Here is a 116,491-nt window from a genome sequence, read left to right on the forward strand (position 1 = left end):
ATCGTGGGAGATCATATCATCCTATTTGAAGGATTCAAAGGAGATCACACTAACTCTGATGAGCTTTTCATCTTAGACTTGAGTCCTAGTCTTAAGATATTATGTATGCTAGACGTTATTCAGTACGCTCTGGACCAATCAGAACTCCCACACGACATCAGGTGGGAACTGGCAGCCATGACCAAAACATCGTCAAAAAACAACATGTCAGCCAACTGAGAGAAAACAAGACATTCTTAGAGCTCTAACCTGACAATGAAGGCCCATCCCTAACCGGGCCAGCCCTACTGTAGCCTACTCTGTTGGACTGAGTGTTACTGTACTGTACTCTGTTGGACTGAGGATTTTTTTTTTAATGTGGTGCAAACATATATTCTTTCAGAGCGACCGTTTTTAACTCAAATCTTTGCTTCTGGGGGGTCCCTGGAACAACATATTTTCAGTCGGCGGCCAATTACATATATTTTTGGGGGTCCTTGAAATGAAAATGTTTGACAACGACCGACAGAAAACTGTCAGGATTTAGAAGGCATTTGTAGAATCATCCTCAGGTCTAAATGGGGTCAATTTGAAGAAAATTGAGTGGCAAAATATTTCAAGAACATACCAACATATTCTGTAGTCCCAAATCAATAATTGACAAGAGACACAATGAGACATTCTCGACGTTTGAGCAATCATTAATACTTTTATTTAGAAAAATAAATAAAAACAACAAAGAAACATCCATAACAATTCAACATTAAAGCATCTTATGAGAACATCATGTGAAATCAATTTGAAATAGTTTTTCTTCTTCTTTCTTGTGCCATTCTGGCATCATTATACCATCATTTGTTTTTTTTAAATATATTTAGTTATAATTCACTTATATTTATCATTGATTTGTTTAACACTTTGTTCTTCACACACAATCTTCATCATCGTATACAGTATTGCACGACAGCGGGCAACACGGCGGCTCTGCTGATTTGTACATGGTTGCTCGCCAATGTCGCGCGCCGGAAAAATACCAAATCTACAAGCTTGCAACGAGTCATGCTACGACACGTTGTGAGCTCGCAGAGCGGCTATTTTCGGCGTGCGGCACACTGCGTACAACAACAAGCAACAAGTATAAAATCAGATGGTTACTGCCTTCGCTTATATACTGTAAGACTTCAAATCAGTTTGTGCATCTTTTTTCTTTTCTTTTCTTTTTTTCACAACATAAACATACAGTATAGAGTCACATTTTGATTCTTCCAACGTCTGAATACAATCATAGTCGAGGACGCAGCAGCTGTCTGTCGCCACTTAAACCCCATTCGTTGTGGAGTGGAGTCTCTCAAGGCTCTATACCAGGGACAGTGGCGTGCACAGACATTTAGAGGGGCAGGTGCTCAAGTGAAAAAAAAGGGCACCTTGTGCAGCGCATTTTGGTGCTTAAGCTATTGAAAAATAGCAGATCTACAAGCTCATAGCGCGCCACCGAGTGGCGCGCTACGAGCTTGTAGGTCTGCTATTTTATTTATTTATCGAAGAACCAGTGCACTGACATAGAAACATATATCTTTAGATTGTGGGGGCCTAATTAATATAGTAGAAGCGCTTTTTATCAAGATTTGATCAATGTCACCATGGCCCACACGCTACAAATTAAGAAAAAAAATAAACCTTATTTTTCTTCTTTTCTTTTTAAGAGCACATTGCCAAAAAGGGCAGGGGGTGCTCTAGCACCCCCTAGTGTCTATCTGTGCACGCCACTGACCAGGGAGCATCAACATGTCGGTATACACGGACAAAACAAGTCTGTGGCAAAGACTTATTGCCTTGATTTCGTAGAAAATGTTAGATTCTCTGTTTTACACACTATTATATGAGACTGATTTACTACAACACTATGGAATGGATGGCACGTTAGGAGTCCACTAGTACTAGTGGTTCTGAAATGTTTCACCTACAAGGACCCACCATAACTCGGAGTGTATACAAATGGAACCAAAATGGACCCATATAGTGTCCATTTGTACACTCTCAGATTTACAGTACAGACCCGTTACGGTCATTCAGGTCTATCCCTTTGTTTCTCGTGTTGTGTTTATAGCTATCTAACTATATATCTCGTGTTGTGTTTATAGCAGACTCCTCACTCCAATGTGTGCACTTGCAGTTTGGGCAACTCCAAAGCAAACTCCACATGCCCCAACATTTTATTCACCTGCCATAGTGTCAACCCCGGGGGTTGGATCGGTGGTTAGACTGGCATATTCACAGATACCGATATGAGCCGATATGACAAATAAGGGCCGACACCGATACTTTTCCGATACCGATACAGTATCGGGACATCTCTAACCGGTAATATTATTGCCCGTTAATTTTGTATTTCCGTGGCAAAAATGGATTTTCTTTTACAAAAACAGTCCACCGCATGGCAATGACCTCTTCCCTATACTTTTGACGTTTTCTGTTTTCATTTTCCCTCTACATTAAAGGCCTTCGCTGACGGCAGCAGATCGACATGCTTGTGAACGTTTTCCTCAGTGTTGATTTTGACAGCAAATTATTATTATTATGTTATTTTATCAGTCATGGACTGAAGCTGGTTGGGTCTCTGCCAGTCACAGTCTAAAATGGTAAATGGACTGCACTTATATAGCCTAGCGCTTTTCTCCAAAGCCCTTTACATAATGTACTTCACATTTACACCACTTAACGCTGCCCTTTGGACTAATCAAACAACCTGCTGTGAGTGAACCTGTAAACACACACGCACGCACGCTTGCACGCACGCACGCACGCACGCACGCACGCACGCTGTCATCCTCTGTGTGCTGTGTGTGTATACTTGTTGACTTTGACAGCGGATTGATTTCGTTTTTTTAGAATATTCTTTAGAATACAGTTTCATTTAGTTTTAGTCACATTTTAGTCATCTGAAGAAAGTTGTACTTTAATCTAGTTTTTGGATCCATTTTGTCGTCAAAAATGTATTTTGGCAGAGTTTGCATGTTCTCCCCGTGTCCCCATAGGTACACTCACAAAAAACATGCAGTAATCCTGGTCTCTAAACTGCCTCCCCCTGGCCAGCCGGGGCGCCTGATGGAGGGGAAAGGAACTAGTCGGAATAACGTGTTCCTTCCACACGCTACGTCCGGCCGGGGAAATGGGGCTCTATGATCGGAATATTGGGTAGTCGCCGGATTTATGGATTATTGTGACGTCGGACGCTGTGGCCACCAGTGTTGTTTTTTGGCAGCAAATTTTAATTTTAATTTTAGTCGTAGTCTCTTGAATCGTTTTCATTTAGTTTCAGTCACATTTTAGTCACCTGGAATGTTTTAGTGTTAGTCTAGTTTTAGTCGACTAAATATCATAAGATTTACAGTTGATTTAGTCGAACAAAATGTATTATTTTCACATGCTGAAAATGAAAATACCTTGTAGATCGGCTATTTTCAGCATGCAACTAATGACTTATACTGGATCTCTTCCTTTTCAGTCTAGTTTTTATTTGTTGAAGGAATTGTCAATATATTTAGTCTTATAGTTTTAGTCATCATAGCTTAAGTTTTAAATTTGTTTAGTTTTCGTCAGTGGAAAAAGGTAGTCGATGAACATTTTCCGTCTTAGTTTTAGTCGACGAAATCAACACTGATGCCCGCCACCAGCCATCCGCAGAACAGATAATGTCATTCATGGTTCCGTTTCACAGGCTGCGTTTGTTCTGTCCACCTTGATCGCCCTTCCGAAAAATGACATCCCTCTGTCAGGTCGGGAAAATGTCAACCACTTAATCTGTACTTTATCACTTTCGAAATGTTTCCAATGGCAAAAACTAAAATAATAAATAAAAAGAATGCCAATCTACACGCTCACGATAGCAATTTTGGAAAATGTTCAAGACTCACATATTCATCATTACACATGCGCACACTCGCACAGATATTTACAAACATGCGGATGCGCGCGCACACACACACACACACACACACACACACACACACACACACACACACACACACACACACACACACACACACAGTGTTCACAGTTGTTGTATACAAATAAAGACAAAAAAGGAGCAAAGTGTAGCTTTGCAGAGTTAAAGATATGGTCATGAGAATACGCACGTGGGCACGCACACACACGAGCACGACGCGCAGTTTTGTCCGGGGACCACCATGAGAACCAAACGGACCCTTACGGGACTGTAACTCTGAGTGTGTACAAGAGGACCCAAATGGACCCTTATGGGACTGTAAATGTGGTTGCACACTAAGCGCGCTTTTTGGAAAACTGACGGAAAAACGCCGCTAAAAATTCCGAAATCGCCTCCGGTGTGTATAGGGACCTTAACTCTGAGTGTGCCTCGTTATAACTTTTGAGTATATCAAAAGGCGTTCGTTCTCCAGTGGACACTATAGCTTACTGTGACCCTCACAGGTCCATTTGGTTGGAGGTAAATAAAGTATTTTACAGTGTAAATTGTGGTCCCAAGAGATCAAAACTCTCCGTCCGTGGCCTAAAACGCGTCCCAAACTGAGGTGAATCCTTTTGAAATGAGAACAAAGAGAGGTTGCAGAATCACGGGGTCTCAGTGACGAGGTGCAGTGTCAACGGCGCCCCCTGCTGGTGGACTCTGGTCATCACCGTGACGTCGTCTCGTGGGTTTGGCACAGAAACAGGGCTGTGGGTGCGTGGTGGGGGAGGGGCTGGACAAGGTGGTGACGATGATGGAGGACGACGATGACGACACCGCCGTCGACGCCGACGCCTTCTCCTCCATCACGTTGTCTAACTGTAGGGGCGAGAGAGGGAGAGAGAGAGAGGGGGGGGGGGGGGCAGTAACACATTGGAACCAGTGTTGATTTTGGCAGCAAATGTTAGTTTTAGTCATAGTCTCGTGAATAGTTTTCATTAGTCACATTTTAGTCACCTGGAATGTTTTTATTGTGATTTTACTCGACTAAATCGTCTTAAAATGTGTTTTGGCTGGCCTTGCATGCCGTCGTAATGACTGACTTTACTTGCGTTGTGAGCTTGGAAATGTTGTCCACACTAGTCACTTTTTTGTCTAGTTTTTATTGATTGTCTGCCTTAGTTTTAGTCATCATACAGTAGCTTAGATTTAATTTAGTTTTCGTCATTGAAAAATGGTAGTCGCCGAACATTTTTCGTCATAGTTTTAGTCGAGGAAATAAACACTGATCATTTGGAACACAGGTTTTGTTCTCCACTGTTCGAAAAGTAACAATTTTGGACAAACAAACATGGCTTAATTCAACCCGACAAACACGTTACGATATATTGATTGTTTTTCTGGATACCACTGCTCTCTACTTTGGAGCTGACAAAGAAATTAACCTCTTATCGGACTGCGGACTGACCTCCATGCTTCCTTCTACAGTATGCATGAGGAGTTCTTCTTTTCACCTGACAGGGGGGGGGGGGGGGTAATAAGAGCTCCTCTCCACTTAACCCGCCAACGCAAGACATGAAACAGACGCGGAGCCGATCAAAGGGGTGCTGATCTGCAAGATCAGCATGAATAATGATCAATAGCACACACACACACACACACACACAACCTTGACTCCACACAGATCCACCGCAAGAAAAAAGGGCCAAAAACTGGGGGGTTTCGTTTAGAAAATATATAATCTTGGATCAGGCCTGAATTTCATCACTTTAGGTTGTGCAATGTGCATGGCAAACTGTGGCTTTGGTGTTGTACTGTACATGTACATGTGAGCCGAGGGCTGCAGGAAGGCCATCAATAAAACAATGTTTTCAAAGTTGATTCTTTTCTTCTTTATTATTCCAAAAATAAACCAACGATCCCGGGTGGTTTGACACATTATAATGAAGAATCGACTGACGCTTGTGTTACCGCCGCCCAAAATGCATTACATTTTCGCCAGAAACCGACTGTATCAAATATTGAGTGACTGACTGTCGTATACGGTACAAACGATAGAGACACGTTCCTGACAATATTGGCGAGACAGTTTGTTACATTTTTGGACCAGAACATTTTGTCTTTAGTATTAATCATAGTCTCTTGAATAGTTTTCATTTAGTCTTAGTCCCATTTTAGTCACCTGGAATGTTTTAGTGTTAGTCTATAGTTTTAGTTGACAAAATATCAGATTTTACTCGACTAAATTGACTAAAATGTATTTTGACGGGCCTTCATGCCGTCGTAATGACTGACTTTACACAAAATCAACACTGGTGTGCCATATATATATCCGAAACGTTGTCACTTTATGCCGGTGTTTGAATGAATCAAACACTGTGGAGCAGAGCCGTTGCGCTGACTTCCTTTCCTTTTTCAACTGTATACCGCTGTCCAGCACCAGCGAGGGACTGCATGGGGGTGCGGCCCACTGACCCACACTTCGGTACCTTTGACCCCCCTATACTCTACTACTACTACCCATGTGTTTTTGTTTATATCGGTGATCTGGGCCCTTAAAACATTCTGGACGTGGACGGGAACCCCTTTTGGTGTTTTAACTCATCGATTGCGCAAAACGCTCTAAAGCGTTTTATTAATCTCGAGCGCCGTCTGCGCATCACGCTCTAAAGCGTTTTATTGGTGTTTTTACTGTATACTGTACATCAACTTCTCTGACGCCCGGACAACACATAATGTAACACTGATCATCTCCAGAAAGATCCGCTGTGAGATCCGGGAGTTTAAAGCCCCCCACCTCCTGAAAAGAGGCCTGGTCTAACCACATTCCAGGCATGCCGTATCCATTACGACGTACTGGGGAGGCGGCATCGCCGTCCTGCACACGGCATAGACCAACGCAGATCAGGGGATCTAAAATGGAGCTACCCATTTTCTAGTGTGTGTGAAATTTGTGAATACACTCGATTACCCTTCCCCTCCTGTTTCTACATGGTTTCTCCCGAGGCATCTCTCCATCGCATTACAGTTTCTCCCCCCCCCCACTCATTCACACAGATCCACTCGACACAGCCCTCTCTAATTCTTTCCAACGACAACTCACCGGTCTGCCGCCTCATTCTCGGAAATATAAACCCGTATATAAACCAAGAATAATCTCCAACGGTCGATCGCCATTTCACGCACACGGACAGGTATACGCGAAACGAATGACGTATTCTCGAAGGACCGCCATAGGAGAAGCAGTATACATCTGACCAACTGTCTTTTTTTCGCCGTCGCGTCAGCCATGTTTGGACAAAGAAGCAGTATACTAGGCTAGCAGATATCACACCGTGGAACCCCCCCCACACTGCGAGTTGCGATCGATCGTTTTGCAGTTTGCAATGCTACTCTCATTCTCGGAAAAAAGATTCTCGGCAGTTGATCACCATAATCGCCATAGCGCCTTCGCCAGCCAATTGCAGTGATAAGGCGTCTGGGACGTAATCGACCCGTTTGTAATGGATAACTAATACAATCCTAAGCTGCGGAAGCCATCGTGTTGTCTGTCATTTTGTCGAAATCACAGCCAGCCGGGCTACGCTTATCGCTCCTGTGGTTCATGTCCAGACATGTCGTGGAACCCCCCCCCCCCCACTGCGAGTTGAGTCGCTCCTGTGGTTCATGTCCAGACATGTCAACCTCTCAAGTCACTGTTATGCTATCAAACGATCTGTTGATTTTGTTTACTGAGACAATGATCACATATGTGCATAGAATCATCATCATCATGACGTTATCATGACAGGCAGATATAAACATAAATAAATTATCATATACATACTACACACTGAATGAAAGCCCTAAATGTCTAATTTTAGGAGGAAAACAAATAAAATACACATATCCCATATACTGTTTGTCAATACTAGACTATTGAATCCATTTCATTTATAAAATTCTCTTTTTCAGAGAGAACTTTAGCCCATTCTGACCTGAGATCAGATTCATACGAGGTTTCCACTGGACACACACTGGTCTGATTAGAGAAAGCATGGACCTATAGAACTATTATTCACAAAATAAGGCATATAGCGACATGTACATACTATATACCGTATGAAACAGAAGACTCTCTGCTTTCATAAGAAAAAAACTAATACTGTAATAATAATAAAAATCACACCCATGTGAAGTGAGCAGTGCAATGTTGTGAAGTGAGCAGTGTAACATTGCACTGCTCACTTCACAGGGGTGTGATTTTCATTATTATTACAGTAGAAGTATTTTTCTTATGAAAGCAGAGAGTCTTCTGTTTCATACGGTATATAGTATGTATAGGCCTTATTTTGTGAATATTTAGTTGTCAGTTCCTTGTCTTGTCTAAAATACTCTGAGGATTTCAGAAAATGCATGGACCTGAAGAACCATTATTCACAAAATAAGGCCTATAGCGACATGTACATACTATATACCGTATGAAACAGAAGACTCTCTGCTTTCATAAGAAAAATACTTCTACTGTAATAATAATAAAAATCACACCCATGTGAAGTGAGCAGTGCAATGTTGTGCAACATTGCACTGCTCACTTCACAGGGGTGTGATTTGTATTATTATTACAGTAGAAGTATTTTTCTTATGAAAGCAGAGAGTCTTCTGTTTCATACGGTATATAGTATGTACATGTCGCTATAGGCCTTATTTTGTGAATAATGGTTCTTCAGGTCCATGCATTTTCTGAAATCCTCTCTGGTGGGCGCAAGCTGCATTCAACAGCCAATTACTGACAAACTATACATGGGACCATGTGTATTTGTTTTCCTCCTAAAAGTAGACATTCAGGGCTTTCATTCAGTGTGTAGTATGTATATGATATTATTTGTGTTCATTTTTATATCTGTCTGTCAATGTCTGTCAACTTCAACCTTCCATATCTCTGCTGTTTTTTCAAAAGAGCAGCGTGCAGTGAAAAGCAGGTTTTAGAAAAAGGTCAATATCTCCAGAATGGAAGATGGTAGAATCATATATTTTTTTTTAAATTGAAGTGGACTAGTTTGGCTTCCTTTTGATTTATGCAATGTGCGATGTGCTATAAGAGGCCCCTCGCTGTGGGCCCCTAAAAAGTTAAAAAGTCCAATGTTAATCGCTTAGCAGAAGCAATCCTGAGTAGAATTTCAAAAGTTAGCAATCAATGTGTTAACACATTCTGACCTGAGATCAGATTCTAAAAATGTCTATTACATCCTGACAGTTTCATTATTAACCCATTCTGACCTGAGATCAGATTCTAAAAGTGTCTTCGGTTTAAAAAAAATAGCAGACCTACAAGCTCGTATCGCGCCACTCGGTGGCGCGATATGAGCTTGTAGATCTGCTATTTTTCAATAGCTAAAGCATAACATGATGCTAACACCAAAATGGGTGCCCGTTCAGAATGGGTTAAAACATTCTGGACGTGGACGGGAACCCCTTTTGGTGTTTTAAGCAATGCGTTATACAAAAATAGCAGATCTACAAGCTCACATAGTGCGGCACCGAGTGCCGAGTGCCGCTGAACATGTGATGGATATCTTTGAATACAGTATTATATTATTCTTTCAGAGCGAATGGTTTTTAACTCGAATCTTCAAATCTGTTTATCTTTTCATCTTCATACGTTTCAATACACTCGGCTCGTCCCCTGAGGACCTATCAATCTATGGGCAAAAAAACCCCTAAAAAACGACCCGTGTAATCGTCACATAAATCACATGCAAGGAGATCGTTTGTAGTTTGAACTTGATGTCCTCCTGCTGTGCGTCTCCTTGCTCCCGTCTCGGCCGTCCGTTATATTCACAAGCCTGGGTTGATCATGAAGACAAGGGAAGCAGTGGGAGAATACTAAATGGGACTATAGGACTGAATGATCAAGACAGCTTGGATTAACTGGATTATAGGCCCGAAAAGCCAAAAGAAACGCAAAGAGATTTTTAAAAAGGGATACGCAACCTGTGTTTTAAATGATGAACGGTTGCCCAGTGGTGTAGAGCAGTGGTTCACTAACTTTTTCAGGTCAAGGTCCCCCAAATCAACACTTAACTACTGTAGTAACTAAAGTTTTTAAATAATTGTTGTGGAGTAAAAGTACAATATTTGCCTCTGAGATGAGATGTAGTGGAGTACAGTGAAAGTATTCAAAATTGTACTGTAAAAATCGTGAAAATGTGTCGCAAATCTTTGAATATATATTCTTTGTTTCTGGGGGGTCCCTGGAATAACATTTTCAGATGGGGGTCGGCGGCCAATTACATGGGTTTTTCAGAAAACTGTCACGATTTAGAAGACATTTGTAATTGGCCTAAATGGGTTAAGACCATGTTACGATGGATGTGATTGGTGCATTCTTATGACGGATGTGATTGGTGCATTTTTATGATGGATGTGATTGGTGCATTCTTACCGCCGCAGGCAGACGACAGATTGGTTGTAGGCTGATGATTGACATGGAGATGTCTTCAGCCTCTATCAGAGTCTGCACCGCGCGCGCACACACACACACACACACACACACACACACACACACACACACACACACACACACACACACACACACACACACACACACACACACACACACAAACACACACACGTTTGTAATACTATGTAGAGCAGATCTTCCCATATTTTTTATTTAAAAAGATTTGTGTAAAAGTCTAAATGTTTCAGAAATTATAATACAAAACAGAGAATCTCTGAAACAAAAAAAAACAAAGTCCATAAACCTATAAAAACACAATTAAGAAATAGTGAAAATATAGCAGGTCTACAACCGTTGTGAGCTTGTATCATAGACGCTGATATTGACACAATTAAATACTGTAGTATTCATATTCATAATCAGTTGCTTGGTAAGCTTGCAGGCTTCCAACGAGACAACGACGTATTTTTTTTTAGGTCTCGGAGGGAAGTGGCTGCAGAGCAGCATGATGAACCCATTGGACCGCTTCAAGTGAAATGTCACATTCTGCCCAAACACGCTACTGGCCGATCAATCAAGGGCTTTATCCTCATGTCTCTCACCAGCTGGTCATTGGAGTTAATCCCCAGCATACGTTTCACATCCAACTGATGGTTTTCCAATGGAAAACGTATGCTAGAGAGGGAAAACAACATCCAACACCATGTGTTAAAAAGCCAATTCTAGACGGGTTCACACACTTCATTATCTTTCGGGCCATAGGGTTGCAACCATAGAGTAGATAGAGACTGAACCGGAGCGATAGCCCCGCCCTCCTGCTATGCATCAGTGCTCAGTGGCGTTTTGAAGCACCCGGAAGAACCGTCTACTTCCGCATTGATTTTGACCACCGCGTTTTGGTGGTCAAATGCGGAAGTGGCCCAAAAAAAAAACAATGAAGTCTGTGTGTTTTACTGGATTGCTGAATTCCTACAATGCCCATAATGCTTTAGTGCACTTCCCCTCCTTGTGGAGAGGGGGGAGGCTGCATGGAGGTGTGACTTTGTAGTCCAGGAAGGAAGTGAGACCACATTTTTATGACAGGATTTTGGTCATGAACATGGCGTCATGACTAAAATATCTAAAAACACATATTACACACATAAAACCCCTGCAGGAAAGTGTTTCTTGTGTCCTAAACATCGATTAACATAAGCTCTGGTTGCAAAAGGGGTGAAGTGACCCTTTAAAAGGGTTGTGAACCTGGACGTCATCACCACACCAAGTACTGTACTTAAGTAACATTGTTAAATATCTTTTTACATTATACTGGAGTACCTTCCAAGTTTCACTATACCTTTACTTCTACTGCATCTCAAAGGCAAATATTATTCTTTTACTCCACTACAATTATTTGGAAACTTTAGTTACCGGTAGATTATAATCACAAAACATAATATACCACCTATTTTGGCCCTGTGAAAATAGAAAGAAATCACACTCATGTGAAGTGAGGGGCGCTCTTATCATCATCATACAATCAATCATCACATTCCGTGCTCAAACACACCTACACACAAAGCTGTGCATATATGGAGGGGCTAGCGCCCCTCAAGAATACAAGCTCATAAATTGTGAGCTTGTGAGTAGATCGTCTAGTTTCTTGTTTTATTTATCTTTTATCCCATGACTTTTTAACCCTTTTTTTCCCCCACTCAGTGTCAGTTACAATTATATGTAATCCGTCAGTGGGCAAATGCTGCTCTACGTGGTGGAAATTAAAAACAGGTTCCACAGAGGAGGGATTAAGTAAGAGGAGAGGATAACACAGCCCCCGCTACCAAAACGTTGTTAATGGAAGCAAACCAAACAAGCAGCTGAGAGAGAGAGAGAGAGAGAGAGAGGCATGCCTCCAGCAAGTTCCCAAGGTAAAGGGCGGAAGGAAGGAGAGGTGCCTAATAGCCTATATAGAAGACCCTAGAGTTATTGGGGCCCGGGATTAGTTGAGAGAGAGCAGCACACAGTATAGAAGGACTTGAGGGAGACAGTATAAGCGGAAGAAAGAGGAACTGGAACAACAGGGGCTAGGACCAGAGAGATCAGGGAGGGTGAAGAGGCCGCGTATTAAGCAGAAGCGTGACTTTGAAAATATTCTGCGCCTGTATTGACTCAATGGAACAGGATCTGGGAAAAGTCCTCGCGGCACTTTGCCCGGGAAATGCCTTAATATGGGATGAGGAGAGTGTGGAAATCTATACATTGGAGAGATGATGAGCTGAAGAGGCGACTGTTACAGTGCAGGCCGGATGGACGGATCGGACGCTCATAGTATTTACGACAGGAAAAAAGGCCCTAGATGGCGAGAATGCTACGAATGGCGCACATTAGATTTACTCAAATGTTTTACTTGAGTAAAAGTATCATGATAGCCCTACTGCATTGTACTCTGTTACAAGTAAAAGTCCAGAATTCATGTTTGTTTTGTACAAAAGTATTGGTTTCGAAAAAGTAAAAGTAGTCATTGTGTAGAATGTCCCATTTCAGGTTTTCAAATCTGCTATTTTCAAATGGCCCGAAATATATTACAGGGTTGAAGTGATCCATGCATGTTTTGTAATAATAATCAAACTCTATAGTTTTCAAATAATTGTAGTGGAGTAAAAGTACAATATTTGTCTCAGAAATGTAGTGGAGTAGAAGTAAAAAGTACAGAAAAGTGGAAATACATAAAAGTACCTCCAAATTAATGTACTTAGAGTCATACTTAAGTTTACACCATTGCAGTCCACACGCAGCACGCATGTAGGAAGACACTTTGATACAGCAGACTAACAGTTCAATGTCATTACATACTGTATTCCTCATTATGACAAAACAAAGGCTACGGAGGTATGTGCACTGTTCTTCACGTGGCAGTTTCACGGAGAGAAACCCCCTTTGATGTCTATGTGTGCACATCACGTGTACTGTACATCAAAGGATCATCTTTGGTGTACAGTCCAACACCTGCACATGTTTGGATATGTACTAGCCTATGTTCATGCCTATATATTTATTATATCGGCTCAGATCGTGTAGATCGTGTATATGGTGTATTTTGCCCTGCTACTAAAAAGTAGGACAGGTGACTTGTTGTATTTATGCATAGGTACTTTAAGGTGTATTATGGATGTTGTATTTGCTGGTTCAAAATGTAACATTGACGATGTGGTATTGAAGTGTAATTTATTTTATTTCTGCCTCTTGGTCAGTTCCCACTTGTAAAAGAGACGCAGTCTCAATGTTATTTTACTGGTTAAATAAAGGTTAAATAAAAAATATAAACGTCCCTGCAATCAGTCAATACAATATTAAGTATCAAGACTGCGCGCGCTGCGCGCGCACGCACGCACACGCACACGCACACGCACACGCACACGCACACACACACACACACACACACACACACACACACACACACACACACACACACACACACACACACACACACACACACACGTGAAACCCCTAGGAATTGATAACATTAAGGGACCCAGCCCGGAATACAGTATGCCTTAATACCTCAGAGACCGTCTATAAAAAGCAGGATAAGCTCAATTCTTCATTTAGGCCATATATAGGGCTCTAGATTGTCAAGTGTATGGATCCAGGATCCAGGCCTTTCTTCAAAGCAGGTTCTTTATATTACTGTATCACCCCTCCTGTGATGAAAAAGTAATTCTTTCAATTTTCAGAATCAAAGGATATATCTGGGGAAACGTTGTTGAAATGGCCACAGTGCCTGGAGACATGGCATAACCCATTCTGACCTGAGATCAGATTCTAAAAAATGTCTTCTACTGTACATCCTGACAGTTTTCTGAAAAAGTTCTGTTTCTGTGTCAGTCGTTCTTCGATTTTTCAAAAAATAGCCGACCTACAAGCTCGTATCGCGCCACTCGGTGGCGCGCTATGAGCTTGTAGATCTGCTATTTTTCAATAGCTAAAGCATAACATAATGCTAAAACCAAAAGGGGTTCCCGCCCAAAATGGCATAATAATAGTCAGGGTTGTTGGTGTGGATGGCAGTTTTATGTTCACCCACACATGCACTAACCAACTGCACAGTATATTGGAGATTGGAGTGGTCTTTTGGGTTTGGCTGTGTATAGAACCGTTTGTCCCCGGGGACATTTCAACAGATAAGCCCACAAGTGGAAATGCAATTGATGACCTTTTGTACTGAGGCTGCATTCTTTTCTGGCTGGTTCCCTTATTATTCCCTATACAGGGAGCACATAGCTCGTTATTGTCACACAGACAGACAGACAGACAGACGGTAGTCTCTCTGGAGACAGACCGCTGACTCGAGCGTCAAAGGAAAACAGGGCGCTGGTTTTTAGGTGTGTCAAAAGAATTGTCTTTTTCTCGCTTATTTGTGTACCGGCCCGTGCAGTTCATGCTCGATCAGCTCTTATCTTCTGTTCTGAAAAATCTATTGATTGTATACAGGCCCAGTTCATTTTTTTTTCCTTTTTTTTTTTTTATCCCACGATTTTGTAACCCATTTTTCACCCCTGTGTCAATGATCTAATCCTGGGCTCTACACACCCTCCACCAACCTAGTCCCCATATATGGGTGACATGGGGACCCCTCATGGGGAATCATGCTGCCTTCATGCCTGAGTGTCCAAGTTTCTCCTTTACACCTGACAGGGGGGAGTTTCCCTGGTTGGACGTAGCGCGTGGAAGGAACACGTTATTCCAACCAGTTCCTTTCCCCTCCATCAGGCGCCCCGGCTGGCCAGGGGGAGGCAGTTTAGAGACCATGTTTTTTGTGAGGGTACCTACCCTAGGGGACACGGGGAGAACATGGTGTTATTTTGGGGGTACCTGTAGATGACCCCGTTGTGTGTTTTCTCTCTCTTACAATTTTTATCCCACGATTTTTCACCCCCTGTGTCAATTATCTAATGTGATCCTGGGCTCTACACACCCTCCACCAACCTAGCCCCCATATATGGGGGACATGGGGAGGACAACGGACTTGAACTCATGCTTCCTTCATGCCCGAGTGTCCAAGTTGCTCCTTTTCAGGCCCAGTTCTTGCTTGTATGTTTTACATGTATGTTTCATAAAATATGTATTATATTTTTGCATCCAAACATTTAATGATGTGGTTGTGTAGATCAGTGGTTCCTCAAAGTGGAGTCCCGGGACCCCCAGGGGTCCTTGAGGGAGTTCCAAGGGGTCCCCAGCTAAATGATAGTTAGGAACCAAATGGACCCTTATGGGTCTGTAAGTCAGAGAGTGTACGGGTGCGTTTGGTTCCATTTGCACACTCTCAGACTTAAAATAACAATGGTTTTACAATATAAATTGGGGGTCCCAGATCAAAATGTGATTAAACGGGAGTCCGCATAGACTAATGCATGTCAAACTGGGGGTCCTTGAAATGAAACGGGTTGACAATCACTGCATAAAAATCTTCTCTTATGTGGGTCCCCATGGCATATCTCTTCAAATGGGAATCCGCGGGCTAATTAGCTTCAATTTGGCGGTCCTTGACATGAAAAAGTTTGGAACCACTGTTTGCAAAAAACATTGCATGGATGCACCTGGGACGTATCCTCAGTGATGTATCCCAAGGTCATCGGGGTTCAGGTCTTCCTGGTTGTCACGTAGTCTATCCCTATGAGTCACTATAAATAGAATAACAAGATGGATGCACCTGGGACGTATCCTCAGTGATGTATCCCAAGGTCATCATTATAGAATATGTATTATGTTTTGGCATCCACACATTTAATGATGTGTATAGGCCTAGATCAGGGCTGGGCAACTTTGACGATGGCGAGGGCCAATATATTTCCTCACTCCAGAGGGGCCACAGTGCATATTACTGATTTAGCAAAAATAGCCGATCTACAAGCTCAAAACGCGTCGCGTTAAGCTTGTAGAGTACTATTTTTGCTATTTTTTAATTGGAATCCTGAAAAGTAACCATTTTATTGAATTTCAAATGCATTTAGTTATAGTTATGTTAACTTCATGAACTGTTAACATAACTACATTGGACACAAAAAGACAATAACATTTTAATACTAGTCATTAAGTACTAGTCATTCAATACTAGTCATGAAGTAATTCAAGTGGGTTTGGCAACAGCAGCAATCAATACTATATCAGTATTCTGATATTAACATGCGGGCCGCATTAAGTGAAGGTAGGGGCCGCATGTGGCCCCTGGGCCGCCAGTTGCCCCAGCCCTGGCCTAGATATACTCCTGATGACCTGCAATAAGATGAAGACATCTTTTATTAGTGACACATTGTGATGTTCGCCATCTTATTGTATCCTGCTGTTGCTGACTTTAATCATCGTATTGATTCACTCTGGTGTGATTCGGGCCACGTGCAGAACGGAGCACATAGCTCATTATGGTCACACAGACAGAGAGTATAGTCTCTCTCCAGACAAAAGAAATCCATTCCAATTAGATTCCCGTAAAATAAAAAGTTTTCTTTTTTTTTTTGATTATTTTTTTCTGGTTACAGTTACACAGGAGTTTTCACTAATCACAACATGGTGTTTGTGATATGAAATGTAAGCTTATATTACCCTAATCACAGTAAACATCATGTCTTCAGTCATTTTCAAGTTAGTGTACCGGTAGTCACTTCAGTTCAGCACAGTTGAGGCGTGTCTGTCGACGAGGAGCCAGCTGACCCTCATTGACAGGCTTCGTACACACATATCAGACGAACATGCTCTGTGCTGTCCGTGTTTCATGGCCGCCTCAATGCTTTTCCAATGGAAGTCACAGGGTTTGACCAAACGGTTGTGTGTGATGGGAGGAGGGGGGGGGGCAATCAAACACAAGTGTTTGGTCAAACCACGTGGCTACCATTGGAAAAGCATCGGGGCGGCCATGAAACACAGGCAGAGCACAGCACAGTTGTTCTTTATGTGTGTACGAAGCCGCAGGCAACAGGCATCAAGGCAACTCCTTAGTGTGAGTGTGTCTCTAGTCTCTGTGTCTAACACAAGTGATTGAGTTCAACCTGTGTTTATACATTATGGGTTTCTGCATACTTTGCATGTGTGCATTTCTACTGCCAGCTAGCCTAAAAGCCTACCAATTTTATTCACTTTACAGCAGTTTTTACTTGAATGTTGTTCTGGAAACTGAGTGAGAAAAAGTAACCGAGTGTCAGACTTAAAACGTTTTGTACATGTTATGTCTTGGATTTCCCTTTGTGTGTTCACATCATTCAGTTGATAAACCTTTACAATAAGCTTTTTTAAAGAAATGTACTCTGCTTTCATGCCACAAGACTGGAAGTAGATGGTGATTAAATCCTATGTATTGAATTGAGAATCATTTAAATCTGGAGAAAAAATGCTTTTGAATTAAAAAAAAAAGTTTTTGGATTGAGAATCAAGTTGAATAGGAAAAAAACAAACATTCACAGCCCTATACTGTTTTTCCTTTGTTTGTTTTGACCATGGGTACCCAGATTGGTACCCATTGGTACCCAGATTGGTACCCAGATTGGACAGACAGTGCAGGCTGACTGCATGAGAGAACATGACACAGTGCCATTGTCATGCAATTTGCATGAAAACGCCCCAGGATTACTGGATTGGACTATCGACTCTGCAATGCGTGTGACGATATTTGTGGTGTGTGAGTGTGCGTGTGCGTGTTCGTGTGTGTGTACGCGCGCGCGTGTTTTGCATGCACATGTTTGGTTTGTGTGTGCGCTCATGTAGTCATGTTTTTGTGAGAATTAAGTAAGTCCTGCCACAAAGACCTACATCTGCCGGTCACCTTCCGTTGACCTGCGAGGGGCTTCACTCTGTATGTGTGTTTTAGACTTAATGGGAGTTATGCAATAAATAGTGAAGGAATCGTTTTGGGTCAAAGTAGTAAGAAGAAGTAATGAGATGTGAGCAGGAGTGAGAAGAGAAGTAATTTGAGAATTTCATTGTTCACCGAGACATCTGAAAATATATTCAAAATATAAATAGTATCCTGGCCTGAAAATTGTTCGTCGATACCTTTTTTGTCACTGGCGAAAACTAAATAATAACTAGATAAAAACTAAGTGATGGCTAAAACTAACAATTTCATCGACAAATAAAAACTAGGGAGTAGTGGAGAAGAGAGCCAATAGAACTAAGACAAGTCATTTCATGCTCGATTTCTGCGTTGATCACGGCTACTGTTTTGACAGCGGTGACGCGTGTTGTCCGACATTACTTACCCTATGACACTAAATCTAACCCTATAACCTCAGCCTTAACCGGCCACGTAAATCCCCTAACCTCACATCAGTTTTAACCAGCCATATAAGCAGTGTTGATTTCGTCGACTAAAACTATGACGTTTTCACTGAAGAAAACTAAATGGAAACTAAATGAAAACTAAGCTATGATGAATAAAACTAAACACTAAAACACTAAAACAAAATTTGCTGCCAAAAACAATACTGCACATAAGTCCCCTAACCTCATAATATTAGTTTTAACCGGCCACGTAGTCAGTTGACATTCAAAATGGGGTGCCCAGCCTGGCTTGTCCATACTGACATACTAGTTCCTCAGTATGTTAAGTTTGTTAACTAATAACTGCATGGATATCTCTGTATTTTAAGTGCCCTTGAAGGGCATGTTCCATTTAGTATAAAAGGCAGGTGGCTCGCGCACATCCAGTTCCTGTCTGGTGCTGGACTAAGGTAAGTACAGTGAAGAGAGGAGAGTCCGCACACAGGTTTGCTCCAAAGGTGTTTTCTTTTATTCAAAACACCATTAGTTAAGGCACAGCGTTTCGGCCGTGAACGGCCTTAATAATGAATTGCATTTTTATGGCGCTTTTCTATGCACTATGTGCCTACTCAAAGCGCTTACAATGGTTCATTCATTCATACATTGGGAGGTGAAGCGGCGAACAGTCGACGCCAGCGTCCTCACTTCCCTTCATCACCTGATGAAGGCCGTTCACGGCCGAAACGCTGTGTCTTATTCATGCTTTTAGGGGGATTTCACTGATGTCAGACAGTCTAGCTGTCTTTCACAGATAAATCTGTATTGACACAGAAGCACACGAGTCACTCACCGCCAAACCTTATGCAATATCATTGCAATGTGAATGGTTTATCTTGATCGACGTTTCGGACTGAACTATAGCAAAGTCTTTGTATAAAGTCCTTGAGCTTACTGATTCAAGTCAGGCTTTTATGGAAAAATGTGTGTGCGCAATGGCATGCAGAGAGGCCTGCAAAATCAACAGTCCAATACATATTAACCAATTAAGCCCTATTTTAGACTAAGCTATTCAGTTGTGAGTAGGGATGGGTATCGTTGGGATTTTTTGCGAATCCGGTACCGATTCCTGTTCTGCTTATCGATCCCGGTTCCTAACAGTTCCCAATTTTGGTTCCCAAATGGTATAAAATAACTTATTAAAATGTTTATTAGAAATAGGTCAAATTATTATTTAACAAAAGGTTGAATCCCTATTTATTGCCTTAGTCATTTATGAATGATCTGCAATTTTGAAAATGTTTGAGACATTTTGAAAAAGATTTCGTACTTTACTTTGACAAATACTTGTGTTATTTTACTCTACTTGTAACTATAAAGTGTAATCTATATATATTTTAGTATTGCTACTTTTTCTTTTACCCTGTAGGCAAAATCACGTTTAACCAGAGCATTGAATGCTCCAGTACACGCGTCTAGTAGCCTACTGACCTATACCACATACCACAAAGTCTCCACCGCCAAACCTTATATTGTGACATTTTGGAGGATTAGGTTGCATTTCTGCGTTGATCCCGGCTACAGTGTTGACATAGCGGCGACGTGCGTTGTCCGACATAACTAACCCTGACACTAAATCTAACCCATAACCTCAGTATTAACCAGCCACATGTTGATTTCGTCGACTAAAACTAAGACTAAAAATGTCCGTCGACTACCTTTTTTCACTGATGAAAACTAAATGGAAACTAAAGCTACGATGACTAATACTAAGACTAAATATATTGACAATTTCGTCAACAAATAAAAACTAGACTAAAATGTTAGGAAGGGACTAGTGGACAAGAGATCCAGTATAAGTCATTTTACAATAAGTTGCATGCTGAAAATAGCCGATCTACAAGCTCACAACGCGTTGCGCTGCGACACATTTTCAGCAAGTGAAAAAAAAAACTGTCATTACGACGGCATCAAGGCCCACCAAAATAAATGTGTTAACTGCATGGATATCTCTGTGTTTTAAAGATGGAGTGCCACCATTTGTGTGGCAGGTGAGGTGACAGTACTTCATTAGACACCCTGGAGTCGTTTTTATGTGCAATGGTGTATTGACTTTGTATTTAGGGTTTCTTCCTGGAGGCTGAACCCTTGACAGTCAAACCTGCCAATGAAAAAAACAGTAATATAGTGACATCACACTATCAGCCCCTCCCGTAACCCCTCCCCCATTATCATACAACTGCAGCTGTGGGTGCGGCTTCAGTTCAGGTGGATCACCACCCATCACCACCCACCAGGCAAACCAGGCATACTTAATGTCCATAATTACCTTTTAATCTCTGCTTAAAACGTATCCATTCTCCTTAGCCTTTAGTGTCACTTGCGGTAGCCCCGCTCCCCTCATTTGCTCAAATGTCTGCTTTGTTTGTGCTTTTTTGGATTGCCTGCTAAAATCTGTCTACAGTGTATTGATTATTTTTCTACTTCAAATGCCTGCTTAAGTTTGAATGAAAAAAATAATAATCTTCCTCCTTATATAACAATAAGACCTGATGATCATGTTTTAGTGTGGGAAATAAATCATGGCACTCCATCTTTAAGTCATGCCCTTGGACGGTAAAATTATGTCATGACCATTTAGTGATTCTGCTACTCATGCTCTGCTTTTAGTTCACTGAGTTCACTGATCTCAGACAGTCACAGATAAATCTGTATTGACACAGAAGCACATGAGTCACACACGGCCAAACCTTATGCAATATCATTGCAATGAACGGATTATCTTGATGGACGTTTTCCGACCGAACCATAGCACATAACGTCTTTGTAAAATCCTTGAGCTTAACGATTCAAGTCAGGCTGTTAGGTGTGTGTGCCAAAAAACATTTGTATGTATGGATATGTCCTCGATTCTCGCCCTTCTTCCCGCTGTCTCCATTTCTCCCAGAGACAATTATCTAATGAAATTGTCGACCGACCGCTCCCCGAGTAGAGCATCACTGTACGTACGTATACATGTATGTGGTGGTTAAAATGACATTGTATTCACAAGTCACGGTGCACGTGTTAATGTCATGTGTAAAGAAACACCATTCATATGGGATGGCGTAATAGTGAACACACACACACAGAGAGAGAGAGAGAGAGAGAGAGAGAGAGAGAGAGAGAGAGAGAGAGAGAGAGAGGAACAACATGTACCCCCTCTGAAGTGGGATCTATTCTGGTCCGTCTCCCCTGCTGGTGCTCGTCTGAGCTGGCATGTTGTCTGCATTCACAACTAGAGGAAGACGTCACCACTATATATACATATATGTTTTATTGTTTTGTGATCATTTGTTTGGATTTTCTAGTCAGGATGGCTCTGGCTCAGGGTTCATCCATCACCATGCAGGCTTGTGGTGGACAAAATGACCATAACACATAACTTATTTGCATTTGCAGTGGTTGCCCCCACTTTGTGGAGTCTGTCGACGGTTTTAAGAACTTGTTAAAAACGTATTTATTTCGTCAGCACTTTATTTTATGATCTATTTACTTGACTATTGTGTGTTTTTGTTTGTTTCATGCCCTTGTTTTAACATGATTGTTTTACCTTGTTGACCACTGTACAGCACTTTGTAACATTGTTTCGAAAGGTGCTCTAAAATAAAATGTACTTACTTACTTACTTATTTGCCATGTTTTACTATATCTCGTATTTGGGTCATTTGATTCACCGTTGATTTTCCTAAAAACATTTTGCTAAAAACAATTGCAAAATCTATAAACAGACCCTCCAAAGTATTATGACAATAAGTAACGTTAGTTGTTGAGACTGTGAGTGTCCTGGTTTTTATGGTAGCAGTGTGTGAGTTCACTGAGCAGCTTTGGAAATGAAAGCGTTCTTGAATCTTCACACACTCCAAAACAGCCACTAAAATGTATTCCATTATGCAAGTCCGTTCCCAAAATGTCCAAACTCTAAAGAATGATTAAATGTAGCCTATTTACAACCTCCGAACGCATCATGACACACAGACCCCTTTTCCACCGGTTGATATTAAAAAATGTAAAAATTGTAATACAATAAATCATTGTCTTCGTGTAAGTACTCAATTGGGTAAGTTTCATGGTGATAACAATCTAATATAGGTATGGTTTTGCACACTCAATTCATAATTAACGTTTCAATTTTGGAGCTCTGGCTCATGGACTAAAAACCAAAAAGAACTGAACCGGTTCCCACTGGGAACCAACCGGTGGAAAAGGGGCCACTGTGGGCTTATAGGCTATTTTCACTATCTGTCGTTTGCCGAAATACATAGAGCCTAAAATGGTTGCGTTGACGTCTTTGCTTGGACCCCCCCCCCCCCCCTCAGGTTTTTGGACAATATGAGCCAGCAGGCGTGCCTGAGGGCCACAGACAGGTCAGGACCCACCCGGCACGGTGGTCCTACATTATAGTGTAAAGACCACAGGTGGGCCGGGCGTTTTGGAATGAGCCCCGCCTGAGGAATTTAGACTGGCGGAAATGTTGTATTTATTTTGGTTGTTTTATTCCTGTCAGTGTTGATTTTGTAGACTAAAAATATGACGAAAACAAAACATGTTACTGTATGTTCGTCGACTGTACCTTTTTTTTCCACCTTTTTATTTTACAAATTTTGAATTATTTTGTAACATTGTTTGGGGCGGAAGTGCTATTCAAATAAACGTTATATGATTATTTAAAATAATACCACGATTAGACACCAAAAGGACTTAAAAAAAGAAACAGCTGACACAAAAAAAAAAAGTTTTCACGATAATGTAACACAAGCCCATGAAGGTGACATACTAAGGAGTCATAAAGCTTGAAGAAGGACAGAACAAATAAAGGTTAGGGAAGCATGGGGGTTTTTCCGGAGTGACCTCACATGAGGTATCCTGTGCTGTGGAATACCATTCATGACGAGTATTCAGTTTAACGGGGCTGCGAGCGGCCTGACCTCACGTCACACGGCACGCCGCTCGATTGCTTCTGACAACAATGACTAAACATTATGCGTCTGTCATTGTCACCTCGTGCAGAGTGTGTGTGTGTGCGTGCGTGCATGCGGGGGCCGTTCTGGGCCAAACGGTCCGACTCTGAAAACCCAAAACATAAAAGAATCTAGAGAGTCTAGATAACTTGTAACCTACTGTATATATGCCCAGTGTTGTTTTTGATTTGTTTTAGTTTTAGTCACAGTCTCTTGAATAGTTTTAACTTAGTTTTATAGTCACATTTTAGTCACCTTGGAATGTTTTAGTGTTCGTCTAGTTCGTCTAGTCGACTAAATATCATAAGATTTTAGTCGACTAAATCTACAGTTGATTTAGTCGAACAAAATGTAATTTGGCGGGCCTTGATGCCTGTTTTTTTTTCACTTGCTGAAATTAGCCGATCTACAAGCCCAAGCACACAACGTGTCGCACTGCGATAGTGCGACGCGTTGTGAGCTTGTAGATCGTCTATTTTCAGCTAATTGTAAAATGACTTATACTGGATCTCTTGTCCACTAGTCCATTCCTAAGTCTAGTTTTTATTTGTTGACAAAATTGTCAATATACTTAGTCTTAGTTTTAGTCATCATAGCTTAGTTTTTATTTAGTTTCCATTTAGCTTTAGTCAGTGGGAAAATGTAGTCGACGAACATTTTTCGTCTTTGTTTTAGTCGACAAAATCAACACTGCTGGCGTCCCATTCTATATAAGCTGAAAGGTAAAAAAAAAAGATGTTGAAAGATCTACAAGCTCTCAACGTGTCAGGAATGTAATGAATTGTGAGAATCAAATTGTGTGAATTAACCATAGACTGTAAAAAATATGGACAAAGCGTTCCCCGGGTTTAACATGGACGTAAAATGAAGCCTGTTATTCCTGCACTGTAAGTCGCCATCTTTCTAGATCCGTTTGGTACCAGCTGGCCATTGGCTGGCTCCGTTTGGGTCCAGCTGGCCATTGGCTGCCCAGACAACGAGGCGGGACTTCCCCCCTTCTTCTCCGTTGGTTTTTATTTTGACTCGAGTGGGAGGAGTAGACTCTTGAGTGGGAGGGGAATCCCGATCATAGACGGTAACGGTAGCCACGCCCCTCAGAACATACGCGACTTTATGGTCATTATTTTAATTAATGGGACCATAATTTTCCAAAAAGAATATTATGACATTAGAAATGAGACTTTAAACTAGTGACTGGAAGAAGAAAGTATTCATGACCATGTTTATTAAGGTAATACAGTCTAGGTGAAGTTGGGCCAAAATACATGGGCCTCTATGGAGCTATGGGGCTTTTTGGGTCCAGTCCAGCGCCACAACAGGCCATTATATGAACTACCGATTTCAAATGAGGCTTCACGAAATATCTGGCTGACTGCCCCCCTGGAATTAACCCAAAAGACTTGAGGGCGATTCTAAAATGTCTTCTAAATCCTTACAGTTGTCAGAAAAATGTATGTTGCTATATTAGCTTCTACTCTATAGCATAGACCCCCAATAAAATGATATGTTTGGCCTTGTACAGTATATCTTGTATATAGCTTGGATATCTGCTACAGTTGGATACATGTAGTTAAAGTGGTTCAAATCTAAAATGACTCTAGTCTGGCAGCCAGGGGAATGGAGTGGGACATTTGGTATATCGCTTTTTTTATTGCCCTAAAATATTGTCCACACGCACGCACGCGCACACGCACACACGAGCGCATGAAACCACCACATGAAGTAGAGAGCGTTCTTCCGGGTGCTTCAAAACGTCATAGCCAATTAACTTCGAAAACATCGAAATTAATAGCAGGGGGCGAGGCAGTCCGCCCTATTATCAGTGTTGTGTTCGTCGACTACCTTTTTCCAGTGCTGAAAATAGCAGATCTAAAAGCTCACAAAGTGAAAAAAAAACTGCCATTACAACGGCATCAAGGCCCGCCAAAACACATTTTGTTCGACTAAATCAACTGTAGATTTAGTCGACTAACATCTTGTGATATTTAGTCGACTAAAACTAGACCATCACTAAAACATTCCAGGTGACTAAAATGTGACTGAAACTAAATGAAAACTATTCAAGAGACTACGACTAAAACGTAAATCTGGCTGCCAAAAACAACACATGGGAGCCGAGAGGAGCCTCCATGCTCTAGTGGGCTATACTCACTGTGATCTGTGAGAGGCTGTGGGTCGAGGCTCTCTCAAACACGCCGGAGTCGCGACCCCTCAACTTCGACCTCTGGCTGGCGCGCCGCACCTGTTTGGAATCACTGGAGGACTGCCGGCTCGCAGGTCTCCGATGAAACGATGACGATGGGTCCACCTCTATGTCTGAGAGCCCGCCCCCCTGAGACACACACGCACAACAAACACAAACCAATTATGAATGCAATCTTTGCAATTTGTGACCAGATTTGACTGAGAGCCTGCCATCGTGCAAACCTCCAGCTTGCGCGATGGCAGGAGGAGGTTGCGGAGAAAAGAGGAGAAAACCTTTTTTTTTTATACAAAATGAGTTAATAGCACAGGCAGACTCTTCACATACTAGAGCACGTCTGAAATAAGTAATAATATGTAAATATGAAATAAATGCTTAAACATGTAGCCACAGCAGTGAACCTTTCAAGCCTGTTTTCTCAACTCGCTGTTTCTCTTCAAGACATTACTCTATAAGCCGTATCTCCAAAACTGGTGGGTCAAACTGAACAACCAGTATGTCAATTTGAAGCTATGAGTCCCTGCTTTCAAATTAAAAAACAACAATCCAGTCCCTCAGTCTAATTTGGCCACATTTTCCTGCCATTTGTAACCAATGTTTAACCCTTTGACTAAAGCGGAAAATAACCAATCTTCCATCTGCGAGCTCACAGTGGGAGTGAGATTTTATTTCTTTCTAGAAAAAAGTTATCCCACCGTTTTTGTAACCCTTTTTTTTCTCCACCCCAGTGTCAGTTGTCTACGGTAATGCTGGGCACTACACTTCCTCTGCCAACCTGGCGAGAGGACTGACCTCATGCTTCCTTCAATGCATGAGGAGTCCCAAGCCGCTTCTTTTCACCTGACAGGGGGGTTCCCTGGTTGGACGTAGCACGTGGAAGGAACACGTTATTCCAATTCCATCAGTCACCCCGGCTGGCTAGGGGAGGCAGTTTAGAAACAACGATTAGCCTACTTTTTGTGAGGGTATACCTACCCTAGGGGACGCGGGGACCCAGGACCTATAGCTGTGAAGCGACAGCGCCACACTGCCCCCGTATATCTGCTTTTATATAACTCTGTCCCTATAATCTAATCTAATCTAAACCAACACTCTAAATGTTTAATCCTAACCCCAATCAGACTCTTACTTATTCCTTAATTCAAATATTTTTCAACTGCAGCTCTACGTCGTTCGACGAACCATGATGAATGGGCCAAGAGACAGAAGCGTATCTAAGCGTGCGACGGGACAGACGGGCCGCACTCACCGATTCGCTGTCGGACTCGGAGGAGAGGCGGGGCATCATGGTGGGCCGGCTGTACTCGGACGATTGGCTGGTGAGCGTGGATCGGCGCGTGGACTGGAAGCTGCTGTTGCTGGCGAAGCGGCTTCGAGGAGGAACACGCAGCAGCACGCCCAGACACGGAATGTACCTGCTGATAGCTGACCTGGCAACGCAGGCAGGCAGGCAGACAGGCAGACAGGCAGGCAGGCAGGCAGGCAGGCAGGCAGGCAGGCAGGCAGGCAGGCAGGCAGGCAGGCAGGCAGGCAGGCAGGCAGGCAGGCAGGGAGGCAGACAGGGAGGCAGGCAGGCAGGCAGGCAGGCAGGCAGGCAGGCAGGCAGGCAGGCAGGCAGGCAGGCAGACAGACAGACAGACATTTTTATTATGAGCATATTGGTAATCCATCTAATTCATCCATCAATCCAAAAAAATCAATCTGGCACTTGATTCTTTAATATTATTACCACAAAACATAAGTGTGTTTGTGTGTGTGTGTGTGTGTGTGTGTGTGCGCGTGTGTGCGTTTGTACCTGTATTTGGGGTGTGTTATGGCGTAGATAATGGGGTTGTGAATGGCAGAGGCCTTGGCGATTACAGCGGGAACAGAGTTCATGTACGGATTCAGCAGGTCAGCATATCTGATGGAGAGGACACACACACACACACGCACACGCACACGCATGCACACGCACACGCACACGCACACACACACACACACACACACAGGCTAGGCAACTACCTATTATGTAAAAAAAAAGAGACTTAAAAACAAGTTTATTTTTTTATGATATTAAAAACTGTGTACATTGGTGACTATAGTCTAGCATTCTAGTCAACTAGTACAAGGTTGACTAGTGGATTTACTATAGTCGACTATTTGAATAGTCGACTAGTTGCTTAAAGCCCTAACGCATGCGCGCACGCACACACACACACACACACACACACGTACCCTGAGAAGGCGGTGAGGGCCACACAGGAGTAGGGCGCCCAGGAGATGACGTAGAGGAGGATGACGAGGAGAGCGATCTTGGCCATCTTCCACTCGCTCTTCATCTTGTGCATCTTCTTCACAGAGCTCCGGAGGCCCTCGCCGTTCATCTTATCCACCGCCCTGATGCGCGCGCACGCACGCACACACACACACACACACACACACACACACACACACACACACACACACACACACACACACACACACACACACACACACACACACACACACACACACACACTTTTAATATTAATATCAACAACCACAGCGGAAGGACACACATATTTACACGGTGCTGTAATCAATCACTAATTAGCCCAGCGGACCTCCATTTGAAAAGACATATGCCAGGGACCCCCATTCTAAGAGATAATGCCAGGGACCCCCATAAGAGAAGATGTTTACGGCTCTAGCAGTGATTCTCACCCCGTTTAATTTCAAGGACCCCCAGTTTGACATGCATATTAGGTCCAAATGCACCCATAAGGGTCCATATTTTGTTTAGCAATATAGAGTTAAAGGTATATTCAGTGATTTCACTTAATTCAAATATCACTAATTTTTTTGTTTTGTTGTGATAATCCTCTCTATCATAGAGTGTGCTGACCATATAAGGAGTTCCTCCCTGTCCCCAGTTAACCCCTGGGGGTCAAAAAACCTTAGGTTTCGTTTTTGACTCTCTATCCTGATTGGACGAAAGGCTGGGTCCCACAGCCAAAAACGAAACCTAAGGTTTTTTGAGTGAAATCACTGAATATACCTTTAAGTTACTGTAAAACATCTGAATTACTTAGTTTAATATATACTAAGTCAACACAATTAGAAATTGTAGAATAATAATTTGAATACGGTAGTAATAATAGTTATTTTGATCAACGTTTGCCTGTTATCTCTCCTCTAATGGTATATACGACATCAATACAGCATGGAATTGTGGACAAAATCGTATCCAAGGTACCTAATATCTAATACCATACCTATACCTGATAGGGTACCTATAATACTTATCCCATTTTGGGCAGGGACCCCTTTTGGTGTTTTAAACATCATGTTATAATTTAGCTATTGAAAAATAGCAGATCTACAAGGTCATAGCGCGCCACCGAGTGGCGTGCTAAAGTGCAAGCCACTTTAATTATGGAACCTGGTTGATACGCACACATGCACGGAGAGGTATATAAAACAGTACAGTATATATATATATATATATATATATTAGCATTTCTCAAGCTTTGCTTTCACGTGTTTGATTGTCAAAAATAGCTCTTTAACGATCTACTGCCATGTTGCGTTGGCATTGGAGACTGCGGAGCCACGTTCCTGCATGTGGCATCATCTGAAAGACGATGGCGTGACTGTGTATACGATCTGTGGACATTCTGCCAGCTTCGCTGACACTAGCGCTCGTTGCCATAATGCAGGACTCGGATTCAGGGGATGAATGTGATGTTTATCCCATTTAGACCTATATATACCATCAATTCTACAAATATCTTCTAAATCAATTCAAGACAGTTTTCTGAAAAGCCTCATGTTTCTATGTCAGTGGTTCTCAAACATTTTCATGTCAAGGACCCCCACAAATATATGCATTTGGCCACCGACCCCCATCTGAAAATATGTTGTTCCAGGGACCCCCCAGAAGCAAAGATTTGAGTTAAAAACGTTCGCTCTGAAAGAATATATATTCAAAGATTTCCACCACATTTTCACAATATTTCTAAAATAGCAGACCTACAAGTTCGTAGCGCGCCACTCGGTGGCGCGCTATGAGCTTGTAGATCTGCTATTTTTCAATAGCTAAAGCACAACATAATGCTAACACCAAAAGGGGCTCCCGCTCAAAATGGATTATTATAGCAAGTTGTGGTTAGCGGATATATGGCGATATGTACATTGTGAGAGGGACAGCCTGAGGGTAAACACCAGGGGTAAGATTTATACATCTGTGAACAGTAGTAATGAGCTGGATAATATATGGCCGCATATGCTAATGAAGTGAGTATTGCACATGTTGACTATATAGGGGGCTGTGAGTTACGATTCTATTGACTGGAACGGCTCTGAGTTGCAGCTCCAGCTTCAACTTCGCAACGCCGCGGCACGGCAACTCGCTGCACACTGAATCATAACCCTTCCCACTTCCACTGGCCCAAAATAATTCCCTACACTTTGTACCTATATATTATTGTCCCAAATATAAGACGACTCTGATCATAAGACAACCCCCATTTTTCCTCAAGACTCATTTGTGGAAAAAGAACATTGAATGTCAAATAGTCTAGTCCCACGGTTATAATACGACCCCGTTTTTTTTAGGTTAAAAAAGGGTCTTATATTCAGACCAATAGGGTACTATAGATAGATAGATTCTTTATTTCTGTGTCATGCACCAAAGGCGCCCAGCCCACATGGACTTACAGGACACACCGTAACATTGCTTCAATATTGCATTGTGTAAGAGAAACATTTTTACACAAACAAAACATTCTGCCTCATTTCCCACGATTTGCATAAAAAGTCTGCCAAAGCAAAAATACCCCTCCCAAAACAAAACTCCAGCTTCTCATAGTCCTCCAACCAGAAAAAGCCAGCACAGATGGTTGTCATCTTACAAAACAATACATGTCTTAACTCTTCATATAAAGGGCAGTAAAACAAAAAATGAATTTCATTTTCAATTTCTTTCAAATCACACACTAGACACACTCTGTCCTCCTCAGGAGTACCAATGAATCTACCCGTTTCTAAAGCTAATGGTAAGGTCCCAGAATGCAGCTGTGCACAAAAAGATCTCTGACCTTTGGATATATTTTGTGCAACATAAGGATCAGGGCCATAATTATTTTTAATAAGACGATATGTTCTTAGTTTAGGTTTGTACCATAAATCAACAGCCCAACTATCCTTATACCCAAGGAACATATAGTTCTGTATTTCATGAATATTACAGCGTAGTCTATTTAAATAAATAAATGATTAATTATTCTTAAAGAATAAAGACTTTACTTCATTAGCCCAGGGGTAACCATTATAAATGTCCCAGTTAAAAATCTTTTTGGTCAGTCTGTCATCGGACATATTAACAAGTCTATTCCAAATACAGTATATATGTGCATGTAATACGTGTTCCCGCTGATGCTAAGGCTCCGTTCCATTTGGTCTACAATGGAAGGAAGAGTTATTCTGCGTGAAAAGAGGAGCTAACGGGCAATTATGGGCACTGTATTTTGCCCGTAAACCTCGAGTTTAGCGGGCATATACAGTTAATATATACGATAATAATATACAGGTGTGATGGTACAATTCGGGACTCGGGAGTTTACCAGGAGTTTGTTGGAAAGTTTAACGGGAGTTTCCTGTAATATTACACATGCGTATTCCATGCTTTTTTGCGCATTCCAACATGTTCCCATATAGCAGGCAGCGATGTAGACCTTTGAAAGTGTGTTAACCCATTCTGAACGGGCACCCATTTTGGTGTCAGCATCATGTTATGCTTTATCTATTGAAAAATAGCAGATCTACAAGCTCATATCGCGCCACCGAGTGGCGCGATACGAGCTTGTAGGTCTGCTATTTTTGAAAAATCGAAGAGCGACTGACATTTTTTTAATCTGATCTCAGGTCAGAATGGGTTCATCAGACCAGTGTTTGTGTCCAGTGGAAACCTCGTATGAATCTGATCTCAGGTCAGAGTTTCTCAGTGATGTGGTATTCCCTGTGAATCTGAACCGGTTGACCCTCTCCCCCACTGCAGCTCCATAAGTCAGAGGATGGATCTCATGGTGACTCGTGAGTCAGCCGAGAGGGGCAGTGAGTTCACATGGTATGTAGATGTAGCATGGCTATTGGCTATACGTGCTCTCTGCCTCTCTCTTTTTTATTCAGGATAATTTATACTGTATAGGCAATTAAGGATATAAAGTAGGCTACCCTATGCCTTTCTTTTTTCTTTTTTCCCTACATACAAATACAAGCAATACAGTGCAAATGTAAAACAATTCACACCCGACATAACATTTAACACCCGACCTAGACAAGGATGGTACAATTATAACTTTGAGTTGACACTTATAGGACTCGACACGACACACTCAACACTCCCTTCATCCCTCATGGGTCTTTAGTCCCTGTTCACTTCACCACCATACAGACATTATCCTAAAACAAAATGTATCCGCGAAATCAGCAAACGTTTTAAGAGAAAATGCATTGTTATAATCATGAGTTGCCCATGCCTGTGTGCATGAACGTGAGACACAGTGTACTTGATATGTATTGTGTACTGCCTGAACTGTAGCATACTTTATAGATAGGCTACGAGAGACATCTCGGTGACAACAAGATATCAGACATAATAACGTGCCTGACCTCGCTGTCACCGAGATGTCTCCCGTAGCACATTCTCCCCTTTCCTCTCCTCTGCCTCTCTTTCTGTAGCAATCACAATCCACTCTTCATTTGGTCTTGTCTCATTGAGAGCCAGGTTGTTAATTGTTTCCCCCCTCCCCCCTATTTTCCTTTCCACACTGTATATGTTTCCCCCCCTATTTGAAGGGTCAGAGGGTTTTTAACACCCCGTGCCCAGCTGCACTCGTCATGGTTCAGACAGAAGGTCCAGGATCCGTGCTGCTGCTGCACAGGCATGGTGTTAAGCCATGGTTATCCTGGGCTCACTGGGTTGTGTTGAAGACTGAGCTGACGGGGTCTATGTAAACAGCATGCTCACACTGTTTAGTGTGTTGTGTTGGACACTGAGCTGACGGGGTCTATGTGAACAGCATGCTCACACTGTTTAGTGTGTTGTGTTCAGACACTGAGCTGATGGGGTCTATGTGAACAGCATGCTCACACTGTTTAGTGTGTTGTGTTGGACACTGAGCTCACGGGGTCTATGTGAACAGCATGCTCACACTGTTTAGTGTGTTGTGTTGGACACTGAGCTCACGGGGTCTATGTGAACAGCATGCTCACACCGTTTAGTGTGTTGTGTTCAGACACTGAGCTGACGGGGTCTATGTGAACAGCATGCTCACACTGTTTAGTGTGTTGTGTTCGGACACTGAGCTGATGGGGTCTATGTAAACAGCATGCTCACACTGTTTAGTGTGTTGTGTTGGACACTGAGCTGACGGGGTCTATGTGAACAGCATGCTCACACCGTTTAGTGTGTTGTGTTCAGACACTGAGCTGACGGGGTCTATGTGAACAGCATGCTCACACTGTTTAGTGTGTTGTGTTCGGACACTGAGCTGACGGGGTCTATGTGAACAGCATGCTCACACTGTTTAGTGTGTTGTGTTCAGACACTGAGCTGACGGGGTCTATGTGAACAGCATGCTCACACTGTTTAGTGTGTTGTGTTCGGACACTGAGCTGACGGGGTCTATGTGAACAGCATGCTCACACCGTTTAGTGTGTTGTGGTGGACACTGAGCTGATGGGGTCTATGTGAACAGCATGCTCACACTGTTTAGTGTGTTGTGGTGGACACTGAGCTCACAGGGTCTATGTGAACAGCATGCGCACACTGTGAGGAGTTTGTTATACTCTCCAGGTGGGAGAGAGAGAGGGCGGTGTGTGATGTATCATCTACTATAGGGGTCGGCAACCTCTTTCACTTGAAGTGCCGTGTTTTTATTTTCTTGATAGTCGGTGCGCCATGTCAACATTATGTTGACTTATGACACCGCCACTCCAACAGATGTTGATTGGTCCATAAATATAACATTTCTTTCTTCTTCCTGACTATTTTCTCTCTCATCAGGACATTGTAATGATCATTATTAATTGCATAAGTGTGCGAGAGAGGATTCTTCTTTTTAAAATATCATTAAATTAAGCTCTCTCAAATGCATGCAAATCCTGCACAATTCTATACATTCATTCAAACTGAATTCAAACTGAATGAATGTATAGACGGAGTCTGGGAGATAGGTGGGTTATTAATAATAAATAACCCACCTATCTCCCAGACTCCGTCCCCAGTCACAGTTCAGTTTGAATGAATGTATAGAATTGTGCAGGATTTGCATGCATTTGAGAGAGCTTAATGTAATGATATTTTTAAAAGAAAGATCCCCTCTCTCACAAGTGTGCCTGTGATTGCCCGTGCCAAAGGTTGCCTTAGGCTACCCCTGATCTACTATACACGGCTCTGCTTGTACTGCACATTCCCCAGTGACTCTGAACTGAAATAGTCATATTTCACTTTAAAAAAATATAATATATTTGATATCGTTGCTGTCGGGAGGAAACCTCGTGTGTTTTTGAGGTTTTTCATATTATTTTTTTGTGCATAAATCAGTGCTATTGAACACCCTTTACGTCTGTGTGTTGTTTCGAAAATATTGAACCAATGGAAAGTAGTAAAAAGCTTTCCCCCTCTCATGGAAGTAATTGACAATATATATAAAGTTACACCAACTTTGATGAGGCAGTATTGCTTTGTTTAAAAAAATATAAGGTTTTCTTTATTTCCTGAAAAATGTATATTTTGGAGTTATGATGAATGATGATTCATCTTAGCTGGCCAGCCCCCCTTCCTATACAAACGCATTGTAACTTAAAGGTATATTCAGTGATTTCACTTAATTCAAATATCACTTATTTTTTTGTTTTGTTGTGATAATCCTCTCTACTATAGAGTGTGCTGACCATATAAGGAGTTCCTCCCTGTCCCCAGTTAACCCCTGGGGGTCAAAAAACCTTAGGTTTCGTTTTTGACTCTCTATCCTGATTGGACGAAAGTTTGGGTCCCAAGGCAAAAACGAAACCTAAGGTTTTTTGAGTGAAATCACTGAATATACCTTTAAGTACAATTTTGAGGTATTGTACTTTCCAACTTCCAGTACTTTTACTTCTACTCCACTACATCTCAGAGGAAAATATTGCACTTTTACTCCACTACATTTATTTGAAAACTTTAGTTACTAGTTACTTACACACAGTACAGTAACCACTTCAGGCCGTGCGTGCGTGCGTGCGTGGGGGAGGGGGAGCAGGAGACAGTGTCAGGAGGATCATGGCCGAGTGAGACATCAGTGCAGACAGACAATCAATACACACCCCGCTAACACCTCATAAATCAACAGCACATCAATAGAGACATGCATGCACACACACACACACACACACACAGTCACAGTCACAGTCACACACACACACACACACACACACACACACACACACACACACCCTCACACACACACACACACACACACACACACACACACACACACACACACACACACACACACACACACACACACACACCTTTACTTGGTCGCACTTTGCAAGCCCTGCCTCAGCAAGAGGCCTGTTCAAGGCATTATCTCAGGGTGCCACAAGGTTAGCTTTATTGTCCCTTGCGGGAAATTGGTTTCCACTTAATGTCTATCTACCGGGTAGACTTAGACATAAAACTATAAGCAATCATTTCAAGTGGTGAATGTAAAGTGCATTATAAATAAAATCCATTATTATTATTATTATTAGAATGCACTCTGTTCCTATACCCGGAAGGAGGAGTGAAGTCAACTTTGAGCAACTTAATGCAAGTGGATGGGAGGAGAAATCCGGTGCCGTCTCTATTAATATATACTTTAAGGTACAGCCAAGCTGCCATGTGACAAGTTGATGCCGGCAAGCGCAATAGTCTAACCAAGTAGTGAACTGCAATTTACAATTCAGTAGATGCTCTTAATTCACGGCAAGTGCTACGCGCTAAAGTGGAGTGTGAAGACGTGAAGCTCAGCTTGTAGATCACATACACAGTGTGCATGCGCGTGTGCGTGTGTGTGTGTGTGTGTGTGTGTGTGTGTGTGTGTGTGTGTGTGTGTGTGTGTGCCATGCGTGTGTGTGTGCGTGCGTGCCGTGCCTCCTCACCGGGTGGTGCAGCGGATGGCTCTGAAGATGTTGCAGTAGCAGAAGATGATGATGCCCAGGGGGATGAAGAAGACGAAGGTGAAGAGCAGCATGGTGTAGGAGCGCACGGCCGGCGTGAACGTCACGTAGTCCCAGGAGCACGACGTCAGCAGGCCCTCCGGCACGTACGCACCTGCAGGAAAGGAAAGGTACTATGTTTACCCAGGGTAACTGGACTAAGGAAAGGAAAGGTACTATGTTTACCCAGGGTAACTGGACTAAGCGCAAGAACTTGTTTACAGCCAGGCCCTGCTCATAGAACATTTCATGGTAGGGGTTCAATGCCTTGTCCAAGGGCACTTGCAGGGGGCACCGCCAAGCATAACATGCTTTAATAGCATGTTAACCATCCATGTCGTAATGGGTCAAAGGTCCTGCAACATTCTCGCTAACACGACTAACGCAAATGATATGACGGATGCTTGTAACTGTGATTTGTTGCTGTACGCTGATGATTCTGCTCTGCTAATGTCCCGCAAGGATCAAACCACATTAGCCCATTCTGACCTGAGATCAGATTCATACGAGGTTTCCACTGGACACACACTGGTTCTGATGGACCCATTCTGACCTGAGATCAGATTCTAAAAATGTCAGTCGCTCTTCGATTTTTCAAAAATAGCAGACCTACAAGCTCGTATCGCGCCACTCGGTGGCGCGATATGAGCTTGTAGATCTGCTATTTTTAAATAGCTAAAGCATAACATGATGCTGACACCAAAATGGGTGCCCGGTCAGAATGGGTTAGAAAGCTCCCTGAGTGAGGAAGTAGCCAATGCTAGTTCCTGGCTTATAGATAATAAAGTTATCTTTACACTCAGGGAAGACAGAATCAATTCTGTTTGGCTCGAAAATCCAATTAGGAGACTTCAAGATCAGACTTCAAGATCAAAATGAATCCGGAATACATAGCAGCAAAATCATCAGTGAAATACCTGGGTCGTATTTTGGAGGGTAACTTAGACGGCCGAAGTATGGCCAGCAAGGTGCTAAGCAAGGTCCCCGGACTGACTATGTTTCTAGCTCGAACAGCAAGATACATGGATAGGGAGACAAAATTAGTGGTGGCCAACTCCCTTATCCTGTACCACGAGGGCTTGATTAAGTCTTTTAAAACAAAGCTAAAAATAGACTGATAAGGGTTATACTAGGGATGGAACCCAGAACCCATATAGGAAGGAACCAGTTCAGAGAGCTGAACTGGCTCAGTAGAATCAAAGGTTACAATGGCTAGACTAAACATGGTCCATAAAATTAAATACGGAGAGGTCCCAGCAGTTTTAAGAACATGTTTCAGGCAGGTAAAGAGGTACACAACCATTTCACCAGAGCCAGTATTGCAGATATGGTGCTCCCTGCAGCAGAGAGTACACAGGTTCCCTGTGTACTCTCTGACATTTTAGTCGAATTTTTAGTCATCATAGCTTATGGTTTTTATTTAGTTTCCATTTAGGTTCCGTCAGTGAAAAAAGCTATAGTCGACGAAAACATTTTGTCATAGTATAAAACGACAGAATATCAACACTGCAGCCGCAGGTTGGCAGTAACACTGCAGCCAGGTTGCCAGGTTGGCAGTAATTCGCAGTGCTTCCATGTCCAGAGTGAACCTGCTGTATATGTTATCAAAGTAAAGTATGCTATACTGATTAAACTATACATGTGGAAATCAAAGGGGCTTTTTCTATTGGCTGTAGGTGGAATTCCACCCACTGAAGTTTAGCCCTTTGGTAAGAAGTCAGTGACCTATCGTATGTGTAGGTGTGAACATGCACACACGCACGCACGCACGCAATGCACAAACACACAGATTACATCATGTGTAGTGTCAGTAATGACACAGGTGACAGCACACGGCAAGCAGACTTTCTGGTATGTGTCTTCTGTCTTGTCCGTGTTGAATGGCCGCCCCAATGTATTTCCAATGGAAGTCACATGGTTTGACCAAACATTTGTGTGTGTGATGGGGGAGGGGGGGGGGGCAATCAAACACAAGTGTTTGGTCAAACCACGTGACTTCCATTGGAAAAGCATTGGGGCGGCCATGAAACACAGGCAGAGCACAGCACAGTTGTTCTTTATGTGTGTACGAAGCCTGAGGGTTCCCTTGATTAACACTCAGACAAACACACTCTCCCTTCTGGTGGAGACGTGGAAGGAAGCCACAGTTCATCAGTCTACCTTCTGACAGATGATACTGGCTGCCCTGTGAATGAACTTCAGCCCCCCAACACACTGCAATTAAAAAAACATGTGAACCGGAGAGTTACAAGACTTGTGGGAACTTTTGGGGCGGAAATTGCCCGTATCTACAATCTCACAGCAGTGTGGCGTGACATGTTGTGCATGAGCTTGTCCATGGGCTATTTTCGGTGAATATATGTTTGGTGTAGTAGAGGTGGTGGGCGGATTCAAATATAGACTCTTGGTTTTCTCAAGCCTGACAGCTCTTCGCGACTGTGCCTCATAAAAAGGAATGGGGTGATCACTGCCTGCCTCCTGTGAATCATTTTATTTTTGTTTAATTTCATTTTATTTTGTTCTTTTGTTCTTTTGTTCTTACGGAAGCTGTCACCTCTTTGTCATTTCCGTTCATGAAACTATACTATATTGAAATTGCCTAATGCAGGGGATCCTAAACAGGTAGGTGGCGAGTCCAGAGGGAGTGAAGCCCCGCCCTACTACAAGTAGCAATGCAAACACTGGGCGCGTTTTTCAGATTTTTAGTAGCATCTTTCCGTCGGTTTCCGAAAAAACGCGTCCAGTGTGCAACCCACCTTCAGGGTTAGATGTAGGGGAGAGCCGCCAAGGATGTAACACTTTGCACGTTTCATTTTTTTACTCAGAGATCCGTTTATCTACACTATTTTCAGGCAACGGACGTACACATGTCTGCTACCATAAACCACTTCAAGTTTTTTTGTTTGTTGATAAAACAGGTCGGGAGTTATTAAACCGAACGTGGACGCTGTTCCAGTGTTACATTTGCTGCGCATATCGGATTAATTGTAACGGCATGCATGATAAATGTAACAACGCTAAAAAACACCATTAAACATATCATTTTCAGCTTAAAGCAATTATATTTAATTGAAGCAACTCCTTAGCATTGTTTTCATACCATGGATGTGATAAGAAAATGTATCAAACATAAGGGAAATATTAAATAGTATTGGTGTACCAGTTTGGGCGTTTGAGACAGTTCAATGGGAAAATACATTGATTAAACAAACGATTGATTGATTGAGTTGTACAATGTTATACAACCCTAAACTAATTTTAGAATACACTCTGTAATGAAGACAGCTGACTGAACATATAATATTGGTCAATATGTCAAATATGTAAATATTACATATAATGGTATTGGATTTTGCAAGTTTTCTTTGGCGTTGCTTACAGACCAAAATTAACGTGAATTCTGTCTAAACACGATGCAAACTAATGAAGAACATAAGCATGAAGACATCCATGTGGATTTTTATTCACCAACATCAAAGAAAAAAATTGTAGCACACATATACTCCAGGTGTAAAATGTTACGCTTTTCGAGAAAAGTCAGTTTTTCGCCAATAACTCCCCGTAGGATGAAGGCAAACACTTCAAACTGCCTGGGCACGTAGATTACGTTGCTGTACACATACTGACGGCGTACATGATGGCGTTGACCAATCAAGAGATAATTTTCATGTTACAACCATGTGTCACGTCTGCCACACCTACCCGGTCTTCCTCCCCTTCTTTCTAAATCTATCCTCTATTATAGGAGTGGAGACAGAGGTGCAGGAGAGGAGGCGGAGGCAACCACAACCAATCAGCACTACTATAAAGCCTGGTTCAACCCTTCATGCCCTGCCAGATCATCCGTCTCTGTTGGACCATAGTCAGTCTTGTTCCACCACCCGGGCTAGCAGCATCTTTCCACCTCGGTGTGCTATTCTGTTACTTACATCTACCCTCCTGTTTTCACAGTGACCTTGTACCACTCCTGGATCCGGACGCCTGCCAAGTTGCCTGCCTCACCTGCCTCTGCTCTGCTCCTCATGTCAGAAGGATAATTATAAATAAATCTATATTCTAAAACTGCAACTCCGTCTTGTCTGTCTCCTGTCTGTACCTGGGTTCAAGCAATCATATATATGACACCATGAAGCGTTACAATCGTGGCGGCTCTCCCCTACTTGACGTGCAGTCAATATGAACACAGCAGAGCGCTCCCTACACCCCACTGACAACCAATCAGAGCGCTCCCTACCCCACTGACAACCAATCAGAGTGCTCCCTACCCCACTGACAACCAATCACAAGCCAATTTTTTCCGCGTCCGACCAAAGTTTTGTGTAAACCGCAATATCCCTATTTTGAGTAACAGTATCATTGATGAATATCACTGATGAATATCACTGATGAAAACTAAATAAAAACTAAATAATAATAACAAATGTATTTTTTTTTTAACATATCATTTTTTTTTACTAAAATGTTAGGGATGGACTAGTGGAGAAGAGATCCAATAGAATTTAAGTCATTTTATGATTGGTTGTTCTATGAAAAGTTCCACAAGCTCACAACACTCTGCATGCGACACGTTGTGAGCTTGTAGATCGGCTATTCTCGGCGGTCAACCAAGTGTGAGATCAGGCATTACGACGCCATTAAGGCGTAAGTACATTTCCGTTCGACAAAATCAACTGTAGATTTAGTTGACAAAAATCTTATGATATACATGAATCAACTAAAATTAGACTAAAACGTTTCACATGACTAAAACTAAATTAAAATGTATTCAAATATGACTAAACAAATTGTTAGTTGTAAGCATTTTCAAAATAACGTGCGAGCAAACATTCTGCCAGTAGTGACTGAACCCAGGAGGACTCTGTAAGTAAGCAGCGGCGTGCATAGATAAGACACTAGGAGGTGCTAGAGCACCTGCCCCTCTAAATGTCTGTGCACACCACTGTAAGCAAGTAATTCATACACAGCGTTTAAGAGGTTAATACAGGAAATATACAGCACAGGGAGTGGGGTAACTATACAACCCAAACGGCCACGATGTCGGCCAACATTCAATTTGCACACAATGCATTTAAAGATGTGAAGATAAACATGCGTCTATTTGGTTGGTTCACGTTTCGACACAAGGTGTTATTTTTCCTTCCCTCTTATCTAAGTGTTAACAGGCGCCCGTCCGAGGCTATAGCTTTATGGACCTTGTGGTGTTAAAAACCTCTCCACACCTCAACCCGAGGAAGATCAATATTCAGACACTTAGGGCTCCATTTTCCTCACCGCTAAAACCCTTGGGCCTTATCCCTAAACTTCTTTGCCTCTTTTTACCATTTAAATTATATAGTTCAACTAGCCAATCTACATTGACACGTTGTGAGCTTGTAGACTGGCCATTTTAACTATTCAAAAATGTTTGATGCAAAATAGTAAAAAAGAAAAGGCTAAGAAGTTTAGTGATAAGGGCTTTAGCGGTGACGAAAATGGAGCCCATAGTCTGCATCGCCGTTCAGCGCCACCTGGTGGTCACCAGTTTAGGCTCTGAGTGCCAATTCTCCCATTATAAAGAAAGAAAGAATTTGTAATTCTATTATGCATGTAATGTGCATGTCATCACCTGTACACCAGATTAGAGGAATTTTCTAAATATGGATGAAAAAACTTGTACAGTATAGATCTTGCCATTTTCAAATGGCCAGAATTTATACACAGCCTTAACCCATTCTGACCGGGCACCCATTTTGGTGTTGGCATCATGTTATGCTTTAGCTATTGAAAAATAGCAGATCTACAAGCTCATAGCGCGCCACCGAGTGGCGCGCTACGAGCTTGTAGGTCTGCTATTTTAGAAAAATCGAAGAACGACTGACATTTTTTTAAATCTGATCTCAGGTCAGAATGGGTTAATCAGACCAGTGTGTGTCCAGTGGAAACCTCGTATGAATCTGATCTCAGGTCAGAATGGTGGTCTGTGACTGTTTTGTAATAATGAACAACATCTACAAAGTAACTATACAGTTTTGTGGAGCAAAAGGACACTATTTTTCTCTGAGATGTATAGTGGGTCATAAGAGTAAAACTATTGCCAATTTGTGTAAACTAGAGCGTTGCCCCCGTTGTGATGCCAGAACTGGCCAGATGGCACAGCGGGGTACAGTAGCTATTCACCAGCATGTTGTAGTGTAGTCCAAACAAAACGCCCGTTCACTAGCATTGCGTTCCGTGGACTTGTCTATAGCTGGAAGCCTGGAGGAGAGGGGCAGTGACTTGGCCAATCACTGCTGACCCACCAACTCACAACGCGTCGCGAGCTTGTAGATCTGCTATTTTCAGCGTGCAACCAAGTGTAAAATGACTTATACTGGAGTCCCTTCCTAACATTTTAGACTAGTTTCTATCTCAAGCAACAGTACATGCTTGAAATGTACTGTAATTCTGCAAACTGTTAATAAATATTTCAATCAATCAAATCAATCAATCAACCAATCAATGTACTTAGCTACTTTACACCAATGGCATCATTAGACAATGTGGTTAATGGACTGTATCCCCCGGCCCTGATTGGATACAGTATAGGGACATTTATCGCCGCATGCATGTGTGGTGTTAGTTGCAACCTATGCATCGCCATCCATTTGACCTGCATGCACAAAGGTAAACACAGAGTGAGTGGGAGACATTTGAGTGGGGGAGGTTTGCAATAAAAATCATAACCTATTTTCCTTATGTTTTCTAAACACTACATGACTAGATTTTAAATGATCTCCGGGCCTATCCTCCCGAAGGGGGGGGGGGGGGTTAAATTCACGTATGATCTCACCCATAGTTACGGAAATAATTTGCTTTGACGTGAAAAAGGAAAAAAAGCACCCTTCAGATCTGCTTAGGCAGATGAAAGTGCTCTCGGATCCTGGTTGCGGTATCGGGGGGATTGTCAAGAGTACATTTGCACGCACCAGAACATCAACATGCGATGATCGCATTAGTAGCTGTTTGGTTTTTTACACAGCAATTTATTCAAGACATTATTAATGCGTTAACGGGTCATCCGGCAGTGTTGCCAAGTCTGCTTATTATAAGCGGCTTTGGACTTCCGTTTTTTCCTGTAAACTCGCTTGTTAAATCAAATATTTCTTGCATGCCAATGAAATAAAACTTACTTGTGAGAAATAAATCCAAATTATATTATGTTTTGTTTTGCAATAAATTAATAGCATATTAATGTGCACTATAATTGTATTGTATATAGTTATAGCACGCCATAGTACATATGTATAGCATAGTAGTAAATATGTATAGTTTATATGTATAGTGTATGTATAGTTTCATTATATAGATATTCCACTGTTACTTTCTTAGCTTACGCATGTTTCATGATATTGATAAATGCTTTTATGTGATGTATTCCCATGCTTTTGTTCTTGCTTAAATGTAAGTCGCTCTGGATTAAGAGCGTCTGCTAAATGCCTAAATTGTAAATTGTAAATTGTCATGTCTGTCTCACTGACAGATTTTCGGGAATCCATTACTTCATTCTTATGTTGTGGTTATCTTGTTGCTTGTTGTAATCCTCCGTGAGTTTGGAACTTTTGGAAGTTATATTATTCATTCATGAATAATCATTCATGGCCTGATGATTCACAGACATAATACATTATTTTATTTTATAATAATGACTTGCGACGCAAGTGGAAGTGAGTGGAGGAATTTGAAATTGGCTGCTTTAAACAATGACATTCTGTCACCTGAGAAGATTGTGGACCATATAGTTGTCGACATATAATTATGACGCAAAAAAGACGTCTGCTTCTACACTAGGTGAGACGTTTTTTACTGCTCTGTGCTCGTAGTAGTCTGTGCTACAGACAGTTGTGCATGTACGTACGTCAATATATTTAGTCTTATAGTTTTAGTCATCATAGCTTAGTTTTCGTTTACGGTAGTTTCCATTTAGTTTTCGTCAGTGGAAAAAGGGGGGTGCATACTTAGTTTAGACTAGTCATTGGTTAGACATGGGTTAAGGTTAGGTTTAGGTGTGCTGCCCCGTGTGGGAGGTTAGGTTTAGGGTGAGGGTTTGAGATAGGTTGTAGTTGTAGGACTAATGACTGGTCTAACCAATGACTAGTCTAAACCAAAAAACTGTCTAAACTAAGTACTGCACCCGAAAAAGGTAGTCAACCACTAAGACATTTTTCGTCTTAAGTTGTAGTCGACGAAAACAACGACTTGACGCACATGCACACGGCGTACTGTATATATATATACTGTACTCACTCCAGCCGAAGAAGGGCGGCAGGCTCCAGCCCATGGAGTAGACCCAGGCGGCCGCCAGGATGACCAGGGCCTTCCTGCGGGACAGGACGCCCAGCGAGGCCAGGGGCCGCGTGATGACCACGTAGCGGTCCACGGCGATCACCATCAGGGTCATCATGCTGCAGATGCCAGTCAGAGCGCCACAGAACGCATACAGCTCACAACCTGCATGGTGGGGGTCCGTAGGTAGGTAGGGTAGGTAGGTAGGGTAGATAGGTAGGGTAGATAGGTAGGTAGGTAGGTAGGTAGGGTGGGTGGGTGGGTGGGTAGGTAGGTAGGTAGGTAGGTAGGTAGGTAGGTGGGTAGGAGGGTAGGTAGGTAGGTAGGTAGGGAGGGAGGGAGGGAGGGAGGGAGGGAGGGAGGGAGGGAGGTAGGTAGGTAGGTAGGTAGGTAGGTAGGTAGGTAGGTAGGTAGGTAGGTAGGTAGGTAGGTAGGTAGGTAGGTAGGTAGGTAGGTAGGTAGGTAGGTAGGTAGGTAGGTAGGTAGGTAGGGTAGGGTAGGGTAGGGTAGGGTAGGGTAGGGTAGGTAGGTAGGTAGGTAGGTAGGTAGGTAGGTAGGTAGGTAGGTAGGTAGGTAGGTAGGTAGGTAGGTAGGTAGGTAGGTAGATAGATAGATAGATAGATAGATAGATAGATAGATAGATAGATAGATAGATAGATAGATAGATAGATAGATAGATAGATAGATAGATAGGTAGGTAGGTAGGTAGGTAGGTAGGTAGGTAGGTAGGTAGGTAGGTAGGTAGGTAGGTAGGTAGGTAGGGTAGGTAGGGTAGGTAGGGTGGTAGGTAGGTAGGTAGGTAGGTAGGTAGGTAGGTAGATAGATAGATAGGTAGGTAGGTAGGTAGGTAGGGTAGGTAGGGTAGGTAGGGTGGTAGGTAGGTAGGTAGATAGGTAGGGTAGGTAGGGTAGGTAGGGTAGGTAGGGTGGTAGGTAGGTAGGTAGATAGGTAGGTAGGTAGGTAGGTAGATAGGTAGGTAGGTAGGTAGGTAGGTAGGTAGGTAGGTAGGTAGGTAGGTAGGTAGGTAGATAGATAGATAGATAGATAGATAGATAGATAGATAGATAGATAGATAGATAGATAGATAGATAGATAGATAGATAGATAGATAGATAGATAGATAGATAGATAGATAGATTTGTTTTCTTGCTACAGTCTATAGTATTATCTCTGCTGTTGGGAGGAAACCTCACTCCAAAATGTTCATTTTTCAGGAAATGAAAAATGTATTTTCTTCAGGAAATTAAGAAAACCCTATATTTTTTAAAACAAAGCAATACAGCCTCATCAAAGTTGGTGTGGTAACTTTATATATTGTCAATTACTTCCATGAGACGTGGAGAGGTCGTGGACTTTAGTAGACATGTTGAGGGTCCAATGGAGTTAAGAGGTTTTGTCCCAAGCACTTTTTACTACTTTACATTGGTTAAATATTTGCGAAACAACACACAGACATAAACGTTGTTCAATAGCACTGATTTATGCCAACAAAATCTAAAACCTCAGAAATGGAGTTATGAGGTTTCCTCCCGACAGCAACGAATACTGTATACTAGTTAAATCTAAAATTAAACGGCTGCTTTCCTGGTTTCAATGGGTTAATGATCCCACCCGAGGCAGCACAGTAGAGTTAGAGAAACAGAGTAAGAAACTGTTGCATACAACAATACAAAAGTGAGAAGGCAGCATCAAAATGAACAACAAATATAAAATATAGTATACACTAATACAACTGTCGAGACGAGACAAATCTACTGTAATCACCAGTATGGCTAACGCAGTGCAAATACATGTACTGTACATCACCCCATAAACAAATTAACACCAAATAAAAACGGCACAGTTCTGCAAAGTAGCCTAAATAAGCCAATAAAACAATTAAACTAGTAGACAGTTTCAAAGTAAGCAAAAGACAGTGGACGGAAATATCGCCGGTGCAAATATCGCCGGAGGCCCCCCAAGGGGCCCTACGCCCCCTAGGGGCCCATGAAGGGGACAGTGCCCCCAAGGGGCCCATGAAGGGGGAAGAAGACGAGACGATGGTGAAAGCCTGGTTTCAGGGGCTATCGGTCGCAGGAAGAGTAAACACCAAGGATTCGTCAGTGATGTCACTGACTGACTGGTTTATAAACAGCTTCAAGTCCATACTACTTCCGTGTTGCATAACAGTGAGATCACTGTCCACTCCTTGTTATCTTTACCACCTGGTTTCAACGTGTGTGTGTGTTACTGTGTTCATGGCGCACTGCCTGTCATCAGCACAACAAGCTCAGCTGTAGACTATTTTGTCACGTTCCGTCGCGCTAATGAAACACGATGGGATTAGGACTCCCTAAGAAAACGACTGACAGATTACAACTTGTCCAAAATGCAGCAGCTAGAGTTTTAACTAGAACTAAGATGAGAGAACATATTACTCCAGTTTTGGCATCACTGCACTGGCTTCCGGTTGTTTTTAGGATTGACTTTAAAATTCTGTTACTTGTCTATAAAGCTCTCAATGGTCTCGCACCTCCGTACCTCCGTGACTGCCTACCTAGATATGTCCCTAGCCGCCCCCTCAGGTCCTCCAATGCTGGCCTACTTGAAGTGCCTAAAAGAATGTGCACAAAAAAGTATGGTGAGGCAGCTTTTTGCTTCTACGGCCCAACAGCCTGGAATAAACTTCCATTCGAGCTCAGACACGCACCCTCTGTAGACATTTTTAAATCTCAACTCAAGACTCACCTCTTCACCCTTGCTTTTAGTTGAGTTTTATTTTTATTTTTTTATGTGTTTTTATTTATTTTATGTTCTTATATTCGGTTCTGTTCTCTGCTATTGTTCTTTCATTTTAACTACTTGTGTTTTATTGTATTTTATTTTTGTGTCCTGCCCTGTGAAGCACTTTGAGCTGCATTTATGTATGAAAAGTGCTATACAAATAAAGTTTATTATTATTATTATTATGTCATGTCAGCAGTCAGCACTATCAGTTTTTTCCATCTGTCCAAAGTCATTTCTGATACAGATAAACAGATTGATTGAAAGTGAAACATGCAAATTGATGTACATACATACAGATTGAATGAATATTTATATATCAGATGGCATCACGTGACATAACATCCCCCCCCCCCCCCCCCCCCCGGCAAAAGACACAATGTAACTGATGTAACATTTCATGTAAGTGCCACAGTTTGCTCTAGGTAATATGCACATGTCATGCTGATAGATAGACTGTCCTTTTTATTGCAGTTTGATCGATTTTCGGAGGAAAATAAACAAGTAAGCGTCGCTGAGCCATGAGGGCCCTGAGGCCCATATATGGGCAGGAGCCTATCTCCTGTTTCTGTAGCGTGAGGCCCATAGGGGCAGGAGCCTATCTCCTGTTTCTGTAGCGTGAGGCAGCTTGATGTACAAGTGCACCCCCTGGACATGTCCAGTATGTCGCACTGTCGCAGGGTCTTACCCCCAATCCAACCCTTGATGCTATGAGTGTCAAGCAGGGAGGCACTGGGTCCCATTTTCCATATAGTCTTTAATTGGTATGACCCGGCCGGGGTTCAAACTCCCGACCTTCCAGTCTCAGGGCGGAGACTCATGACACCACAAGGCCACTGAGCTGGCATTGCTTTTTATTGTACGTCGTTTGAATCGATTTTCAGAGGAAAATAAATAAGCTACGCTCGTTGAAATAAACTATGCTGTTTAACTCCTGCAGGGCAGAGCAGAGATCAAAGGGAGAGAGAGCGCCGTCCGTGACTAATTAACGACTCGTTATAAGTATACCTGGCAGGCTTTCATTTCATACACAATCTAATCTATGCACAGTAATGACACTCGCACGCAAATGACAAATAGCCTATGAGAACTCAGTACACATCTACGGTAGATTAATCGAATGAAATACATATAAATAATAAATATATATAATGTATTTTTTCCCGTATTAACCCATTTTTGGCAGTAGCCCCTTTTGGTGTTAGCATTATGTTATGCTTTAGCTATTGAAAAATAGCAGATCTACGAGCTTTTAGGTCTGCTATTTTTGAAAAACCGAAGAACGACTGACATAGAAACATGGCTTTTTCAGAAAACTGTCAGGATGTAGAAGAGATTTTTAGAATCTGATCTCAGGTCAGAATGGGTTAATCAATCAATCATAACTGGACTAGCCAATCAAATGCCCCTGCCCCCCCTATAAAATAGCCACTGACAACTATAGTCTGCACTATGCAGAAAAAAAAAGGTTACAGGAAAGGGAACTGAATGGGGGAGAGGACAGATCCCCTTATCCTCGTGTAGTGAGGGAAGGAGGCATGGAAGAATGATGAGAACAGTTGGGCTATCAGCAGGGCAGCGAGGGGGGGATGGGAGAGAGAGAGAGAGAGAGAGAGAGAGAGAGAGAGAGAGAGAGAGAGAGAGAGAGAGAGAGGGGACAGAACAAGTGTGGAATCCAGAATTAGAATACAGTATTGGTGCTTGAATTATTAAAAAGTCCCGTGAGCCCAGTGTAATATATCTGCTTGACACAAAGACACATGGCCTGCGTCAGGACACGGACAGTAATCGTTACAGTAATAGTCTAGCAGCAGTGGCATTAAATCATGGCCACTGACATCACCTGTGAGCTGCCATCTTGGCATAGCGTGCAGCGCACACTACACAGTATACTTCTCAAGTATTGTGTAGTGTGTTGCCTGAAGATACTATACTTATATGCAGTCCATATGCCATTCATTTAATTTAGAACATGGTTCACAACCTTTTCAAGCCGCGACCCACCAAAAATAGTCATATTTGAAGTGGGGACCACCAGGGACATGCAGAGAGTGTTAGAGAGACACAAATCCCGTAAGAGGGCACTTTTGGACAAAAATATCGAGCTCTCAAGCTCCCAACGCGTCGCAGCGCGACGCTTTGGGAGCACTTTGGATGCACAACAGCACTTTAAAAAACAGTGCTGGTAACGTTTTGTTTTTAAGGACAGCACCATGCCACTTTATTTATTTATAGGTTGTGCGTGGTGTTGGTAACTGTTAACTTTTCCATATGAATTGCACGTCCTCATACATACTGGGGCTCTTTTTAAATGTTTGTCCATGTTTGGTTTTAGTTTTAAGTTTGTGTTTTTAAATAGGCTCTATGTTTTATTTTGCACTGCCAATAACTGAGGGGAAACGATATTTCATGTTCTTTTGTATGCAAGTACATAGGAAAATGACAAATAAAATGATCCTGATTCTGAACCCAGCAATCTTTAGCTAGTAGAGATGCGGTGTACGACATTATCCTGAATTATCCTGAATGCAGACTGTGGGTATGGAAAGGAAAGGAAAGGAGGGGCATGTGCATTTCTTTCACCATAGTAAATCCTGTAGGAGAAAACTATCGCACACCTAGCAATCAGGCGTATGCACAGGTGCATAGGCCACTAGGCCAGTGGACATCAATGAAAGCAATAAGGCACACTGTGCATCTGCTCGGCACAAGAGTATTGTCTTATTTAATGAAGCAACGTTTCGGTCACTAGGGACCTTCCTCAGGCATGCCTGAGGAAGGTCCCTAGGTCCCTAGTGAAGGTCACTAGGGACCTTCCTCAGGCATGCCCGAAACGTTGCTTCATTAAATAAGACAATACTCTTGTGCCGAGCAGATACACAGTGTGCAGGTGTATACCTTATTTCTTTCTCCATAGTAAATCCTGCATTCGTGGTCTGGAAAGGGCAGTTGTTGACGGGTAAAAGACGGGTAAACGCCCCCCCCCCCACCCACCCAGATAAGCACATGGAATTGTAGGAGTTGAGGAACACTGGTGAAGGCTGGATAGCTGAAACGTCTGTCATTCCATCATGCAAGAATACAAACTGAAACGCATAGTCGTTTGAACGGGTAACGCACCATGAGTCAGAGCGCGGTGGTCACAAGAAAGGTTATCTAGGAGTTGAGGAAGTATACATTTAGTTTGACTTGGTTCCACAGATAAATATTGTGGAAATAGCTGGAGGTTGTTGATCAGCTATTTTCACAATTTTGTTCCTCTTTCTTATTTGACAATTTTGGCCAATGTTTGACCAGTTTTTATAGTATTAGTTTGTTGGTTAAATGTTATGCTTCCCCTGTTATGCTCTTTTTCCCCCTAGGCCTATTGGCTATTAAAAGTCCTTAAATTGTCACATTACTGTCACCTGGAGGTTTAGGGTAATGCTGAAAGATTTATAAAAATTACACACTCGTCACTCGCCCAATAGATGGTATGCGCATGCATAAAGTGAATGACAGATCGAGTGGCAAATCGATTGGCAAAAGTGAATTTTATGTTGTTTAAAGTCATTTAATGCAATCAAATATGACTTTTCTGTTTGGATGTAGGGGCTGTTGAGGCCAAAAAGTTGTTTTTTGCCACTATAGTTCCCGCATTATGCGTTCCCGCATAACTTCCAGGTATGATGATGAGATGTCACACACATACTCTCCATTGTAAACAATAGGGCGAGACACAAAGTGAGAATCTCCTTATTTGCATGTGTGTACGTATTATACAACATAGAAATTAAGTCATGCGTTTCCCTATAGCGCTGACATGCAAGCCATCATCATTGGAAAGTAAAATGATGTGTCTGACTCATAGGGCACTGGCGCGTGACATCGTCATTATCATAATGACTGTATAATGCATATGACAATGTGGTCTCTGACTAGAGACAGCGTTGCGTCGCCATCAAAAGCTGACTCATCATAGACACGACAGAGGCAGATGGAGACATCACGGCCTTGTAATGGAGTCTGAAGCCAGACAGGAACATGTTCATTTTGTTGGTGTGTGGGAAAAAAAAAAGTGAAGAATGTGAGTACTTTCATTTATTTGAAATTTTAGACGTGCTATAACTTTTTGGGGATTTTCTTTTTCAATGCCTACTTTTTGTATGCTGTTTGGGTCTAGTATTCTACTGAAAAGCATGGCTGATGTGATGTGCAAACCTCTTTTCCTCAACCAGGTCGCAGTGTGTGTTAGCCTTTCATTAGCACGTGAACGCTGCTAGTGTTGATTTCGTTGACTAAAACTAAGACGAAAAAATGTTCGTCGATGCGGATCCTGCCGGGAGATGCCTATGCCATTAGGAAGCATAGCTGAACCCCAGGCTACTGACATAGAAACATGGGTTTTTCAGATGCTTTTTTCACTGACGAAAACTAAACGGAAACTAAATGAAAACTAAGCTATGGTGACTAAAACTAAGACTGCATATACTGACAATTTCGTCAACAAATAAAAGCTAGACTAAAATGTTAAGAAGGGACTAGTGGACAAGAGGATCCAGCATAAGTCATTTTACAATTGGTTCCATGCAGAAGATAGCCGATCTACAAGCTCACAACGTGTCGCAGCACGACGCGCTTTGAGCTTGTAGTTCGGCTATTACATTTTTTTTTTCATTTTGAGAATGACACACAACACTCGCACGCACAGCATGGGTCTCGACCGACTGTTTGGGAAACACTGGTCTATATACAGTACACCGGTGGTGTACAGTACAAAAGGTTGAGACCTTTTCAGGCCCCTTTTGACCCGTCAAAAGAATCATATTGTTTGAACTGGGGATTCCCCCACCCTGACAAGCAATTGGAATGTAAGAGTGCACACACACACACACACACACACACACACACACACACACACAATCACTCAGGGCAGCGGCGGCTCTTGCCCCCAGGCTGTGATGGTATGCGGTAATTACCCATAATCTGTCACACATCAACATCACACACATCACGGTATTACAGTCGACGATGCAAAAACCCGGATGCTTTGCATTTCATTCATTCATGCACGTGCGCTGTGTGTCCTAATGAGTATCAAACGATGAAATATTCATCGCCACGCCTGCCGTCGGATCCTCTGGACCGTGGCATGCAATGTGGTTGTGTGTGTTTGGCCCCGGCCCTCGTCAGGCCACTTAATTAACTTAATGCGATGCAGCTGATAATAGCTCTGTAGGGATGGAGCCGGCGGAGAGAGGCCACGCGGGAATCGGAAGGTCACCGGTGGCGGTGTCGAAGGGTCCCTAGGCAAGATACTTAACCCATTCTGGGCGGGAACCCCTTTTGGTGTTTTAAGCACCATTGAAAATCACACCCGTGTGAACTGAGTGGTGCAACTCCCCCCCCCCCCCCCCCCCATATCTCTCTCTCTCTCTCTCATTAGCAGGCAACAGTGCAGCACGTGCAGCACTATCTCTCTCTCTGTTTCTGGCACAACAGCGCCCCTACTGGTACTAATAGTCATACTGGTGCTCATGGCCACATACATAGGCGGACACATAGGTGAACACGGACATTGCTGTTCCTTGGAGTGGTTGCACCACTCAAAAATAGCAGATCTACAAGCTTGTAGATCTGCTATTTTTGAATAATCGTGAAAATGTGGCCAAATTTCTTTCACAAGGAAAGTTTTTAACTCAAATCTTTGCTTCTGGGGGGTGCCTGGAACTACATATTTTCAGATGGGAGTCCATGGCCAAATACAGATAATTCTGGGGGTCCTTGACATGAAAAAGGTTGAGCACCACTGGACATACTGTAGTAGCCTCGGAAACCCAGACGTTTTTATTTCCAGGAAAAAAAAAAAAAAAAAAAGAGTCTGGGACCGAGTCCACTTCAATTCGGCATAGAGTAGCGCAAACGTCGCTCACTCTCTACTGATCGTCTGCACCTTTGTTAAATTGACACACACACACACACTCCTCTCTCTCTGTCGCTCTAATTAATTAGTCTCATGTAGCGCAGCTGCGTCATGATTCTCCCGGCGGATCCTGCCGGGAGCTGCCTATGCCATAGAAAGCATAGGTGGACCCCAGGCTACTGACATCGAAACATAGGTTTTTCAGAAAACTGTCAGGATTTAGAAGACATTTGTAGAATTGTCCTCAGGTCTAAATGGGTTAAAAAACCCTAAAGGTCCTTTCAAACGGGCAGCGATTAACACGCCTAGTAATTCATTTTCCATCAGACCTGCGTTTCTTTTTCCTGAAATGCGCGGAGAAGTCGAGGGGCAATAACGGAAGCGTGGCCCCGTGAAATTGTTGCACGCTTGCTAGTTTCGTGCACATGTCTGCGACTGACCAGACCTGGATTCTGTTGAGTTTTCTTTCTTTTTTTTACGCTTGCGTTGTCACGCCCCTCTTGAGCAGACCTGCCGTTGATCCAGGCGACAATGTCTGCATTAACCCATTCGTGACGTGAACCCCTTTTGGCGTTTTAAGCTGTATGTCATGCTTTAGCTATTAAAAAATAGCAGATCTACAAGATCATATGAGCTTGTAGATCTGCTATTTTTAAGTCTTTGAATGTATATTCTTTCAGAGCGAACATTTTTAACTCATATCTTTGCTTCTGGGGGGGTCCCTGGAACAACATATTTTCAGATGGGGGTCGGCGGCCAATTACATATAATTCTAGGGGTCCTTGACATGAAATAGTTTGAGAACCGCTGACATAGAAACATAGGGTTTTTCAGAAAACTGTCAGGATTTAAAGGACATTTTGTAGAATGGGGATCGATGCCCGTCAGAACGTACCTCCACTGCTCAGTGCTCAACATGGTGTTAACCAGGTTCTACCAGGGCTGCATGGTAGAAAGTGGAGGGCATTTTATTTTTATTTATTTTATCAAATTTAGCGGGAATAGCCCTTTTAACCACTTTCACACGATAATGTCAATTTGATCTACAAGCTTTAGAATGTTTGTCGCGATAAAAACCTTTAAAATCATATTTAAAAGGGTCCGCGGCCAAATACATTTTAATTCTGGGGGTCCTTGACATGAAAACGTTTGAGTGTTGCAGTTACAGTTGCTTTAGAACTGAGTCACAATAATGAGGTTGCATGAACGACCTTGTATCAGTTTTCAAGCAAAAAAGACAATAATGACCTGTGTGTGTGTGTGTGTGTGTGTGTGTGTGTGTGTGTGTGTGTGTGTGTGTGTGTGTGTGTGTGTGTGTGCGTGTGCGTTTGTGTATGGGAGTGTGTGCAAGCTCCTTTGTGTGTTGCATGTCATGCATTGGAATGGTTTGCGTAATTGTTTTGCATACAGTATGTGGCACTGGTTCTCAGCGTGGGGTGTCTGGCAACACCCCAGGGGTCCCTGTTGGGATACACAGCTAAGAAAAAGTTCAAGTTTGGAAACACACAAGGCATTAAGAATAAGAACTCAATCTATAGGCAAATACCTTGTTAAAAAGATGCAACACCCTGGTGAGAATGCCCCGGGTGAGAATCACTGCTGTACCGTGGGTGTCTGAAAGGCCCAGGGGCGGAGGAGTGGGCAGGGTTTATTTGTCCAATAAGATTCTGTAGTGTGGATTGCCTTTTGTTTAGGGAGCGCCGATCAATACAGCTCATTGATCAATACAGCTGGATGTATGACCCAAAACAAACAGCACTGCAGAACTAACAAGCTGATGTCCTCAGAGAGATAGAGAGAGAGAGAGAGAGAGAGAGAGAGAGAGAGAGAGAGATGCAACTCCTTGGGTCCAAACGGTTGCAAGGAGTTAACGCTAAAACCGTCTCGACCCTTTGGTGTGGTTTGGGGCCATTGAATTCCATGCGATGAATCACTAGGGTCAACGTGGGTCAACGCAGGGACAACGCTAAATCCTTCTTGACCCTTTGGTGTGGTTAGGGCTTTAGTCACGATGATGAAGTCATCGAAGTATCCGTAAAAATAGTCCATAGACTTGGCTGTACTGTGTCTCCCACTACGGGGGGCACACACACAAAGCCACGCTTTGGAGCGTAATTGTAGAAACACTGTACATAGGCTATTATACACTGTATACATTTAGACACTTTGAAAGAAAGAAAATGAATTGCATGTGTACATACAAAAAACAACTGCTATCTGTGCACAACCTTACAAAAGCTCCAAGCTAACCTATCCTGGATTTATAGGCCAACGATTTCTGACAGCAAATGCACAATTCTTATGGTTTTGCAATATCCCTCAGTTCCCTCAGTTGCAATGTCAATAGCTCTGTGTACTGTACAGTGTACACATCCTTTCTATTCCATTTCAATTACTCACTCAACAGTTCTCCTGCAGTATTACTGTACATACAGTAAGGAGAGGAGGAGGTAAAGGTGTCTGCTTGACAGTTCAAAGGTAAAGGGTGAGTCATGGCTATCAGCTTGGTTTGGTCAGCGAGGTGTGGAGACCCCCTGGACCTCATCACTATGTCTCACACAGGGAAACATGTGCACGCACGCACACACGCACGGAACATATTAATAGAAACTAACCTAATAGAAACTAACAAAAATACACTGATTGACACAACACTAATGTAAAGTGTTGTCAAACAAGTCTATCAAGCGAATGACTACTAGTTGTGTATTGACGTCTTAACATGAGGGGTGTCGATTCGAATTAAAATCGATTCAAAATCGATTCATGATTTTCAAGTTTTTATTATAAGGAGTTTTTACTATATGGTGTGATATCATATGAAATGTGCAGTATAGGCTTAGCAAAATCACAGTTTACATTATTAGCCCGGGGAGCCATGCAGTCACACACACACACACACACACACACACACACACACACACACACACACACACACACACACACACACACAGTGGTCGGGCTGCTTTCAGCACATGTGGGTCGAGTCTTGGAAAGAATCTCCTGGTTAGTCTGAGAGAGAGCGCAGCCAGCCATGGCAGCTGTCTCAGGCAGCAGCGGAAAGTGCAGTGGAAGCGTCTTTGAGTGCTGTATAATTTGTATGTATTAGTATTACTTGCGCAAGCAGAGCGCGCAAGTACTAGTTTCGCCTGGGACTCGTATGCACCGTCCCAGCCATCCCGCCAATTACGTCACTACCATCGAAAACCATTGATGTTATACATATACTATGTATATGTATAAAATCAATGGTTTTGGATGGTGGTGACGTAATGATATGTTTTAGTGTCGCGAGGATTAAAGGTAATGCTCCTATGTATACATGTATGTAATCTGGCACCACTGCCGTATCAGGCACAATTAGTCATTACGTCATTTGTTGGGACGGTGCATACGCATCAAAATTGCTGGGACGGTGCATACGCATCAAAATTGTCGGGACGGTGCATACGGCGCAGAGTAACCACAGTATGCCGCTAATCAACTTACAAATTACATATATATACATGTGGAGAGGGTGTCCTCTTGCCGTTTTCTGGGAGTCCACATGGAGGAGGGCTTGACCTGGAGCACGAACACCTCTGAGCTGCTGCAGAAGGCCCAGCAGAGACTCTACTTCCTGAGGGTGCTCAGGGGGAACAACATCACACAGAGACTGCTGGTGTCCTTCTATCGGTGCTCCATAGAGAGCATATTGACATACTGCATATGTGTGTGGTACACCAGCTGTACAGTGGCGCAGAGGAAAAAGCTCCAGGGGGTCATAAATACAGCACAGAAGATCGTTGGCTGCCCTCTCCCCACACTGGAAGAACTACATATCATAATAACATGTCATAAAACAACTCTGAACATTATGAAAGACACTTCCCACCCCGCTCACTCACTGTTTGAACTGTTGCCACCAGGCAGACGGTACAGAGTGATCAAGTCCAAGACCAACAGATTCAGTAACAGCTTCTATCCCACAGCGGTAGTTGCACTCAATGCTGCTAAAAAAATGATCTGTTGCTGCGACACATTTTACATTTTACACTGAAATTACATGTTTGTGCATTAGTGCTGCCTGGGTTGTGCAATAACAAGAAGTCATGTGTGTTTTGTCTTAGCTTGTACAGTATGTTGTTTTGTGATATGATGCACTGATTGGTTGGCACTTTTAATTTCGTTGTACACGTTGTAATGACAAATAAATATCTATCTATAGTATATGTATAACTAGCTCTCAATGATGACATAATAAAGATGTGGATTAAAGGACCCAATGCCAGAGTGTAATTGAGTGTAATTGGGATCAGCTATTTCCAAATGGTTGCAATGTATTCATGGCTGAATTGGATAGTGTATAATAATAATAATAATAATAATAACTAGATAAAGTTCCCCTCGGGGCACACAGGTCTCCACCAGGGCAGGTCAGGTTGTCGCCTCCTGGTGGCGCTATAATAGGCCAATGTGATGATCTTACGCAATTGGATGATTTGAGGCATTTTGTTTCAAAAATGTGTTTTGCAATAATCCACCTGTTGGTGGCGCTAAAACAGGCCAAAATGAAAAGGGTGGGATATATTCCTCAGCCTAGTAGGACAGTCTGTGAAAGATTTCACGTAAATTGCACGCTGAGTTCATGATTTGAGGCTTTTTGTTCAAAACAGGCCAATCCTGCAAACTTTGAAAGCCAATGTTAGCCAATTAGGATGGAATATGAAATATTGGACAGATCCGTCTTGAATCTGGAGGAGTAATATCTCAAAATGTGTTTTACAAAAGTCAGTCTCCTGGTGGCGCTATAACAGGCCGTTCTTGAAGATTTGGGGCAGAGGTTCATCGTTCGCATCCAGGGAGTGTATGTGCAAAATGTGGCATTGACCAGGTTAACGGTGCTGGAGATTAACTGACGGACGGACGGACCTGTACACGGACGGACGGACGCACACACACACACACACACACACACACACGCGCGCGGACGGAGTGCAAAAATGCACTTTGGCCTGGTGGAGACAATAAGAGTAAAAGAAAGTACTGAATGTCCCAACTTACTTTCTCCCACTGATAAAAGAGTGACGGAAGCTTGTGAGCAGGGCTTATGGTGAGCCTATACAGTATATGTAATGTAGCAAAATAAATTAAAATTATACATGCATGCTTCCCCTGGCACTACCGTTAACCCATTCTGACCGGGCACCCATTTTGGTGTCGGCATCATGTTATGCTTTAGCTATTTAAAAATAGCAGATCTACAAGCTCATATCGCGCCACCGAGTGGCGCGATACGAGCTTGTAGGTCTGCTATTTTTGAATAATCGAAGAACTACTGACATTTTTTAGAATCTGATCTCGGGTCAGAATGGGTTCATCAGACCAGTGTGTGTCCGGCGGAAACCTCGTATGAATCTGATCTCAGGTCAGAATGGGTTAATCATGCCCAAAAGCAGCTGGCGCTGTCCCCAAGCAGTATCTTACGGCCGCACTACCTGCGGTACGTTGTGCCAACTCCGTCATTTGTACCTGGCATGTTCTTCATGCGCTATATCCCTAAACTTGCTATCTTTCATGCCCACACATGCTTGGGAAAGTGCAGAGCGGATTTGAAAATGTTCCGTTTGGCGGAGCCGAGCGCGCCTGCAAACCGACAGGTTCGGGAGTCTGCCGGGAGCCGCCGGGCGCACAGCATTCAGAGGCCTCCCTCACTCCTACATTCTCCGCGTTTTCTTCAGCAGATGTGAGTGTCAATTCCTTGTATCAAATGTTTTTTTTATAAGATGAGTCTATTCAAAGAAGATAATGATTTGTGCCGCGTGAGACCATTCTCCAAATTCCAAAATACACACGCTGTGCTCAGAGTTATACTATTGGGGGACGTCAACCCTTCTTCTTTTTTTTTTTCCTTTTTTAACCTCAACCAGACAGTGGGCTGCTGTCTGGGTAGAGTATCCGCCCCGAAACTGGGAGGTCGGGGGTTCGATCCCCGGCCCGGACTGTAAAAATGGGAGCCAATGCCTCCCTGCTTGGCACTCAGCATCAATGGGTTGGATTGGGGGTCAAATCAACTAATGATTCCCCAGCGCGGCGCACGCTGCTGCTCACCGCTCAAGAGAACAAATGTCACCGTGCGGTAACGTGATGTGTGACTAATCGTACAACTTTGACTTTGACCTCTTCAACTCTATAGCATCCCTATTCTGAAGGGAATATTAGTCAAAACAGACGATCTACAAGTTCGAGTTTAAGTATTGAGGGTTGAAGTGGTTAAACGTTTGAAAATACGCATTGACACGAATAACAAAAATACATTGATTGACACAACAAGTCTACCAAGCTAATGTTGACGTCTTAATGTTAGGGGTGTCGATTCAAATTCAAAATCGCGATTTTCATTATAAATGATTGAAAATCGATTGATAATTTCCAAAATTAAATTTTTGAAAAAAAGTTTTTACTATGGTGTTTGTGATATGAAATGTATAAGCTTGGAAGGAGGTGCTTCATTGGCCCTGCAACCTGCACTGTCGAGGTGCGTGTAAATAAGTATGCTATGAAATGTAAGCTTACCATAAACACAGTAAACATGAGATAGCAGAATATTCACCGCCCTACAGTACTTAACGTGCAGCTGTTGCCTTAGCGTGAGAAACGTATAGTGGGTTGATGGTGCATCGTTGTGGGACTCCAGCTATAGTGCTGATAGTCCAGCTGGGGGCTGGGATATATAGATAAATAATTTGCCTGAGGCAGCGTGATTAATTTGATGATTGCTTGATTGATTGATTATTTGATTTGACTTCAGTCTATTACAGAGACCCTGCAGGCCTAATTTTAAGGCAGTATTTTAGGTATCGGATTCAAGAAATGTACATAAACAAACATCAGCTGAGTGGGCTGAGACTGAGAGAGAGGCCATCTGGGAATCATTAGGTCTCTGGTTAGCCCACTGGTGCGTCCAGTCTGTGTCAAAGTGTCTGTGTCGCTGAGCAAGAAACACGTCGCAGGGAAACTGGAAGTACCCTCACTAAAAACGCCGGGACAACGCTCCACACGTCCCAAACTCTTCTCCCTTCTGGCTCCAAAACTGTGGAATGCACTTCCCATTGCAGTCAGAACTGCAGCATCACTCCCAATCTTCCGCCGTAGCCTGAAAACCCACCTTTTCAGACTCCATCATGGCCCATAGCACTTACCCTAACCCCTTAGATAGAATTTCTGTTGGCTTAGATAGCATTTGACTTAGACTTATAGCATGTTATGTAGACAGCACTATAATTGTATTGTATATAGTCATAGCACGCCATAGTACATATGTATAGCATAGTAGTGAATATGTATAGTTTATTATGTATAGTGTATGTATAGTTTCATCATATAGATATTCCACTGTTACCTTCTTAGCTTACGCATGTTTCATGATAAATGCTTTTATGTGATGTATTCCCATGCTTTTGTTCTTGCCTAAATGTAAGTCGCTCTGGATTAAGAGCGTCTGCTAAATGCCTAAATTGTAAATTGTAAATTGTCGCAGTGCGACGCGTTGAGAGCTTGTAGATCTGCTATTTTTGTCCAAAAGCGCCCTCTTACGGGACTTCTTGGGCACCACGAGACAGCGTTATACATTACATACATACATACACACAGTTCACAGTACAAAAAAATACAGTTCATAGTACAAATAAATAATTATCCTACCCACTCTGTGCAAATATATCAAGGTTCAAGTATTGCAGTATTGCACTCTCCCATCTTAAGGTCTTCCCTGTTTCCCTCAGCACTTAGTTATCTGTTATTGAGTGCTTTGATTGACAGTGGAACAAAAAGAGAATTTATATCTGTTGAGCTTACAGTATGGTGATCTGTACCGTCTGCCAGACGGCATCAACTCATATTCCTCATGGAGGCTTATTTCAGCCCCTGCCTCTCTAAAGCCCAACACACACCGTCTGCGAACGCCAAGCATCAAAACAACCTTCTGTTATCTTCAATGAACCTATCGCACACCGGCGGCGTCCGACACGCACTGGCGCGCGTTCATGCCTCGCCTGAAGCTCCGATACGCCACTGTTCTATTTTCCAGGCGTTGCCGCGCGGCAACGCCTGTGCCGCGTCGCTGCGTGCCCGCTTCACAGACGGTGTGTGTTGGGGCTTAACACTGTCTGCACGTCCCTGAACCCTGCACTGCTCCACAGATGCTCTATCTACAGTATGAACAGTGCCCGCACACATGCGGGCACTGTTCGGGGACGGGGTGAAAACAACGTGTCGTGAGCTTGTTTTTTGGGGCAGAGATTTGTGGTGTATAGACAGAAAAGAAAGAGAGGTCCATGTGCGGAGCCAACCCAGTTTTCTAAAGCTCTCGAGGGGTTTAAGTGTTTGAACTAGTATAGGACTATAGGGTTGGCTGAGAAGATACTAAACTGGGAATGTGTGTATACGTAATGTAATGTGGTAGCCATAACAGTGCTTCGTTGTCACTACTAACGTGTGTGTACCACATTATAGCTATAGCTGTCTAACGTGTGTGTGTGTGTGTGTGTGTGTGTGTGTGTTAGAGGACGTGTGTTGATAAGCATTGAGGCCAGGCCCCAGGCCTAATTTACGTACGTATTTACTGTACGTGCCGGTGTGTGTACAGCCGATCTACAAGCCCTTGAAGCACCCCAGGGCAAAGCGTTGTGATCTTGTAGATCTAGGCTATATGTTCCACGCGGGACACGATAGGAATCAGTAAATATAGTGTTTGTCGGTATGTGTTCCTCTGAGGTTTGTATCTGTGTTTGCTCATCTGGAGACGTGGTAAATGGCTCCTCTCTGTGTGTGTGTGTGTGTGTGTGTGTGTGTGTGTGTGTGTGTGTGTGTGTGTGTGTGTGTGTGTGTGTGTGTGTGTGTGTGTGTGTGTGTGTGTGTGCACTTGCAATCGCGTGTGTATCAGTGTATGGAAGAGGTACTGGCATGTTTTACTTAACCCTAAAACACTAAATGTGTTTAGTGATAGATAAAAAAAGTTATCTCACATGTCTTAAGGAATGGGTGGACCGAAGGAGAGTGCTGCAACCACTCCAAGGAACAGCAATGTCCCTCCCATATGTTTAGAGTACCAACAGGGGGCACTGTTTTTGTCTCCACCAGCCGAAGGCATGGGGAGAGAATGTTTTGCACTCCGTCCGTCCGTCCGTCCGTGTGTCCGTGTGTCCGTCCGTCCGTGACCAGCTAATCTCAGCCACCGTTAACCCGGTCGATGCCAAATTTTGCACACACACTCCCTGGATGCCAACCATGAACCTCTGCCCCAAACTTTCCAGAACGGCCTGTTATAGCGCCACCAGGAGGCCGCTTTGTGCAAAACAAGTTTTTTCACAGTACACCTACAGATTTTGTCCAAACATCACGCAAATTAGTACACAGTCTCTCTAGAGCCATTCAACGAAACGGGTCTTTCAGATTTCTCAGACTCCATCCTGATTGGTTAAGATTGGCTTCCAAAGTTCACAGGAGTGCTCAGTTTCAAACAAAATGCTGCAAATCATGAACACATCGCGTGATTTCCCTGAAATTGTGCACGCACATTCCCACTAGGCCGAGGACGAAATGCCACATGAACAATTTCAACTCAGCCTCAAGGTGGCGCTATAACTGGCCCAAAAGTGTTTTTACCTCTAACTGCACGGATCTGTGGATAACCTGGTGGAGACCTGTGCCCAGAAGGGCACTTTTTTTTATTAGGAATATTTTGCTCGTTTTTCACCGTTTTTTTTCCCCCTGCACTCTTTATCTACTGGAGATGCGGTGTAATGACATGGATTCCGAAAAACAAATTAGTTCAAGAGTCTTCGGAAAATAACAATTCTCCCGAATGCTGCCTCCCGGCATGGCATGGAAAGGAGAGGAGGGCATTTTGCATTTCGTCCACCATAGTGAACGCTGCATTCGTGGTCTGGAGAGGGCAGTTGTTTTACAGACGGGGTAAAAGGGCAGGGGCTGAAGCCCCCCCATCTATGTGTGCACGTCCCCGTGCACGTGCGTGTGTGTGTGTCTGACCTGACCTTTCTCTCCGAAGATCCACCTCTTGTGCATGCTGGTGGTGAAGAAGATGGGAGCCTGGGTCACACACATCAGGAAGTCTGTGATGGCGAGGTTGATGATGAACATGTTGGCCGGGGTGCGCAGGGTCCGGCTCCTGTGCACACACACACACGTTACACACACACACACACACACACACACACACACACACACACACACACACACACACACACACACACACACACACACACACACACACACACACACACACACACACACACACACACACACACTCCAGTGTGTGGACTAAATTATGTTGTGTACTGCCCAGAGTAATCTGGGCAGTAGTACGTAGTCTATTTATTTAAATAGACTACGCTGTAATATTCATGAAATACAGAACTATATGTTCCTTGGGTATAAGGAGAGTTGGGCTGTTGATTTATGGTACAAACCTAAACTAAGAACATATCGTCTTATTAAAAATAATTATGGCCCTGATCCTTATGTTGCACAAAATATATCCAAAGGTCAGAGATCTTTTTGTGCACAGCTGCATTCTGGGACCTTACCATTAGCTTTAGAAACGGGTAGATTCATTGGTACTCCTGAGGAGGACAGAGTGTGTCTAGTGTGTGATTTGAAAGAAATTGAAATTGAAATTATTTTTTTTGTTTTACTGCCCTTTATATGAAGAGTTAAGACATGTATTGTTTTGTAAGATGACAACCATCTGTGCTGGCTTTTTCTGGTTGGAGGACTATGAGAAGCTGGAGTTTTGTTTTGGGAGGGGTATTTTTGCTTTGGCAGACTTTTTATGCAAATCGTGGCAAATGAGGCAGAATGTTTTGTTTGTGTAAAAATGTTTCTTTTACACAATGCAATATTGAAGCAATGTTATGGTGTGTCCTGTAAGTCCATGTGGGCTGGGCGCCTTTGGTGCATGACACAGAAATAAAGAATCTATCTATCTCTAGTGAGAGAGTGGCGACACTAGCGTTGACTCCCATTGAAACAATGGAACGCGAAAGTGCTCATTCTATCTCAATGGGTTGGGATGTATGGAACTATTATAATTATAGCCCATAAGCACCCGCTTTGCGGCGAGATCAAAGCGTGTCGCCACTCTCTTACTATAGATTACTCTGGTGCAGCCTATAGGAACACAAACTTCATGTGGTACAGCATAGCCGCCCTATAGGAACACAAGCTTCATGTGGTACAGTATAGCCAATACACAAGCCTGTAAACAAGTGTAATGCTTTATGGTGTCGTCCACTCACAGTTGTTGTATTGGGTTGTACTTGAAATGTACTGTAATTCTGCAAACTGTTAATAAATCAGTCAACTCCAAGGGAAAAGGGCCGCTCTACTCAGACAGTTTTATATAGTTCCAGGGCGTGTGCTGGGTGCAGATTCCAAAAGAAGATATGGAAAATTAATTAAATCCGCACTTCCAGTCGAGCAGGAGTCTTTGTTTAATAACGATAGTGCTCCGCAGCAGCAGTCATACCAGACAGACGAGCGCGTTTCGGCGCGCAGGCCTTCGTCAGTGTCAAGATTTCGTCAAGTGTAATTTTCAATCAATCAATCAATCAATCAATCAATACCTGCAGAAGGCGTAGAGGACCAGGAAGTTGCCCACCATGCCGGTGATGCCCACCGCCAGGATGACGAAGCCGATGGTGTAGTGGGCGTGGGCCGGGACGTCCACCGTGGGGAAGGGGTGCCTGGGTACCATGGGAACCTGAGGGGGGAGGGTGGGGGGGGGAGGGAGGAGTGTGAGTGAGCACTGAGCAGCAGAGAGAAGTCATTTAGATGAGTTCTTGTGATGCTTAGTGAAGTGTAAATTGACTGTCATGGCAGCTATAGCGTCGCCGCGGGAATGGTAGACCTGAGTAATTAGTGATTAAGCTTAACACACACACGTAGACACGCACAAACATGGGCACGCGCGCACGCACGCACGCACGCACGCACGCACGCACACACACACACACACACACACACACACACACACACACACACACACACACACACACACACACACACACACACACAAAGCACGCACACACAGACTTATAACTATATATGCTAAACCCAGACGTCCTTCTCTCTGTGTGACAGTGACATTAGACCACCTGTTACAACCTTATATGGAGTCTAGGAGGCTAAGGAGTAACACATGTAACCACAGGTAACCAAAAAAGGTGTACATTTATCATTAGTGACAAGTTGAGGTTTACAGAAACTGCATATAAATTAGAAATGTCAATATACTGTAAGTATAGGGAAAGTGTATATCGCCGGGGTCCGGGGAGGCCAATTAAGGCCAAACACCCTACCTGAAAAGGAAAAGAGTTAAGCCGTCCAAAACAAAACTGACAATCTAAGCTCCCTAACTAAACAAAAGGTGAATCCCAATTCAGGGGGTGGACACTTGTCAAGTAAATGGAGGTGACAGCTGGTGGCAAATTGGGCTGACGCAGAGCTTCTCCCCCAGGCTGGCTGATTTAAGGATTGAGGCCAGGTGTCTCCAGACACTAAGCCACTACTCCAATCTACATTCCACTTTTCCAATTTGGGGGAGTCCCCAAATTATTAAAAAAGTTTTGTTTTTTTTTGCAACTGAATGGCTGGAAAAGATTTTAGTTTAGTTTGCGCAAATAAGAGCAATGCTAGGCATGTGTGCAACATGCAAACTGTTTTAAAGTAGTAATGAAGGGATTTAAGATCATTAAAGCTGGGCTGTTGCCTGCGGGTTTAATGTATTTCTGCCTACTTCCGACCGAGTCCAGGACTTCTCCCTATTTGTTGTCCCCATTCTCAATAGAAGTCTATGTAGGAGAGGCGCCATGACGTGAACGGCGTAACTCTGTCTTTACCATTATGAGGCCACGTGGGGCCGTAAGACCACCAGAGATAGAGACACAGACAGACTGCACTGAACACACTGAAAGAGAACGACACCAGAGATAGAGACACAGACAGACTGCACTGATCACACTGAAAGAGAACGACACCAGAGATAGAGACACAGACAGACTGCACTGATCACACTGAAAGAGAACGACACCAGAGATAGAGACACAGACAGACTGCACTGATCACACTGAAAGAGAACGACACCAGAGATAGAGACACAGACAGACTGCACTGATCACACTGAAAGAGAACGACACCAGAGATAGAGACACAGACAGACTGCACTGATCACACTGAAAGAGAACGACGTCAGAGATAGAGACACAGACAGACTGCACTGATCACACTGAAAGAGAACGACGTCAGAGATAGAGACACAGACAGACTGCACTGATCACACTGAAAGAGAACGACATCAGAGATAGAGACACAGACAGACTGCACTGATCACACTGAAAGAGAACGACATCAGAGATAGAGACACAGACAGACTGCACTGATCACACTGAAAGAGAACGACATCAGAGATAGAGACACAGACAGACTGCACTGATCACACTGAAAGAGAACGACATCAGAGATAGAGACACAGACAGACTGCACTGATCACACTGAAAGAGAACGACATCAGAGATAGAGACACAGACAGACTGCACTGATCACACTGAAAGAGAACGACACCAGAGATAGAGACACAGACAGACTGCACTGAACACACTGAAAGAGAACGACATCAGAGACAGAGACACAGACAGACTGCACTGATCACACTGAAAGAGAACGACATCTTGAGATGAGGCTTTGGACAACGAGGAAATATATAGTCCAACCATGTTGCCTTTCATTTGGGACGTGTCTTATCCCTGTAACACCCAGCGTTGCAATAACACAACATATTTTAATTAATTATTATTATTTTAATTTAGTTTATGTTATTTTTTTCACCTAAACGTCATCATTGATGTTCATTGCAATGCCATTGGTCATGATATTTGCATATAAATACCCCCCCCCCCAGAGGCTGAAATTCACACAAATTAAACATTTCTGGACTAAAATAACTAACATATGTTTTTTGTGTTCATTAGAATGTCTAGAACATGTTTTATTCATTATTGTGAAAGATATCGCCCAAATGTAAATTATACAATAATTATAATTGTAATAATTATAAATGTGTATAAAATTTGCAAAAAAAACATAATTTCCTCTGATAAGTCCTAGTAGTAAAAAGTAGTAGTAAGGTTGAAATCTGTTTTTTTGCAAGTAGAAATTAATCCGGGTTTTATTAAGCTGAATTAACACCAGCAGTGCTGAGGTTCAATGCATCGTCTATGAAGAGGAGTGACTGCAACTTCTACAGGTTGACAGGCAAAGGTCAAAGTCACACACGTTACCGCAGTGACATTTGTTCTCCGCATCTGACCCACATCTCTTGGAGCAGTGAGCCGCAGCCAAGGAGCGCTGAGCTGCAGCCGTGCCGCGCTCGGGAATCATTTGATTAGTAGATTTGTCACCCCCAATCCAACCCTTTGATGCTGAGTGCCAAGAAGGGAGGCATTGGGTCCCATTTTTACAGTCTTTGGTATGACCCAGTTTCAGGGCAGACACTCTAAACACAAGGCCACTGTCTGGTCAAGCTCAACTCTGGATAAGCTCAACTTTGATGCTTTGAGACACACACACACACAGCGATAAGCCAAATCAGAAGCACGCTGCTGCATGTGCTCTGAACTAGGTGTGGAGTATTAAAAAAACACCCCAGTTATGGAAGAAATAACAATGCTAAGTTTTAAACCAGTAGCAGTAGCTGTGGAATTAAGATTGAGCAACTACACTACATGGCCTATATTGCTAAATCTGTATAAATCCCAAACAAGCTGGCAGAGAGCAGCAGGACGGCCTGCTCTCCTCCTTCCCGCCTGTGATGCCAGCCAGACACAGCTGCTGGCTTTGATCTGCTTATGGAACACCTGAGCTCTCTCCCTAGAATAGAGCACCGGTTCCCAAACAGTGGGTCGTGACCCGGCCACGGGTGGGTCGCGGGTCGCGAAAATATTTTTGTTAGAATAAAAATTCACATTCATTGGTCAGCTCGGTGTGTCAAGTGTATCGTAATAGTGTCTTTTATGTGAAAGAACAGATAGCCTCATTACAATAGATCTGCATAGAAAGACACAGTTCTATGTTCTCATTACCCCGTAGAGCAGCAATCTGTATAAGATGCGCCGTATGCAAATTAAGCTTATTCTATGTTCTTATTAATGGTGTCATTAATTACAAGCTGTTATAATTAACAAACGGCTGCCTTATCACTGTGAGGCAGCGTGTCTTAACGCATTAAAACCGGGAAAGAACCTGTGTTCTTTTAGATGTTATAGCTACATCATTTTACGAGAACGGAAGGACAAAGGACAGCAAATAAACAAGCTCAACAGCGCCTCACTTCGTGCCGTGTAGATCTGCTTGTAGATTCATATTTTTTTTCTTTTTAATCGTGAAATGTTTTTTTTTGCACATCTTTGAATATAAGCAAACATTTAACTTGTTTCAGGGACAAATACATATTTTTGAGGGTCGTTGAGGGTCGTTGAAACATGAAAAGGGTTTAGCGGAAAACTGTTAGAAGACATTTTCATTATCGGTCTCGGGTCTCAATGGGTTAATGTGCAACTGCAGGACTACTGTATACCAATTATGCAGGCAAGTTGTCTTGTCTGTGAGCACCATGGTACCATACATACTGTATACCACGATTGTTTTAACCCATTTTGGGCTGGAAACCCCTTTTGGTGTTTTAAACATTATGCTATAATTTAGCTATTGAAAAATAGCAGATCTACAAGCTCATAGCGCACCACCGAGTGGCGCGCTACGAGCTTGTAGGTCTGCTATTTTTGAAAAATCTTTGCTTCTGGGGGTCCCTCGAACTACATATTTTGAGATGGGGGTCCGTGGCCCAATAGAGATAATTCTGGGGGTCCTTGACATGAAAAAGGTTGAGCACCGCTGACAAACATAGGTTTTTCAGAAAGAATTTAGGATTTAGAAGCCTCTCTTTTTATCGACCTCATTCCAAAATGGGTTAATGAGCATTATGGCTACCTCTGAACAACAGAGCCATGAAGTTTAAATTAGTTCACTCATAACTTTTAATAAGTTTCTTGCAGCTTGGCTCTGCATACCACAGGGAACCTATGTTTGGGAAGTTTGGGAACGGAAAGGTCGGACACGTACAGTATACAGTATATGACGGCCATGGGGACAGATTTTGTGCACACACACACATGCGCATGCTCACACACACACACACACACATCAAGAGACTTCGCTGTCTGTCCTTCATATTTCATCTCGATAACAGCTTTATCAAACATGTTGAGGATGTGAAGCCGCCTATGTGTGATGTAACAGTTAAAAGGAGAATTTCACTTCAAAACACTTCTGGGCAAAAGCTTATGTCGACTACTCTGGCTTTTAAAATGAGTTTTTTATCTTCACAGATGCCCCAAACTGTTTTCAAGTTGCTTTATTCAATATTTAGATATGTGATGAACCAGATCAGACACGCCCCCTCCTACTGTACAGTATACGTATAAGCCCTTTCAACTTCAATCTCCATCTAGATATTCTATACATTGGTGGACACGTCTGAAACACATCCCAGGGTGGTTCTGGTTCTGGTATGACTGATATTGTCCTAACTGTTGGTTCGAAGGACAAAAAAGCAATTGAAAAGCATTTTTCAATTACTTTTTGTCTCTCTTCACTTTGAAATAAAACAAGACGTTGAAATGAAAGACACATATTCCAACCATTCCATCCGGAATGTATTTTGAATATAATATATAATTGAATATTTTCTAAATCAATTATAGTCAATTAATTTATGCAATGAATGTAGACAGGCTATAACATGATGGTACAATAAGGTAATACAAAATTGATGCAGACAAAGGAAAGCGGCAAGTCAAATGAAACGGTAAATATTTGCCATGACACCAGAAGTTACTGCATTCAGCCACATACAATTCATTACTTCTATGTTGTTTGATTTATATATTATTTGGTGAAGTATTTCACCCATACTTAGCCCATTCTGACCGGGCACCCATTTTGGTGTCGGCATCATGTTATGCTTTAGCTATTTACAAATAGCAGATCTACAAGCTCATATCGCGCCACCGAGTGGCGCGATACGAGCTTGTAGGTCTGCTATTTTTTGAAAAATCGAAGAACGACTGACATTTCTAGAATCTGATCTCAGGTCAGAATGGGTTAATCAGACCAGTGTGTGTCCGGTGGAAACCTCGTATGAATCTGATCTCAGGTCAGAATGGGTTAGATACTTATAGTATTGAGGACGCTATTCAAAAGTGGTGGAAGAAGTGCTCACATCGTGTTAAGGACTCAATGAGAAACATCAACAAATCAAGACAATAGAGAACAGAAGTCCTTGACGTCACTCGTTCAGCCCCTGGCCCCGTGCCCCGGAATGTTCTCCTTCTATGGAGAATATCACAGGGTCATCTTTAAAATCGCCTCATACTGTATAAGCATTGTGGTCCAAAAAAATAATCAAACTGTCCCGGCGCTATTGTCAGAGCGGTGTCTGTGTCGTAGTGACGATATAGTCAGTAACTCATATTTGATGTTTCTGGCTGAACATTTAACTAATGCGGTGGCAGTAACATTGGTTGATTTCATGCTGTCAGTTGATTCTTCATATCCATATGAATGAAAGCGACGGGGATCATTTGTTTATTTTTGGAACACAGTTCTTATTTGACGCAATAGAAAAGAAAGTCTATAATATTAATTATATGGGCATTCAGAATGGTGGAAAAAAGCGCTACCCAGGTAGAATGTGTAAATGACGTCAAGACTTCGGTGCTCTATATCAGTGTTTCCCAACCTTTTTTGTCCCAGGGAACACTTTTCATAGCCTAAAAGTCTCGGGGAACACCTAGGGGGGGGGGGTATATACATACATATATACATACATATATATATATTTATATATATATATGTATATATATATATACATAAATACATACATACATACATACATATATATTTTAATATATATTTTTAATATATATATACAATACATATATATTAAAGATATATATAAAATTTATAGTCAAAGTAAATATACTTTTAAAAACACACATGACAGCACTCTTCAAATAACTTTGAAGAGAAAGAAAAGGACATAGACAGTGCCTCAGTTTAAAAAAAATTGCTCATATACAATGTGAAATTCCACCTAATCCTTTTCCTTGTCTTTATTATGGGCCAACTTGTGAAAGCTGCATGCTTTTATTGTGAAGGGTCTCAGTTCTCACAGCCTGCTTATTTCCACGTGCTGAAAATAGCTGATCGACAAGCTCACAACGCGTTGAGTCCGCAACGCGTTGTGAGCTTGTAGATCAACCATTTTCAGCATGCAAGCATAACACGTGTACGACGAAGAATAAATCAGGCATCACTGCGCTTCTGTGGTCACTGTGGAGGGAGGGAGATATATTTTGTTGGCCGAACGAGGCGATCATGTTTGGACATCTATGGACAGCTATTTTGGACACCTATTTTTCGTGGCACATTATGTTTAATCACAACAACGTCACGTTTACTTTACGTGTTTGGGTCGGGACATGTAGCCTAGGACTGTATGTGTCTGCTGTCTACGTGCATATGCGCTCTGCGCGCTCCAGTCTTTCTAGAGGGAGCGAAATGTAGCGTCTTCTGCATGCATCTAAGCATTAACATTTCAATGGCCGAGGGTCGTTAGAGTCTATTGTTCCGTGTTGTTGTTATCGACGACGCAACAATAAGAAGCCTGCAGCCCAGTAGCTATAATATTGCTTTCGGGGGAGAGTTAGTGTGCCGCCTGATTTGACAGAAAGTAACACTATAACTTAATTTCGGTCAAATTACGCAGAGCACTTGGACACATCAAACGGAGCACCAAAGCTCCGCGACACACAGGTTGGGAAACACTGCTCTATATGGCAGTCGTTCTCAACCAGTGGTCTGGGGACCACCAGTGGTCCTTGAAGGGATTCCAGGTGGTCCCCAGCTAAATGATGGAGAGTTGGTAACCAAATGGACCATTAGATCATTAGAAAATGAAACCCAAATGGACCAGTAAGGGTCCATTTGGGTTTCATTTTACTCTCTCAAGAGAAACCTTCGCACCCCTAGAACTCAGGCGTATATGCACAGGTGCGTAGGCCAGTGGACATCAATGAAAGCAATAAGGTACACCCGCACACTGTGCATCTGCTCGGCACATGAGTATTGTCTTATTTAATGAAGCAACGTTTGGGTCCTTGAGGAAGATGCCTGAGGAAGGTCCGGAAGGACCGAAACGTTGCTTAATTAAATAAGACAATACTCAAACAATGTACCGAGCAAATATACACAGTGTGCGGGTGTACCTTATTGCTATCACTCTCTCAAGAGTTAAAGTATTGTTGAACATCTGCATTAGTCAATTTACAAGAACTCAACATTTATTCTACACTCTGATTATGTAATTTTGAACGTTTGCCTGTTATCTCTCCTACAATGGCACCACATCAACGGCAACAAAAGTCTTGGTTCTGAGAGGCTAAAATCTCATCAAATAGTGGTCCGTGGGCGTGGCTCAATAAATGCCGAATACATAATAAACCTTGATGTGAAAAAGGTTGAAAAACCACCGCTGTCACTCTTTCTTCTTTTTCTCCTTCTGAAATGTACAATCTGAAGTGATATTGCCCTGTTGCCCCTGTTTAAGAGTGGACTTGATGTCATAATGTAGCTCATCTGAAGAAAGAGGACTATACAGAGACATTGGAGATGGAGCCACTTGGATGAGGGGAGAGGGAGGGAAGGGGTGGAAGAAAAATCTTGGGAATTGCACTTGTGTCCTATGTATACATAAAAATGCTATCTATACTGTACTGCTTTTTCCAAATAAAATAAATATTATCAAAAAAAAAAGAAAACCACTGCTGTATCTGGTCTGCCTCTGGGGGCTTTGTGTTCCTCCTCACTGTGGAGGGAGGGAGATATATTTTGTTGGCCGAACGAGGCGATCATGTTTGGACATCTATGGACAGCTATTTTGGACACCTATTTTTCGTGGCACATTATGTTTAATCACAACAACGTCACGTTTACTTTACGTGTTTGGGTCGGGACATGTAGCCTAGGACTGTATGTGTCTGCTGTCTACGTGCATATGCGCTCTGCGCGCTCCAGTCTTTCTAGAGGGAGCGAAATGTAGCGTCTTCTGCATGCATCTAAGCATTAACATTTCAATGGCCGAGGGTCGTTAGAGTCTATTGTTCCGTGTTGTTGTTATCGACGACGCAACAATAAGAATCCTGCAGCCCAGTAGCTATAATATTGCTTTCGGGGGAGAGTTAGTGTGCCGCCTGATTAGACAGAAAGTAACACTATAACTTAATTTCGGTCAAATTACGCAGAGCACTTGGACACATCAAACGGAGCACCAAAGCTCCGCGACACACAGGTTGGGAAACACTGCTCTGTATGGCAGTCGTTCTCAACCAGTGGTCTGGGGACCACCAGTGGTCCTTGAAGGGATTCCAGGTGGTCCCCAGCTAAATGATGGAGAGTTGGTAACCAAATGGACCATTAGATCATTAGAAAATGAAACCCAAATGGACCAGTAAGGGTCCATTTGGGTTTCATTTTACTCTCTCAAGAGTTGTAGGAGAAAACCTTCGCACCCCTAGAACTCAGGCGTATATGCACAGGTGCGTAGGCCAGTGGACATCAATGAAAGCAATAAGGTACACCCGCACACTGTGCATCTGCTCGGCACATGAGTATTGTCTTATTTAATGAAGCAACGTTTGGGTCCTTGAGGAAGATGCCTGAGGAAGGTCCGGAAGGACCGAAACGTTGCTTAATTAAATAAGACAATACTCAAACAATGTACCGAGCAAATATACACAGTGTGCGGGTGTACCTTATTGCTATCACTCTCTCAAGAGTTAAAGTATTGTTGAACATCTGCATTAGTCAATTTACAAGAACTCAACATTTATTCTACACTCTGATTATGTAATTTTGAACGTTTGCCTGTTATCTCTCCTACAATGGCACCACATCAACGGCAACAAAAGTCTTGGTTCTGAGAGGCTAAAATCTCATCAAATAGTGGTCCGTGGGCGTGGCTCAATAAATGCCGAATACATAATAAACCTTGATGTGAAAAAGGTTGAAAAACCACCGCTGTCACTCTTTCTTCTTTTTCTCCTTCTGAAATGTACAGTGTGTGTGTAAGTGATATTGCCCTGTTGCCCCTGTTTAAGAGTGGACTTGATGTCATATGTAGCTCATCTGAAGAAAGAGGACTATACAGAGACATTGGAGATGGAGCCACTTGGATGAGGGGAGAGGGAGGGAAGGGGTGGAAAAACAATCTTGGGAATTGCACTTGTGTCCTATGTATACATAAAAATGCTATCTATACTGTACTGCTTTTTCCAAATAAAATAAATATTATTTAAAAAAAAATACAACCACTGCTGTATCTGGTCTGCCTCTGGGGGCTTTGTGATCTCAGATTCTGTGGCATGCTTGCACAGATAATCTGTAGTATAACATGCAGGAGCAGACCTCCCACCGGCAGAACTGAATGCAATAAGAGGTTAATCCTGATGAAAGTGCCTGAGCACTGACTGAACCGGGGCTGGTTTAGGAGTCCGGTCCAGTGCTCCAGTCCACACATATTGTGGCCCAGTGGAGCCAAACGTAAGCTGATGGCCAGCGAGGCAACACCTCTCCTGCACTGTGGCCAGAACGCATTGTTATTCTCGAGGCATACTGTACAGACCTGGCTTTTATTCAATCTCTCACATGTTTGACTCGTGTGACATGACATGTACATAAATTACACACACACACACACACACACACACACACACACACAGGGAAAACAAAAACACAAAGAGACACACACGTATAGGATATATTTCCCACCAAAACACTGACACACACACACACACACACACACACACACACACACACACACACACACACACACACACACACACACACACACACACACACACACACACACACACACACACACACACACACACACACACACACACACACACACACAATGAGAGGCTTTGTGGTCCGTGGTCAAGGGAGTTGACCTTCAACAAAGCTCAAGTGCACACACCTGAACACGTGCACACACCTGAACACACGAGCACACATGAAGACGCGCACATCCTGTAGCGTGCTGAAGCACTCGCACAAAAAAGCTTCCGTACAGCAGTGTGGAAGTATATAGCCTCGTCAAACTTGCTTTTTGCTATGAACATTATGAAGTCAATCTTTTTTCATTTCAAGACAAGAACAACCCATTTGATGTGACGATGGGCGTGTTAGTCAGGCGACGCATTATTCAAGCAAACCCGAGCGAGCGTCGCTAATCAGTGTTATCCAGGCTCTGAATTAGTCGTGGGTGGGATTTGGGCGTTGCATTAATAAAACCAATCACAGCGTCAATCCCCATTCCCGTTAAGAGGAGTTGTGCTTTACTTCTTCAGCTAGGCGCACTTAGTATTTAGAGCTACTGTATAGTGTCCGAAATGTCGATGAGTTCATTATATAATCCCAAACAGATCTCCCTATATATATATATATACAGAGGAGTATAGGGAATGTGGAAGTGAGTGATTTGGGGAAGCAGCCAGCCAGCAGACTTCTTCCCACACTCGATATATTATCTTCTCACACATGAACATGGGATTTATAGGTCAAAGATGCAGCAACGTTTCCCTTTTAAGTTCAACAGACCGGTAAAGATCTTTTTGGCATGGAGGAAGAACAATGTGCTTACATCTAGGCCTGTCACGCTTATTACATAACAGGCAATTCCAATTATTTAAGATAATAGTCGCAGGTTATTTTTCCATAGTTCTCCTAATTGTCATAATTGTTGCAATGTTGAAAAATGTTCCTACATTTTCAAACGTTTTCCAAAAGTGGTGCTGTGCTGCGTTGTGTGATGGTAATAGTATTTTCACATTTTTTGTGCATATTTTTCTTCTTTTTTTTTTACCATTGAGGTAAGAGAGCTGACCTGCTTGCTCTAGGGATTAATTGAACCTTGACCATCATGTCAGATCCTGTGTCCAGGTGAGACATGACCTTTGACACAATCAAAATGTCTCAATAGAAGAGCAGGGAGACAAAATACAACCATCCCAGTAGTGTTGATTTTGTCGACTAAAACTAAATGGAAACTACATTAAAACTAAGTTATGATGACTAAATTGACAATTTCGTCAACAAATAAAAACCACAATAAAATGTTAGGAAGGGACTAGTGGACAAGAGATCCAGTATAAGTCATTTTACACTTGGTCGCATGCTGAAAATAGCCGATCTACAAGCACACAACACGTAGCAGCGTGACGCATTGTGAGCTTGTAGATCGGCTATTTTCAGTGTAAAAAAATGTCATTACGACGGCATCAAGGCCCGCCAAAATACAATTTAGTCGACTAAATCAACTTTAGATTTAGTCGACTAAAATATTATGACATTTAGTCGACTAAAACTAGGCTAACACAGGTGACTAAAATGTGACTAAAACTAAATGAAAACTATTCAAGAGACTATGACTAAAACTAAAACAACACTGGAGCTCAGTTGTATTGTTATAAGTTAAGTTATATTGCATTAACATAAAAGGCCAACATGTTCCAATGTTCAATGTCAAAAACACACTTAAATCCATTATTTGTGCGACAGTTAATCGTCGTACATCGTACATTTCGTAACCGTGCCAGCCCTATTTACATTTGCCAAGTTATACAACCATTGAGAGTTGAAAGCATGCCCAAAACGGTGAGTACAGTAGCAACCGACTTAGCCCAGGATTACCTGAGCCCAAATCGCTGATGTGGAATCTCCCCACTGTGTGTGTGGTGTGTCCACTCTAGTCTCTCCACCAATAAACACCCTCTAATAATATCTGTGGAACACAGACAATGATGGCGGGACAGTCATGTCATTAATCACCTAATCACTTAATCCGTCTGGTTTTAGAGGGTACATAACGTACTCTGAGCGCTCTTTTCAGTCTATGCCAAATCTCTTCGCCCCAAAAATAACCAAATCTGCATGCAGGCTCAAAGCGCGTCCCAACAACACGTCGTGTTTTTAAGCTTGCAGTCAGCTATTTTTGGCAAATGTTCCCCATCAGAATGATATCAGGCATGCTGGGGTTCAAGTGTTTAATAACAAAAAAAAGACCCTGTGGTTCGACTTTAGCAAACACATAAACACTGTGGGTCCTCGTTGTTTGTCTAGGGCACACACACACACACACACACACACACACACACACACACACACACACACACACACACACACACACACACACACACACACACACACACACACACTTCCCCTTATACTCCCACCACGCTACGGTACTTCCCTCCAGCGAAGGAAATCTCTGTTGGTTATCTCAGGGTTCAGCCGGAACTCACCCATTTCCTTCCATTAAATCCCTCAGCGTGTACGAGTGTGTTCGTCTCCGTGCACTCGCGTGCGTATGTGTTTGTGCTATGTGTCTGTGTATAGGCTGTGTGTGCTGTGCAAGAGTTTGTGTATATGTGTGTACTGCATATTTATTATGCATGTGACGTATGTGTGCGAGTCCATGTATACAGTGTACAGTGGTGGAAGAAGTACTCTTTTACTTAAGTAAAAGTACAGCAATTCCACAGTGAATGGCCCGTTTCACAATCATTATAATTATTAGTAATGCATTAATGTATTCACCACTTTAGACCGCTAGTCAAAACCCACCTCTTCAATATTGCATGCTTTCCCCCCAGCTAACTGGACCCCCCCCCCCCCCCCCCCACTGATCCCCAGCTAACTGTTTTACTGTTCCACAGTTTTTATTCATTTTACACTTATAGTCCGGTCAGTGCACACCAATGATTCGCAACACAACTGGTTGTAGTACGCGAGTCCTTGACTCGTCTCAAGTCCGGTCTCGAGTCCACATTTTTGGGTACTTAACCCATGTAGGTCTGACCTCAAAATTTAAAAAAATCTTCTGAACTCCTCTTCTGAATCCTTCTGAAATAAATATTTTCACGATCTTTCAAAAATAGCAGACCTACAAGCTCGTAGATCTGCTATTTTTCAATAGCTAAATCATCATCATCATCATCATCATACTATAATTCTAACAATGTCTGTCTGCTTGTGTGTCTGCCTGTCTGTCAGAAACACTGCCGTAGCTCCTTACTGCCTGCACCAATCACTCCCACTTTTCACGTAACGAAGCCCTTTTTTCGATTTGACACGTTAATGATTATTAATGAATTTATTAGTCAATTACAAACGCACCCGGGCGCAGTACCCCCCACGGCCACAAGGGGGGGGGGGGGGCAAATATCTCACAACGGGTAAGGGCTAGTTATAATAATGTTTAAAACAGCAAAAGGGGTTTCCACCCAAAATGCGTTAAAAGAAGGCTATATAAATCAGAGAAATTATTATTGTTATTATTAAAAGTAGTAGTAGTAGTAATGTTTATGTTTATTTATTTGACATGGACATAATCACATTGCTCATTGCACAATTGTACAACTTGTAGATGCATCGTTTACAGTGTGTTAGCACGAGTGCTAGTTTTCACCACTTGTCCATAGGAGACTTTTCTAAAAATACAAAGTTAAAAGAACACCCAATCTAAAAATAAGAAGTACAGCGAAGGAAATAGTAGCACATTGAAGATAGCATGGAGATACAGAGAGGGAGAACGCGGTGCATTAGCAGTAGCAGAAGTCCAAAAAGGGAACCCTCACAGGCTATCATCTTGTATACAGGCCTATATAGTTTTGTCTACCGTTTGTATATCTATCATGTGTCTATTTCCCCCCCGTCTTCTAATGAAGTGTCAGCATAACACTTCATTAGACAGAATACACGTCATTAGTTTGACGTCCCGGGTCCAGATGAGGACAAAAAGAAAGGTCAATTGCTCTGAGGCAGTGGTGGAAAGTAACTAAGTACTTAGGAAAGTACAATTTTGAGGTATTTGTACTTTACTTGAGCATTTCCAATTTCCAATACTTTTACTTCTACTCCACTACATCTCAGAGCCAAGATTTGTACTTTTACTCCACAATTATTTGAATACTTTAGTTTTGGAGATTTTAATTTTGATTAGAAAAAATACTTTAACCACTTCAACCCTATACATTTCGGCCATTTGAAAATAGACGATCTACAAGCCCGCAACGCGACGCATATTGAGCTTCTGGATCTGCTATTTTCAATAGATTTTGTACACATTTTGAACTTGTGAAATGGCACATTCTGCACAATTACTTTTTGTACTTCAAGTACATTTTGATGCCGACACTTTTGTGCTTTTACTCAAGTACATTTTCAATTACGTGTAACTTGTAACGAAGTAGTTCTAAATTGCAGTAGGCCTATACTTTTACTTAAGTAAAACAACACTGCTCTGAGGTGATATCGGCCCGTCTGGGCGTCTCTGTCTCGTGCACAAATAAAACCCTGTTGCAGATCACACAAAAAACACATTTCACATCTACCATATCCATACATATAGGTTGTATAGGTTTGTTTTGGCCGATTCTGCCGATGTTCTGGCTGACTCTACCGGTGTCCCTGTCACCCAGGTGAGACAAGACGAGAAGGTATTAATAAATCCTAACGAGGGCCAGAGGAGAGGAGACCATTTTCAGCCGGTTTGTTGTAGATTATCAGGTCATTTGAGGACTGTGGGGAGGTCCGGGAGACCGGGACAAATCCATTGTTTCATTGTTTTCATTGTTTATTTTTAATTATTTTAAACCGGCGAATTAAACGCATTAAACAAATAGAGGGTTTAGCGTGTTAAGTGCGGTGGAAAACCTGGATTAAACAATTTAAAGCCCTGAAAGTGTTAGCTTAACTAAATAAAAACTGGAAAAAGAAAACAAAAATGAACTGAAACTGTATTGTCTAACTAACTAACTACGTAACTAACTGAAACTGAAACTGAAAAACGCACTAAAATTAACTGAATAAAAGTCAAAACTAAGTAAAATGAAACTATAATGAAAAATCCCAAACTATTATAACATTCCTCTGAATGCTATATAGAGTCTAAAGGACTATTCATGCAGTTTTAGGTCATAGGGTGACCACCAAAAAGGTAATTAGTCAAAACAGAGAGATGTTTGGGTGAGTGAGTCACCTTATCACCTAAAACTAGTAGTATGAATTACACCTCCTGAAAGCAGTCATATTTTATATACTGAATAATATTATGCTTAGATTAGGACAAAATGTGCGCGACTGTAAAGACAGAAGTGGGGAGAAGCCGAGGAGGCGTCACATCCGCTTTATCGCTTGCTTATTTTCAGAGCTTCGAGTAAGGTAAAAAATAAAATTAAAAGTACATTACTTGAGTAAATATAGTTACTTCCCACCCCTCCCTGTGTGTGTGCGTGCGTGCGAATGAGTGTTAATTCACTGTAAATCTGAGAGGGTACAAATGAAAACACATGACCAGTGTTTTGCCAGATTTAGCAAGAGAAACAAGTGGTCGGTTCTACGAAAACATGCCCAAAAGAAGTGACATGACTCATGAGCACACACTGTGTGATTCATCTCTCTGAGAGAGCTGGAGCAGGGACCCCCCCATTATTACAGTAGATTCATGTTAAATGAGAGAGCTGAAGCAGGGAACCACCACTACATATTAGATTCATGTTAAATTTGAGAGCGCTGAAGCAGGGACCCCCACTATTAGATTCATGTCTGTGATAATGCCAGCCGATGGTCAGAGGCTCCAGGAAGTAGACATGGTCCACAAGTACATTTTAGGCATTGTATTTTCCTTCAAAAGTGCCTTCACAGTGCAAGCCGGCGACAAAGTACAAAAATAAATAATGCTGGCCAAAAGTATAAACATCCCAAAAAACTAAATGAACACTTGAAGACTGTTAAAGGCTTTTTCACCTTCAATGAGGCCCTGGCTCTAATGAGGCCCTGGTTCGCAGCGATCGCCTGATGTCTCCACTAGCCTCAAGTCAAACTGAACTCCCTTCACATGCAGCAATCCTGCTTTTATACAGGTGGGGCAAACCATCCCCATATCAGTAAGTGGTAAATAATTAACTCAACCACACGGCTAACTATAAGGCCAACGAGTAATTCTTCCACAATACTGTATATTTTAAAGGAATATTAAATTATACAAATTCACTCAACTATATTTCACAGGCCCAGTGTATTTAGAGAACTCCAAAACTCCTTAAAACTGAGCTCCCTGCCATCCTTCGGTCAGTTCAAACTAAGGAATGCTCCAGAATATTTTTCACCGTGATTGCTCCTACTTCAATTGATTTATTTTACTAATGGTTGTTCTGTATAAAGTGCCTTTGTAATTTACCCTGATTTATAATGTTGTTTGATGTATTTATCTTGTGACTGTATTTTATAATAATCTCAGCTATACGTTGAAAACGAGGGCTTGCCCTCAACTGTATTCCGAGTATAAATAAAGGTGAGAAGAAGAGAACCTAACATAAATAAGACCAAACATAATAATACAGACATGAACAAATGAACACCCCTCCCTCCTCTACAGTACTTGGCACCCTCCAATCTAGAGAGGAGTGCCAGCAGTGCAGAGGAGGAGAGACAGGTGACAAACATAACTCAACTTCTGTCAAATATAAACATCAAGTGCATGGTTAATGTAAAAAGTAAAAAATAAATCACACTTATGTGAAGTGAGGAGCGCTCTTATCATCATACATCATTGATCACATTCCGTCCGATCACAACAATGGCGTCCTCACTTTTTATCCTCCAATCAGGGATAGAGATAGAGACATAGAAGGCGGGGCTATAGGAGTCAAAAAATAAAACCGTGTGCATGTGCGTGCGTGCGTTGTGTGCGTGTGTGTATTGCGTGCGTTGTGTTGCGTTGCATTGCGTTGCGTTGCGTGCGTGCGTGCGTTGCGTGCGTTGCGTGCGTTGCGTGCGTGCGTGCGTGCGTTGCGTGCGATGCGACACACACCCATGTGTTTCCGTCCAGAGAGTCGGTCAGAGGGTCCCGGCACGCTGCAGGCAATGATACTATCGTTTAAGTAAAGGGGGAAGAAAGTGAGTACTTTTGTTTTTACCACCACTGAGGAGAAAGCAGCACAGACAGACTGAAGCCCACCAGGCTGATGGAGTGATTATGTAAGTGAGAGTGAAAGGGAGTCCGTGGTGGGCGAGGGTCTCCCAGATGGAGAGATAAGAGGGTGTGTGTGTGTGTGTGTGTGTGTGTGTGTGTGTGTGTGTGTGTGTGTGTGTGTGTGTGTGTGTGTGTGTGTGTGTGTGTGTGCGCGCGTGTGTGCGTGTGTGACCTCCAAGGGCACTACTTCGGCATGATGTAATGTAAACAAGAAGTTCCCTTTGCCGCCTAAAATCAACCATGAAGGTCTCTCTCCATGCCTCGTTTTCTCTCTCTCTCTCTTTCTTCTGTCACTCCCGACACTCAATCGCTTTTCCTCATCTCCTCATCATCGTCATGCTCGCCACACTGGCTGTCTGACTGGCTCCTAAACTCTCCCTCTCTCATCCATCTCTCTGTCTCATCCATCTCTCTCTCTCTCTCTCTCTCTCTCTCTCTCTCTCTCTCTCTCTCGCTCAATTCAACATGGCATGACATTCTCTCCCTCTCAACCGCCTGCCTCTCTGTCATCTCTCTTTCTCTCTCTCTCCCTCTTTCTCTCTCTCTCTCTCTCTCTCTGTGTGGAATGAAGGCCCATACACACACTCTCTCCGTATAATGCTTTTCATCTCCCTTCGCTCTTTCACGTTCTTGATTTTCTTTAATTAACATGACCCCTCCCGCACCCCCAACCCCCCCGCACAATAATCATAAATTCCGTCCTTCAGCCCCTTTGTGCTCTCTCTCCATTTTCTAAAGCCCTCACTCCCTTCCCTCTCAGTCTGTCTCTGTCTGTCTCTCCTCCATCAGTTTGATTGGGCGGTCTAACCCATTAAAACCCAGGGAAGCATCCTGGTGTCATTTTAGATTATTATTAATATATTTTTTTTGGCATTGGCAATTCAAAAGTGTGTAGATGTACAAGTACAATAAGCTCACAGCACGGCATGCCGTGTTGAAAGATCTCGAATCTTTCCCCCTGTCAGGTGAAAAGAGGACTCCTCATGCAGTGAAGGAAATATGAGGCTATAGTCCGTTCGTTGCTCTCCCCAGGTTGGCAGAGGGAGTGTGTGTAGCACCCAGGATTAGATTTGAAAATGTACACTACATGGTGTGAAAGAAAAGTTACAAAATCATGGGATAAAAATAATAAGGTGGGAACCGTGGCCAAATATATATGCCACTTGAGATGGGATCTAAACAATCTAACATCTTGATCACATAAACATGCAGGGCAGCATGTACGCAGCCCACCCAGCAGCCTTCTGCCAAATATATATATATATGTATTATATATATTTGGCGGTCATTGGCACACAAATGTTCGAGAACTACTGATTTGGAACTAGAAGGCATTCTCTTGTAGAAAAGGGTCTTGATTGATTAATGCCACTATATGTCACACAGAGAGGACGACGTCTGGGCTCAGCGGGGGCCACTCCTCGGTTATAAATCCGAAACGGTCACCTTGGTGTGTGCGTGGCGTGCGTGCGTGCGTGCGTGCGTGCGTGCGCGCGCGCGCACACAGGTGGTAAATGAGTGGCCGTGAAGTCATCCATTGTCTGAGTCAGAGAAAGGACAAGACAGACAGACAGACAGACAGTCACGCGTCGTGAACGTATGCAAACACGACGCGGTCTCACGATGCGGAGCACACAACAACCTCTTCTGGATCAGAGCCCGCTTGAAGAGATGCCCATGCACATCTGACCGGAAGGAAGGAAGGAAGCAAGGAAGGAAGGACGGACGGAAGGCTGCTGGGTGGGCTGCGTATACGTGCTGCCCTGCATGTTTATGTGGTCAAGATGTTAAGATTGTTTAGATCCCATCTCAAGTGGCTTACAGTATATGACCGAAGTTCCAAAGTTTCCAAACAAATGTTTGGGGCACTGCATAGTACAACCCGGCAGGTGTGAATGCAATCCGCAGGAAATAAAGGACATGAAGCAAACAATGTGGCGGGTGAGGCGCTGAACACAGTTGGAGATGGCACAACACATTCACGACATATGCACACACACAACACATGCACGTTATGAGTATAATTGTAACACCATAGATTTCACTGTGTAGGCTAGTTTATGAATGGAACACATCGATAAAGGTCCCCCCTGCTGCGTTTCCAATTGCGGCGAATGACAGTGCGAAGGCAAACCGCAGCAAATTAAATATGCAATAATCAAAAAGGGGTGAAGTGTCCCTTTAAGCGAATAGATGAGAATTAACCAAGATGAAAGGAAGGGACGGGGCACGGTGGCACAGTTGGTAGTGCTGTCGCCTAACAGCTAGAAGGTCCTGGGTTCGATTCCCGCTCGGGACGCTGTGGGTGCTGGCGGCGTGTTTCCTCCTCCGCGTCATCAGTGCCCATACCCGAAGGCGGGGTTGGCGAAAGGGCCTTTCTGTGTGGAGTTTGCATGTTCTCCCCGTGTTCCCTAGGGTAGGTACCCTCACAAAAAACATGCAGTAATCCTGGTCACTAAACTGCCTCCCCCTGGCCAGCCGGGGCGCCTGATGGAGGGGAAAGGAACTGGTTGGAATAACGTGTTCCTTCCACGCGCTACGTCCAACCAGGGAAACTCCCCCCTGTCAGGTGTAAAGGAGCAACTTGGACACTCAGGCATGAAGGAAGCATGAGTTCAAGTCCGTTGCTCTCCCCTTGTCCCCCATATATGGGGACTAGGTTGGTGGAGGGTGTGTAGAGCCCAGGATCACATTAGATGATTGACACAGGGGTGAAAAATGGGTTACAAAATCGTGGGATAAAAAATATATATAAAATAAAAAAGATGAAAGGAAGGGGATGAGAGTCAGACCAAAGGCAGAGAGAGGGGGGGGGGGGGTGATTAGGGGATGACAGTAATCAGAAGAGATGTGAAGATGTTCCAGACCTAAAAAAGGACAAACAAACTCAATGACTTCATTAATCATGACTGAAGCACACACACACACACACACACACACACACACACCAGGTAATCCCATATCACTGTACGAAGGCCAAAACTAACTCGGAGCTGCAATAATTATTCGTTTGTTCTAAAAAAGGCAAAAAACTCAATGACTTAATCATGACACACACGCACACACATCAGGTAATCCTATATCACTGTACCAAGGCCAAAACTAACTAATTCTTCATTTGTTCTTGGGTTTTGGGATTCCTGCCTGTTCCATTTTCTGTTTCTTTGTACCTTTGCCTGCTGTACCATTCCGTATGAGTACCTTATGTTGTTTTAACCAATTAACCAACCAATTACTTTGATTGCTTTTTTCCATCTACAGGCTTTTCTACGATCTACGACGTACTCACAAAGTGATGAGAGTGTGTAGATCGGTGTCCTTGAGCAAGACGCTGAACCCCCTCCTAACTGTTCCCGATGAGCAGGTTGCCGCCTTGCATTGGTTTCCTCCGCCATCGCTGTATTAATGAATGCATGAAGTGAATGTGAAGTACATACTGTACCGTATTAAAGCTGTCCGCTCCACTTATCATTTATGAATTTCGTGTTTACAGAAGAGCTGCATGGAGAGATGGGGAGACAGACCACGGTTTTACTGAACAAACACTCTAGAAGGCTTTACTACATCAGTCTATACTGTAGATATACTGTAGATATACTGTAGAGCACCTTTAACCCTCTAACACCCGCATTAATTTCTACTTGCAAAAAATTGATTTCAACCTTACTACTACTTTGTACTACTAGGACAAAGACAAAAAAATATGTAAAAAAAAAAGAAAAACGTTTGATGAAAAATGTATAATAATTATATAATAATATAATAAATTAATAATTTACATTTTGGGGATATCTTTCACAATAATGAATAAAACATGTTCTAGACATTCTAATGATCACAAAAAAACATATATTACAATTATTTTACCTACTTTTATTAGGGTAAAGGTCAAAAGTCTTAGGTTAAAAAATGTTCAAAATCGCACAGAGTCCAGACATTTTTTATTTGTGTGAATTTCAGCCTCTTTGGGGGGTATTTATATGCAAATATCATGACCAATGGCATTGAAATGGCATTGCAATGAACATCACTGATGACGTTTAGGTAAAAAAAGTAATAAAATAAAATAATAATTTAGTAATTCAATAAAATAAAACAGTTGCTAAAAAGCAACACTGGGTCTTAGAGGGTTAAGTGGTTCAGGAGACATATTGGATTGCACCCGGCTCGCCCTCTGAGGTCTGCGTTTGGGTCCGTGCACCGCGGCCGACCTGCTCCATTGATTCCCCTGTGACATTAATGCCACAGTAGAAGAATGACATCCACCCGGGATCTTGTTATAGCAGGACCGTTCTCTTCGTTAAAAAGTTTCAAAACAATAACTTTTTTTTATCTTTATAACGAGACGGGTATATACGGTAGATATATTGTTGCTTTCGTGGCAGAAAACGCTTAACTAGTGGTGGCCCGGGAAAAGTACTCACATTTCTTACTTAAGTAAAAGTATCTATCTATAACTGTATGCATTTGACTTGAGTACAAAAGTAGAAGTAAAGTACAGAAAGTTGCCAGTAAAGTAAGAATACCTCAAAATTGTTTGTGCATGCAAAAGTGTAAAATGACTTGTACTGGATCTCTTGTCCACTAGTCCCTTCCTAACATTTAGTCTAGTTTTTTATTTGTTGACAAAATCGACAGTATATTTAGTCATAGTTTTAGTCATCGTAGCTTAGTTTCCATTTAGTTTCCATATAGTTTTTGTCAGTGAAAGACGAACATTTTTCGTCTTAGTTTTAGTAGACGAAAACAACACTGGCACATCCACCACATTTCGAGCTTGTAGAGCTGCTATACTTTCTTTTTTTAATGTTTTTTTTTGGGCTTTTGCCTTTATTTAAAACATAAACAGGTACCCACCACGACAGGCTTTTATGAACCGGCAGAGGGGAATGAGCCCACGAAAAGCCTCGTTTGCGATGCCAGTGCTTTTCTGCTTTTCTATATGGCAAAGAATAGTACAGAGCATCGAGTCAGCGCTATTGGCATCCAGCATTTTGTGTGCTCGGCATCCACCTCGGAAACTGCGCTCATATATAGGCGCCTCAATCACAAAACAGTTCCAACTTTTTGGAGGGGAGCAAATAGCTCTCATCAATCTCACTTCGGCTTGGAGCGATAAGCCCAGAGACACCTCTGCCCTCATGGCAGAGGTGTCTGCGTGTCTAGGTCAATGCATGTGTGTAGCGCTCTCTGGACATGATATCAGAAGCACTCTGTCGCTCAAAAAAACAAACACTTTCTATAGACATGTCAGGCTATGTGTGCAGCCGGGCAGATCAAGTGGAGGGGCGATGAGGGAGTGGAAACAGACGAATAGCACTGAGGTAACTTTTATACGTTGTTGTCGTCCTATGTTGTCTTTATCATTTGTTTTTGTTTATTTTGTTTTTAACCCATTTTGGGCCGGGAACCCCTTTTGGCGTTAGCATTATGTTATGCTTTAGCTATTGAAAAATAGCAGATCTACAAGCCACCGAGTGGTGCGCTACGAGCTTGTGGGTCTGCTATTTTTGAAAAATCAAAGAACGACTGAAAATTGTCAGGATGTAGAAGACATTTTTAGAATCTGATCTCAGGTCAAAATGGGTTAATATTAATAATTCATATTGTATGTAATGTAAAGCGGTGAGGTTCCCCCTATAGGATCTCTTATTTCAACCACAACAACTATAACTGTCCCCTTTCCCATGGAAAGGACTGCATATTATGCATAAGTAACCAGGAATCGAACGCCACAAAATATACCCCCCATCCTTTTGACCTCCTCCCCGCGGGGAACACATTCACCAAGTCCGTTTGTGTGCTTTCTCATTAGCGCTTTAACAAAGAGAGATATCTCATTATAATGATACACTTATATGAAACTTATAATACCGTACGGTCTATATAGGAGTGTTGCTATCTATAGCAAGAAACGGATACCGTTTTAACAAGAAATGATCTGATTTGAATGAGAAAGGGGACGGTGTTTTAACGAGGAAAATATCTCGTTATCACACAGTAAAAGTGTTCATTGAAACTCTTGACGGGGTAAAGAATTGAGTTTTCCAGAGGCGTACTGGAATATAGATCTCATTATAATAGGTTTATTTAAAATGTTTTCCCACTGCTGTGACATTAATTCATCTCCATACTCTCCTAATGACCACAACATTAAGGCACTAATTATCCATGGAGCGGCTCATTTATACTGTCTGGGGAATTAGAGAAGTTGGAAGAAGTCTCTAATATAAACGGCATCTTTGACCACTTCAATAATAATATTATATATTATATAATAATACTGCACAGCAGGGCTTCTCAAAGTGGGTGCCGTCAAGGTTATAAAAGTTTTGGATCTTTCATTATAGTTTAGTTTTAGTTAGTTTTGACTTTTTATTTTCGAAATTCAGTTTGTTTTAGTTCATTTTTAGAGCGGGTTTAATAGTCACTTACGCAAGTACTGCGATCGGCTGGGTATGTATGTATGTCGGTGATGTCCAGCGGCCAATAAGGGACCACCATTCTTGATAACGTAACTAAGGTACGTTTGGTGATTGATTGGCTGGGTATGAATGTATATGTCAGGGTAAGAATGGTGGTCCCTTATTGGCTGTTGATGGTGACGTAACAGGTCTAAAGGATTTAGAACAGCAGTTGTAAATAGACATTAGTTAGTAGCAGTATTTGCGCTCTCTGCTTGTGCACAAGTAGGCCATGTACAGTATGGCCTATAAGTGCAAGGCGCAAGTTGGCACCTCGACAGAGTGCATTTCTAGTTTTAATTAATTAATTAATGAATTAATTAATTATTAATTTTTATTTTTGTGACCACGCTTAGTTTTAGTTTAGTTATTAGTTGTAGTTTTTTGTAATAAAAACACAAGAAAAGATAATACTATACATACTGTATATAGATCTATATTCTGTTTAAACCCTTTCAACCTGACATCCCTATTTTGTGAATGTCATAATACAGGCGAAAATTAAAAAATATATATATTCAAAGATATTTGAATGTCGCAAATCTGCAAGCTCATAACGCTGCACATCATGAAGCAATGTGAGCTTGTAGATCATCCGTTTTCACTGAGCGACACGCAATAACTTATGACGAAGTATAAAACATTTCTCCATTCCCGGCCCGGGTGAACGATCGACACATTCTTCTTCTTACATAATCTTATCTCAGGTATTATACCAAAAATATGTAGACTTTGTTTCTTTTGCTTGACCTCCTCTCCCCCCTGCCCCCCCTCCTCCTCTTCTTCTTCCCTTTATTTTCGAAGGGAAAAAGCGATACGGTGGGAACTATGCACAAGAAGTTCACGCTCGCTCAACTCAGACTACACACTAAACTACGCACAAGAAAACATTTCATCCACTCTTTTACTTCTGAATTCTGTCAAGTAATGTATGAATTGGGTTTAAGACTATTTGAATTAAAATAGCATTTAGCTCAATGTTAGTTCAAAGGTTAAGTTTCCAAATATTGAACAAGAAACATATATAGTACGGATGCTATGGCTCTCTAATGATGTATTCAAAAAGCCTAAAAATAATGGGTGGATTTCCATGGAATGTGCTGTGTTCCTCCATGCCTCCTGGAGCATGAAGGAGCATGGCCTTTCCTTTAGTGCCACCCCCCTTGGGGGGCAAATGGGCAATCACACAGAGACACCTCACTAGTAGCCTCGGGAACACAGACATTTTTATTTCCAGGAAAAAAAAAAAGAAAAAAAGTCTGGGGCCGAGTCCACTTCAATTTGACATAGTGGCGCAAACGTCGCTCACTCTCTGCTGATTTCAGACGCACACGCGCACGCGCACACACGTAATCACACACACTCCTCTCTCTCTCTGTCGCTCTAATCAATTAGTCTCATGTCCCGCAGCTGCATGTGCCTGGTTTCTCTCGGCGGATCCTGCCGGGAGCTGCCTAAAAAGCATAGGTCAATACCAGTCTACCTCACTAGAAATGCGGCGCCAGCAATATACAGTATAATGTGGCACTGCCTGCATCCCCTTAAGATGGGTTGAGGCACCTGAGGTACCTCCCCCCCCTCTCTCTTCCTTCTGGGGGGGGGGGGGGGGGGGGTCACCGCCCACCATGTCTAACCTACTCACCGCCGTGGTTGGGAGAATACAACATGAAGTCACTGAGCCGCGGTGATCGTCGTGCCTGTCACAGACATGTGCAGAGCCAGTACTCTGTCAGTAAAACCAATCCATTTCTTTCTCAGACCGCTCTATTTAATCTGGAAGTTTGCATTGCTCATTCCTGCTTGCATTTGCTGCTGTCATGCTGCTGCGCCCGCCACAGCTATCTTGCTCAAACCCCCTGATCATCCTCCACCACCCCAGCTACCACTTGTTGTTTTGGATCTGCTGTTTATGTACGGGGTTGATTCAGAGTCCCTATATGGTCGGGAGATGCTCTTTATCGGAGTACGTAAAAGCAGATCCAATTCATCGCCAAATCACAATAAATATATTTCTCATTTCATAATCAATATTAAAAATATATTCTATCCATTAATGAGTTGTCCTGACTGAAACAGGCTTTATACTACCACTATGGCCAAGTGCTGCAAGTGGCCAACTCAAAGCCCATGCTATAGCGTGTCTAATGCAGAAAGTAGGGGTTCTTAATAGGCAGCATTGGATGGAGCTACCGAACACCTCGGTGAGCACATAACGGATTACAGGTCCCCTGGATCTGCCACCCATGCTGGACCAGTCATTACTCATCCTATAAATCACCTCCCTGATGAGACTTTTCTCCGGGCTGGGTCATCAGTTAAATGTGTGCCGCACTTAGATCTGAACCTGAAGACGAATGGACACGCACATGCGTGCACGCACGCCCTTTTGCATGCGCAACTGCATGCTCAAATGCACTCAATCTACATGTATTTGCATGGATACGCACTTGCATGTATTCACAACAGCAACACGACCTATACACTCACCATGTGTTTACTCATCGTCATCCCATACACACCTTCTCTCTCTCACTCTCACACACGCACACGCACACACAATCTCACATACGATCTCTCGCCTGCAGCCCTGCTCTCAAGTGCATACACTTAAGTGCACACACAGCCAAGTTTGTGTGGACCTGTCAAAACATCTAGCTATCTGCATTCTGCGCCTATCTGCATGCATGCTCACGCACGCACGCACGCACGCATGCACACACACACACCTACAGAGTACAGACACACGTTGAGAGAGAACTTCAACACAATGTCAAACGACCAAGCTGTCTCCTGACCGTTCTTAAATGAGACCAAATGTTGAACATTTCAAACACTTTGACTGGATGTTGTTGTATCTACATATCGTCAGCCTGACATCGCGGGTTCGAGTCCTGATCCTGACGACCTTTGCTGTGTGTCTTCCTGTGTGTCCAAAAAAAAGCCCCCCCAAGATATCTTTAAAAAACAAAGTACTAGCAGAAAGCAATAGTTTTGGATGTGGTTTCTACCCGACAGAGACGATAGCATCGCTGTCAAGTATAGAAGCGTTTATCCTACTTTGCCATACCACAATGGCACACAAACACTTTTGGGCTTGTAGATCTGCTATTCATTCATTTATTCTTTTTAATCCAAAATGAGCTAATAGCACAGGCAGTCTGAAATAAATATCAGAGCTGAAATCGACATGTAAATATGAAATAAATGCTTAAACATGTAGCTAGGTGTAATGTCTAGGTGTAAAGGGTCCACAGAAGTGAACCTTTCAAGCCTGTTTTCTGAACTCGCTGTTTCTCTGCAAGACATTACTCTATAAGCCATATCTTCAAAACTGGTGGGTCAAACTTATTAACCACTATGTCAATTTGAAGCTAGGATTCCCTGCTTTCATATGACATGACAAAACAAAAAAATCTAATAAATCCAATGGCAGTCCCTCGGTCAAATTTGGTCACATAGGAGGTTATCTGACAGCAACAATATTTACATATTTTCACCATCCTCCCTCCCTAGGTTTCTCCCCTTCTCTCTCTCTCTCTCTCTCCCCAAGGTTGGGACTCCCACTGCGCTTCAGTTTGAGTGAATTTCCAAACTGATCGTACAGTAAATGTAACTGATGTCATGGGAAAGGTGAACAAATGCGGCATTCCGTTTCACACAAGGTCCTGGAGATACGCACGTGTGCGCACACACACAAACACACCTCAGTGCTTGAATCCAAACAAGTCCAGAATGTGCAGAATGTAAAACATGCACATGAACGTATTCACAGTCAACATTGCTCATACACTTCAGTCTGCCATATTACCAACACCGGAGACAAATTGATGGGTAAAGAAAGCACCGTCTCCTCCAAATAGATCAACTGCCTACTGTATATAATGTATAGGAGATTGAACCACAATATGTTGCAATGCTGCTTTGCTTTACAACCACATAATCCTCAAGCCTCTGACCCCCGGCCTGTGGACATGTTGGCCCAAGCTGCCAAACACAAAAACAATGAGCTGACACTTATAGCCTAGATCAGTGGCAGAGACGGAATATTTTTATAATCGTCATAGGCTGGCATTGCTGTTGCCAGCCAGGGTGTTCTTGCTGCTGGTGGTTTCATTGTGAACAAGTAGCCTAAGCAGAGTACAGTACTGTACGTACGTATACCCTATACCTGGCAGGTGAAAAGCCACCAGATTTACTGAGATTAGCATTTGAATGCCTGATCTGCATGTGTACAAGCGGACAGGCAACGCAGCCCACTCCCCACCCCCGGGTCTGGACAGTGAGGACAAAAGAACCTCTTAAACCCCAAAAACATCGGAGTTGGAACCTGAGACCAATTGGGTCTCCATTTCACTGTCACTGATCAGTGGTCCCCAAACCTTTTGGTGTCACGCACCCTAGAAGGTGCACGGTTTTGGAACCCCTGTTTTGGAACCCCTGGCCTAGATGTATAATGGCTTGTACTAATGGATGGTATTTTACTTGTTTAATAAGGAATGCACGCACGCACGCACGCACACACAGCAGATAAGAGAGAATGAGAGACAGAGAGAGACACATACAGAGCCACACAAGGAGAGGCAGACAGATTGACAGAAACTGACAAAGAGAGAGAGAGAGAGAGAGAGAGAGATCCAGGGGGACCTCTAAATGAAAACCACTCTCACCGCAGCGGCGGTACATTGACTCCCATGCGGAAGCTGCCCCCAGGGCCATGCCAGAGCACTGAATCAGTATCAACTTTCCCCACTTCTGAACAACCCCCACCATGCAGTAGGAGAGGAGAAACCACATCATCACAGCACAGGCCCTCTCCTCATCCCCGTAAGCCTCAAAGCCAGCGGGCCAGAGTGAGATCAGAACCACTCACAGTTCACACTATAGCTGAACCATTGTTAGCCAACTAAAACCCACCTTTCATGTCGCTCGCCGTACAGTAACGGACTAACGGTGATATTTGACCTGGGGTTATATGGTTCAAATGTAGGTCTACAACTTTGTTACAGTTACAACGTATTGGCATTTAGCAGGAGCGCTTATATCCACAGTGACTGTATACAAGGGTGATATCGGAATAAAGTGTGGGCTCCAGTTCATAGGTATTCCCACGGTTTGGACCCAAGTGCAGGAACTCAAACAAAGGTGTTCAAATCAGAACATTTGAACACTACCATGCCTCAGCTGACCTGCGTTTGGGTTCGTCTTACCTCACCTGTACATGTGACAGGTATATATTTAAGCAATAAGCCACGAGAGGTCTCAGGTTACCGGGTATTTTACACTGGCTGGGGGCGTAGGCAGACCCGAGGCGCATGTGACGGGATAATAGCGCTTGATGATTTTACGGGGCTGCCTGGAGCCACACATTCACAGTCATATGAGCCGGGCGGTGCTTAGACGCCCGCACGGCATGTGTTTGTAAAGCAATCAAGTGCTCCCCTTCCCCAGTTCAGCTACAAGGCTGCAGGATGATACAAAGTGATTGAAGGAGTGGGTTATCGGTTAAATTTACACCGGTCACGTGACGGTAACCAGCCAATCACAATGAAGTACTGGGACTACCCGTTTTAGAAAGTCACGTAATGCAGCGTGCAGAGAGAACAATGTATTGCCTCAAAGAAACTAGGAGAAGTCCAGGACAGGTACACAATGAACCAATATAACAATAACATGATACCTATGAACAACATTCTTAGCCGTCGTCATCAAAAAGGAATCTAAGCAACAAAAAAACATGAGAACCAATGAGTATACCAATCAACCAATCACACTCGTGTGAAGTGAGGGGCGCCCTCTGTGGCTGCCACATGATCATCATCACTCGTTATCTCTTAATCTAAATAGTCAATTTGCTTGTGGTCTTTTAGTGCTGCAGCATCGTCATCTTTGTCCTTGCCCACAGTGTAATGTTCAACTTCTTCTCTATATTTTGCCACGGCTGGAGATGTGTGATAGGATATGGTGGAAGTGCTGGCGCCGCCGGCGTAGGGCTGCAGCTGTGTGTATACGCTCTAGTTTTTGCAGTTTTAGCCTCTTTAGTCTTCTTAGTTTACATATTTCCTCTTCTATAAGGCCACACACAGTCTCCAGTACACACATATGACAGGCACACAGCTTTTACAGATCAGATCATCGATTGCTCACTCACCCAGAGTTCCAGGAGACAGATTCTCCACACGGCGTCGAAGCAGCGGGGGATCCCGGGCTCAACGGTGCGGTATAGGTTAACAGTGCCACAGAGACAGCGTCGGAGAGAACCTCCCGGGAGGAAGGTATACACCCCGCGGGGGCATGAGGCGCGTCGGGATACTATAGTACGGGGCGAGGAAGCGAGCGGACCGGATCGTACCATTGCTCAAACTCGTCATTGTCACTGTCATTATACTATCTAAAAAGTCAATTTCCTTCTCGTGCTTTATAGTGGTGTGGCTTTAACAGTCTGACACCAAAGTCCTCATTATGTCATCGTCCTCCACGAGACATGAATGCTGTGAGTTATTGTTGTAGAAAACTGAATCAGTGACTCACAGTGGCGTGCACAGACATTTAGAGGGGCAGGTGCTCAAGTGAAAAAAAGGGCACCTTGTGCAGCGCATTTTGGGGCGGGAACCCATTTTGGTGCTTTAGCTATTGAAAAATAGCAGATCTACAAGCTCATAGCGCGCCACCGAGTGGCGCGCTATGAGCTTGTAGGTCTGCTATTTTTCTTTAATCGAAGAACCACTGACATAGAAACATAGCTTTAGATTGTGGGGGCCTAAATAATATAGTAGAAGCGTTTTTTATCAAGATTTGATCAATGTCACCATGGTCCACACACTACAAATTAAGAAAAAAAAAGATTTCTTTATTTTTTTTAAGAGAAAAATTGCCAAAAGGGCAGGGCCGTAGTGTCTATCTGTGCACGCCACTGGTGACTCACATGTATTTATATTGGCCACACGGCTTCTTACTGTATAGTGTATACGTGGTCATTTAGGGCCCTAAACAAACATTAAAGCGGATATAAGCAATAATATGTCAACATTTTAATGACTCTGCAGTCTTTAATGCATCGGTATACAGGCACAAAGGAGTTATGGTGCTGCAAGACAAAATGTTTGTCTGCTGCTTTATAGGCCTATATATAGTCCCCAGGTGTGCCGATTGTTGGCCCCGCCCACACCACCAACAAGGCAACCTGCCACTACTCCACCCCACTCTCAGCCAGAGTGGTGGGGTTTTCTACAAAGTCCATAGACTTGGCTGGCAAAGTGCTCTAAATAAACACAATCTTCAAAAGCCATGCATTGGAGGGGCTATAGAGGCCCTCAAAAAAGAGAAAAAAAGTGACAAGAAGGATGAAGTAGCCTATACTACTAAATAGAGAAATGTGCTATAGGGGGTGAGGTGGAGTGCCCCTTTAATTCATACCATATATATATTGATGTATGCTTCAAATTGCACTAGTGCTGGTGCCCCCCCCCCCCCTACTGCACAGTGCTTTAGTATAGCTACATGTGCGTGCGTGTGTAGCTGCACGCACGCACACACACACACGCGCACGCGCACACACACACACACACGCACACACCCTATATCCATAAAAACTGATCTGGCCGCAGGTCCGTGTGTGTAGGACACATGCATTCGCGTGCGTAAAGACAGAAAGAGACAGCCGTGGGGCGGGTGGCGTGGCGGTGGGGCTGAGCCGGATAAGAGGCTCAATTCCGATAATTAACCTTTTTCTCTGTTACGGACTTGTTAATGTCGCCGGTCGCCGGCGGTGACTGATTGGACCTTTCCATTATTGCAATTAGGCCACTGTTAATTTTAAATAGCCCCGGAAACTCTATGTTCCCTGCCGGAGGATGTGACACCCGCACGCACACGTGCAGTGTCTTGTGCGTGCGTGCGTGCACATGCAGTCCTGTATGGGAAAAAGTTGTCCCTGGATGATGGATAGCCTACATGGAGTATATAGGACGTGTATAAAGAAGACGAATTAGCCTACGGGGCGACACACACACACACACACACACAGACGCACGCACAGTAATTTTCTTCCACCAATACTTCCCATAATTGGACAGATAGACTGACAGTTGTAGGCTATTATTATAATTTATCCGTTTCCTATGTGCCGTCTCCCCGGCCCGGCATCATCATTTACGCCCCCACAAGCGCAAGATGTCCTGTACGTTACAGTATAATAATTATAGGCTGCCTCCTGTACCAGAGAGAGACTGAACATTCAGTCACATATTATAAGTGAACTGATGACCCGGGGGGGTCCCGCTCCGTCCCACACATTCCGCAAAGGAAAGGGACAACAATTGCTAAAAAATATATATTATTATGTGGTGCTGTTGCAATCAGTGTTAATTGCCTACTGCCATATGTGAGTTTCGGCTAAACTCGCCAAGCAGCAGCGTCTTTACGCACCGCTGGCTGCTGGTTGATGTTTAGGCAACCCGACTGATCCAGACAGCCCAGACCAGAAACACTTTCCCCGGCAGCAGCTAAAAGAGAGCAGACTGCTACTCCCCGTTAGGATATATACGGACTTAAGTACTGTTATACGGAGCATGCATGGAAGCGTGGACAGGTCACTTACAGATGTCGCCCCCGCCACATGTGGCCGCAGCTCGGTCATCAGCCGGTGATGCGCGCCGGTCACGGAGCCGCTGATGTTCCACGGCGCCTCCCGCGGCGTCACCACACTCACAGCTACCCCGGCGGCGGTCCCGCCGGCGGAGACGCTCGAATGATGATCCGGCGTCGGGATGATGGTGGTGATGGTGCCCTGCTGGCCGATCAGCAGGCGAGAGTCCATAGTGAGGAGGAGGAGGACGGAGGAGGAGGAGGAGGCGGCGGCGGCGGCGGCAGGGGAAAGAAAGTATGAGAGAAGAGATACAGACGGAGAAATGGAGAGAAGGAAGCTGGTTAAAGTGTTAAGTGGACGGAGAGAGTGAGACGTGGAGACAGAGATGACGAAGCACCGCTGCTGGGCAGACAGAGCAGACTCAGCAGAGTAGCCCGTCTCTGCCTCAGTCAGTTCTATACTGGCACAACATCACTGATAGACTGAGACCCCGCCGGTCCACACTGCCATTCTACTCTAATATTATGAGAGAGGGGGGGGGGTGACTGCTCTGAGTGCTCTCCTCTGCCTGCCTCTATCTCTCTCTCTCTCTACCCCCCCCCCCTCTCTCTCTCTCTCTTTCTCTCTTCCCCACTCACTCAATTTTCAATTATAATGAGCTTTATTGGCATGCCATGAGGCGTTTACGTTGCCAAAGCAAGTGTCAAAATACAATAAAAACGTTTGAACATAGGGTATAAGTATTGTTGTGTATGTGGCCTATGAACACAACTAAAGAAATAAAACACTGGAGAAGGGAGCTCAGGTTTATAGTAGCGTACTTTACGGTCAAAGCTAGAAGAACTGACACACATCAATCAAGGGTATGCAATGCAGCTGCGCAGGACCTAAGAGCACCTAGCACAAGACAGGGTGGTCTGCCACATAAAGTAGTCCCTGGAGAAGCAATACACTACAAGTATAATCGGTGCACAGGTCTCCATTTGGACAGAATGTGTAGGAGTAGCCTAATATATGAAAAATCTAACAGATCTGTGTTGAACACATCACTATAGAGATAGTGTGTATACCGATTTATATGGATAAAATATGTACGAGTATTATAAACAAATGTGTTTAGCAAAACATGGCCTGATGATGGCGCTATAAACAGGTAGATGTGGAAAATGCCTCTAGTCTAGGCCAGGGATTGCGCATACAAAGTTGTACAGATAGGTGAAAACATGTTATAGGTGTAGTTATAGGTATGAATTCATGAATTGGCCTGTTATAGCGCCACCATGAGGCTGATTTTCTTTATTCTCTGCTGTGTGTGCGGAAATCGCACGCTGTGTTCATGACTTGAGGCATTTTGTTCAAAACGGACCTATCCTCCAAACATATTAGCCAATGGGGATGGAATATGGGGATGCGCACAGGTCCGTGATGATCACATGACTACAGGGATAGTGTATACCGATTTGCGTGATGTATGGATAAAATGTAGGCTACGAGTAATATAAATAAATGTGTTTTGCTTAAATCGGCCTCATGGTGGCGCTATAACAGGCCGGTTCATCGTTGGCATCCAGGGAGTGTGTGTGCACATGAAGTTTGGCATCGACCGTGCCAACGGTCTGAGATTAGCTGGTAACAGACTGACAGAGTGCAAAACATAGGCCTATACTTTCCCCATGCCTTCGGCCTGGTGGAGACAATTCATTCTGTACTGGCCATATATGGAGTGTGACTTGAGTGCACAGGGTTTAATGCGGTCAGATCAACATGGAATGTCAGAATGGGTCAGCTCCATATATGGAGATCTAAGAGTTTGAGGTTTGAGGTCAGATGTAGAGTTGCTGGCTGGCTCCATATAGATCTAGGTGATGATCCAGTCTTCTCCATGTTTGGCTATCCAGGGGTTGACGGATCGACGGATGGACGGACTGACGTTTTGCATGTTTTCATAGCAATTGGAATGATTATTTATTTGTTCAAAATGAGTCACTCCTGCAAAAAAAATTATAGATCACCTGACTATAGAGATACTGTGTAGTGTGTAGGCTACCTATAGTTGCGTGATGTTTGGAAAATGTTTAGTTTTTGAAAATTGGAAAATTGCTAAATATGTCAAAAGAATGTTTTGCAAAAATCGATCGTCTATCAGACAAATGGTTCCAGAGAGTTCTCAGAGTGCATGTTTGGCTGTTTGCCAATAATCCAAGAAACAGTCACAGAAGTGAGGCTATTAGGGCAGGTAAAGGATCAAAATAGGGCTTAAGTGGTACTTCTCCTCTTCCTATAGTCCTATAAGTCATTAATGTCCAAAAATCCAAAAATACTCAAGCAAAGTACAGGCGCTTTCTTCCCATACCCCTGTGTTAGTGTCAAAGTATCCCCACTGAACCCGGGAGGCATACTTTGGTTCGACGGACCATTGGTTCGACGGAGCATTGGTCCGACTCGGGGTTAGGTTTAGGTGTGCTGCCCCGTGCTCGCGGTTATGCCCCATCGGACAAAAGGCATGCACTCACTGAACCCAACTGCTCGCAAAGAGCAGAGCAGGTTTGGATGCCTTGGTTGCCTTTGCCATCTGTACGGGTGAATGTGATGCACATTGGAAAGCGATTTAGATAAAAGGCACTCTTTAAATGCACCATTTGCCATCACTGCTCTTTCCTTCTCTCATTGCAATTCTCACCCTTCGTCCATTACCTGCTTTCTTACACGTATACAATGCTTGTCTGAGCACGCCTGATGGAAAACTAACAAACCAACACACTCCGCAATCAATACTGTGAGCGTGCGCTGCTTGCGTCAAGAGTGCGTGCGTGTGTCAATAGTGGGTGCTTGCCAAAATCCCAGAAATACAGTAAATAATCACAGAAGGCAGGTTAAGGATGGAAGTTTAATGTAAACTTGTCCCTGGTGGATCCATGTTGGCAGCCCTGTCACCATTCTGTTTGCCGTCTCTGCTGTACAAGACACCGCACAAAAAGGAACAGTAGAAACAACTGACTTGACTGTCACTGACAAACGAAGAGTGAGCGCTCGGCAGCACAGCATGCGAATCAGCCGTATCCACTTACAGTAGCACCCCAGATGGCCGATGTTAGTCCATATCACACCACGAGAGGTTAAAGAGCAGAGTCTGTTTGTATTTAATCATAACTCAGGCGATCAGAAGATGAAGTAATATTATATACGTAAGCTTTAGCAAGCCATGTGGTCCATATAGGGCAGGAGCCTATCTCCTGTAGCCTGAGGCAGCTTAATTGATGTACAAGTACTGTATATCCCATGATGTACAGCTTGCTTTACACGTACAACCCCTGGACATGACACTAGTGTGTCACAGCCAGGTACTATAACAATCAACCCTTTAATGCTGACCGATGCCAAGCATTTAGGCAATAGGGCCCATTCTTTTTTTTTTAAACATATTGTTGTGGTATGCCACATGCTGTGTAATGATACTTGGTACTTGTACGTGAATATGCAATGTGTATGGTGCACTGCCTGAACTGTAACATACTTTAGGGCTGTGTTAGGGGCACGCTGAAGGCCGCGTGCTGCAGGCAGTGATTGTGATGTCTAGTCAGTGACGTCAGTAGGACATGAAGTATCCAAGCTATATAAGATTCTGTATGTATAATAAACTGGGTGAATTAATTAATGTGACCAAGTCTTCGTGTCATGTTAATCTCTTCTCCCGGGCCGGCCTGCCTGTCTGTCCGCCGCCGAACCATGGAAATATCAACCGGGTCGTCACACACCAGAACCAGAACCAGACGAGGGTCCAATACTTAGCACACATAAGTCATAACACATATGTTTATTGATTTTCTTTACAGTACAAAGAAGTATTTTCAAAACAATTGACATATATTTCCCCCCCCCCCCCCACATCCCCTTGGCAGCACAAATACAAACTAAATCTTATCACGAAATGTTTTGACAACAATAAATACAGAACACAAATAAATAAATAATGACAAAACTAACAATAAAACGAAAATATCTGTCCGTCACCCCCGGCCCCTCCTCTCCCCCCTAGTGCAGCGCTACGTCACATCATTTAGAGCGACGCCTACGCGGAAGGGTTGACTCCCACTTTTAGACTGGTTCAGCCCACGGCTTTTTCCAGGCTTTCATCTTTCGCGCAGAAGAAATGAAAGCCTGGGTATCGAGGCTACTTATTTAGCAAAAGATTGCTGATTTACAAGCTCACACGATTGACTTTGATCACTATTTGTAATACTCATATGTAGAGCTTTTTACGTGGTTAATAATAATATATACGATTTATATAGCGCTTTTCTGGGTACCCAAAGTCGCTTTACAGACATTTTTATTAGAAAAACTAGTTAAAAGGTTAAAAGGTTAAAAACTATAGAAAAGCATGGTTTCCAGCCTGATAAGCTGCGTTCCGTGATTTGTTTTGCTACTTGCTACTCCGTCTGTAAAGGGTCCTTTCTCCAAGTTAAAAGGTAGAAATCAACCCAGCAACTGATTGGTCTGTGGTGCGGGTTGGGAGAAAAAACACCAGTTCGACGTCGTAACAATGTGCACTACGCATGCAGCTACTGCGACGTACGACCGCCGGCTACGTATCGTTCACTAAACTCACCCCACACAGCCGCTAGTTTGTTTCCACAATCGGTGTATTGATTGTTTAGTTTGCAACAAGGACATGAAAAAGTGAAAGTGATCAAGACAATATGACAACAACGATAAGCAAGACTTTCACAAAGAAAATAGACAAAATACTGTAGACAAAAATATGAAGTAAAATCAAAAAGACGAGACAAGACAAAAATGAAGGGATGCCGTCAGTTTGTTTGTCCAACTGAACCCGACACGGTTACTGAATCAAATGAGTGTTTCCGTTTCACCACAGGTTATACTCTCGAGTCTCGTGCTATATAGCGCATGTTTTTAGTTAAGCATTAAATAGAGGTTTAATTCTAAGAACAATAATCATGGGTCTCTCTCATCCTGCCAGCGCAATTTGTGTTGCAAAGCATTAAGAGCAGAACTACTTTTTTTCCCCATGACTGCACACATCCCGAGGCATTTGTTTATTGTTTTGTCTATACCCCGTGCTTGTCAAGATTCAAGATGTTTATTATCACAAGGATGCAAGTACATGCACTGTGAAAAACCTATAGCTCTGGGGTGCTCCATAATACACAGAAATACAAACAGTACATTCAGTAAATAGCGATGCTAAACGTATATCTACAAGGCCGTACTAGGCCTACAACAGAAAATGTTATTATTTATCAGTCTGCTTGTGCTGGCTTTGATCAGGGGTCGAAACGTTGATTCCTGACCGTTGATTCCTAATAAACTACTGGGAGCTTAAAAGCCTCTTAAGCCCCAATCCCCCGCCGGCGGGGGCAGCGGCTGTCCACCTCATGAACAGCTCTCAGCGGGTAAATGGAGACACAAGATGTTTTTGATTTCCCCCCCTGGACCCCCCTTGGGTTTAAGAGGTTATAAGAACGGTGTGCGGACTTCCTACCTTCTTACTGTATGTATATTTTTGTCCTGCGCCCATCAACATTTTTTGAGATGGGCGTGCTTCCCGTTTGGATGTTTTCTGGTATTTACAGTATATGAACAGACAATTATGGGGGTGTGTCGTGTGTGGGGGCGCCTCAGGGACTTCCTGAGGCAGCACTGCAGGGCAGCACAAGATCCTCCAAACTGGACAGCCGACATCCATCCACGATTTTGTGACCCATTCTTCACCCCTGTGTCAATTATCTATTGTGATCCTGGGCTCTACACACCCTTCGCCAACCTAGTCCCCATATATGGGGGACATGGGGAGAGCAACGGACTTGAACTCATGCTTCCTTCATGCCTGAGTGTCCAAGTTGCTCCTTTTCACCTGACAGGGGGGAGTTTCCCTGGTTGGATGTAGCGTGTGGAAGGAACAAGTTATTCCAACCAGTTGGCTGGCCAGGGGGAGGAAGTTTAGAGACCAGGATTACATGCAAACTCCACACAGAAAGGCCCTTTCGCCAACCCCGCCTCGGGTATGGGCACTGATGACGCGGAGGAGGAAGCACGCCACCAGCACCCACAGTGTCCCGAGCGGGAATCGAACCCAGGACCTTCTAGCTGTGAGGCGACAGCACTATCAACTGTGCCACCGTGCCCGGCCTTCTAAGAGCCTACATTGTTCCTGCCTGTGCAACTGCCATACCAGATGGTGAAGCTGCTTGTCTATGCTCTCGTTGTCCCTCTGTAAAAGGCCCAAATCCATATACTGTAGTCCAAATTCGAGTCCATATTGGTGCTGTTGAGCCTCTGTGACCATGCACCACAGTTGTGTGTTCCACCCATTCAAATTCCTTTATTGCAAGGACCGCCACAACTAAACTGAGCTACAGAACTACTGCATATGAGTCAATTTGGACCCAAGGAGCTCTGAGGGTCCCTGCACTCCAGTGTTGATTTCGTCGACTAAAACTAAGACGAAAAATGTTCGTCGACTACCTTTTTTACTGACGAAAACTAAATGGAAACTAAATGAAAACTAAAAACGATGATGACTAAAACTAAGGCTAAAAATATACTGACAATTTCGTCAACAAATAAAAACTAGACTAAAATGTTAAGAAGGGACTAGTGGAGAAAGAGATCCAGTATAATAAGTCATTTCACAATTGGTTGCATGCTGAAAATAGCCGATCTACAGGCTCACAACGCGTCGCAGCGAGTGTAAAAACAGTCATTACGACCACTAATCAAAATGTGCTGCCAAAAACAACAACACTGCTGCACTCTATAAGGACCACTGGTCTATTCCGAGCACACACGAGACAAACTTCAATCAATGTTTCACTGTGTGAAGTGCTGGAACATGATTGACTCTTGAAGCCAGAATGTAGAGTCTACTTAGTCGGGAATGATGCATGTCGGTGAACGGAGCAACTTGGGAATGCATGCCCCATTTATTGCAATACTTTTATTTATTTATTGTACTTGCCATGAGTATACTCATGGCAGAAATGTATACCAGAATGCCAAATGGTGCATAATTATTATTTGTTCTGTTGTAGAGCCTTAGGGATGGCTCCAGTATTGGAGTCTCTGACATGTCCATTCATTCTGTTGTCAATATTTGTATAGATTTCTTCCAAGTTTTCTTTGACAGTCCATTCCTACCCTACACACACCCTAATCCCACACCATAGAGCTACACAAACCACCCCTAGGCAACAACTGTGTCCAGGGGTATACAAAGAAACAGGGGTGTAGAAAAACGATTTAAAAAGCAAAACATAGAAGTTTCTTCAAAAGCCAAAACGATTATGATTAATAATTCACGGGACATCAGTTAATCCTTTGAGGGAATTCAAAATGAGAAAGAAATCATTTTTCAGACCCTTTAAAATCTTCTTAGGTATGTCAACACCACCTCCAACCCATCTTTGCGTACAGTAGGTGGCACACCCTTCTTCCAACTACATACATTTTCAGGATTGTAATGATGAGAATGCTACAGTATGGGCCTTTGCTTGGCCTAGGGTTAACAATGTATCACACCAACGCAGTCAAAGGATTGGGGTCCACAACAGCGCGCGCACACACACACACACACACACAGACACACAGACACACAGACACACACACACACACACACACACACACACACACACACACACACACACACACACACACACACACACACACACACACACACACACACACACACACACACACACACACACACACACACACACACACACACACAAATTCTATTTAAACTTTGAATAGAGACTGTATGGCTCCACTGACAGTGCAGGGGTCCAATAACTTACGCTGCTGTCATCTAACCATAGTCCAGTCAACAGCAGCTGCCCCCACATACTGCAGTTAACTGCACTAAATGACGACGTGAGACGTCATAGTATGGTTGATGTAAATACAACTCGTAAGTAATGTTGTTTCATATATTATTGACACAATGCATTCATGTCTCGTGGAGGACAATGACGATGACGATGGTGTCAGACTGCAGGCAACACCACAGAAGCACGAGAAGGGGATTGAGCTTCATGACAGTCGAAAGGACCGGGGGCGACCAGCCACTGTGGAAGTGAAGAATGGAAATCCTGTATGTCCAAATGTGTTCCTTTATTAGGGGTCAAGCCAAAAGTATTTTTCATGAAATTCGGCAATATACGTATGCAGGTAGAGGGCCGTGAGGATCCCTCAGGAACTGAAGCTCACACTCATTCGTCAAAAGACCTTCAAACCTTTAGATCTATCGATAAGTAATTTTGTATTTGCCTCGAAATGGACGACTCTGGTTACGTGACTACAGTGTTGACAAACAACCCCTTCAGCCAATTAGCGTCACCAAAGAATATCGGTCATATCGGTATCGGTGAATATGCCAGGCTAACCACCGATCCGACACAGGGGTAAGGGGTTGACACTATGGCAGGTAAATAAAATGCTGTTTGGGGCATCAGGGCATGTGGAGTTTGCTTTGGAGTTGCCCAAACTGCAAGTGCACATTTGAGTGAGGAGTCTGCTATAAACACAACACAAGATATATAGCTAGATAGGTATACTATAAACGCACCACGAGATCACAACACTGCCTGGTATCGGTATTGGTATATCGGCTAACACAGAAATGGTGTTTTCGGGATCGGATCGGGAACGAAAAAACTGTATCAGGACATCCCTAATAGACTAGTATATACACAGTTACACACACTGTGTGACACTCTTGTATGATGAAGTAGGGCGTTAATTTATGAAAAAAACATGAAAAGCTGAAATATGAAGATAAGAAGTTTCTGCTCTAATAATATTCAGTAGCCTAATGCAGGGGAAGTCGATGAATCAGCTCTAGTATACCCTACTGCTGCAGTCTTCTAATCTGCTGTCTATATACCGCTGCCCACTTAATATGCAGCGTCACAAAAATAACTACTCGTAATTTCATATCTTGCTCGAGGAAGTACAGTGGCTGTTGAGTGAGAGGACAGCAGCAATTCTCCCATTTTCTCATCAGCGTTACGTTAACTTGTCAAAATGTCAAGATTAATCTGCCAAGATTTCCCAGGCCGGGCCGTGTGGTAAAAAAAAATCCCTGACCCTTGGGGGCACAGGCCTGCATCAGTTATACTGCCACCACCATGTTGTACATGCAGTCATGCATACATTCATATACTGTAGAAAGGGGAATTGCAGAGACTTATATGACAGCGTCTGCATTACTTAATCACATGAACATGGGCCGGGGCGGCAATTGCTCAGGAGGTAGAGCCGCTGCTTGGAAATCGACCCGTTCCTAAATTTACATTCATGTCTAAATAAAGCATTCAATCGATCAATCCAAAAAAGGCCAGAGTCACACGGCAAAAATAGCATATCTACAAGGAACAACTCGGCGAGACTTTCATCGCACGACCCTGTCGTATGATGAAGTGTAATGAGGCTTACGTAAGTGGTTAGTTAAGTCAGTGTGGAGGGTTGTGTTGGTGAAGGGCGCACTGAGAGGACAGATGAACGTATTGACTGTCGCTGGGATCAGTGTTGATTTCGTCGACTAATAGTATGACAAAATATGTTCGTCGACTACCTATTTTCACTGACGAAAACTAAATGGAAACTAAAACTAAGCCATGATGACTAAAACTAAGACTAAATATACGGACTCACAACACGTCGCAGCGTGACGCGGTGTGAGTTTGTAGAACGGCTATTTTCAGCAAGTGTAAAATCAGCCATTACGATGGCATCAAGGCCCGCCAAAATGCATTTTAGTCAACTAAATCAACTGTAGATTTAGTCGACTAAAACACTAAAACATTCCAGGTGACTAAATGTGACTGAAACTAAATGAAAACTATTGAAGAGACTACAACTAAAACTAAACTACATCAAAATGTGCTGCCAAGAACAACACTGATGTCTAGGTGTAGCCTGGCTAATAAGCCAGACCGAATCAGCCGTTGGCAAAAACAAAATGCCTGCCGGCGACAGTGTTGTGTGATATTAGTCTGGCTTATTAGCCAGGCTAGTCTAGGTGTCCCTGAGCAAGCCGCTGGACAACTTAAACCCTATACTTCCCTGACAGTTCCCCACGGATCTGCTCCATACTACTATACGGCCCTTCCTGCTTTCGCTCTACACTAAATAACTTCAGCGAAAAAGCAAACTCACGCCATGATGACATTGTAGATCGGCTACTATCCCCCGAATGTCACAGAATAGTGACGTTCATGTGTCGCAAAAGGTAGATTGTGAAGTTCAAATTTCATTCTGACCCCTCCACGAAAAGGCCTCGTTGTCCTGACCTTATCTATCATTTATACATTATGGATCAATAGTGTGGACTTAGACTGTTTTTCGTCTGTGGCATTCATATATCATTTAAATATACAAATCACACCTGTGAGAACAGAGCGGTGCAACTATACGTAGGCATACTGTAGTATACTGTACGTGTGAGAGAAGGCACGTTGTAAAATCTGCTGTGATTTAACACAAGGCGGACGTTCTGGGGTCGAGATTACAATATAAACGCTTCTGAAGAAAACAAATACTGCTATAAGACGCACGTAGTGCAAAAAAAAAAAAACTCTGCTTCCCATCATGCACGTGACGTAAGCCAGCATGCCTTGCAGTGAGTCGACACACGTGTCACGTGATCGGCCGTAGCCAATGGGAAGAGTGGAAAACACGGGCGGCCACATTCTGTCGTTTTAAAAGTATTTTTTTTAAAGCAAACTACTGGGTGCAAAAGTAAAAAAAAAGAAATCCCAGGCCTTTTCAGCTTCTGGAGAATGAGAGAGAGAGAGAGAGAGAGAGAGAGAGAGAGAGAGAGACTGTGTCAACCCCTATTAGCACACATCAAACCACATAATATATCACATGGCAGATGAAACAGACGTAAAGCCAATTAAATAAATAATAAAAACAGGGGTTGCGTGGGGTTCAGGGGGGATATCGAGCCAGGGATTGGACCATGAAACTTCCCAAAGCTGTGCCTGATCTCTGCCTCCTGGGCCACTGCCGCTCAGGAAGGTCTGAGGCTATCCTGTGAATGTTTTTCTGGCTTTAATGAGTCAGAGCCTATAGCCATAACACACTCTCTACTACCCGTTGGGAGTGTGACATGCAGTGGCCTGTTAGATTTCCTATAGCAACACTTGTGTGCCAGTAGTAGTATAGCGAGGGGAAAGACGCCAGCGCTTTAGCAGTGAGACTTCCGCACGGGATATAGAAGTCTGAAGTCGTAAACGATACACCGCCTCCCCGACAGTTTGTTTATGTTGGGACCACAATTCTTATATGAGACGATTTTACGATGACCCCATGTTATTCTCCACTTGTGTGCAACGCGCAAGTAGGCACTCGACAGAGTGCAGTTCCAGTCTTAAATTGTAATAACACAACCCATGTCGTTGCCTAGCTACATAAATATGTTGAATGGATCTGTTCAATTGCAAACTGACACAGACATTGTCTGGAATAATCAGCTCCATTATCAGCTGATCATGATGAGCTCCATTGTTCCCTGGGATGATTCAAAGAAGGAGAGAAGCCAACCATTTGAATCACATTATAGACCTCGTTCAAAATGTCCTCAATCCAGAGACGGAAAGGAAGGACACTAGTCTATAAATACACTCATATTGGTTGGAATGGCAGTGCGACCCAGGTGTGACCGAGGTCCATGTAGAATAGATGAACTGTACATGTGAGGGTGCACGGCCCGAACCTATAGTATTAAAACTGGCACGGTGACAGAGACTGAAGAAGAGCATAGTTTTAGTTAAAGGACAACTTTTTTTTTCCCCCAACCTGTTGTGTGTCCTCTCAAACGAGCACTTGCAACCAGAAAGCAAACTTCTCCTGCCCAGAAGATTTATTTACCTGCCAGGGGCAACCTTTAGTGCCAACACCTGACTGGGTACCAAAGATATTTGGATAGCTAAAGGACAACTTTGTTTTTGTTTTTCAACCAAGGAAGGTTCATGTTAAATGTTGTCTTTAGAGAAGGTAAAAGATGAGTAGGCCTACAGTGTTATTTGCTGCTTTGTTTTGTTCTAGCGATTTTAGCTATCTTTGACAGGGGGGCAGGGGCATTTGAACATCATGGCTAAATATTAATTTTTTTATTTTTATTTTTGTAAAAGAAATGACGGCGATTTCTGTATGTGTCATATAGGCTCAATATGTCAGTTTAGTCACCTCCACTTCACATTCAGTAGATCCCGTGATCTTTTGTGGCCAGATGTAATTTCCTGGGGTCTAGTATAGGACTATAGTAAATATAAATTATAATAAAGAAATCACCGTAAAACTTTGTAAAACAATATAAATATATTATATATTTAGCCACTTGTTCGAATGCCCCCGCCCACTGTGAAAAATAGCTAAAATCGTTAAAACGAAAGAAAGCAGTAAATGAAAAAAATTATTTACTTTCTCTAATAACAACCTAAAACATGAACCTTCCTTGGTTGAAAAACTAAAACAAAGTTGTCCTTTAGCTATCCAAATATCTTTGGTATACCTGCAGTCAGGCGTTGGCACTAACGGCAGGTAAATAAATCTTCTGGGCAGGAGGAGTTTGCTTTCTGGTTGCCCGACTGTGCAAGTGCTCGTTTGAGAGGGGACGCGACCATCTATAAACACAACACGAGATATCTGTCTAAAACACCTGAATGTCTTCTGGTCTGTGGAATGTCCGCAGTATAGGTAAAGAGCTGTGCTGTTTTCACTGTTGCTACACTTAAAAATATAAAATAACAAATCTGAATCCATAGCTATGTACTGTATTTGGTATAGAAATTGGAATAGAAAATGAGGTATGACATTTCTATATCGCACAGTCCCAGAAAGTTAAAAAATAAGTGTTACATTGAACGGGAATTAAAATATTACCTATCATTTTTCTGTTTCACTCATCGTTTTGAAATCTGTTTTAGCTTTTTATTTGTAAACCTATGCCTGTAATTCACATGTATACCTTTTGGTTTTTCTTTTCCTGATCTTCTGATGTATTGTGATGTTCTCTATATGATATTGTATTACTCGACGACACTGGAAATGAGTTTATAATTGACGATTTACTTTTCGGGCAAGTGGCCACGACCTTTAGGCAAGTAGAAATGACCTCTATTTGCCCGACGGGCAAGTGCCTCTGTCATGCAACGCCTGCCAGTAGATAACTTTGTAAATCTTGGTTACTTTTAGCTCACTATAATACCCTTGGTACCCAGTAGATAACTTTTATAAATAGGCCTACAGTGCAAAATATTTGGTAGAGAGTAGACAGTCCTGCTTCCTTCCTGTATTTCTAGATATGATTTTCACAATCCTTGGAATGTTTTTATTCCAAATAAAGGAAGCGATATATATATACTGTACTTATCTAAATCCTTTAAAAAAGGGATTTTTCGGAACAAACACAGGAACCGCAGTTTGAAACAGGAACAGCATGTCTGGGCAGTGGTGGAATGTAACAAAGTACATTAACTCAAGTACTGTACTTGAGTACAATTAACTTTTAGTTATTTCCTTTTTTATCCCTCTAAGACCCAGCGTTGCTTTTTAGCAACAAATTTATTTTAATTAATTACTTACTTACTTACTAACAATTTTTTTTTCTCTGTTATTTCTTCACCTAAACGTCATCAGTGATGTTCATTGCAATGCCATTTCAATGCCATTGGTCATGATATTTGCATATAAATACCCCCCACAGAGGCTGAAATTCACACAAATTAAAAATGTCTGGACTCTGTGCGATTTTGAACATTTTTTAACCTAAGACTTTTGACCTTTACCCTAATAAAAGTAGGTACAATAATTGCAATATATGTTTTTTTGTGATCATTAGAATGTCTAGAACATGTTTTATTCAATATTGTGAAAGATATCCCCCAAATGTAAATCATTCATTTATTATATTATATAATTATTATACATTTTTCATCAAACTTTATTTTTTAATTTTTTTTAACATATTTTTTAGTCTTAGTCCTAGTAGTACAAAGTAGTAGTAAGGTTGAAATCTATTTTTTGCAAGTAGAAATTAATGCGGGTCTTAGAGGGTATAACCCTCTAAGACCCGCATTCATTTCTACTTTAAACACTGCAGTCAAATATTGTACTTTTACTCTTAGCATTCAGCTTTAGTTATTAGTAACTCTGCAGATCTGTATTATTAATACAAAATCCAGACGAACAAATGAAGCTCCATTTTATATTTTTGCCTATTCAAAAATAACCCACCATAATACAAGCTCACAATGCATTTCATCTATTCAAAAATAACCCACCATAATACAAGCTCACAATGCATTTCATCTATTTAAAAATAACCCACCATAATTCAAGCTCACAATGCATTTCAGCTCCTGTCACTGCAATTATTATGTCTTGTGTCATGGAGGGTGGCCACACCCCTTCTTTTTAAATACAACTCTGACAATCTATTTGCAGTAAGTACAAATGCTTTGTGGAGCTCCGTGGGGATTTGAGACCCCCGCTTTCGTTGATGATTAATTGTCCCTGCAGTCAAATTCCACAGTAAGATTTACTTTATCCTTATCAGTTTATTTTCAGTTTATCACTGACAGGGGGGTCTCTGTGCACTTCACAGCAATAAAAACAGCAATAAAAACACAACCGTGAAGAAGAAAAGCATAATACAGTGTCAATACACATGGCTGAGATTAGGGACCATTAGGGATTTTTGCATAAAATACACACTTTTTGTTTTCCTCTGTATTGTTTTTTTCTATAACTCTGGAATCCACATGTGTCCAATGTTCCACTCTCCGACTCTAATTCACGCTGAGGATGTGTGTTGGGGAAGGTTTTCGTGAGCTTCTTAACATGTTTGAGGAAGGAAGGGGAGGAGAGGCCAACACCAACTCATTCTTCTAGTTATGCCTTTTAAATACTCCAATTTCCTCCAAAAACATCGGGCTGTCGTCTGAGCTGTCCAAGTGTATAGGCTTGTGTGTGTGTGTGTGTGTGTATGTGCGCACGAGTGAGTGAGTGTATATTGGTGGAACACACACACACACACACACACACACACACACACACACACACACACACACACACACACACACACACACACACACACACACACACACACACACACACACACACACACACACACACACAATAATAAGACAAGGTCATAGATTAAGATCATGGTGTCCGTCCCCATGCTTCTTTGAGACTGATCTGAGGAATGGCAGGTTTATAGGGGGGGAGAGAGAGAGAGAGAGAGAGAGAGAGAGAGAGAGCGTTGGTGACTTCCTATAAGTATTCCCAGCAGAACAATAAAGTATCCTCTTCCATTTCTCGGCTCCAGACAGAAGACGCTTTAGCCACAGGGATTCGGGGCGGACGTGATAGAGAGGCAACGCTTGAGAGGTTGAAAGGAGAGGAAGAAAGAAAGATGTCATGGGATTTGCACATGACTCTCTCTCTTGTGTACAGACTAGAGGGATGTGATTGTGTGTCCTGCTATCCAGTACAGTTACTACAGTAGGTCTGCTGACGTCTCTAATGGTAGCGGTTCAGGCCTCAATGCACTGCCCCTCCCACCACTTTCGAATTCCCGCTCTCCTCTCCTCTCACTATTTACCATTTTCAATTTGTTCTCTCCTCTACGTGCCAATTCCCCCCCCCCCAACAAACGAATTAGACTACTTCTCAGCTTGACCCACCTCTTATACCAACCCATTTTGCTGGTCCAAACTGGCTCCGGGTATAAAGAGTTTAAGCAATTGAAAATGGGATTGACTTTCCAAATGGTAAATGCAACCTTGCCCTCAGTGCCTGCATACCCTGACTAACAATACAAACAAAACACCCACAGCCACGCAACTAGATGTGTTGCTGTTTATACATTCTGTAAATAAACTATTCCATCAATCAATCAAACCTGCATGTCTCTCACCTGGCTTCCTTTAGGTATTCATGCCAGCTACTGTAAGTAAGCCCCGCTCGAGGCTGACTGCCTGCACAAAAGCCTCATTTCTTTTCCACAGTTTACATAATGCCATAATGTGGACCGCTTTCTACAAGAAACACCTCTAATGCTGCTTAATGCCTGTTAATGCCTGCTAATGCCCACAGCACCCGTGGTGCAAATAGCAGACCTATACAAGCTCAAACCGCGTCGAGGCTGCGGCACGTTCTGAGCTTGTAGGTCTGCTATTCAATCAACGTGCGACACCCGCGCGCGACTGACTGTAGCCTATATCTCGGGGCCAACTCAATCAGGTTAGCGCACCTCCAGGAATGTTCATGGTGTTGATACCCGGGGCCGGGGAACGTGGGGATCGCATTTAACCCTGAGAGAGGAGATTAGCCCCAGTAACCCCAGTGGAGGTCTGCGACCGACCGCGGCCCGGCCAACAAGCGTGTTGAGTGACAGGAACTTGGACGTGGTGTGTTTTCAGAGCGCCTGCCCGCTGAAAAGCTCCGACCCCGGATCCCGCGAAGGTCAGTAGTGCTCTGCGGACTTAAATGATACGGGGTCATGCATGGATAGTTCCATGGATAGTTCCACGCTGCTTCTTCGAGCTGCAGTGTAGTGGTGGTGGAAAAAAGTACTTTTCTTTTACTTAAGTAAAAGTATCAATATATTAGCAATATAGAAATACTCTACAAGTAAAAGTCCCGAGTAACAGTAAAAAAGTATTGGCGTAAAAATGTGGCCTATACACTTAAAGTAGGCCTACCAAAAGTAAAAGTATTCTACTTCTTTTCAAATGTTTAAAGTCTTTTGAAAAGAATAGATCTACAGCTCATGCAACGCATTGCAGATCTGCTAATTATCAAATGGGTTGAAGTGGTTAATGATGTTTTGTAATAATAATCAAAATCTACAAAGTAACTAGTAACCAAAAGTTTTCAAATAAATGTAGTGGAGTAAAAAGTACAATATTTGGATCCGAGTCCGAGAGTACAAGTAAAAGTATTAAAAATTGGAAATACTCAAGTACAAATACCAAAAAGTACAGTACTTGAGTACTTAGTTACCTTCCACCACCGCCTACTATAAATGAATAGTGTCCTTGTTGTGATTTGATGGAGGAAGAAGAAAAAAAATACCTCAGCAACATTTCGAGCAATATCTTCCCAGCCTACAAGTGACTGGTAACATCCCCCCCCTGGGGGGGGTTTAACTTCTCGTGATGTTTGGTGCATGAGGGGGACCCGGCTTTGAATCTGATCTCAGGTGTTACACTGTACATCGGTGCTGTAACTCGGATTGGGTTTCCCGGCGGGAGTGAGGTCAAAGGAGGAGAGTGAATGTATTGCATGCAGAGAAGCACAGTCTAAAGCCCAGGAAAAAAATATGGTGGTATTCCCTCTTGACCTAGATGTTTAGTTTACGCAGACGGGAGACCCGGGTTCGAAAACCTCGGGTGTTACGTTGGTGCCGTGACCCGGATCAGGTTTCCCGCGGCGGGTGAGAGAGATCAAAGGAGGGTGAAAGTGGTGCAGTAGGTCAGCCCCCTCATGGGTTGGAATCTACAAATGAAGTAGACAACCGCACATATTTTCCGATACACATGGATGGATTCACCAGCGTCTTTAAACCCATGCAGACCTATTTTGGCGGGCCTTGATGGCGTTGTAATGCCCCCGATACTGATCTACAAGCTCCCCCAAACCTCAAAAAAGATATATGTGCCTAGCATTTGTCAACACGCACATACAGAAAAGAAGAAAATGTGTCAACTGCTTAGCTTATGTTATGCTGATGCGAATTCCACTGGTTTGTATTTATTTTGTAGGCTATGTACTGTAGTTGCATTCAGAGCTGAATTATTAGGTCGCTCAGCATGTTGACAGACTCAGACAATGATTTAAATAGACTATCGTGCCTTTACTTTGCACATAAAAAACTGCGCTTGTATGCCTATATGTATGCATTCTATGGTTCACAAACATGACGGTTTGACAGACATGACAGTACCCCGACCCCCCCCCCCCAGCCATCAGCTATATAAAGAATATAAGACCACATTACTGAATGGCATCAGAGTGTTTGAAAGTCGGCCAGTCATATAATAGTTTTAAGCCAGCTCACCTCCAGCGCTCTCCTCCAAAGGTCGGATATTTTAATGTCGCTGAGCTGGCAGCGCTGCCATTAATTAATTATAATAGGCAACTGTGGCTCTGTAGGCTATACTACTGTAGGCTACATCATGCCATGAGATCATTCAAGTTTGGTGCCTCAGCTGCTCAGCATCGACATTCCACAGTTTTCTTCATTTGATCACCTTCCTTGGTGTACACCTGAACAAAGACCTGGACTGGAGAGACAACACAGAGGCTGTATACAAGAAGGGTCAGAGCAGACTGTACCTCCTAAGGAGGCTCAAGTCCTTTGGTGTGTGTAGCAGGCTACTGGTGATGTTTTACCAGTCTGTTGTGGCCAGCGTTCTGCTTTATGCCACAAAGGGCATCAAGGCCGGTGAGCTCAAGAAGCTCAATAAGATCATAAAGAAGGCCAGCTCTGTTGTTGGCCTCCGAATGGAGAGCCTGCAGTCAGTCGCGGGGAGGAGGATCGGGGACAAACTGAACTCCATGCATGCTGGCTAATCCCTCCCACCCCTTCTATGGTGTGCTGCAGGATAGGGTGAGCACTTTCAGCCTATAGGCTCACACTCCCCCCCCCCCCCCCCCGCCCCCCGAGGATGCATACGGAACGATACAGACTCTTTCATGCCAACTGCTGCTATCAGACTATACAATGCGAATGCATAAGAACTGCCTCCCCCCAAATGGCATATGGTCCTGGTCTTGTGTGGTTATGTCCATTTGTGTCTGTTTTTGTGTTATTCTGTCTGTCCAGTTGTTTTAGCTTTTTATGCGTCACATTATGCTGTTGTAACGCTTCAATTTCCCCTCGGGGATTAATAAAGTATATCTCATCTCTCATCTCATCTCATTTTTGGGTCCAGCACCGTATTTAAAAACTGGGATGTGCAAATTGTGCATATCGTTTCCCTTCTTTACATATGAAATATAGCTTATTCCTATCCAGAACAAATTAATTCCCATGATTCAGATATAGTATGCCTATTCCAAAGGACTTCCCCCCATTAATCAATGCAGATCTGATAAAAACAAGAATATCAGACATCTTTTTACCTCTGCAAAGGCGAGTGTGCAATTGTTCCATAGAACGGGCTTTTATAATATAATTGCCAAGTATAGCCTTGGTCCTATGAGCTTGAATTTAGGCCTACTTAAATCAATACATTAACTAGTTGCGTT

The 116,491-nt window shown here is 43.0% G+C and overlaps 1 protein-coding gene across 1 annotated transcript; it reads right to left on the reverse strand.

The window, feature by feature from the left end:
• Nucleotides 1–4,558: 4,558 nt before the first annotated feature.
• Nucleotides 4,559–97,661, reverse strand: opn4b (opsin 4b). Its single transcript, XM_083788254.1, has 11 exons — nucleotides 97,217–97,661; nucleotides 64,572–64,708; nucleotides 62,982–63,115; nucleotides 44,244–44,447; nucleotides 35,925–36,096; nucleotides 27,993–28,154; nucleotides 27,571–27,678; nucleotides 27,025–27,205; nucleotides 25,725–25,904; nucleotides 10,329–10,400; nucleotides 4,559–4,783 (listed from the first exon to the last, which is right to left on the reverse strand). The coding sequence occupies exons 1-11, from the start codon at nucleotides 97,433–97,435 to the stop codon at nucleotides 4,580–4,582; spliced, it is 1,773 nt and encodes a 590-aa protein (XP_083644380.1). The 5' UTR covers nucleotides 97,436–97,661; the 3' UTR covers nucleotides 4,559–4,579.
• Nucleotides 97,662–116,491: the final 18,830 nt, after the last annotated feature.

The sequence above is a fragment of the Protomyctophum parallelum genome, assembly GCF_964188405.1.
Source record: "Protomyctophum parallelum genome assembly, chromosome: 17".
Taxonomy (NCBI): Eukaryota; Metazoa; Chordata; class Actinopteri; order Myctophiformes; family Myctophidae; genus Protomyctophum; species Protomyctophum parallelum.

Coding starts and splice junctions, on each gene's coding strand:
- opn4b (XM_083788254.1), bottom strand. CDS start 97,435: ATGGACTCTCGCCTGCTGATCGGCCAGCAGGGCACCATCACCACCATC. Junction 63,116..64,571: donor GTCCTCTACGCCTTCTGCAG/GTATTGATTGAT, acceptor GTGTGTGCACAG/GAGCCGGACCCTGCGCACCC. Junction 25,905..27,024: donor CCGAGTCCGACAGCGAATCG/GTGAGTGCGGCC, acceptor TGTGTGTCTCAG/GGGGGCGGGCTCTCAGACAT.